The sequence below is a fragment of the Martes martes genome, assembly GCF_963455335.1.
Source record: "Martes martes genome assembly, chromosome: 16".
NCBI lineage: Eukaryota > Metazoa > Chordata > Mammalia > Carnivora > Mustelidae > Martes > Martes martes.
This window is the reverse complement of record NC_137904.1, coordinates 2,536,962-2,661,857: the sequence shown is the minus strand read 5'-3', so window position 1 is coordinate 2,661,857 and position 124,896 is coordinate 2,536,962. Positions and strand designations below refer to the sequence as shown.

The 124,896-nt window shown below is 57.8% G+C and overlaps 9 protein-coding genes and 1 pseudogene across 16 annotated transcripts; 5 read left to right on the top strand and 5 right to left on the bottom strand.

Moving 5' to 3' along the window:
- The first annotated feature begins 7,345 nt into the window (after positions 1-7,345).
- On the top strand, positions 7,346-14,713 carry LOC308356548 (heterogeneous nuclear ribonucleoprotein A1-like; annotated as a pseudogene). The gene is made up of 5 exons: positions 7,346-7,362; positions 12,157-13,105; positions 13,906-13,994; positions 14,262-14,502; positions 14,641-14,713. The product of its transcript is annotated as a heterogeneous nuclear ribonucleoprotein A1-like (transcript).
- Positions 14,714-16,239: 1,526 nt separating this feature from the next.
- On the bottom strand, positions 16,240-35,915 carry CNTROB (centrobin, centriole duplication and spindle assembly protein; the record flags this gene model as incomplete). 3 transcript variants are annotated; one of them, XM_080826131.1, is made up of 19 exons in its annotated part: positions 16,240-16,784; positions 16,996-17,068; positions 17,553-17,685; positions 17,788-17,958; positions 18,134-18,197; positions 18,419-18,555; positions 19,437-19,692; positions 20,442-20,604; positions 20,775-20,900; positions 21,233-21,366; positions 30,131-30,277; positions 30,661-30,897; positions 31,868-31,966; positions 32,297-32,413; positions 32,608-32,724; positions 33,831-33,987; positions 34,456-34,537; positions 34,754-34,838; positions 35,643-35,915. In XM_080826131.1, the coding sequence occupies 19 exons, from the start codon at positions 35,913-35,915 to the stop codon at positions 16,659-16,661; spliced, it is 2,697 nt and encodes an 898-aa protein (XP_080682257.1). In that variant the 3' UTR covers positions 16,240-16,658. The 3 variants fall into 3 exon arrangements, with proteins under 3 accessions (XP_080682257.1, XP_080682258.1, XP_080682256.1); XM_080826132.1 differs by having other exon boundaries at positions 34,750-34,838; positions 35,643-35,768; XM_080826130.1 differs by having other exon boundaries at positions 17,553-17,958.
- On the top strand, positions 35,641-38,622 carry TRAPPC1 (trafficking protein particle complex subunit 1). Its single transcript, XM_080826134.1, has 6 exons — positions 35,641-36,050; positions 36,769-37,024; positions 37,135-37,233; positions 37,386-37,456; positions 37,798-37,936; positions 38,233-38,622. Exons 3-6 carry the CDS (start codon positions 37,135-37,137, stop codon positions 38,359-38,361), a joined length of 438 nt encoding a protein of 145 aa, XP_080682260.1. The 5' UTR covers positions 35,641-36,050; positions 36,769-37,024; the 3' UTR covers positions 38,362-38,622.
- Positions 38,623-39,996: 1,374 nt separating this feature from the next.
- Positions 39,997-46,557, top strand: KCNAB3 (potassium voltage-gated channel subfamily A regulatory beta subunit 3; the record flags this gene model as incomplete). The annotated part of the gene is made up of 14 exons (XM_080826133.1): positions 39,997-40,238; positions 41,560-41,603; positions 41,690-41,727; positions 41,943-42,022; positions 43,204-43,248; positions 43,333-43,377; positions 43,706-43,749; positions 43,947-44,033; positions 44,309-44,394; positions 44,519-44,639; positions 44,723-44,817; positions 44,897-45,020; positions 45,205-45,293; positions 45,560-46,557. The coding sequence occupies 14 exons, from the start codon at positions 39,997-39,999 to the stop codon at positions 45,635-45,637; spliced, it is 1,218 nt and encodes a 405-aa protein (XP_080682259.1). The 3' UTR covers positions 45,638-46,557.
- A 4,235-nt stretch (positions 46,558-50,792) lies between these two features.
- Positions 50,793-53,471, top strand: RNF227 (ring finger protein 227; the record flags this gene model as incomplete). Its single annotated transcript, XM_080825685.1, has 2 exons — positions 50,793-51,297; positions 51,872-53,471. 2 exons carry the CDS (start codon positions 50,793-50,795, stop codon positions 51,925-51,927), a joined length of 561 nt encoding a protein of 186 aa, XP_080681811.1. The 3' UTR covers positions 51,928-53,471.
- An 826-nt stretch (positions 53,472-54,297) lies between these two features.
- On the bottom strand, positions 54,298-79,343 carry CHD3 (chromodomain helicase DNA binding protein 3). 3 transcript variants are annotated; one of them, XM_080825622.1, is made up of 40 exons: positions 78,976-79,343; positions 74,262-74,374; positions 73,567-73,737; positions 73,197-73,321; positions 71,478-71,761; positions 71,228-71,358; positions 70,911-71,061; positions 70,533-70,726; positions 70,056-70,289; positions 69,658-69,861; positions 69,097-69,308; positions 68,052-68,183; positions 67,572-67,671; positions 67,012-67,203; positions 66,654-66,854; positions 66,186-66,323; positions 65,841-65,962; positions 65,513-65,686; positions 65,241-65,382; positions 64,850-64,981; positions 64,118-64,235; positions 63,825-63,949; positions 63,387-63,618; positions 62,939-63,105; positions 62,326-62,503; positions 61,850-61,915; positions 61,313-61,398; positions 61,040-61,173; positions 60,357-60,501; positions 59,823-59,985; positions 59,599-59,720; positions 59,373-59,508; positions 59,158-59,259; positions 58,850-58,981; positions 58,341-58,449; positions 58,037-58,169; positions 57,584-57,779; positions 56,357-56,520; positions 56,003-56,129; positions 54,298-55,546 (listed from the first exon to the last, which is right to left on the bottom strand). In XM_080825622.1, exons 1-40 carry the CDS (start codon positions 79,250-79,252, stop codon positions 55,425-55,427), a joined length of 6,186 nt encoding a protein of 2,061 aa, XP_080681748.1. In that variant the 5' UTR covers positions 79,253-79,343; the 3' UTR covers positions 54,298-55,424. The 3 variants fall into 3 exon arrangements, with proteins under 3 accessions (XP_080681748.1, XP_080681749.1, XP_080681750.1); XM_080825623.1 differs by having other exon boundaries at positions 58,850-58,978; XM_080825624.1 differs by having other exon boundaries at positions 70,533-70,708.
- Positions 79,344-98,100: 18,757 nt separating this feature from the next.
- On the bottom strand, positions 98,101-101,514 carry CYB5D1 (cytochrome b5 domain containing 1). 2 transcript variants are annotated; one of them, XM_080825666.1, is made up of 5 exons: positions 101,205-101,514; positions 101,030-101,106; positions 100,676-100,894; positions 100,128-100,269; positions 98,101-98,900 (listed from the first exon to the last, which is right to left on the bottom strand). In XM_080825666.1, the coding sequence occupies exons 1-5, from the start codon at positions 101,404-101,406 to the stop codon at positions 98,620-98,622; spliced, it is 921 nt and encodes a 306-aa protein (XP_080681792.1). In that variant the 5' UTR covers positions 101,407-101,514; the 3' UTR covers positions 98,101-98,619. The 2 variants fall into 2 exon arrangements, with proteins under 2 accessions (XP_080681792.1, XP_080681793.1); XM_080825667.1 differs by having other exon boundaries at positions 98,101-100,269.
- Positions 101,096-102,797, top strand: NAA38 (N-alpha-acetyltransferase 38, NatC auxiliary subunit). Of its 2 annotated transcripts, none has more exons than XM_080825689.1 (4): positions 101,096-101,250; positions 101,757-102,107; positions 102,300-102,483; positions 102,641-102,797. In XM_080825689.1, exons 2-4 carry the CDS (start codon positions 102,027-102,029, stop codon positions 102,751-102,753), a joined length of 378 nt encoding a protein of 125 aa, XP_080681815.1. In that variant the 5' UTR covers positions 101,096-101,250; positions 101,757-102,026; the 3' UTR covers positions 102,754-102,797. The 2 variants fall into 2 exon arrangements, with proteins under 2 accessions (XP_080681815.1, XP_080681816.1); XM_080825690.1 differs by lacking the exon at positions 101,096-101,250 and adding an exon at positions 101,533-101,574.
- Positions 102,798-103,263: 466 nt separating this feature from the next.
- TMEM88 (transmembrane protein 88) lies at positions 103,264-104,544 on the bottom strand. The gene is made up of 2 exons (XM_080825687.1): positions 104,037-104,544; positions 103,264-103,930 (listed from the first exon to the last, which is right to left on the bottom strand). The coding sequence occupies exons 1-2, from the start codon at positions 104,244-104,246 to the stop codon at positions 103,661-103,663; spliced, it is 480 nt and encodes a 159-aa protein (XP_080681813.1). The 5' UTR covers positions 104,247-104,544; the 3' UTR covers positions 103,264-103,660.
- Positions 104,545-104,952: 408 nt separating this feature from the next.
- Positions 104,953-122,029, bottom strand: KDM6B (lysine demethylase 6B). The gene is made up of 24 exons (XM_080825626.1): positions 121,899-122,029; positions 119,233-119,349; positions 114,165-114,284; positions 113,773-113,915; positions 113,538-113,679; positions 113,225-113,323; positions 112,901-113,120; positions 112,723-112,815; positions 112,477-112,638; positions 112,186-112,386; positions 111,746-112,090; positions 109,483-111,635; positions 109,270-109,396; positions 109,062-109,167; positions 108,068-108,273; positions 107,891-107,955; positions 107,737-107,808; positions 107,499-107,647; positions 107,225-107,339; positions 106,938-107,125; positions 106,689-106,830; positions 106,277-106,403; positions 106,008-106,178; positions 104,953-105,889 (listed from the first exon to the last, which is right to left on the bottom strand). Exons 5-24 carry the CDS (start codon positions 113,672-113,674, stop codon positions 105,866-105,868), a joined length of 4,902 nt encoding a protein of 1,633 aa, XP_080681752.1. The 5' UTR covers positions 113,675-113,679; positions 113,773-113,915; positions 114,165-114,284; positions 119,233-119,349; positions 121,899-122,029; the 3' UTR covers positions 104,953-105,865.
- Between the last annotated feature and the right edge of the window lie 2,867 nt (positions 122,030-124,896).

The window sequence follows — 124,896 nt, the reverse complement described above, 5'->3', positions numbered from 1 at the left end:
CAAACAGTGGGTCAACCCGCACGCCCCTCAGCCTCCTGAGCTGTCACCTGTCCCTGCTTCAGTCAGAGGGGTAGTGGTCTTCTAAACGGTGTTGCATGTTCGTCTTGGAACTCCCATCCATGAGCCAGGAAGCTCTTGAGTGGCCCACAGAGGGCTGCTCCGAGGGCCCCACCATGAGATCAGCACCCCGTCGGCTGGTTCTGCAATGGCCCTGGCGGAGAACAGGTTACTGGCTCCAGAGGCGCCCCTGGCATCCCCCTGGCAGCACGTTCCAGCATAAACCATTTCTGTTTTGTAGTGGAAGTCTGCCAGGCGCTGGCCTCCCCATTGGGCTGCTTCTCCGACATCACCCGAGGCGCTGTGGGCATTCTGGTTCAAGATTCTTCTCTATCCTTTAGTCATGGGGCCATTTCAGTGAGCGTCCTACAGCCAGCTAGTGGTTGTCTCTCAAATGGAAATTCTATGGCCCCAAATCCCAGGGGGCACTGCTGGTGGCGCTTTTGCCACAACCCAAGCCCACACGGCTGTCGTAGGGACAAGCCGTGGGCACAGGGGCTCTATCCGCTAACAGGCTGTCTCCTCCTGTCCACCAGCTCCTCCACGCTCTGTTGAATTAACCACCTGTGTGGGCGCAGGCGAGTTTATGGGTCCCCAATTAGCGTGACCAGTATTGGCAGAAGGAAAGATTTACGCGCATTTGGTGTGAGCGCACCAGATGGGGGAAGCTGTCTCCGGGCGGACGCAGTGGCCGTCCCCGGAGCCCGCTGGTGTCAGGGAGACCAGACCACCGCCCACGAAGCCTGTTCACACGTTACGATTTGCATCTGAAGTTCCCCTTCCGTCCCATCAGCTGCGTTCCCAAATCCTCGCAAGCGAACTGTAGCCCCCGTGGGGACTCACCACCGATCAGGAACCCCAGGGTTTGGGGGCTTCGATGCCAACGAGTCCCAGAAGCATCTGTCCTTGGTCCCCTGACAGTGTTACCTGCTCAGGAGCGATGGCCTGGTGTCCCCAGCCGGGGTGGGGCCCAGGGACACAGGCCCTTCCCAAGGTCCTTCTTTGGTTAGACTGTGGGACCACCCTTTCCAGCAGTTTGAAGCGAGATTTCGTCTTTCTCCAAACCGTGGCAAATGAAGCAAACTTGCTCCGGGTCCCTCGGCGTTGATGAAACGGCAGAAGCTCCCGCGCCCACCCACGTCCCAAGGGTGCTGCCGGAAAACCTTTGTTTTGGCCTCACCGTGGAGGTCCTCTTCGTTCATCCCATTTATTTTCTTTTAAAGAATGTATTTATTTATTTATTTATTTGAGAGCAAAAGAGAGAGAGCGATCCGGGGCGGGGGGGCGGGGGGTGGAGAAAATCTCTGGCAGATTCGGCGCTGATCATGGAACCAAACCCAGGGCTCGATCTCACCACCTCGGGATCATGACCGGAGCTGAAACCAAGAGTCAGAAGCTGAACCCACTGACCACCCAGGTGCCCTGTCCCATTCCTTAATTACCCTTGAAAGATCTCTGCCTGGCTGGGAAGAGTCCTTGAACTCCGCGCTCTCTTTTCCTCATTCGCTTACAAACCCGTCTAACTGTCTTGGCTCTGGGTTGCTTCAGCACAAGGCTGACCTTTGGCAGTGACCCTGAGGCCAGCAGCTACAACCTAGACTGGCTGGAGGGCTAGGCTGGCCCGGCGAGACCCACCCCAACGCTCTCCCTTTCATTTCCGGGATTGTGGAGATCAATGCCCAAGAGAATGTTCCTTGGAACTTTGCACGTCTTCATGCGTCTAGCGAGCAAGCTCGTCAGGAGTTAGGGGGACCACAGGTAAGTCTGACCCCCCGTACCGGATCACGGTGCCGCTGCAGTGTCGAACCACGGGTGACCCACACTCGGACAGCAGGAGTCCCTGGGGGCCGCCTTGGGTCACCACCATGGAGGGTCATTTATTTCTAACAATGTCCCCGAGTCATTGGGGAAGTTAGATTATGTCCAGTGGGCTCTGCTTTTTAAGGAAAGAGTTTGGGGACTATTTCCGTTAAAAAGTGGCCAAAGGGGTTTAAAAGGTGGGATCCCCAGTTGCCTGGGCCGTCCACTTCTTTCCCTTTCTTCCTGGAGGAGTGGCCTCAGCCCCATTTCTCCTGCGAGTGGGTGAACCTTCCCTCCTTAATTTCTCCTTAATTTTTCTCACCCTCTTCACTAAGGCAAGTGATTTCTCCTCTCTCGACCTTAGTTTCTTTCATCTGTGTAAGAAATAAAAATACACAACTAGGTGAGTTTTAGGGTGGCGTCCTTCCCCAGCAATGTCAGTCTCTGCTGTCCCGTCCGTGGATCCCTGAGCTCCTGCTCATGTCCGTCGTCCCAAAGGATGGGGTGACAAGTCCTGTTGTACCCTCCCCTGCTGACCATCTCTAAGTCATGGGGACCCTTTTTGGTATAGAATGAAAAATCACAACCGTGTAAAAAGGCATCACCAAGAAGCCGGACTTTCTCCCTTGCCTGCCTCACTTTCCCCCTCCCTCCATCCCTAGAGACCTTTTTTCCCCTTTATTTACAAATATGTATGCTGATCGCCCTTTCTTCCCTAGGAAGCAGCATGCCCTTTTAATGAAACGTTGTTTTCTTCACTTAGCAATAAACCAGTAACTCTAAGTCAGTACATGAAGACCCTTTTCTTCTCTCTGCCCACTCCTAGGCTATATAGTCCCATTATGTACCAGCTTCATAATGTACCCACCAGTTCCCATTAGAGGACACTTTGTTGCCATTATTGGATTCTTTGTTTCCAGCCTTTTGCTACGAGACTGTCACATTGGACGTCCTGGCTCCTGGCATCTCATTGTCACGCACGGATCTCTATCTTGTGCGCAGGGCTGGGTCAAATGCAGAGTCCCGCTTGGATAAGGGATTCTTGCCCATCTGTTGGGTCGGAAAAAATGGTGTCTCGCTACAGTTTTCATTAGAATTTCTCTTATGAGGATGATGGAGCTTCTTTCCATGAACTTAAAAGATTTATTTTACCCTTTGGGGGAAACTACCTCTTCGTGGCCTTTGCTCACTTTTTTTTTTCCCTATGGGATTGAGTGGTCTTTTTCTTCTAAATGTCTAGAAGTACTTCATACATTCGAGCCAGCACTTGGTCTGTGATATGAGCGGCAAATATTTACCACGGCTCGTTGTAGGTCTTTTGCCTTTACCATTTTTTAATTACATTTTTTATTTGGAGGCACGTGTAGATTCACCTACAGTAGTAAAAAAATAATACAGAGCTATCTCGTGTACACTTTCCCTAGCTTCTTCCGGTGGTAAATAAGCCTGCAAAATTATGGTGCGATATTGCTCCGATTTTTGTTGTTGTTGTTGTTGTTACACGAAGTTTGGGGTTTTTTGGTTTTGTTTTGTTTTCTTTTCTTTTTGGGGCTCTGACGGGCTGGAATTATCCACCTGTTTCCAGCTCCTGGATTTGGCTGCAGCCACAAAGCTCATTTTGCAATCTCGGTGTCACCGCTAGAGGAATCAGGAGCCTCCGAGAATTTCCTACTTCCTTGGGCAGGGCAAGGGGGTTTCTAGGGAGGTGTTTTTCTCTCTCCCTGCAGAACTCACCTCCTGCAGCCTTCTCCTCCCACTCCTGCCCGGGGGGGGGGGGGATGGTTTCTGGCCACCTGCTGCCCTATAAGTCTCAGGTCATTGTCAGCATCCCCTGCGTCTTGTGGCCCCTGGGCTTGGGGCAAACCTCTCCATGGCTGGTTTTGCAGCTGCGGACGGCTCGCCACTCTCCTGCCTTTCTTGTCCAGGAGAGAGTCAGGGGCTTTGAAGTCAAACTCATCCCCAGGCTGCTATCGATCACCTATCATTTCTGCTGCTTAAGCCACAATTACTGCGCTTCCTACACTTGACCTATAATTGAATTTCCTTGGGAACTCAATGACAAGATTGATTCAGCCTAATTGAGTCAAAGATCGACTCTCGGTGCCATTCATCTAGTCCCTGTCTCTGCCTGGGGCTCTCGCCACCGAGGCTCCACGACTCCCACAGATTTGGTCTTAAAAGTCAGGAACCAACTGATACCTTTTATGTACCATTTCTCCAAATGATCCCATGGGACGTTACCTTTCTTTGCCTTCCCCTGTCATGGCCAGCCAAGAGCAGAGGAAACCTGTTTTTAAGCTTGCTGGTGTTCTCTTCCCATGAATACTAAAATGCAAGTCTAAGGGAAAAACAAACCTAGTCTGGCTCAAAAGCCAGGCTGGGAAATGTGTAAGGAGGCGGCATCTGGGCAGTTCAGGAAATCAGCAATTTGTCCTTTCTAAATTCTCATGCTAGGACTCAATGAGAAAAAGAAATATTTCCCCATAGTAAGATGGGTAGAGGGCCCGGATAGAAGTGTCTAAAGCAGATACACAGATACAAACGACCAACAAGCACGAGGAATGATGCATATCATCACTGGTCATCAGGGAGCCCCAAGTCCAAAGCCCGGCGAGCAATCACTTCACACCCACCAGGATGGCTGGAATCAGCCAGAGCACAGTGTTGCTGAGGATGTTGGGCAACTGGACCCCTCAGGGGCTGCTGATGGGGGGTGTGTGTGTGCTAATGTTGCAACTGCTTTGGAAACAGTCTGGCAATCCCTCAAAAGGTTAACCAGGGCCTTACTCCTATGACCCATCAATTTCAGCTCTAGGGATATTTCCTAGAAAGGAAAACAGGGTCTAAGGAGAAACATGTACACAGTATCCAAGCAGTATTACCATTACCGGGGGATGGGTGGAGAGAACGTGGTGTATCCACGCAGAGGAGTATTAGCCCGCCATAAAAAAGAACAAAGTAGGGGCGCCTGGGTGGCTCAGTCGGTCAAGCGTCTGCCTTTGGCGCAGGTCATGATCTCAGGGTCTCCAGATCGAGCCCCGTGTCGGGCTCCCTGCTCAGTGGGGAGCCTGTTTCTTCCTCTCCCTCTTCTCTTCACCCCACTCCACTCATGCTCGCTCTCCCTCTCAAATAAGTAAATAAAATCTTTTTTAATATAAGGAACGAAGCACCGATACCTTCTTCAATGCAGATGAGCCTTGGACACACTCCACGAATGAAGCAATCACGGAAGGGCACGTGGTGGAGAATTCCATTTGTATGAAGTGTCCAGAACAGGCAAAGATAATAGACACAGATAGCGGATCAGTGATTTTTTTCTTTTCTAAAAAAATATTGTATTTATTTATTTATTTGCGAGAGAGAGAGAGGATGAGAGGGGAGAGGGTCAGAGGGAGAAGCAGACCCCCCACTGAGCAGGGAGCCTGATGCAGGACTCAATCCTGGGACTATATCCTGGGACCGCCAGATCATGACCTGAGCCGAAGGCAGCTGCTTAACCAACTGAGCCACCCAGGCACCCAGATCAGTGCTTTTTAAAGCAGAGAGGGGTCGGGAAGCTGGAGGGTGATATTTCTTTGTGGGGTGATGAAAATGTCCTCAGATTCATCACGGCTGTGCTTGTGAGTAGAACAGAATAAAAACCCTTGGACTGGGCGCCTGGGTGGCTCAGTGGGTTAAGCCTCTGCCTTCAGCTCAGGTCATGATCTGGGGGTCCTGGGATCCAGCTCCACATCAGGCTTTCTACTCGGCAGGGAACCTGCCTCCCCCTCCCTCACCTTTCTGCCTGCCTCTCTGCCTACTTGTGATCTCTGTCTGCCAAATAAATATAATTTTTTTAAAAAGCTTATCTGGTAATCTCATGAATTAATGGAGATAGATAAAATTTTAGCAATCCAAATCTAATATAACTTTAAAAGGAACACATTACCCATTTCTGGGTTCTCTTTCCTCCCACTGAAGCTCAAGTCGTCGATATAATCAATAATATTATTGGAAAAAATTGTAAGAATTCACATAATTATTTCTATAAATGCCAAAAGGGGATTCTTCATTGAAACGCTTGCTGAAAGCAAGAAAAGTTTGCCTCTTTAGCATGACAAAAGGCTCTATTGAAAACCAAAAGTCAAAATTACACTTAATGGAGAAACATGAATTATTCCGCTTTGAACTGGGAACAAGGCAAGGATACATTATCAGCACTATTTAACTTTAGCTCTAAAAAATCTGACAAAGCTCTTTGAGGCGAGGAAGAAAGATACACATAAAGGGGAGGGATAAAACTCTGTTTTGAAAATGAAATGAAGAGCTCCTCAAAATTATGAGAGCTAATACTTGAACATCAAAGAAACAAGATGTAACACACATTAATTTTGGAGAATTTCCATCGCTACCATAGTACATCTCTTATCTTTGTGTTGTTTTTTTCCATTTATCCATTTTTTAAAAATTTTTCAGCAAAGGTTTACAATGTGATTCCTATAGGTCCTGCACATTTTAGTGTCCATCGCCACAGTGAATGTAATCTTTTCTCACCATTGCATTTACTTTCTCTGCAAATATTTTAAAGAAGGCATTTATGTGGCACCTGGGTGGTTCAGTGGGTTAAGCATCTGCCTTCAGCTTGGGTCATGATCTCAGGGTCCTGGGATCGAGCCCTGTGTCCCACCCAGCTCCCTGCTCAGCAGGGAGTCTGCTTCTCTGTCTGCCTCCTCCCCTGCTCGTGCTTTCTTTCTCTCTCTCTCCAATAAACAAATCTTAAAAAAAAAAAAAAAGTAAATAAAAAATGTTTAGAACTCCAGTCTCACTGAGAAAAAAAGAAATGTTAAATAAAACCGTAACAAGACACCAAAACAACAAATTGGCAATTAAAAAAATAATCCCAGCTAGAAAACAAAAACAAAACTAGGTGCTTATGCCTTGCTGGTGGGAATGGAAATCAGTACAGACTTAAAATGGCATGTATGCACCCCAAACCCAATGAAGCCTGTGAAGGAGGGAGAAGGATGGTGGGATGAAATGATTTTCAATTTTTGGTTTCTTTTTTGTACTTCCCAAATTTTCTATGTATGTTTTATTATCTTATCTTGTCTTTTCCTATTTTATCTCATTTTATTTTAAAGTAGGCTCCGCGCCCAACACGGGGCTTGAACTCACAACCCCGAGATCAAGAGCCGCTCGCTCTACTGCGTCAGCCAGGTACCCCTCTGTGTGTATGTAAATATGTTACTTTCCTAATAAAAATATGTGTATCCAAATGAAAACCGCAGTGAGATCTCACTAAACATCCACCAGAATGGCTAAGAGGAAAAAGATCGAGGATACCGAGTGCTGATAAGGGCAGGGAGTGGACAGGCCGCTCACACATTACTAGGACCTGTAGACGCTGTTTCAGCCGCTTTGGAAAACCACCTGACACTCGTCTGCTACAGCTCAGCAGACCGGCCCGCAATTGCATCCCTGGGTGTATACACCATGGACATAAGTGCGCATGCCCACTGAGAAAGCGTACGATGACATTCACCTTAGCTTTCTCAGGTCCCCAGACTGGAAGCAATGTTAAAGGACAATGGGTAGGTTTGGTATATTCAAACATCAGAATACTACAGTGCAGGGGGAGAAGACAGAATGAGTAACTGAGAGGTATGATAATACCGATGAATCTCCCAGACGCCGTGTTGGGACAAAAAGCCCAGGGGCCAGAGAGTGAGTATTGATGATTTTATTTATATGAAGTTCAAAGAGAGGCGAGAATATTCAACAGCGATGGGTCATAGTGGCCATTGCTGGGGAGCGGGTAGGCATTGACTGGGCGGGACATGGGAGGCTTTCTGGGTAATGAACGTGGAAACACTCTGGTCTGGTCTAGACATCCGTCTTTGGCTCAGGTCATGATTCCAGGGTCCTGGGATCGAGCCCCGTGTTGGGCTCCCTGCTCAATGGGGAGCCTGCTTCTCCCTCTCCCACTGCTCCTCCGCTCACTCATGCTCTCTTTCTGAAATAAATAATTTTTTAAAAAGAAGAAAAAAGAACCGGGGTCCTCGCCCAAAGATCTCTATACAGAGATGTTCAAAGCAACACTGTATCATTACAAAGCCTTGCAGAGGAAACCCTACTTTCCCAGCACCAGGGGATCGATGATCGACGGTCATGGGACATGATGTGTGTGTGATGTAATACTCCGCGGCCACCAGAATTCAGGATGCATGAGAATGTTTCATGGTCTGAAAAGAATGCTCATATTCACAGTATGAACTTATATTTAACTAATAAATAAGTTAAAGCTGCAGAACAGTAAGGACAAGTGTGAGTCCAATTATGTAGAAAGCGAAAGTAGACAAGCATAGAAAAAAACTGGGAAAAGCAGACTTAATACTGTATTGTCTTTGGTTCCTGGAAATACAGGTACGCCTGCAAACGTTTCCCACTAGCGACCGCTTTTCCTAGGATTGAGACCTGCACTGAGGTGGCTCCCCAAAACCTCAGGCCTCCTTTGTCACTCTTCCTCCACAGCGTCAAGCAAGCATGTTCCTACTGTGAAAACCTTTAAGGGGTTTGATTGAAACCACTTCCCTGTGGTGGGTTGTCTGACACTAGAATCCCTCTGTGGAAGCTGGAGTCCCTAAATTCTACCTAAAACTCTAAAATTACTACTTGTGTTGAGGGGGGAAAAAAAATTACCTTTCCTCCACCCTCTTAGGTGCGGTATTGGAGGCCTGTGAATTAAACTGACAAGAGCAAACTTAGCAAGACAAAAGGCCGAGTTTATTCATGTGTGCATGCAGGAATTCACAAAGTAATTTGGCTTAATCACTAAAGACGGGGGCATATATAAAATTTATATATATTTATAAATGTATATATGTAATATATATTTATATGTATATAAATATATATTTTTATATTAACTTATATTAAATTACATACACACACATACATACTAGCAGGGGAAAGGGAGTGGGGAGGTAAAAGCTTCTATGGGAAGAACAAACGGATTTCTTTAGGAAAGATGAATGTGCTTTTTGGGGAATAAAACGGGAGACAGAATGGTTGGTGATGATGCCTGTGGTCTTCTTTATCTTCTTCAAGGCCACGGAGCTCCTCCAGGAAAGGGCTTATCATAGTTTCGTGCTTGACCTCCTTCTCAGGAACGAAGCCACCCCAAAGAGGGGATTTATGGCGATCTCACTCCCAGAAGCTCCACTTTTAGTCAGATAAGGGAGGGTTCAGGCAAAGCCTCTTGCTGCCTCTGTTAACTCTCAGCTGTCTTTGGCTCAAAATAACCGTTAGGCCGCTGTGATATAACGGGGACCCCTTCACTTGCAAAGGATAACATTTTGCAATATCATCCAGCTTTTCTCCACTTTTCCTGTTAAACGCTCACCCTTTCCTCCTTCACTCTTCCAAGTAGTTATTCCACATTTACGGCCTCAGAGAAAGGGCTGTGCTCTCCAAACACAGAAGGAAAAAGTCGGTGTCCAAAGTCAGGGCCCTGTGGGGAACGGGGAGGATTCTGGCAAAAGGGGTGCAGCTCGACTCTTCTCTCCCAAGACAGGAAGGCTGAGGGCACAAAGAGGAGGGGAGTGGGTGCTGAACCCTCACCCCAACACCGGGCTCAACCCGAAAGGTGGGGGGACAGAGTCAGAAGTCCCAGGTCTGGGGCACCTGGCTGGCTCAGTTGGTTAAGCGTCTGCCTTGGGCTCAGGTTGTGATCTCAGGGTCCTGGGATCGAGCCCCGCATCTGGCTCCCTGCTCAGAGAGTCTCAAGGGAAGCTCGAGGGAGTCTGCTGGAGATTTTCCTTCTCCCTCTGCCCCTCCCCCTGGTCTCTCTCTCTCTCTCTCTCTCTCAAATAAATAAACAAAAAGAAAAGGAGCGCATCTTTTGGTCCAGAATCTCTGTGATGCTAATTCATGGACCAACATGGCTAGACCACAGCGCGGAGATAGCACAGAGGTCAAACACTATTCTAGATATTGCTGTGGATTCTAGATGTCTGTGGATTTTTTTTTTCAGGTTTTATTTATTTGAGAGAGAGAGAGACAGAGCGTGGGGGGTGGGGGACAGAGGCAGAGGGGGAAGCAGGCTCCCCCGCTGAGCAGGGGCTCGATCCCTGGACCCTGGGATCATGATCTGAGCGGAAGGCAGAGGCTTCACCGATGAGCCCCCTGGGCACCTAAGTCTGTGGACTTTGAGGAAAGCAGACAGCTCTGCACACAGGAGGTGGGCTCGTCCCATCAGAGGGAGGCCTGAACAGGAAGGCTGGCCTCCCCCATGCGCTGGCAACCTTCCGTCTGAAACAGCAGTCTCGCCGGTCCCCAGTCTGCCGCCCTTTCCTGCAGATCTGGGATGTGCTAAGCCTTGCCAGTTGCACGAGCTGATTCCTTAAATCTCTCTCTCTCAATATATGTACATATTTATTTATATATACACATACATCCTGTGGGTTCTATTTCTCTGGAGAGCCCTGACTAATACAACCTATAAATAGTCATGTGCCATATCCCCCCCCCCGCCCCCCACAAAGACTTCCCAGTGCAAAAAAAAAAAAAAAAAAAAAAAGCCTTAATACTATGATGCGCGCAAACACTTACTTTGTGGCTGTTGCTCGTTCTTCCTCAGTCCGCCCAGAAGGCAGGGGTGATAAATTATTATCAACATTAGCAGCACTGACTTCCTGCCCCGATGCGGCGGGACCCCAGCCACCAGCGCAATTCTGGCCTCAGAACCCGCAGCCCGGCTTTAAATCATGTCAGCGCAGATACAAGGAGATGTCTTGTTCACTAGCTCCTGACCAGGAGATGGTATTATATTCGAATTTTAAAAGAAACCTCATGGACGTGGTTAAAAAAACAAAACAAAACACAAAATTCAAACTACAGAATGAAAGGTCTCTTAGAGGAGCTCAGAAGATGGGGGGGTGAAGGACACCTGCTTTTTCTTTTTTTTTTTTTTAATTTTATTTATTTTATTTGAGAGAGAGAGGTGACAAGTAGGCAGAGAGGCAGGCAGAGAGAGAGGGGGAAGCAGGCTCCCTGCCGAGCAGAGAGCCCGATGCGGGGCTCGATCCCAGGACCCTGAGATCACGACCCGGGCCGAAGGCAGAGGCCTAACCCACTGAGCCACCCAGGTGCCCCCTGCTTTTTCTTTTAAGTCTTTTTTTTTTTTTTTTTTGGTTGGCCTCTGCCCCCAGTTCCTGACACAGCGCTCTTGAAACCCTCGTCATCTCCCGGGGGGCACGAGTCACTTTCCTTCTACTGGGCTGGCTCTGGGTGGGCTCGCTCCTGCTGGGGGCTGAGCCATGACTGCGAGCTTGGAGTTGGCAGCTCGCCCCTCCTTGCCCCCCAGTCTCTCGAGAAGGGAGAAGGTCTGGAAATAGACTTAGTGATCCATCAGGCGTGGGTGATGAAGCCCCCATCAAAATCCCAGCAGTGTGGGGTCTGGGCTGTTTCTAGCTGGGTGACACACACCCCCGTCCCCCGGGGCAGGAGATCCCCTACATTTCTTCACTGGTCATCGGCATCCATCCCTTATGATACCCTTTAATGAAATGGTGAGCCTGCGTGTTTCTCTGAGGTCTGTGCGCTGCTCGAGCAGATTAATCCAGCCCGAGGAAGGGGCCGGTGGGACCCTCCAACCTTCTCTATCGCACAGCAGCTGCGGGTAGCCTGGGGCACCCACCCACTTGCGATGGTTTCTGGAAGGCGGGGGGCAGTCGGGTGGGCCTGGGCCCTTAGCCTGTGGGAGCTGACGCTGTCCCCAGATAGATGGAGTCAGACTTACCTTGATCCTGGGGAAATCCTGGAATCGGCCATTTCCCCAGGAGTCCTCCTTCCTTTTTGAGCAGAACGGCTTTCAGAAGGCAAGAGTTGGCTATTGTTAACCCCATTAACCCCCTGAACTGTGTCCCCCCAGAAGATATGTTTAAACCCTCACACCTCGCCCCGGACTTCTGAATGTGACCATGTGACCCTAGGTGAAAACAGGGTCTTTTCAGACGTAATCACTTAGGACGAGGTCATAGGGGAGTAGGGGGTCCTAGTCCGACGATCCGAGCCCTTAAACAGGGTCCGGCAAACACACAGCGGACCGCGTCACATCGACTCATCCCTCCGGAGCATCCGAGTGTGTGGCAGAGCGGGGTCCATGGGGGGTGCATTCAGTTCTAATCCAACACCGCCGACTTCCAGCTTCCTCCCTCTCCGCGTTTTCTAGTTCTTTCTCCAGGAATGAAAATGCCAGCTTTCTGCCCGTGGACGCCGCCGAGCAAGCATCGGTAAAGTCTCCCCTCCCACCGCCGTCAGGTCCAAGTCAGAGTCTCCCAAAGAGCCTGAACAGCGGCGGAAGTTCTTCACGGGAGGTCTGAGCTTTGAAACAACCTATGAGAGTCCGAGGAGACATTCTGAGCACTGGGGAGCACTGACGGACCAGGTGGCAATGAGAGATCCAGACACCAAGTGCTCCAGGGGCTCTGGGCTTGTGACATGTGTCCCTGCGGAGGAGGTGGACGCAGCCATGAACGCATCCACACAGGGTGGACGGAAGATTGTGGAACCAAACAGGGCTGGGTCGAGAGAAGATTCTCAAAGACCTGGTGCCCACTTAGCTGGGAGAAAGATTTTTGTTGGTGGCGTTAAAGAAGTCACTGAAGAACATCATCTAAGAGATGATTTGGAACAGTGTGGGAAATCGAAGTGACCAAGATCATGACTGACCGAGGCAGTGGCAAAAAGAGGGGTTTTGCTTTTGTAACATTGGGTGACCATGACCCTGTCGACAGGAGTGTCATTCAGAAACCCCATCCTGTGCATGGCCACGGCTGCGAAGTGAGGAATCAGCTCTCCAGACAGGAGATGGCTCGTGCTTCATCCAGCCAAAGAGGTCGAAGTGGTTCTGGAAACTTTGGTGGTGGTCGTGGAGGTGGTTTGGGTGGGAAGGACAACTTTGGTCATGGAGGAAACTTCCGTGGTCGAGGTGGCTTTGGTGGCGGTCAAGGTGGTGGTGGATATGATGGCAATGGGGGCGGCTAGAACAGATTTGGTAATGATGGAAGCAACTTTGGAGGTGGCGGAAGCTATGATGATTTTGGCAATTACAACAATGAATCCTCAAAGTTTGGACCCATGAAAGGAGGCAATTTTGGAGGCAGAAGCTCTGCCCTTCTGGTGGTGGAGGCCAAGACCTCGCCAAACCACAAAACCAACATGGCTATGGTGGTTCCAGCCGCAGCAGGAGCTACGGCAGTGGCAGAAGGTTTCAATTACTGCCAGGAACAAGGCTTAGCAGGAGAGGAGAGCCAGAGAAGTGACAGGGAAGCTACAGGTTACAAGAGATTTGTGAACTCAGCCAAGCACAGTGGTGGCAGGGCCTCGCTGCTACAAAGAAGACATGTTTTAGACAATACGCATGTGTATGGGCAAAAAAACGCGAGGACTGTATTTGTGACTAATTGTGTAACAGGTTATTTTAGTTTCTGTTCCGTGGAAAGTGTAAAGCATTCCAACAAAGGGTTTTAATGTAGATTTTTTTTTTTTTTTGCACCCATGCTGTTGATTGCTAAATGTAACAGTCGGATCATGACGCTGAATAAATGTCTTTTTTTTTAAATGTCCTGCGTAAAGTTAGTCTACTCTGAAGCCATCTTGGTAGTAGTTGAACTGACAGTTAATGTGTTGTGACCTGGAGTTCACCATTAAAAGGTCACCCAAGCAAAGTCCTGTAGTTTATTTGGTTATTAATATGATTGTTGGCACATCCTATGCAATATATCTAAATTGAATTATGATATCAGATAAAATTATAGGTGGGATTAAAGCTTGTGTAACATCCATTATCATGTGTAATCAATAAACGATTTAATATTCTCTTAAAAAAAATGAAAATGTCAGCTCGCGCTATCTGCATCGTCCCCCACTCCCCCTCCCACGGACGCCCCCGCCTCTGCCCCCCCTGCTCAGACCTCCCCCCTCCCTGTCCCGGCCACCGGGTCAGCCCCGCCCCCACTGCCTCCAGCCGGCCTGTCGGGCCCTTCTCACCGCCTTGGGCTCCCACAGCCGCCCGCGCGGGATCGGGCTGCTCGTGTTCAAACTTGGCACGAAGAGCGCAGCGTGTCCTCTTCTGCACGTCCCAGTTGACATCCTGTGTGCGAGACCCGTCCCGACGCGTGTCACGAGCTCACGCACTGGCGCCGGGGGTGGGGGGGTGGGGGGGGGCGTGCGTTATGGGACCCCGGGCGCTGGCGGGCTTCGGCCAGGACCTTCGGGCACCCGCGCCCCGGGACGAGTGTTTCTAGAGCTGGTGCGTACGGGTGGATTCGCGCGTGCTGGAGCGTGGCCATCGCCCCCTTTATAGGTGACCCCAAAACGTTCCCCAGAGGGGCGCGCTGGTTCTCTCCCGGGTCCTCCCGCAGCGGAGTGTTGGTGGTGGACGTCCCGCTGCCCCCCGGCCTCGGCGACCTCGGAGGCACGTGACCGTCGACGCCGCCCGCACAGTGGCTGGTTTCGCGGTCGGCGCGCGCGGGGCGAGCTCCGGCTCCCGCTGTCTCGGCCCCTGTTCCTGCCGCATCCAACCGGAGTTCGTGCATCCTACAGAGGCGAGGGCCGCACAGCCCCCTTCCGAGTCTCCTGGGACTCCGGTCCTGGCGACGAACCGTAAGCAATGCTGATGTGTGGCATTTCCAAGCGTGGGTCTCGAAACACCGGCCTCGGGCTCTTCCCCCTCTCGCCAGCCACAGTCCCACGGGGCCGCCCGCTTGCTCCAGCCGCACAGATAATGACGCTGATCTGCAGGCAGCGGAGCGGCGGGCCGGAAGAGCCCGAGGCCCCAGGTGACCGCGTGGACCAGGGCCACCTGCCGCTCTGAACTTGGAAACGCACTTGGCCCCGGGGCCAGCGCACCACTGGGTTTCTTGGCTGTGAAGTGGCCTCATCACCCCAATATATTCCACCGCCAGACGCCCTGTGCCCACGACCAAGGGGCTGTGGGAGGGCTCGAGGCCAAAGTCCCACGTCACACCCCTTCCACACTAAGTGAAGCCTTGAAAGCCTGCACCCACCTCCTTCACGTGCGGGTGTTTCTAGAACTCGCAAATTCTTTCATTCCGTACCCCCTTGGAATATTCCCAAGATGATTATGGAAGGAAAAAGTTGGGGGGCTGCTTCTCTGTGCCTTTTCTCCCCTCCCCAGCCCCTCCTTGCTGGTCTCCAGTGAAGAGACAGGCTCCTCGCATACACGACGTGCATGTTACACGTAAGTACACAAGTCGCACAACATGGTCCGGTCAGCACTGTGCCCCTTTCTGATTTTGCTCTGGAGAGTTGGGCAACGTTCTCCAGACCGTCCTTCATGTCCGGAAAAATGTTGGGCATGGTGACAGATGGCGGCAGGCTGGAACCCAGGAGACGACAAGGTAAGACTCGGTGTTCGTGTCCCCAGCTTTTAAAAATGGCATAAGACGACGTCCTAGCAATGGCGACCGCATGCCGCCAACCAGTTTGTTCAGACCGGTTTTAGGCACCTGAAGTAAAAAAGACCAAGGTTAACGTTGTCCTAGCTGGGTAGAGGGACAGACGGGGCTTGGAGAATGTCTCTCCGCCTGAGAGCGCAGCCCTGAGCGTGGGCACCGAGGCCGGGCTGTCCTGGCCAGAGCTGGTCCCCGGCGTTCATCTCTCGAAGTTTCTCCACAGAGACCCGCAAGACCCACACACTCGCGGATATGAAACACTGAGGCATGTGCCATCGCGTCTATGCTGGCACTAACCGAGTAACTGGGGGGCAGAGTGACGCGCCCCCAGTCACAGAAGACACCCCGGGGCAGCACGGCCCCTTAGAGCCGCAGGTGGCGTCCTCACCGCCCACGCTGAGCTGGGAGCTGCAGCGGCCGCGGGTCCCGGGATGTCGTCCTGCGGACTCTTGGCTGTCCCTGTTCGTGCGGGGACGCTGGGGCCTTCCGCGGCGTCACACGCGGGCTTGTTCTTTCTTGCTCACTCCGGTGAGTAGGAGGATGGCAGGTTTTGTAGTAGCGGCTTTTTTCTTTTCCCCTGGCCAGTAGTCTAGTCTTTACTCCACATCTTAGCGCTGCAGCGTGTCTGCGGGTCGGTCAGCGCCCTACGGATGCAGCCCGCAAGCTCTACTCGCCCTTAGGGACCAACAATCTTGGAGCGCCTGGGTGGCTCAGTCGTTAAGCCTCTGCCTTCAGCTCAGGTCATGATCTCGGGGTCCTGGCATCGAGCCCCGCATCGAGCTCCCTGCTCAGTGGGGAGCCTGCTTTTCTCTCAGCCCCTCCCCCTGGCTTGTGCTCTCTCTCCCTCACAATAAATAAAATCTTAAAAAAATAAAAAAGGAACCAATACTCTCCCCCGACAATCAAATGTTTACTCAAACTCTTTATACAATAATTTACTCTTTTATTACAAGTTTGTTTTTTCTGATTTAGTAATACACGCTTGTTTTAGAAAATACGGAAATACAGAAACGTATAAAGAAGAAAATTAGAATCTTCCATAATTCTACCGCCAACTGCGGCTAAACTCGCTCTGCACGTTCTACTCTCGAAACACTGAGCCTCAGCTCACGGGAACTTCTCAGACCCAGCCAGAGGCCGTCTTTCTTCAAAGGCTTCATGTCTTTCCCACAGAATAGAAAACAGGAACGTGCAACATAGAAAAAACATACTCAAGCAGAATGAGGGTTTTTTTACAAAGTAGTTTCCTATAAAATCTCCGTTTCTGCAGATGCCTAGCAGTCAAGAGACTTGAGTGCAGACTCTCGAGCATTTATTAAAATAAGAGTAGAAGGGGCAGGGGGCTCATCTCCAGATGCCCCCTCGACTCCTCGTGCTGCTGGGGGCAGGGTGGCCGCCTTTCCTGCGAACTGGAGGTTTCTCGGTCTTAGGGGCTGCAGCAAGGCGGCGAGGGAGCACCTGGGAGGGGATCTGGCGTGAGGAGGAAAGGAGGTAGAGTCAGCCTCCCCGCCACTGTGGAAAGGCACCGAGCGCAAGGGGCCGCGGTCACTCAGCAGAGGGGAGGGACCACGCTACGGAAGATGGTCGGGAAGCAGGGGTCGGGCAACAGAGAACGGACCCAGCCGGGGACGGGTCAGCGAGAGCCCCTCCACGCCCCCATCCCTGCCCCACTACCCCTCACCTCTTTCCGGGGGATCTCACCCAAACGGGAGTCTGTGTTCCTTCTGGGGACGTCATCCCCTCGGCTGTCGGTCCTGCCACACAAACGGAGGGATGAGGATGGGGAGCTGCCCCCCGCCCCACTCCCCAATCTGTCTCGGGAAGAAGAACAAACGAGACGGACCTGGGGGTCCCACGGGAGGACACCCGGCGGACTCGCTAGGGAGGTACACTAGGAGGTCACAGTCCTAGATTCTGAGCTCTGAGCTGCGGGATAAAGAGCGGAAAACTGAGGCAGGAGGACATGAAGACACAGAGGGGGCGGTCACAGGTGAGGGAACGGACACTGGAAAGGAAGAGACCAGAGAGAGGCGGGAGCCCCGAGGGACAGAGGAAGAGAGAAGACCGCGGGCCCACCGCTCCCCGCGCTTCCTTCCCCGGGAAGGAACAACGGACGCCTCTCCGTGGCTCCGTGGTTCTGTGGCTCCGTGGCCCACACCCGGCCCGCTCCTCCCTGCCTGAGCCGGGCTGCCCATGGGCCGCACCCCCCACATCCTGCACTGCCCTCCAGGCTGGTACCTGCCGTGTTCCTGCCTCTTCAGGTACAGCAGCAGGTCCTCGGCCGGCAGCGCCCCCCAGCCCCGAGCCTGGTACAGTCGCAAGAGCTGAGACACGTCCATGAGCTGCCCGGCGGGAGCCAGCCCGTCTCCACCTGAGAGGCGCAGCGGGAACCCGGAAGGGCCTTCAGTCCCAGGTACTGGCTCCGCACCGAGACGTCCCCGGTCTACGTCCCGGGAAGCCACGGCCCGCGTACCGGTGTCCGGGGAGCCGCCGCTGGGACCGCTGCTCTGGGAGTGGCTTGAGGGAAGCTCGTGCGCCCGGAAAAGACTGGACGCCATGGCCAGGGGCACTTTGGTTTTATGAACGGGGGGTGGGAGGTGTGGCACGCGTGGGGCTTCCTCCCAGGACGGGACAGCCAGCGGACCTAGCGAGAAGGACGAGATGTGACAATCAGGCAACGGGGCAAGGGCCAAGGAGATGCCCCCCCCCCCGCCCCAGCCCTTATGAGGCTCTATGACCTTTGCCAGCTCCCAAAGGTCCGCAGTCAGATCCCGCCTCCCCCAACCCCGGCCCCAGCCTTCTCCAGAGTCGGCCCTCACCAGACTTCGGGGGCAACAGATCAACAGAGGGGGCCTCGCTGTTCTGGGGGACCGTGTCCAGCAGCTGTGGGGACAACACAGTAAGGTTCCCTGAGGACCGATAAAGAAACACACCTGGGTCTGGGAGGGAGGCAGAGGTTGGGGAAAGTTCCAGAAGGGGGTTATGAGACAGGAATCAGAGAGACTAGGACAGAAGCACCAGTCCTGAAAGGGGGGGCAGCTCCAGGAGGGGAAAATGGAGAAGGGGAGAAGGAGGTGAGGTGGGACGGGCAGGCCCTCTCTCACCTGCTGCAAAAAGTGCTTGAGGCCCTCGAGCTGGGAGGGGGGCGGCAGCCCCTGCTTGAGGAAACTGTCCCCGTCGGACCCAGGATCTTCCTCAGGGAACGGCCGCTCCGGCCTGTGGTCAGGGTGGAAGGTTCCAGCTGGAGAGGGAAACAGGGCCGTGTGTGTGTTGTAGGGGAAGGGAGTCCGCTACAAAGGAACCCCCAAATGCCCAGAGAAAAAGGCCTATTAGGTACAGCAGGGGCATCCCAGCTGGGAGAAGGGGAGGGTCGGAGTTTGCAGCCGCTGGAGAGGGGAGGCCCAGCTGGGTTCTGAGAAGCGTGGCGGGGAGGGAAGGCTGTGCCGCTGGGACTCTGAGCAAAGAAACCCCACCACAAACTCCCCGAAGACCAGAAGCGATGCTCAGAACGGCTCGGAAGTGAGGGACACGCTCTGGCCCTGAGGGGAACATGCCCTTATTCTTTTTAACTATGATTACTTATTTCTACATTTAAAGTCGTGATGCCACCCGCCCCTCATTCTTCACTGGACCCGGGCTGTCAGGCCTGCACCTCAGAGCGCCGCCGTCCACCCAAGTGGACGCTGGCGAGCTAGGAAACGCCATCGCACCCAAGGAACAGTGACCGACCCATCGGGGCGCCTCTCCTTGAACTGGACCCGAGACACAGAGACACCGATGTCTCTCTACCGTTGTCTGGAGTACCGGCTGCGACCAGCGTCACAGCCGGTCAAACGGCGGAGGAGAGGAGAGCAAGAACCCGGCAGAGAGCAGGGTCCACCGAGGAAGGAGCTGCGTGGGGAGAGGCAGCGTCAAGGGCCCACGCGGCCCCAAATCGGCTCTGGAGGGCAGCCGGGTCCCAGCTCCGCTTCCCATCAAGCCCAGCGGCGTCAGACTGCCACGAGCTCTCCCTGCTCCTCGCACCTCCTGGTCTCAGAGACGGCTGGGGGCTGGGAAACTGCCGGAGCCCCACACAGAGAGGAGGTAAGAGGGTGCCCGTGAGGGACGCGGGTCCCCACTTACCCGAGGATGAGGTGAGCTTTGGCTCCAGGGGCTGGAAGGAGTGCTGGCTCTGGAAGGAGGGGCCCAGCAGGAGGCTGAGGTCCGCGGAGGGGCCGCAGAGGACAGGCGGCGGCCCTCCGAGCGACTCCTCCCTGGCTTCCCGGCTCTGCTGCAGCGCGGGCTTCAGGGCCACGGCCACGGGAGGCAGAGGCCACAGCCTCCGCTCCCCCTTCTCCGGCTCCTGAGGCCCAGGGCTGGAGGGGCTGGTGGCGGGGACCTGGGCACAGAGGAAGGAAGGAGGATCATGCCCTGCGCACGCAGACTCGAGCCTGGGCACGGGCACCTTGATTCCAAGCTAAAGATGACGTGTGAGCAGAAAGCCCTTTGGAGGGGATCTGGTAACAACCACCACCTTCCATCCCATTTTCCGATGCTTATTTTCGACCTCTCAGTTCCTGCTCCAGAAGCTGTACAGGTAAGACAGGCGGGCACGGAGACGTGTGCGAATCACAATTACATCAGCTCTGTTGTGTGGAAGCAGGCTGGAGGGGACTACTTTGATGCCACGAATGCACACGTGGTCAAGTGAGTTCTGCCACCACGCACGGGAGGCCACCGCTGGGGCCGGGCGAGCACGAGGCACGAGCCACGGCGGCCGCTTCCGGGCAGAGCGCCAGAGCCCGGGGGGCAGGGGAGGATGGAGAGCACCCCCACCCCCCGCCTTTACGAACTGTTTGATTTCCCTTTTTCCACGTGCACGTTATTATCTCTTCCAAACGAGATTTTAGCTTAAAATAAAAACTGACCAATTACAGCCAGGAAGTGGGCGATGCCACCAGAACAGGGCGAGGGGGAGACTCTCCTCGGGGAGGAGAGCCGGGCCCCCAGCGGCCAGGGCCACCCTGGGGGAGCGGGGACCATGGTGAAAAGACTTCCTTCCTCTTCAAGGAAGCACACGGGGGTTCCCCCCCAATGCGGTGCTAGGACCGACCTCAGGACCAGCCGAGTCCGAGGGGCGATGCCTACCGGGGGGTTCGCAGGCAGCGTGGGGGCGCTGAGCAGCTGGCTGGCCTCCTCCCAGTGGGCCTGCAGCATGGCCTGGAGCCTCTCCACCAGCTCGGCCCGCTGCTCCTCCAGCTGCTGGCGGCCGCTCTGCAGGTCGCGCACCCGGGTCTGCTCCCGGGCCAGCCTGGGGGAGAGACGGCAGAGGGGACGGGCGGCCTCAGAGGGAGCGGGCACCCGAGACTCGGAGGGATGCCGGGGCCGCTGCAGACGCGGACGGGCCCACGGAGGGGGCAGCCCTCCGCCCTGCCCGGTTCGGGCTCCGCGCGCGGGCAAGGGCGGCCGCAGGGACCGGACCTGAGCTCGTAGTCCTGCAGCACCTGCCGCTGCCGCTCGTCCCGCTCCGCCATCTCCCCCTTGAACTGGGCCAGCTGCGAGGACAGTTCCTGCTGGTGCTGCGCGCTCAGGTCCTGCAGCTGCTTCCTGGGAGGGCGAGGGTGAGGACGGAGGGCTGAGCCTGAAGGCCGAGGTCACCAAAGGGGAAAGGGCCGGAAGCGGTGCCTGTGACGGCGAGAGCGCCGGCCAGCCTGGCCGAGGCCCGGCGGGTTCAGGAAGGAGGGACGGAGCGGGCGTCCGAGGACGGGGTCCCCGGAGGCAGACCCTGAGGCGAGGATGTGTGGGACAGTGGCTCACTGAGGAAGTTTCCAGAAAACGCTGGTCAGGGAGCGGGGAAGCGGGAAGTGGGCCTGGGAGGGGCAGGGGGGAGGCAGCTGAGTCCCCGTGCAGGCAGGGGAGCACCCGGGAGGGCCGAGCACCTGTGCTGCTCCCGCAGGGCGGTGGCCTGCCGGACACTGCTCTCCTGGGCCTGCGCCAGCCGCTCGGTCACCTGCTGCTCCAGCCGCACGGCCAGCTCGGACTCCAGCTGCAGCCGCTGACTCTCGAAGCGCGCCTGGGGGCGAGGAGAGGCGAGCTGAGGGCTCCGTCGGGCTGGAGGAGGGAGGCAGAACGGCCAGCGCCCGCGCCCCACACCAGAGGGAGAACAGGGAGGAGGGAAGGGAGGCTCCCAGGTGGGACTCCGGGCTCCGTGCCCGCGAAAGGACAGGTGACACTGGACAAAAGAGGTATCTGTGTAGCCTAAAGCAGGCGCAGGTCAAAGGAGCCCATCTCTACGACGGGCAGCGACGTCCCTGTCCCCGCCGCCTAACGCAGGGTCGGGCCGCGTCCCAGGCTCCTTCCTCTCCCTCCTCACAGTCCTCCCGCGTCTCTCCGAAACCCGACTGCCCCACGCGGAACCGGACTTCCGAATCCCACAGTGATGACTCCTCGTCTCTGTCTCATGGGGTCCTGCCTGCCACACCGGCCGCCCGCGTCCCTCACCCCTGCCCCGCAGCCAGCCCCGCAACCCCGCGCCCCCTGCTCCCCCTCCAAGTGCCCAGACAGGGCGGATGTTTCTCGAGCTCCGTCCTCAGTCCTCTCCCCGACCGCCTCCTAACATTCCGGGTCCCAGAGGCTTTCACGTGTGTTAGTAAACACGGGGCACTCGGGCTATGTTTTTTCTTACCATTTATACCTTGAGCGCTTTCTAAATCTCTCTCTGTAGCTGGACTTCGCGCCCACACACCCAGAAGCCCCTGAATGAGGGTTCTTGGCTCACCTCAAACAAAACAGCTCCAACACTGAGCTCACCTGGTGTTTTACACTCGAACCTTCTCCTCCTACGCGACTTTTTGCCTTAGTTCACGGCACCGCTCTCCACGGGGACACCCGCACTATAGGTCAGCCCTGACTCTCCTGCTTCTGTCCACCTTCCAAAGGGCCTTTCCGTTCTACCTCCTGAACATCTCCTGACTCTAGTCCCCCGCTCACGACGGTGGCCATTCACTACCAGGTCACGCCCACTTGATCTCCTGGCCTCTCTTCTACCCCGCACCCTCTCTCACGTTGCCCCAGGAGATCCTCCACTTCGTGCCCGAGCGAATATTCTAGAATACAAATGTGCTCAATTTTCCCCCTTGTTTGAAACCATCCAAAGGCCGCCATTCTTCTGCCTGAAAAATGAAGTCTGGCTGCCCAAAACGGCTTGCATGGCGACCCCACTCGGCCCGCTCTCCTGCCATGTGAAACCCTTCACGATTCTACCAATGCGGTGTTTTTTTTTTTTTTTTAATTTTGTAAAAATCATGGTAGAAGAAAGCACATAATATAAAATTTACCTTTTTAACCACTTCTAAGCGTACAGGTGAGTAGTGTTAACTGTATTCACGTGACAGTGCAGATCTCCAGGAATTTTCATTTTATAAAATGAAAACTGTACGCACTGTTCCCCATTTCCTCCCACTCCAGCCCCGGTCTAACTTCTGCGTCCCGATACCGACTGCTCTAGACAGCTCACTGCCTTCCTTCTCCTGGTGGAAAACTTAAAAGAGCTACTCCTTCGGAGCCGCTGATGGCCCTTAAGTAATCTGCTCTACAGAACGGGCGCCCAAGGCTTACGTACAACGACGCTCACGGCAGCACTACTTTCATAGTGGAAAAAATTGGTGTCCGTGTACATTTCTCATCGAAAGGAAAATGCTTAAGAAAACTATACTGCCCCATTCACTGTGACATTACACAACTCTTCAAAGTCACGATGTCCATCTTTCTGCGTGTACTGCGCGTCTGGGATGTGGAAAGATGTCTCTATTAAGAGGTAACAGTGACAGGTTGCAGCAAATGCATATTTTTTTTGAAGCAGCAACCCACGAGCCGCCTGGGTGGCTCGGTCAGTTAAGTGTCCGACTCTTGGTTTCGGCTCAGGTCATGATCTCCGGGTCCTGGGACTGAGCCCCGCGCCTGGCTCCTCGGAGGAAGTCTGCCTGGGATTCTCTCTCCCTCTGGCCCCTCCCGCCACCCCCGGCTCCTTCTCTCTCTCTCTCCCTCAAATAAATAAATACATCTTTAAAAAAAAAAAAAAAAAAGCAACGCACAAACTCAAATGAAAAGATCCTGAAAGGACACATACAAAGGGGCGTGGTAAGAAAAGTAACCAGGGGCGCCTGAGTGGCTCAGTGGGTTAAGCAACTGCCTTTGGCTCAGGTCATGATCCCGGAGTCCCGGGATCAAGTCCCACATCGGGCTCCCTGCTCCACGGGGAGTCTGCTTCTCCATCTGACCTTCTCCCCTCTCATGTGCTCTCTCACTGTCTCTCAAATAAATAAATAAAAATCTTTAGAAAAAAAAAAAAAGAAAGGTAACCAAGAGTTTCTATATTTGTACTATTCAAACTTGCCTGACGGATAACTTTTATATCATAAAAGTATTTTTATTTTTATTTATTTTATTTTTTATTTATTTTTAAAGATTTTATTTCTTTATCTGACAGAGAGAGAGAAATCACGAGTAGGCAGAGAGACAGACAGAAGTGGGGGGGTGGGAAGCAGGCTCCCTGCCGAGCAGAGAGCCCGATGTGGGACTCGATCCCAGGACCCTGGGATCATGACCTGAGCTGAAGGCAGAGGCTTAACCCACTGAGCCACCCAGGTGCCCCGTAAAAGTATTTTTAAAATTTCTTTGCGAACCTCCCAGCCATGTTGATGTCGGCTCCCTTCTTTGTCCATGATATTTACCTCCAATAAATTCACTTTGGCTAAAGTATGCATGTTATAATTTCAAAAGTAACTCCTAAACAGACAGAAACTTTAAAACCAGCTGAAAAAAGAAGGAAAATGAGAAAAAAGTAATGAATCTCAAAGGTTACAAGAAAGAAGAATAAACATTAAGTAAGTAAGACAAAATGAAATCTAAAGTTAAAATACAGACCCAACCATAACTATATAAACTGAATGTAAAAAAATTTGATGTTCCAATTAAGAGACAAATATATGAACGTTGAAGTAAAGATTACAAAACTATTTGCCAAGCAAGCTCTACTTTAAGGAAAAAGCTTTAAAAACATTTTCGAAAAGGCTGGTGTAAGTCTAGTAACATTATATTATTAGGCAAAAACTGATTCTAAGGTAAAAGGCCTGGCGAGATAAAGAGTTACCTCATATGGATAAAACATCCCATTTACCAGAAAAGATGTAGAATTTTAAAATTTATATGCGCTTAACAACGGCCTTAAAATATATAAAGCAAAACTTGACAGACTACAGGAGAAATAGAAAAATCCACATTCAGTGGGATTTTAACAGAAAAAAAATCAATAAGGAAACAATGATTTAAATAGCACAATTAAACTCAACACACATACAAATAGACACATACATAACACTTCACCAACAACAGTAAGATACATATTTTTAAGCACACATGAGACACTTAGAATAATGGACCATATATTAGAACAAAAATACGTATCAAAAAATTTCAAAGAATTTAAGTAACAAAAATAATACATTCGCTCATATCCGCAAGAAACTCTCCAGTGATGGGGGCAGGGGAAGGGAGAGAGGGGGACAGGGAGGTGCAGCCAAACGGACAAATGTTGCAAAATGTCAACAGGTGAACGTAAGCATCGTTCATTACACTATTCATGCAACACTTTGTTAAGAAAGAAATATTTCAACACACAAAGTTGTGTGGAATACACTTCAGCAATTTTTTTTTTAAAGACCATACTCTCTAATCACAAAGTTAAGCTATAAATCAATAATAAAAACAGAAGTAAAGGGGCGCCTGGGTGGCTCAGTGGGGTAAGCATCTGCCTTCAGCTCAGGTCATGATCTCAGGGTCCTGGGATCGAGTCCTGCATCAGGCTCCCTGCGCATGGGGGAGTCTGTTTCTCCCTCTGCCTCACCCCCCGCGTGTGTGCATGCTCTCTCTCTCTAATAAATAAATAAAATCTTTAAAAAAATAATAATAAGGGGCGCCTAGGTGGCTCAGTGGGTTAAAGCCTCTGCCTTCGGCTCAGGCCATGATCCCGGGGTCCTGGGATTGAGGCCCACATCGGGCTCTCTGCTCAGCGGGGAGCCTGCTTCCCTTCCTCTCTCTCCGCCTGCCTCTCTGCCTACTTGTGATCTCTGCCTCTCAAATAAACAAATAAAATCTTAAAAATAATAATAATAATAATAATAAGTAGGGGGCGCCTGGCTGACTCAGTCGGTAGAGCATGGAACTCTTGGACCTCAGGGTTGTGGGTTTGAGCCCCACATTGGGTGTGGAGATTACTTAAAAATAAAATCTTAAAAAAAAAAAAAAAAAGAGAGAGAGAAGAAAAAGATATTTGACAGGAACGTCTCCTGTGGAAGCCCAGACATTGGGATTACTAATCGAAGACACTGAATCAACAGGCTTAAATACGCTCAATGAACTATCTGGACAACCAACTGGAAATCAGAATAATGAATGAACAAAGAGAAAAAGTCAACAGAGACATAAATTAGAAAAAAGAACCCAACAGAAATTCTGGAGCAATAAAGTACAATTGAGAATATAAAACTTTACTAGGTACCACTCCATACCCCTATTTCACTATACGCCCCTACTGAAATAACCGAAATCCAGAACGTCGACCACAACAAATGTTGGAGAGAATGTGGAGCAACAGGAACGCTTGTTCATTGCTGATGGGAATGCAAAATGGTACAACGACTCTGGAAGACACGGTGGTGGTTTCTGACAAAACAAAATGTACTCTTACCACACAATGCAGCAGCCATGCTCCTTGGTATTTACCCAAAGGAGTTAAACACTTAGGTTCACACCAAAACCTGCACATGGCTGTTTACAGCTTTATTCTTAACTGCCAGATATGAGAAGCAACCAAGGTGTCCATCAGTAGGCACACGGCTAAATACACTGCAGCACACCTGGACGGCAGGATATTATTTAACACTAAAAAGATATGAGCTATCATATCAAGCCACAGAAAGATGCGGAGGAAACGTAAATGCCTATCCCTAAGTGAAAGAAGTGAGTTTAAAAAGGTTACGTATTGGGGCACCTGGGTGGCTCAGGGGTTTAAGCCTCTGCCTTCAGCTCGGGTCATGATCTCAGGGTCCTGGCATCGAGCCCCGCATCGGGCTCTCTGCTCAGCAGGAGCCTGCTTCCCCTTCTCTCTGTCTGCCTAGCTCTGATTTCTCTCTGTCAAATAAATAAAATCTTTAAAAAAAAAAAAAAAAGGTTACGTATTGTAGGACTCCAATTATATGACATTCTGGAAAAGACAAAACTACAGAGGCAATAAAAAAAACCAGTGGTTGTCAGGGGCTAGAGGGAGGGAGGAGTGAACAGGACACGCGCCAAGGGTTTTTAAGGCAATGACACTGAGTGTGACACTATAAAGGTGGATACATGTCATTACAAATTTGTCCAAATCGGGCACCTGGGTGGCTCAGTGGGTTAAAGCCTCTGCCTTCGGCTCAGGTCATGATCCCAGGGTCCTGGGATCGAGCTCCACATCAGGATCTCTGCTCTTCTGGGAGCCTGCTTCCTCCCCGTTCTCTGCCTGCTTCTCTGCCTACTTGTGATCTCTGTCAAATAAATAAATAAAAATTCTAAAAATAAATAAATAAATAAATAAATTTGTCCAAATCCATAAAACGTACAACAGCGACAGGGAACTCTAATGTAATCTGTGGATTCCAGGTGATAACGATGTGTGAGGGTAGGTTTGTCCATTGTAACCAATGTTCGACTCTGGTGGGGGACGTTGGTAATGGGAGTGGCTATGTGTTGTTGGAGGTAGGGGGTACGTGGGAAATCTCTGTACCTTCTGCTCACTTTTGCTCTGAACATATAACTGCCCCCCAAAATAAAGACTATTTAAAAAATTCACCAAAGGGACTCACTGGCAGAGTTCAGCAGGAAGAAAAAAGGGCCAACCGGAGGATAAGCAACAGAAACTGTGCAATCCAATGAGCAACGAGAAAAAAACATCAAGAAACTGAACAGAATCCAAGGGGCCTGTGGGACATCCCACAGATGCATTAGCAAAGTCCCAGAATGACAAGAAAGAACAGAAAAAAAATCTTAAAAAAAAAAACAAAACAGCCCAAAACGTCCCAAATTTGATAAAAGACATAAATCTACCCATCCCCCAAACTCAACAATCTCTAAACAGAATGAACTAAAGGCGATCCACACCATGACACAGCACAGTCATACTGTCAAAAGCCAAACACAGAGGCACACCTCAGGGGTTCAGGCCGTTAAGTGGCCGACTTTGATGTTGGCTCAGGTTGTGGTCTCAGGGTCAAGGGACTGAGGCTTGTGCTGAGCTCCAGCTCGGCGTCGGGCTCCCTGCTCAGCAAAGTCTGCTTGTCTCTCTCCACCTGCTCATCCCCTGGCTCATGTGCACATTCCCTCTCAAATAAATATATATATAATTTAAAAAAAAAAAAAAAAAGCCAAACACAGAGAAAGGAGCAAGAGAGAAGCCCCTTGTCTCTTAGGATAGCGCATCCGTAAGACTGACTGCCGACTTCTTGTAGGAAGTCATGGAGGCCAGAAGGCAGTGGAATGACACATTTCAAGGGCCGAAAGAAAATCAATGGTCAAGTGAAACAAAACATGAAGACCTTCAAGAACGAAGAAGAAATTAAGTCATTCTTGGATAAACAAATGTTAAGAGCATTCATTTCTAGGAGACCTGACCTACCAAAAAATGAAGGGAAGCCTGTAGGCCAGTGACCTGAAGCCATACGAAGAAATAAAGAACGCCGATGCACGCTGCTCCATGAGTGAACACAGACGCCTGTGCTACCGTGCTTTCCGTCGGTAGCTCCTTTCTTCCTATGGGATATAAAAGGTAGGTGCACCAAATAGGACGATTAATCTGTGTCTGTAAAACTGTGAAAGTGGAGAGATGCAGACCTACGGAACACTGGTTGCACACTGTTGAAACTGAAGTTAGTGTCCTTCACTAGTGACCATTACTGTAAAACATTAATTGTAACCTCAAGGGAATCATTAAGAAAAAGACTTTGATAATGCACAGAAAAGGAAAAACGAAGAGAATCGAAAACGGTACACAAAATATTGATGAAATACTCCAAAAAGGCAGTAACAGGCGACTGAAAAACAGGAACAAGGAAGATGTATGGAAAACAAATAGTTAAATGGCAGAAATCAGTCCTTCTTCGCCAGTAATTACTTTAAATGTAAGTGAGTTAAACTCTCCAATTAAAAGGCAGAAACTGGCAGAAGGGATTAAACAACAAAATAAAACAGGATCCACTATATGTGGTCAACAAGAGACTCACTTTAGATACAAAGACACAAAAGCCTGTAAAAGGATGGAAAGCGATAGCCCACGCAAACAGCAACCAGGAGAGCTAGCGTGGGGACTAGCTAGCTAGTCTAATGTCTAATGACATTAGCTAGTCTAATGTCTTTGATCATTAGACAAAGTAGGTTGTAAGCCAAAAAAGGTTATGTCAAGGAAACACGACAATATAAACATCTATGTACCTAACAGAGCCCCGAAACATATGAAGACAAATGGGCAGACCGCCGTGCAGTAGTGGCTGGAAACACTAACACCCCCCTTTCCACAACAGAGAGAACAATAAGGAAATCGACGACTTGAATGAATAACGCTAAACCCGGGCACAGTATACTGCGGGATTCAACGATGAACAAAAATCCTTGCCTTCAAGAAATCCACAAGATTTTAAAAGGGGCAGAATGGAGCATATTAGGAGAAAAATTCAAACAGGGGAGGGAACGGGGATTGTCAGAGGCTGCGGATCCTACTCAGCGAGTGGGGAAGACCTCACTGCAAAGATGACCCAGAGTCAAGAATCGTTCAGATGCTCGACAGTCATCTATCACGCTACTTCAAGAACGTGTGTGCTAGACAGCCCCCCCCCACACCGGCAGCTGATGGCTTCCCGTTGGCCAGGACAGTTCCCAGCTCCCAGCACGCAGCACCCAGAGCGGGGCTGTTGTGCAGACTCGGTGAACACACGGCGAGCAGCACTCTGGAGGGCTATGGCCGCTCACGCACCGCTGCGGAGTCGGATCAACACCTCTACCCTCCGTCCTCCACCAGCAATTAGTTTCCATGTGGTCAGCCCACCACTCCCGCGGGCTGGGTGAAAAGTAAAAGGACGGTCCTCTTCCCAACACTGGCCTTGCTACCCCAGAAACTGGGTGCGTCCCCTTACACGCATCGTTAATGAGGAAAGTCACTCAGGCTGACTTGCTCTGGGAACTTCACTGGTGTGCCCTTACCACATGCTTTACACACACAGTAGTCCCCCCCCCCCCCGCAATGGTTTTGCTTCTGACCCTTTGGGTCATCTGCAGTCAAACGTGGTCCCCCAACAGGCCATCCCCCTTCTGATGTAGGAAGGTTGGTAGCAGCCTAACGCCGTGTCCCATGCCTGCACCCGCACCTCCTCCACCCCCCAACATGGGCACCTCCCCATCTCACAACCTCACCTGAAGTCAGGTGAGGGCGGGACAGTGAGCCATGCGGAGAGACCGTATTCGCATAACTTATCACGGTCGGCTGCTCTAAGTGCTCAGGTTGAACATGAGTGACCGTCCATCTCTTACTGTGAATACTTTGTAAATTAACCTTGACCGTAGGCGCAGCCGTACGGAAAACACATGGTACATACGGGGCTAATAGGACACGCAGTCTCGGGCACCATGTGCCCCGCGGATGAAGCAAAAGGCTTTAGGGGTCAAAATTCCCGATAAAAAATGGCAGCATTGACCATGACTCCCAAAAGGTCCCTGGGCCTCAGACCGACGGCAACCTCGGGACCACGCCCCCTGACCTGCACCAAGCTCATCTCCAGCTGCAGGGCGTCCCGCTCTCTCCGGGCCATGTCCAGCTCGCCCTCCAGCCGCCGCACCTCCGACTGCACCAGCACCAGCTGCTGCTGGGCCTCCCTCGCCACCTGCGCCTCCCTCTGCGCGTTCCCCTGGGAGAGGAGATCCAACTCAAGTGTGCAGCCCCCTTCCTGCCCCCCCCACCCCGTCACCTCCCTTCCCCAAGGCATCCTCCTGCGCCCTGAAACCCAAGCCGCTGCTCGCCCTCTTCACACCTGTCTCTCTGCTGCGCTCTGGGGCATCTCCCTCTTCGGTTTTCTGGGTACCAGGTGCCCCCCCGCCGGCCTCGCCTGCTGGCCCCGCCCCTTCCAAAGTGTGCCCCACGGACAGTTCCTCGCTCTCCAGCCCCGTCCCCTCCACCCCACATTCTGACGCCCATCTCATTCTGCGGTCCCCACCCCGCCACATCCCCTCCACCCCACATTCTGACGCCCGTCTCATTCTGCGGTCCCCACCCCGCCACGGCCGCTCTAACCTTCTCCTTTTCCAGCTGCGCGCGTGCCTCCTCCTGCAGGGCCCCGCAGCGCTCCTGCAGCTGGCGCTCCTGCAGGGCCCAGGCCTGCCGCTCCTCCTCCAGGGCCAGCCTCAGCGTCTCCAGCTGCCGGTGCTCGCTCAGCTGCCCCGCCCGAGCCTCATCCCGCTCCTCCTGCAGGGCCCGGCTCCGCTGCTGCTCCAGCTCCAGGCTCAGGGTCAGGGCCTGCCGCTCCTCCTCCTGGAGTCCAGGGAAAACCACGACCCTGAGCGAGCCCTCAAGAGGCCAGCCATCTGCCCCCGTCCAGGGTACCCGCTGAGAATCGTGTCCCCTAAAAGCACAACAGCTGCCAGGCCCATAGGCCTATGACATGGCAAACAGGAGCGTCTGCTCCAGAATTCGGTACATCTGGGTTCAAATCTGTTTGCGTCCCAGCTGTCACTCGCTGCGTGTTCTTAGGCACACCTCTTTCTCCGCAAAGCTGGCATCGTATCTAGGGCCTGCCTTGTGAGGATTACGGCAAAGAGCACACAGAGGCAATTAGCAGCGTCGGGCACGCAGTCAGCGCTCGATACGCGACAGCGGTCGCTATCGCCATTAAAAAAAGCTGCACCAAGACTAGAAGGTCCAGCCTCTGATCATGAGTCAGCCAAGCAGCAGCCATGACCGGTGCTGTGGGAGAAAGCCCGTGAAGATGACAAGGACCGGCTCACGTGTCGCCAGCACGCGCGTCACACACACGACCGAGTTCCAGACCCGGCTGCTAATTCATACCGGTAATCATCGTACCATTTCAGCAACAGGAAACCCGACGGAGTCTCGTCCCATACCTTTTCTGGCTCTGCCCTAGACCTGAGTTCCCAAACCTGGCTGAACAAAACTACCTAGGAAACTGCTGATTTTTCGGCATATTTCAGCTCCCCAGCCCCACAACATATCTACTGAGTCAAAACCCCCGGCGGCAGATCCCCGGAATCTACACTGTAGGCCGATCCCCCAGAGGATTCTGGTGAGGCCATGATTTGCAGAGTCTCTCAAGCCAGCTTGGCAGCCAAGCCCCGTTCACAGAGGACCTAGCAGAACGAGCGTTCTAAGGGACAGGCTCGGGGAAACACACCCCTGGTGCAGCTCCCACACCCACCGATGGCCCACAGCATTCTAGACTTCGTGAGCGGCCTCCCCTGGAGTGCACCCAGCCCGGCCCTCTCACCAGCGTCTCTCTTTCCCGTTGCTGCAGCCTCGCACTTTCCTGCTCCCGAGTCAGGGCCTCCATGGCCTCGGAAAGGCTCTGCTCCAGGTGGGTCACTGTCTTTCAGGGACAGGGGTACACAGGACAGAGGAGCGGAGGGGAATCCCCGCATGTTACACTGCAGAAAGCTTGCGTGATATCGACTTTAAAAGTGAGCCCTAACTCCGCGACTTGGCGGCCCGAGTGGGGAAATCTGGGACGACGTCGAGGACGCAAGTCTGGCAGCAGGAACCGTGAAGCCAGGGAGAGGGACGGGGACAAGAACGGCCGGGCCTGCAGCTCCGAGACTGAGCTCAGCCTGCTGGGGACCCGGATTCGGAAATATCTGGACCCCCTTCGCCTATCGATCCGCCCCGCAGGCTCTCGTGCCGTCCAGTGCGGGTTGCCCACCTCCTGCTGCTTGCTCCTGGTGAGCTCAGCTGCCTGCCGTTCCTCCTGGAGCCCCCGCAGCACCTCTGCCCGCTCGGCCTCATGACGGTTCCAGCCCTCCACCACTCGGGCCAGGGTCTCAGGGGAGGAAACGCAAATGGAATTTCACAGTAATTTTTTGGTCCTGGTTCGGCCCTCAGGGGCGGGATCAACAGCCACCTTCTCCCAGGGGTAGGTAAACCCACCCCCAGCTCCTAGCGTGAACGGAGAAACGCTGGGCGGCCACCCCGCCTTCCCTGTTTCTCGGCGCCCCCCATGGACTACCCTGGCACCTTGTCCAGCTGCTCGATCATGCCATCTTTCTTGCGGTCAGCAGTCACAGCCACAACTAACTGCTGTTGGAGCTCCAGCACCCGGGTCTGGAGGCTCTGAATATGGCGCTCACAATGCTGGGAAGGAGGACGACAAGCCTGGGTGTCACATCTCTAGTCTGATGAAAGCATCAAACCTCCCAGCGCCTCTCAGCGAAAACGGGCTGTCCCAAGAACAGAACAGGTCTGGAGAAGAAGAATCAGGAATTCTGGAGCAGGAATCTGGAGGCCAAGACCAGCTCAGGAGACAGGGCTTAGCTTCCAGGCTACTCTGTTTCCTGGATCGCCTGAGGAAGACCCCCGTGCACCTTCTGGCCGGACAGCAACAGCCCACACTGCGGAGCGGGAGGTGACCCGTGCCTAAAGCAGCTCATCGGGCACAATGGTTAAACGGGGCCAAGGAGAAAGGAGGAAGCCTTTCATTCAGGCCCAGGCAGTTTCAAAAAGACAAAGAGACGGTTCCAGAAAGGACAACACAACCAAGGATTGTAACCTTTCCCCTGCCTCGTCCACCTCTCTGCCCCCTTCAGATACACTGAGGATTGCAGAGACAGTCCACTGTATCATCAGTAGCCATAAAGCCTTCGCAAAAGCCAGCGAGGCGTGTTGTTCATTCAATACACGCTTCTGGAACGTATCCTTGTGTCAGGCACATTCCAGACGCTAGGAAGACAGTGCTGAACCAGATAAGGTCTGATCTTCAAGCAGCTTAAATTTTAGAGGAGAGAAGCAGACAAGATATCTGGGACTGTGATAAGCTATATATATATATATATTTTTTTTTTTTAAAGATTTTATTTATTTGACAGAGAGAGACAAAGCAAGAGAGGGAACACAAGCAGGAAGAGTGGGAGAGGGAGAAGCAGGCTCTCGGCTGAGCAGGGAGCCTGATGCTGGGCTCGATCCCAGGACCTTAGGATCATGACCCGAGCCGAAGGCAGATGCTTAACCGACTGAGCCACCCAGGTGCCCCTGTGATAAGCTCTATGAAGGAAGCACCCAAGGGACCTGAACACCCACCCAGAGGAGAGGTGTGCATCTTAGACGGAACGGTCAAAGTCGGCCTCCCTGAAGAGCCATCTGAGCAAAGTCTCAGGTTACAGGCCCTCAACCCTCAGCCCTTCCCAGCACCCAAGCCTATTTCTAATCTTTGCTACTTTCAAAAGGAAGCCTTGGTGACTCACCTTGCGACGGGTGTGCTCGGAATCCAGGGCATCTCTCAGGCCTTGGAAATCTGGGGGATTGACGGGGGGCCCTGGGCGAAGACTGGCGTAGCGGGGAAACAACTCCTCCAGGGCTTGGGCTGAGCTAGATGGAGACAAGTCTTGCAGGGGCCGGGTGCTGAGCAAAGCAGGCAGAGAGATCAGGCTGCGGAAAGCTTTCGAGAGCCCCTAGTCCAAGCATGACATTTTACAAACAACGAGACGGAAACTCAGAAAGAGCAAGAGACTTGGCCAAAGTCATAGAGCTGGACAGCACTCAGGTACTGTGATTCACTCCGCACTGCTCCTCCCTGTCTACCACACTCCCAGCAGTAAAAGTCTTAGCAGGGAGAAGCCAGTTCTTCTGGCGGAAGCAGGACTAGAGGTTGGGAGAAAGCCAGGTACTAGGCAACAGATGCCCACGTTCAAGAAGGAGTAAAGGGGGTTAGAAAATAAGAAAAGGAAAGGATGAAAACCAAAAGCTAAGGGACAAGCAGCTTAGGTCCCAAAGAGACAGAAAAGCAGGAAAGACAGAACTAAGAAAGAGAACACGCGGCTTTCCGAGAAAACAAGCACGCCAACTAGGAAAACCCCAAGGGGAACTCACTTAAGCAAGGTGGCTGTGCTGTCACTGTCAAAGGAGTCCTCTTCGCGTCTCTCTGAGCCAGGACCCAGAGTGACGGGATCACCTGCAGGCAGCCAGAGGGACCGCACAGCCAGGGTCAGATAAGGATAGGAACAGGGAGCACTTGAAGACGAAGAGAGGAGAGGGCCTTTCCTTTTGACTTTATGCACTCCTCCAGCCCCTCTCCCAAAGAACTGGAGCCTTTCCTCCTGCCCTCTCTTGTCTCGGATGCCTTCCACCCTCTGCCTTCTCCCACCCCTTAAATCTGGGTTTAACTCACGATAGGCTGCATCCCGGGAGTTCTGGAGCATGCTCTGTAGTTGACCCCGAACACTTTCCATCTCAAAGATATGCTTGGAGCCATCCTAGGAAAAAAAGCAACACAGAGATCAGAAGCAGTCTGAATGACTTATGTTCTACCTACTGCCAGGGTTCCTGGCATCTGGGTCCCCTAAAACCCAAGAATTTTTACTCCAGCACCTGGGATAGCCAAGAAAACTGGAACTGACTCAGTAAGGGTTGAAATTCAAATGTCTACAGGAACCAGGTAAGTAAATAAATTAATTGGGCACATTAAGACAAGCCTGGTGAGGATCCTTGCCAACTAGAGAGCAAATACCTCGTCTAAAGACCATACAGTCTGGGGCTATCCGTTTTTCAAACTTCTCCTAGTGCCCGTCACAAGATACCTCTGGTTTTCCAAACCCAACCAGTGTGCAACACTAATAACCAACCTCTCTGTGACATGCGTAATCAATTAGACCGTGTTTTAATGATTGACATGCCCAACTGTAAACCATACAGTGAAACTAGCTTTGAACTCGAAGAAGCTTAACAAATTTTACTATCCTTACGTGCCTAGCTCCCTCTTGAGTTGAAGAAACCTTATCCTCGTTCAGTGCCCAAGTCAAGGCACAGCAACCAGACCCATGATGCAGGTGTCTCTGACAGAAAACCCTAGAAGTTTCACAATTTTCCAAATTATGGCATCCCCCAGGCCCCTTCCACCCCCATAAACATTTGCTCCCAGGAACAAGCAGAAGGGACTCTGTCGCTTAAAGGAATTTGAAATCCAACAACAGGAGTTCAAGTCTCAGCAAAGAACTTTTTTTTTTTTAAACCAGCGCCCATTCTAAGACCCTAGAGGTCGCCAAGACACACTCTCTCACCTTCTTCTTCAAGTTGTTCTCCAAGCCAACCGACAAGCTGCGACTCAGCTCCTGGGCCAAGCCATCTAACATCTCATGAGGAGGTGGGGAGGTGGTGGGGAGATACAGCTGGGCTCGGGCGGTGGCCTCCGCCTGGCGACTGAGATGCAAAGAAGCATAGAGCTGGGAGGTCACCTCAGAGGACACTTGGTTCAGCCCAGGGGCTTCTGATGAATCACTCAGGAGATCCTCAGCCCGGAGAGGTGAGCCGGGGCCGGTAGCTGATGTCGCCATGAGTACAAGCACGAGACAACTCCAGACAGCAGAGCTGGGAACTCCCGGTCCTGCTTTAGGAGACCCCAGCGGGGGAAGTGCACCCCGAAAGAAGATCTGGGAGAAAGGGGGACGACTCCAAGCCAAGGATCCTTGGTGAGTAACAGCAGGGAGGCTTTCTGGTTAGAGGAAAGGTTTCCAGCGGTTCCAGAGGCCATGGAAGAGGACAAAAGCATTTCCTTCCACAGCCCCTGGAACCGGTGGAAAAGGAGGGTGCAGCGAGGTGGGGGTGGGGACAGAAGACCGAGGGGCGACAGCGCAACTGCAGTTCCCCTGGAGTGCTGAAGACCAACTTCTGGCACAGGCTCTTATACTCTCCCACCCAGAACGTGCAAACTGAAACCCAATCCAACAGGGGCCTGATTTCCCTCCAGCAGTCTTATTTGGCCCTCACCTGGCCCGGGTCTCCGAGAGACAGGACCCTCACGCTTCCCACCTCCTCACGCCCCTCGCCATGCACCTGTTCTACCCACGGTCAACCCTCCTGTATATCCCCTCCGACCGCTCCTGGCAAGAAAGCCATAGCAAGGCTCCTCGGAATCCCTCCCTCCGGGCTAACCCAAGAGAAACTTCGTGAACCCTCGGCCACCCCCTCAGACCTCTCTAAAAAGTCCGCCGCCCTCCAGCCTAGCCTGAGACCCTCTACCCCGACCACCCCTGACGACTCCCCGCCACACAACCAGACCTCAGTCCCGCTCAGTTTGCCAAAGTGTGGACCAGGGATTGTCCCCCTCCCCTGAGCCCCGGTCCGGGAGACCAAGGACCCCTGCACAGCCACCCCCGCCGCCTTCCCCACACTCAAAACCGTTGGCAGCCTCCCGCCCACCGTCCGCAGCCCCGCCTCGCTCTCCTAGATGACGTCACCAGCCCTGCGCTCTCCCTCGCCGGCGCCCTGACCGCTTCTAAAGCCCGGGAGCCCTAGATGCGCGTGCGCGGCGTCCGGCGGCACGGATTGGCTGAGGGAGGCATGGGGCGGAGTTATGGCCCCACCACTGAGGTTTGAGGAGCCGGTGGGGCGGGACTCCGCGGAAACCGGAAGTGTCTTGTGACGGGCACTAGGAGCAGTTCCGGTGAGTCCGGGGGAGGGGTTCCCGCCGGGTTGGGGGAGTCAGGGACAGGGAACTGGAGCCCCCGGAGTGTGGGCGGTCTCGGAGCGAGCCTTACACTCTCTGCCCTGCAGATGACTGTTCACAACCTGTACCTGTTTGACCGGAATGGAGTGTGCCTTCATTACAGCGAGTGGCACCGCAAGAAGCAAGCGGGGATCCCCAAAGAGGAGGTGACGAGGGGGCCCCGCGCAATCCGGGTGACCTGGCATCTCCAAACGCACACAGTCTCAGCCCAGCCCTTCCTCTCCAAACCCCATCTGGTTCCCACCCCTATCCCGTCTCCTTCAACAACCGAGAGCTAACTCTGTCCTTCTCCCCCCAGGAGTACAAGCTGATGTATGGGATGCTTTTCTCTATCCGCTCCTTTGTCAGCAAGATGTCCCCGCTAGACATGTACGCTGTCAGAGGGGATGCTGAGGGAAGGAGGGCTAGCCTTGGGGATTTGGGGGGCGGGGGAGATTTTGTGGAGTGGAGGAGACATTGGCCCCCAGGAGAGGGGAGGGAGAGAAAGAGGCTGAGTCTGGACCGAGAGCTGGTCTGAGAGGCAGAGGAGAAGATCTGAAGGTAGAGAGGTTGGGTGTGGGGGCTAAATTGAGGAGTGAAGGTGCGAGGTGTCTTTACTAAATCAGCCTGCTATGAACGATGATGTTTAGGGAGTCGACCTAGACAGGATCAGAAGTATCTCTATGGTAGAGATTATGCTCCCACTCCTTAACGTCCTCCCATCTCTGCAGGAAGGATGGTTTCCTGGCCTTCCAAACTAGCCGTTACAAGCTCCATTACTACGAGACGCCCACTGGGATCAAGGTTGTCATGAATACTGACTTGGGCGTCGGACCCATCCGGGATGTGCTGCATCATATCTACAGTGCGGTCAGTGCCAGCCCCGGGGACCCTTCCCTCCCCTGAAGCTCCTCAACAGCCATGGCCACTTAGTTAAGACTCAAGACTCCTTGAGTTTCCCTGCCCTAACCTTACTGTGCCGTATCTCTGTTGAAGTCAAAAGTTTTCTCAAGACTCTTTAGGTCCTGAAACACTTTCTCCTCGGGGAGGCTTGCGTCCCAGCCCTCGGTGCTTGTGCATTCGCACAGCCCTGAGATCCCATTAGGTTTTGGGGTTGGAAACAAGAAGGATCCGAAGCCTGGCTCTAACACCCTTCCCCTCCATAGCTGTATGTGGAGCTGGTGGTGAAGAACCCCCTGTGCCCACTGGGCCAAACTGTGCAAAGTGAGCTCTTCCGGTCCCGGCTGGACTCCTACGTCCGCTCTCTGCCTTTCTTCTCTGCCCGGGCAGGCTGAAGGAAGCACCCTACCTCACCCCCCAGGAGAATCCCTGTCTTCCTGGGCCCCTTCCTAACCTGTTTCATATGAAGGTCCCACTGTGTGCCCCTCTACTACCTGCTGTTCCCTCCCAGGGCAGCAGCGTAAAGCCTGCCCTCATGCCCTCCCGGTCCAAGGAAGGAAGCCTCCAGGAATCCCTATACCTCCAAACCAGGCCCTCTCCAGTTTTATCCCCTACCTGATGCCGCAAATGTACAGAATAAACTTTTTGTCACTCTCTGCAGCCTAAGCGTGTCCGTTTGTCGGTTTGGTTGGTCCGTCAGGGTCCTGCCCCACTCAGGAAGGCATGAACCAGGGTGGCCCCATACTGTGAGCCTGTAAAGAGGCTTTGTCCATGGGCATCTCAACAATGACAGATCTCACTCCACTCACAATGGGCTTACGTCCAAATAAACCCATCATGAGTTGAAAATATAAGTCGAGAATGCATTTAATTCACTTGCTCTAACAAACATCATAGCTTAGCCTGGCCTGTCTTAAATGTGTTCAGAATACTTACATTAGTCCGTGGTTGGGCAAAATCATCTAATACAATGCCCATTTTATAATAAAGTGTTGAATATGTCATGTGATTTATTGAATACTGTACTGAGAGTCAACGATAACAACAGTATGGTTGTTAAGTGTATGGGTGGTTTACACTTGGGATCCAGGGGCTTATTGGGGGCCGAGACTCCCCCTGCCACTGCCCAGCATCAGGAGGTATCATGCAATATATTGTCAGCCCAGGAAAAGGTCAAAACTCAAATTTCTACTGAATGTCTGTTGCTTTTGCACCATCAAAAAGATAAGAAAAAATATTGTAAGGGACCCTCCGCACTGACAATTTGGGGGCAGGGGGAGCTGTCCTGCGTTTTGTCCTGGCCGTCACTCAAGGGGCTGATAGCACATCTCCACCCCCTGTCCCAGTCGTGACAGTCAAAAATGTCGCCAGACCTTGCCACGTGACCCCTAAGGGGACAAAATCATACCCCACCTGAAAACCACGTTGCTGGAGGAAGGCGGATCCGCTGCGGGTCCCAGCGGGTGTGATAACCACCCGCCCGGGTTCTCCGAGCACACAGAATATCCAAGCTGCGGGGCTTCCGAAGGCGGGGCTTATGCAGATGAGCGGCGGGTTTGGCTGGGGAGGTGGGCGGTTTTATGCAGATGAGGGGGCGGTGTCTGCATGTTGATGATTTGGGCCGGCTGCCGACGCTGCTGGGAGCCTAGCGGTCCCGCTGCGGTTTGGGCTGAGGTGGCATCTCTCTTCCACTACCACCCCTCGTCCCTAGGTCCCTGTCCTCCGAGGACCGCCCTCGACCTTTACCCTCACCCACTTCCCCTCCTCCTCCCCGCGCCAGGGACCCTGTATCCGAACATCTGCCCTCGTGCCGCCCCCCGCGTTTCTCCCCGCCCGCCGCAAACCCGCGACCTCCAGCAGCCCGCCCCCGCGGGCCCGATCCTGCCTGGCGGCTCCCGCCGCAGCCTGCACAGCCTTCCCGCTCTCCCGGGACTCGCGCCACTACACCCCCCGCCGTCCGCGCCCGGGCTTCCCAGTTCCCAACTCCTCCCGCCCCCTCGGAGCCCCCTCCCCCGCCCCGGCCAGCTGGCATGCAGGTGTCTATCGCGTGTACCGAGCAGAACCTTCGCAGCCGGAGCAGTGAGGACCGTCTGTGTGGACCCCGGCCGGGCCCCGGGGGCGGTAATGGCGGGCCGGTCTGCGGGGGGCATGGGAATCCTCCGGGGGGAGGAGGGTCGGGCCCCAAGGCCCGGGCCGCACTGGTCCCCCGACCCCCAGCGCCCGCTGGGGCCCTCCGAGAGAGCACCGGCAGAGGCACTGGCATGAAATACAGGTATGGGGGTGGACGAGCAGCCCACCCCATCTGCTCCCCTTTCCTAACCCCTTAGGCTTCGTGGGGTGCCGCCAGGACCCCCTCAGTCTTCCCTAAGAAGGTCCCACCCAGCTCCTTCCATGTCTTCCTCCCATCACCGGGGCGCTCCCTTACTTAGTCCCTCTCTTTGTCTCCAACGATACCCCTGACTAGGAGAAAATCAACTTTACCAAGGTTGACCAGTCCTGCCAGAGCCAGGCGATGCTCCTGACCTTGCCTCCTTATCCCCAGGAGGGCCAGGGATGCACGGATCTCCAGGCCGGGCCCCCTCTGGGATGGCGTGTCCTTGGGTCGGTGTCCTGGGAAGGGAGTGGGGGGAGGAAACAGCTTCTCACTCTGGCCCCGCTCAGGATGCCTGACCCAGATACTGCCCTCACCTGCCCCAAGGGCCGGGTATCCTGCAACCTTTCTCGGTGGGGAGGGCACTGGGGCTCTTGGAAGCGTGGACCACATCTCTCAGCCCCATGCTGAGGGCAGACGGGGGGGGGGGGGCCTGGTGGAGAAAGTAGACTGAATTGTAGCGGACTTTCTCAGAGAACCGCTGGGCTCTCAGAACTCGCATAGGGGAGGAAGGGAGGGGCTCCTGCCTGGGAGTGAGCAGAGGTCGCTCATCTGACCTGACTCTCGTCCCTTGAGAAACTGATCTCCATGTGTTGGCTCTGATTGAGAAGCTAAGCCAGCGACCTGGGTGAGGCGGCCTTGGGAGGAGGGGGCTGTCTGGGTGAGAGGCAGACGCCACAAGCCCACAGGAGTGGAGGGAGCCGACGGAGGAAGAGGGACGACTGGCCTTTCCTGTCACACTCCCCGCCCAGGTGTCCTACCTGCCTTTGGGGGGCCCATCTACCTACCCTGTCCAAGGACCCCTGCCTGCCTGAGTGCCTGAGCCTGACTTGGTTTACCGCTTTCCACCACGGTGTCTGCCCCTCAGTATAGCCCTCTTTATCTGCGGGTCTGTTCCCACAAACATCCCCGTCAGCCTGTCACATTCCTCCCAGCCCCAAACTGCACACATCCCAGAGATGACGCAAACACAGACGAGACCCCACCAGGAGAAACACAAACCAGGAAGCAACAGAGGCTCCGGATGTTGTCTCTAGAGTCATTTACTCGTTCACTTACGCTCCAGGCGGAGCCCTGCCCAGCTCGGTGGGCCCACTGGGCCTAGTTCCTTTGGACTGAGCTACCTGAGGGCTTCTGATTCTGGAAGGAGAGGAGCTGGGGGCTGATGGTCTCTGTCCTTAATGGAGGCTCCACCCCTTCCTGCTGCTTCTGTATCCTGCAGGAACCTAGGAAAGTCTGGTCTGCGGGTGTCCTGTCTTGGCCTAGGTGAGTCAGACAGCAGAGGAATTATGGGAGGGGGCATTCGTGCCTTGCCGCCCAGCGTGGTCCCATGCCTGGCTTCTCTCTCGCAGGCACCTGGGTCACATTTGGTTCTCAAATCTCGGATGAGGTATGAGTGATGGGCCCTAGAAGCAGGGTGAGGGGGTGGGAGGGGACCAGAGAAGAGGGGAGTGGACTTGGAGAGGGGTTTGGACGACAAGCACGGGGAATGGCGGGCCCGAGGCTGGAGGCTGGGGCTGGGGCAGAGGGGCAGTGGGGCTGGGTGCAGAGGGAGCTCGCTGAGGGTCTGCTGTTGACATTCATCTCTTTCGGTCACCTCCCTAGACGGCAGAGGACGTGCTGACAGTGGCCTATGAGCACGGTGTAAACCTGTTTGACACAGCTGAAGTCTACGCAGCGGGGAAGTAAGGACTGGGGTAAAGGAGCCAAGTGAGAACATTGGGGGCTTCTTATTTCCCTCTAGGGAACCCTGGGAACTCCGTGAACACTAAGTTCCAACCTTCCAGCCAATGGGCTCCCGATGCACTGTGGGAATTGTAGTCCCAACATTAGTCCCTCTTCAGTGTAGAGCACAGAGGGTGTTCTGGGCAGTCCAAATAAAATAAAGCCAATGGGTACCCATGGCTTCACGCTGGGTCCTGCCAAACCTAGCCAAACCCTAGAAAGACCTTACCCCACGTCTTCTCCCATCTGCCACATGCTCCTGCTCATCTTCGAGACTTGGCCCGATGTCAGCTCCTCCAAGAAGCCTTTGCCCAGCTCCCCAGATTGGTCAGCACCCACCTCGGCTCCCAAAGCACTTATACTGTCCTGTGACCCACCAGCTGTCAATTACTGGTTTATGTAGCTGTGTTTGCTGCTCAACTGAGAAACTTCTCCTTCCATGGAACTTGTCCAAGTCACCTATGTCCCTACACAGAGCCTAGCCCAGAGCAGGCACCGATCGTGGGATGACAACATGCCCTCCCAGAACTCACAAAGTGGTCAAGCAAACTGAAAACACAGGGAGATACGAGAGGTTAAGTAACAGGGAAACTTTAGTAACCGTCAGACGTAACAAATTAAGACCTGTCACAGGCTAGCACATAATTAAGTGCCAAAGCACTGAGCCAGTAGGAGCTACGGAAGGTGACGGGAAGGGCTGAGCACAGACCAGCAATCAGAGAACATTTTCAATAAAATGAATCGGAATCCAAGCTGAGCTTTGGAAGATGGGATTTTGCAGAGACTCAGAGAAGGGGGAGGGCAATGCAGATGGTTGGAACCAGAGCAGACGACAAGGTGTCCTCCCCGCTCAGGCTGTCCCTGTCCCCTCGTATTCTATCCCTTCGACACCCGGAACAGAGCTTGGCACATAGTTGATGCACAGTTGATACTTGCTGAATGGATGAAAAGTACAAGACCACACCCCACGTTCTGGGAGCCCTTCTTATTTTGTCTAGGATGGGGCTGACAGCCTAAAGAGCTCGTGGTCTATGGTCTGCTTTACTAGAGAGGAAATGGGTAGAAGGGAAAGGTGGGGAGGAGGGGAAGGAACTGAGCCATCTTGGAAAGGTCGGTGTTTCTGACATGATCTTCCTTCCAGGGCTGAAAGAACCCTAGGGAACATCCTTAAGAGCAAAGGATGGAGGTGAGACTGGGTTTGGAAGGGGCTGCTGGGGAAGTGCTCATCCCAAATCCCTTTTCTTGCTTCTCTCTTTTTCTCTTTTTCCAGGAGATCAAGCTATGTCATCACCACCAAGATTTTTTGGGGAGGACAGTAAGTGGCTGCCACACTCTATTTGGGGAGAGCTATAGAGAATGTGTGAAGACGCATGGGAGAGGTGGGGTTTGGCTGTCACCCCAGATCCGCAGCATGCCCCTGGGGACCCGTGCAATCCCAGTCCCTCGGGGGTTTGGCTGTCACCCCAGATCTGCAGCGTGCCCCTGGGGGCCCGTGCAATCCCAGTCCCTCGGGGGTTTGGCTGTCACCCCAGATCCGCAGCGTGCCCCTGGGGGCCCGTGCAACCCCAGTCCCTCGTGGCGCCAGGCCATCTCTGCTCTCCTGTCTTTGTCACGCCTCATCTTTGACTTCCCTTTTCCTGCAGGGCAGAAACCGAGCGAGGCCTGAGCCGCAAACACATCATCGAGGGTGAGAGTTCGGGGCTGGGAAGAGTGGCTGCATACAGAACCCGGGAGAGCTGGGAACGTTCTCTGAAACTTTGAGTTGGAGGCTGTGCACGGGGAGCTGGGAGTTAGGTGGCTGCGGCGAGAGGGTAATGTCTGAATCCGGAGCAAAGGGAGGCTGAAGCACTTACCTTCCTCCCCCCCCACCCGTCCCTGCCCCAGGCTTGCAAGGATCCCTGGAGCGCCTCCAGTTGGGATACGTGGACATCGTCTTCGCCAATCGCTCAGACCCCAATAGTCCCATGGAGGGTAAAAGCAGAACCCCCACCCTGGCCATCCTTCAAAATGGCACTTCCCCCAACTCTCAGCAGGAAGCCAGCCCCTGCTCAGGAGGCCTCCCAAGCTCCACGGTGGGGGGCTCAGACCCCAGCTCTTGGACAGGGAGGGAGGCGAAGAGCAGATCCCAATCTCTCTGATTAAACAGAGATGCCCGGGGTCTTGGTGGGGCCAGCCAAGGTCCACAGATACGGAGCCCTGGATGCCAGGGGCCTGACAGGGAGGTTCTCTCTCTCCCGTGTGCCTAGAGATTGTGCGAGCCATGACCTATGTCATTAACCAGGGCCTGGCCCTCTACTGGGGGACATCCCGGTGGGGAGCTGCGGAAATCATGGTGAGTGTGCCACCCCGCTTCCCCCTTTTCACAAAACCCAAAACCCACTCTACCAGAGGAGGGGCAGTGGAAGAAAGTGGGGAAGAGTGCTCTGACCCCCCGTCTCTTCCCTGCCCCAACCCAGGAGGCCTACTCTATGGCCAGACAGTTCAATCTAATCCCCCCAGTGTGTGAACAAGCTGAACACCATCTGTTCCAGAGGGAGAAGGTGGAGGCGCAGCTGCCGGAGCTCTACCACAAGATCGGTTCGCAGCCCCCCACCCTACCTTTCCCTTGGGCTATCCATCACCTAGGTCCCTGTCCCCACATCCAATCCTCTTGCCCTTAGGTGTTGGATCAGTCACCTGGTCACCTCTGGCCTGTGGCCTCATCACTAGCAAGTATGATGGGCGAGTCCCAGATACCTGCAGGGCCACCGTCAAGGTGAGATCTAGGGGCTCGGGATGGCAGGACTGGTCCATCTGGGCCTCTCCGGGCAGTGCTCATTCTCCTTGGCCTCCAGGGCTACCAGTGGCTCAAGGACAAGGTGCAGAGTGAGGGTGGCAAGAAGCAGCAACAAGCCAAAGTCATGGACCTTCTTCCCATCGCTCACCAGCTGGGCTGCACCGTGGCGCAGCTGGCTATTGGTGAGACACCACCAGCCCTGGGTCCTGCGGGGGGGAGGGGGTCCTCACCTCCTGCCAAGACACCCCCAAACCCAAGACTGGTTTGCCCCTAGGGAGGACCTCATCCTCAGAGACACTCCTCAAGTGTGGGTGCTGAACGGTGGGTGTTGCCATCAGTTCTCTTTCTTCTCTCCTCTGGCCCCAGCGTGGTGTCTCCGCAGCGAGGGTGTCAGCTCGGTCCTGCTGGGGGTGTCAAGTGCAGAGCAGCTGATGGAACACCTGGGAGCCCTGCAGGTGAGCTGGGGACTCAGAGGCGGAGCCCGTCTCTGTCCCCTTCCCCAGAAGTCAGGTCCTCGCTGTCCACCCCGGAATGGGCTGGGGAGGTCAGCCACCACAAAGGCCTCTCCCTCCGCAGAGGACAGGTCCCCGGGCCACAAGGCGAGGCTCTTTTCCCGCCACCTGGCCCCGCCGCGCTGCTCCCCCCCCCCGCCCCCCCGCACATCCCTTGCCCTTCTTCGGGGAGCCAGCAAGTGCCCCCACCCCACTGCCTTCCCCTCCAGGTGCTGAGCCAGCTGACGCCGCAGACGGTGATGGAGATAGACGGGCTCCTGGGGAACAAGCCGCATTCCAAGAAGTAGTCGGTCGGGGGCGCAGGCACCCACACCGGGCCCGCCGCACCCGCCGAGAACCGCCTCCCGCCGCCGCCTCCACCCCATCCCCCCACGCCGCGGCCGCCGCCAGGGAGGCCCCGCCCCCGAACGAGTCCCGGCTTCGAGTAGCGATGCGCATGAACAAAGCCATATCCTTCCGCAGTGGGCCTCGAGAGGGAAAGTAGTGCGCCGCCCTCCTCGATGCGCTCCGCCGGGCCCTCTTGCTAATCCCGGGCATGAACCACCGGGCCGTCCCCTCTCTGCCCCTTGGTTTCGCTCCCCTCTCTTCTTCCCCTAATCGCCGAGGCCCAGGGGAAAACAAAAAAAAAAAAAAAAAAAACAGGGCAGATCCAGGAAACATGCAAATTACCTCAAAAGTGGCCCTGGAGCTGTCATCGAGGGGTAATAACCTAAGAAGCGAGTCGTGACGCCAGCTGGGACAAAGGAACAGGGGCTCTTGCGTTACTCCCTACAGAGGAAGCCAGGCTGGTCCTGGCGGGAAGTAAATGCTGACCGTTGAGGATCCTGCCTCCCAGCGGAGGGGGAGGGGCGCTTAAAACGAGCACCAGTCGGTACTTTGTTCTTGCAAAGAAGGGGGGCGGGGGGGGATGCAGTGACAGCCCTGACGCAGGTAAAGGGAAGTGTGCTGGCAAAGCAGTAGGGACGGCCCTGGGGAAAACTTGGGCTGTGCTTTGCAGGACATGGTGACAGCCTTTGGGTCACAGCGGAGACCTGGGGCTGGGATGGTCATGTCTGGGGACAGACTTTCGAGCCTGGACCAGGATTTCCTACCTAGCAGTGGAGGGCCGCAGTCTTCCTCCTGGCAATAATCTTAAAGCAATAATGCCGGCCTTTCTTCTGTAAGACTTTTCCCAGGGAACTGTAAATAAAATCTCAGCTTGGTCCTCACTCTTGGTGTCTGAAATCGCAGGGTTGGGAAGGTAGGACCTCTGTCTCGGATACCGGCCCTTGTCTAGCTCCCTGCCATTAGCGACAGCGGGAGCTTTCTCTCCGCGGACCAAGGCATCATGCTGCTAGTCACTGCCAGCCACTGCCCTCGCCAAGGACCCAGGTCCCGCATACCCCAGTCCCTGGTCCCCGGCTTTCTTCCTTCCTGTAGTCACCACATCCCTCAGAGCCCAGAGATCTGGCTTCATAGTTTCACTGCTCCTCCCTCTGACACCCTTGTCTTTGTTTTGTTTAAAGTTGCATTAGCCAACCTTCTCGTCCTGTACTTCTCATCTCCCTTCTCATACCCACACAAATGCTGAGGAACTCTCTGGAACTCTCCGGAACTCTTGTTGTGGCTGAATGAGAGGGCCTGAGCTGAGGCTGGGGCGTTGGGATTTGGTGAGGGAGAGGTAAGATGAAAACTGGCCTATGGTGGAGATGACATGGAGGGAGGGAGTTATCGTAAAGGAAAAAAGGAAACCAGTGAAAAATCAGCTTTCAGGGCGGCAGAAACGCAGACTCCAATGTGATCATGTCAGAAACGACCCCTAGTCTTCCCCCAAAGGACTCTGATTTCCCTGGGACACAAAGTGGGTGGAAAGTTAACAACCCTTAGAGATCACAAGACAGGAGAGGATGCTCTCTGCCTTCCTTAAAATACAACCTCCCCGTCTCCCTTCTACGCATCCTCGCCCCTTCCTCGATCCTGAAGCCGAGAGAGCAGCATAAAACCAATTTCCAAAAAGAGAAGAGTCAGCAGCCTGCCATTTGCTGGCTAGCAACCAACCAGATCAACTAATGAATACTTACATCCACTCCTAACATCTCCCACTCATTTTGGAAGACTGTGGGGGAAACCAGGCACAATGGATGACTAAACCATGATTAGTTATTCTGTAATAAACATACAAGAATTCATAAATTCAAAATAGTATTCTCCTTAAATGGTTATTTTGGAGGATTCCTCCTTCATTTCAATAGAAATGTCTCCCCCCCCCCCCGCCCCTTGCTCAAAACATTAAAAAAAAAAAAAGTCCTTTTAGGAATTACCTTCAGGGGCTGTTTGGGAAACCCTCGTAAGAGACCTTCCTTCATCCATCCTCATACGTCATTTACCGTATTTATCACCAACTTCATTCATTAGCTTAACAAGTATTTAGCTACTGAGTCCCACTGTGGTACAGGGATACAGCGGTGAGCAAAACCAGACTCGTAACAACCTTTGTGGAGTTTATGGATGGGAGAAACCGGCGAATAGCCAGCAAACACACACAAGTTGTCCAAAGTCCAGAGGCGAGCGCGGGCCACTTCCAGAGTCTACAGCGGCATCTGACAAGGTGAGGCCGTGCTCAGTGGTGAAGGGTCAGCAGGTGAAGGCAAGAGGGCTAGGAGAAGCGTGCAGAAGGGAACATGCACGCCAAAGTTCTCCAGAGCTAGAGGGTGCCGAGAGCAGTTGGAAGCAGAACGGAGCCTTGGGTAGTTCGGAACATACAAGACCACATTGGGCACTTTGGAATATTATCTTTATCCTAAGGGCACTAGGAAGCCGTTCCTATCGGTTATTCAGTGATACATACAAATCACCCCTCCCCTAAATTTGGTGGCTTGAGACAACTTTTCAAAACTTTATTTTTCCCCCCATTATTCTGTGGTGTGGCTGGTCCCTCTGCTCTTTGCACCTGGGCTCACGCCTGTGGCTGGACTGAGCCGTCAGGTCAGCTGTGCGAGAACATCAGCTGGCCTCATTGCTACATCTGGTCATTGGCTGGGACGTCTCAGCTCTCCATGCAGCCTCATCTGCTGGTAAATTCCCTTACATAACAGACTTAGGGCTGGGATCCCAAGGGATGAAGGCAAAAGCTGCAAGGCTTCCAACGGACCGTGCCCCAGAACTCGCACAACGTCGCTTCTGCCACATTCTGTTAGTCACAGGAAGTCATGAGCTGAGCCCAGATTCCAGGGATAGGGAAACAGACCCCCAATTTTTGCTGGGAGAAGCAGCAAAGTCACACGGCATGGGAATTCGGGGCTACTGAACTGAACTATCACCACATGGAAAGATTTCAAACAGGAATGGAAATGATGTGTGGGAAGACCTGGTTAGGCTTGGGATCTGGAAAGGTCACTGGTGATCTGGGGAAGAGGGTCCTACCAGGGTCTGAGCAAGAGGTGATGGCAGCCTGGACCGGGGTGGTGTGCTGTAGGTGGAGAGAAGTTGGTGGAACAAGACATTTAGGAGGCAAAATGAACAGGGCTTGCTGAGAAGTTGGTAAAGGAAGGTGACAGCAGCGGGGAGGGGGTGGTTAAGGATGACACTTTGGTTTCTGGAGCTGGGTAAAGAAAGAGGTGGGAAACGCTGGAGGAGGTGAGGACTTGGGACAGAGAGATCATCACTTTGGGTTTCTGAAGACAAGCAAGAAAGGAAGGTCTGGAACTTAGAGAGGCTCTGACTGTCAAACATTTTGGGTAGAACATTTATATAACACAGCTACCCTGGAAGTTTAAGATGTAATCATCTACCGAAGACAGAAGATGTGAGGACAGGTGCCTGGGTGGTGCAGTTGGCTAAGGGTCTGCCTTTGGCTCAGGTCATAGTCTCATGGTCTCAGTGTTTCAAGGTCATGGGATCAAGCCCTGAGTCAGGCTCCCTGCTCAGCGGGGAGTCTCCTTCTCCCTCTCCCTCTGCTCCTTCCCCTGCTCATTCTCTCTCTCTCTCAAATAAATAAATAATCTTGAAATAAGTAACTACAAGGTGTGAGGAGACCTCTGGACAACATTCCAAAGAGAAGTTGCCAAAGAGTTTTGAATTATGACAGCATCGTTGGCATAGCTTCCCCCACGTGACCGTGAAGACACTACAACTCAGAAGTTCTCAGAAGTTCTGAGCTATTTGCTAGCAAATAATGGTATACCTCCTCGCAAGAGATTGTCCGTTGGGGCTGTAGCAATCTAGTTAAAGAACAAAACCAGCTCCCACTGCTTGTTAAGGCCAGTCCATGCCATGTGCGTAGGTAAGCCCACCTTGTACTGACCGAGAGATGGGTGTTGCCAACGTTGGGTACTGAGAAGTCAACACAATATAGGCTGGGGGCACAGGTTAAAAGCAGCGAGCACGTCCTGTTTTCTGTGGGCCAGGCCCTGTTCTAAGGACCTTGCTCATTCAGTACCATTATTACCCAACTGTCCAGATGAGGAAACCAACCGGCCCAGAGAAGTTAGGTAACTTGCTGGGGTGTCACAACCCCTGAGTGCTGGAGGCTAGGATCTGACCTCAAGCCAGCTGGCCATAGAATCTGCCCTACTACCTTCACAACAGAACCTGGGTAGCAGGTCCGGGAGAGGAGGGTGGGGAGGCAGTGGGAGGTGGGCGTGGTACCACGAGGCAACGTGGGCTGCGTGTTATGTCCTGTTTACCCGTGGGGCAAGTCACACCCTGAGTCAGAGCTCAAACTGGGCTGCTTTGCTGAAACCATCATGGTGTGTGGGTGTCCAGGCCTGGCTACTCCGGAAGGAAAGGATTCCCAGCATTCCTGGGAGGAGGCCCATCCAGGGTCCTGGCATCCAGGTGTCTCGGTAGACTGAGATGCCAGCTGAGAGGCGAGCAGTTTGAGAAGAAGTCTGGGAAGCTGGCCTTACGAGAAGCCAGGGAGGGCGTGTATAATACAGCGAGTTGAGGGCTGCGTCCGTTCCAGTGTCCAGGAGCCCATAAAGATGGGCAGAACGGGCAGTGCCGTGGGCTCCGACGGTCTGTCTGGGTGGGACTGTGAATGGAGAGGGCGCAACTAAACCAGCAGGCCGGGCGGGCTGCGGGGACCCGACCAGTGGGCGGCCGAGGGCTGGGGCGCCGCAGGGGCCTGGAGATTTGCACACAGACTGGGGGAGCGCCAGCTCGGTACTGGGGAGCGAAGGACGGCGCGGAGGGCGCGAGGGGCGGCGCGCCCCCCACCGTCCCCCGCCGCGCAGCCCCGGGCCGCCGATCCGGCTCGCCAGTCGCTGGCATCCCCGGCTTCGCGCCTCCGCCGCCCCCACGCGTGCCGCGGCGGGGAGCGGCCAGCCGGCGGCGTGACGCCTCGCGGGGCGGGGCGGGCTCTCGCTATTAAAAGGGGCGGGAGGCCGCGGCGCCCGCCCCAGGAGCCGACCCAGGCGCGAGGAGGGCCGGCTCGTCGCGTCCGCCGAGCCCGCGGCGGGCACCATGCAGCTCCCGGTGAGGGTGCCGTCCGTCCCGGAGCGGGGCGAGCTGGACTGCGCCATCTGCTACCGACCCTTCAACCTCGCGGGCCGCGAGCCCCGCCGCCTGCCCGGGACGGCGCGCGCCCGCTGCGGCCACACGCTCTGCACCGCCTGCCTGCGCGAGCTGGCGGCGCGCGGCGACGGCGGGGGGGCGGCCGCGCGCGTCGTGCGCCTGCGCCGCGTCGTCACGTGCCCCTTCTGCCGCGCGCCCACGCCGCTCCCGCGCGGCGGGGTCGTGGACGTCTCCGTGGACCCGGACTTGTGGTCGCGGCTGGAGGACAGGGCGCGGGCGGAGCGCAAACCGGATGAGGCGGGCGGCCCGGTCCCGGGAGGCGGCGACGCCGACGACGAAGACCGGAGAGAGGAGGGGGCGGGACCCAGGAGCGCGGGCTGGCGCGCGCTCCGGCGGCTGGTGGAGCGGGTGCTGGCGCCAGCGCGGCGCTGGCGGCGGCCGCTGCCTAGCAACGGTGAGGGGCCGCGGGGGGAGGCGCCGGCCTAGGGGGGTGCCCGGGATCCTCGGGAGAGGCTCGGAGGGTGGGGGCCCGTGTCGGGGCGCCCGGGACCGCCGCGGTAGGCTGAGGGGATCGGAGGGTGAGGTGCGGCCGCGGCGTGGCGGGGTGAGTGTACCCGGGGTCACGGGGGGAGTCTCGGGGGGCCGGTATTGGAGGCGCCCTGGGAGGCGACGGGGTGGGGGGATCGCCGGGGAGGCTCCGGGGACAGGTGAGTGGACTCCCAGGGAGGCGGGGTGGGGGGATGCCCGGGAACGCCGGGGGAGGCTGCAGGGGCCAGTGAGGGGGCCCCCGGGGGAGATGGCGGGGTTGAGAGGTTCCCGGGATGGCCGCGGGAAGCTGTGGGGGCTGCAGGGTGAGTGGGGCCGTCGGGGGAGGCAGCGGGGGGCTGCGGGCGCCGGGGGGCGTGTAGCAGGGGTGGCCGGGCACCCGGAATCGCCCGGGGAGGCTGCCGGGGTTGGGGTGGGGGCGCCCGGGATCGCCAGCCCGGCCGCACCCTCCCAATGACACTGACCCTCCCTGTTTCCCCCAGTGCTGTACTGTCCGGAGATTAAGGACTTGGCTCGCATGAGCCCCTGCACGCTGTGACCGCGGCGGAAGGAAGGTGGGCGCTGCATTCTCGAGGCGCGCTGGAGTGCAGGGGTGAGGCCAAGGCCACCGCGCGCCCGTCCCGGGATTGGCTTTTGCGGGAGTTAAGCCGAGGGCAGGAGGGGCCGCCCTAGTGAATGGCCCCGGCAACACGGTGTACTGACTGGGCCAGGCTCGCGTCCTGGGGGAGAGGCCCCGGGATGGTGGAGACGGGTCCGCATTCTCTTGGGAAGGACAGAGTGTGTGTCCTTAGCTGTGACTGGCTTTTGTCCACGGCAGCTCTGGCCAGTTGGAACAGTCGGGCCCATTCTAGCAATTCTGTGTCAGTGGTTTTAAATTTTTTAAAAGCGAGAGCGAAGAGGCCGATTTTTGTGTCCTGTTACTGTCACTTCTATGGCATATTAGCTGAGAAAAATAATTTTTTTTTCCAGGGCTGGTATGCTCCTCTGCCCAGAAGGGTAGAGTGTTCCTAAAATTATTGAGATGCCTCTGTGCCTTGCTTTCATTTCAGTCTCTCTTCAGCCCAGGAGGGCAGGTATCAGGGTCCAAAGGGCATTCATCTGAGGCACCTAATTAGGGCCAACCAGGGATAGGAAAGCCGTTTGGTAAAGGCATCACATTTTAATCTTTTTTTTTTTTTAAAGATTTTATTTATTTATGTATTTGTCAGAGAGAGAGCGAGCGCATAAGCAGGCAGAGGCAGAGAGAGAAGCAGGCTCCCTGCTGAGCAAGGAGCCCAATGTGAGACTTGATCCCAGGACACCAGGATCATGACCTGAGCCAAAGGCAAGTGGCCTAACCAACTGAGCCACGCAGGCAGCCCTCACATTTTAATCTTTTGATATTATCTGTCATCTTTACAATCACACGGAGAACATGGTCACTACTGGAAAAAAGATGCATATCCTACAATTATTATTATTATTATTATTATTTTTTTAAAGTAAGCACTCAAGGGGGCGGGAAGGACAGAGAGAGAGGGAAAGGCGCTCAGGCAGGCACTCCACTGAGCCCGGAGCCTGACCTGGGACTTGAGCTCATGATCCTGACTGACACCATGACCGGAGCTGAAATCCAGAGTCGGAAGCTTAACCCGGTCAGGCACCCCTTATCATGCAGTTTTAAGCTCGTGCCCCATAATTGGACATCTCCTCCTGTATGCTGGTGCATTCTATTTTTAAATCCTATAAATACCTTAGGAGAGTAGAGTAGAGTGCGGGAGCCGCAGCCGCATCACTGGAATTACAAAATCTCCAGATCCCCCTTCAGACTCTGAGCCCGAACCAGAAGCCCGGGCGATGTGTAGGCAGGTAAACCTCGCAGCGGCACCGACCGCGGTCCTAGACTTGCTAGGACGTCCCCTTCCGCGGGGGCCCTATTTGGAACAGTTGGTATAAAGGATATGAATTTCAGTGGAGGTTGTAAAGGGACGTTCTGTTACTGAAGAAGTGTGTGTGTGTGTGTGTAGTTTATTTATTATGTGACATTTTCCTGTGTTAAAAATGTGAATTTATGAAATATAAACTTCCATTTTTATAACCGTATCTTGGCATCGTCCTGTGCTTGTGTCCGCTTCAATGTTCCCTCTTGGGGGAGGCCCTTCTCAGTGCTCCACGGAGCGCAGCCCCCGCCCTCCCAGGTCCCGTTCCAGAATGTCTGCCTTTGTTTTCCGAGGATGGGTTTGGCGGTGGGAGGGCGGAGAGAGCAGTGACTGCCGTGACTGCCGTGTGACTGTGGTGGCTGCCGGCCACACGGGAGTGTTCAGGGGGGGAGCGGGTACTCGATACATGTTTATTGCATTTAGCCTCAAAACCGAAGCGTCTGGTCCCAACCCCTGAGAAGCTCTGGTAGTGAGCCCGTGTCGGGGAGGTGCTAGCAGTTCAAACCTTCCGCAAGGATGACCCGCCACCCCCCAACTCTTTAAAAAAAGGGGGTCTCTGCTGCGGACTCGGGGTTGCACCTGCGGAGCTGTACTGACCTCTACTGACTCTTGGGGGAACTGGGCAACTGGAAGGCAGAAAGAGGCTCCGAAACGGACGAACACGAGGCGGTTCAGATCCGGCCAGGCGCCCTCCCGCTGCACCTGTGCCCAGTAAGCCCTACCATGGCTCTGCTCTCAGCCTGAGGACCGCGTGGGCGTCCTGGCGCTCACCCTCCATCTCTCCAGCGGGCTCTTCGCGTGGGGGATGGGGCCGGCGAAGGAGCCTCGGAGTTTCAGTTGATGATCCAAGGAAAAAAAAATAGGAAGTCACGAGATCAAAAAAAACCAGCGGAAGACGGGTGACGCGCGGAACATGAGAAAGCAATGCTGGGTCTTTCCTTACCCCTCCCCCCACCAGAGAGTCCCGCACTCAAAAACAACAGAGCACACAGAAAGGAAAGTATAATTTATATGTACAACCAATACACCTGATACAGAAGAGGGGGTCGGGACAGCCCAGGAGTGGGTGTGAAGAGACCGGGAAAGGGGCAGCGAGAAAGTGAAGGGGCCGCGAAGAGGAAGTGGGGGGTTCGCCATGCAAACTGCCACTCTCCCCGGCCCCTCCTGGGGAGGAGGACATGCCCATGTCTCCCCCCGCCTGCCCTCCGCTCTTTCGTTCTGGTCCCAAAGGCAAGGCAGTCCTGCGACTACGCCCCCTGCCTGATCCACTCAAATTCAGTCCGTATCGAGGCCTTCAGGGGGGAGGATAGAAGTGCTCCAAGGACCCGAGCCCCCGAGCCGGGGGCTCCCCCACTGCGGGCCTGTAGCGTTTTCTCCCACCCTTTCTAGGCGACCCGGGTCCCTAGAACAGATTGGGGAGCTCCTCTTTGGCTTGAGGGAGTATCGCCCAACCATCACTCTCTTTGGGGGGGTCCTTGGTCCCTAGGGAGAGGGGAGACCCCCAACACAACATGCCGTACGCACGAGGTCACTGAGCCAGGGAATGGCGCCTTTATTCTGAGGCCGAACAGCAATCGACTCCCTCCCCGGCAACTGCTCCACCCTCGTTTTGGGGAGAGGTGGGAGAAGGAAACATGCAGCTCCCCCCTCCTCTTCCCTTCCTCCCTCTCTAAAGTCCCCCTCCTCTCTTCAAAGCTCTTGTCCCCACCAAAGTTCCTACAGGACCGGCGAGGCTGACGCCCCACGTCTATAGATGGAGCTCGGACTGCAGGGGTGAAGGCGGCCGCTCCGCCTCTCTCCTCCCCCGAGCACTTCTTGGGGAGTCGCGCATGTTCAGTGGGGGGTGAGGATACTTGGAAGACCCTGCTTCACCGCCTCCCACCCAGACCTCTTCTCACCAGCACAGTCTTCGAAGCGCGGTGGGAAAGGCGCAAGGGAGTGGAGAGAGACAAAGGGCCCTTCTCGAAGAGGAGTCGCAGAGAGGGGCAGGGGGGCGCCTAGCCCAGAGGTGGCCCAAGGGGTGGGGAAGGTGGAGGATTGGCAGCAGGTCCCAGAGCCTGAGCTGGGGGTCGGCCTCGGGCACGAGGCCTGGGTGATGCGCTGGCCTGGGAGCCCGTCAGTCGTCTATACAGATCACCTCCCCGGCTCGGGGCTCCTTCCGATCCAGCCCGTCTGACACCAGCGCCCCCACCATTTCCTTCTCCTTCTTCACCAGCACTGGAGGGCCGTTGGTGGCGGCTGTTCGAGAAGGAGGCAAGGGCGTGAACCCCAGCTTCGCTCCCAAACGCGGCCTCTTGACCGTAGCTTGTGACAGCAAGGTTACCTCCTGCCACTGCTAGTTGGCTCCCAGGGCAGCAGGGGTGGGAGCGGGTGAACCCCTGTCCCTAAGAGTCCCGGTGCCCATGACAGACCCCCGTGCCGACTCTCACCATACCCCCTTTCCGAGCTCCGATTCTCTTTCCTGGAGGTAACCCAGGTGGTGGGGGAGGCTGGGGAAAGCCACTGACCCCTTTGGTGGCATTTCGGACAGTGGGAACGGAAGAGAAGTCGGGGGTGGGAAGAACAAAGGCCAGAACGACTCCGTTCCGTAAAACCGTAGAAACTCGCAAGGAAGCGAGATGGGCTGGACCGGTAAAGGGGGGCTGGGCAGGGCCGAAGCTCGGACAAGCAGGGAGCGGGAGGGCACCGGCTCACCTGTGATGAAGGAGCCTGCAGGCATCTGGCTGTAGTTGGCGCCGGCGGCGGCCAGGGCCCCGACGGGGGCGGCGCTGAAGGCTGCCCCGTACCCCGGAGGCGTAGCGTAGGGCCCCGGGGGAAAGGCCTGGAAGAGAGCGCGTGCCCGCGTGAGAGGCTCCGAAGTCCGAGCGGGCAACGGGGGCCCCGCTCCGGCTCTCCCGAGGGGATCACATACAGGCGGGGAGACTCGAGGGTGAGGAGTGTGTCCCAGCAAGTCGTTCCTCCACACCGTCGAGAGCTGCCGGAAGCGTGTGTGTGGGGGTCGGAGGAAGACCAGCAGGGACAACTGGAGTTGGGGGGGAAGAGGGTTACCGGTGTGGGGTGAGGCTCCGTGCCCTTGCTGGCCAGCCGGCTGAGGATGCTGCGCTCGGACATCTGCAGGCGGGCTGCGATGGGGGGGATTCGGGACAGCGTGGCTGGCAGGCGGGTCACGTCCGCCTTCATGTCGCTCAGCAACTCCTCCAGCTGGTTCAGAACTGGGGCCCGGGCCACGGAGAAAGAAGGGCGAGAGAAAGACAGGGAAAGGGAGGGATGGAGCCAGGAAACGACGAGGAGTCAGAGGGACAGACACAGAAAAAGAGAGAGAGAAAGGGGGAGAGACACCACGGAACCAGAGACCGAGAAGATGACATGAAGGAGGCAAAAAGAGCGACTCGGAGGAGAGAAAGAAAGAGAGAGACCAGATGAGCAGAGGACAGACGGAGAGAGAGCACAGGACACGGGAGGCAGGGGGACATCGGGAGACATGGGGCGGGGGGTCGTCAGAACATTCCATACTGCAAGAGTGACATTTTGGGGGTGGGGATGACGGGGAGGAAATAGTCAGGAGACGTGGGAGGCGGTAAGTGGTGTCACAGATTTCAGGAGTCGAGGTTTTCATGTGTGACGGGTTAGATTAGAGGATCGGCATTATAGATCAGGAAATTAAAACAGGAATCCAAGGGGCCAGGAGTCAGTTGCTAGTCGGACAGGGTTAGACGGTTAGAGGGGTCTGGAGTCGAATCTATCATCATCAGGGGGAGAGGGTTTGGGAGGAAGGGTTGCAGGTCAAAGGGAAGTTTCGGGGGGAGGGTCACAGGGTGGGACGGGGGTAGTTTCTGCCTGGTGGGGTGAGCGAGACGCGGGGCGGGTACATGACTTGTGCGATCGGGGATAAGGACTTTGGGGGACTACACGCAGGCCACGGCCCCGGAGAGGGTGCTGTTAGCTGTATGGCGGGCGTGTGAGTCCACGGAGGAGTTCGGCCCTGCGGAGGGACGCGCCACAGTCTCACAGAGTCTGGGCGAGGGGGGCCGGTCCCTCCGCAGGACGCTGGTGTGAATGCTCTTAGGACGGACGAGGGCCGGCTTGCACAAACCCAAGAGGCTCAAAACCACGGGGTGGCTGGGGGGGGAGGGGTCGGGGGTGGGGGCAGAGGTCAGAGGGGGGTGGTGCGGAGGGTAAAGGGGTCAGAGGGGTGGGAAGATTTTGAAGGGTGCGGGGTGAAGACTTACGCAGCGCTGTGGGCCCTCCCCCGCGCGGGGCCGCCGCGGCCCTTACCCTTGTGCAGGACGGCGTTGGCCGGCTTGTTCCCCGCCAGCGACTCCTTGGAGAGGTGCTGGTGGCTCTCGGCCAGGCATTCGGCCTCGGCGAAGCGGGCGTGGAGGGCCATGGCGGGGTGCGCCGGCTCCTGGGACAGGTTCAGGTAGGCTGCCCGCCGAAGCTGCTCCTCGATCACCAGCGCCTGCTCCAGGAGCTGAGGGCCCGGGGTGGGGGTTGGGGGGGCGTGGGCATCTGCCAGCAGCCGGGCCCGCTGGAGACCCACGCTGCCCTCCCTGCCCGCCCAGAGCACCCCAGCCTCCCACCCAGCCCACACTGACCCCAATACACCCCAGTCCCGGACACAAGGGTCTGCCCCGCTGTCCCCCTCCAGGCGTCAGTCGTCCCCACATTCCAACCACACTCTGACCCGAGCCCCTCTTCAGCACGGTCCCTCCTCTCCCGGGTCCCCACCTTGAATCTCCGGGCCAGGAACTTATTTTTCATCTCCAGAAAGTTCCCCTTATTGGCTTCAGTTTTAAAGGGCTCATTGATGATGGCAAACTGAGCGTCATTTTGGATGTCCTGCCACCGTGCGTAGCCGTGGCTGCGACGCAGGAAGGGGCCGTCAAGGAACCGAACAGGGAGGTCCACACTCATTTCCTCTTGCCCGTCTCCCCAGGGTGGGATACGACACCCACCCCTTCCCGGGGTGTGGACTCTTCCCCCCTCCAGGTTGAGAAAACCGCTTTTTTCCTGTGTTTCTATCGAAGGATACAGGACGATCCCGGCCAGAAGCCAATAGTCATGTCTTCGGTGCCAGATCTCATTGAGTTTCCCGGAGCAAATAGCCGCGCGCTCCTCGTTCTGCCACAGCGTGTGAAGCTCTGGAAAGCGGGCCGGAGAGAGAGACATGGGGCGTCAGAGAGAGACACGGGGCGTCAGAGAGAGACACGGGGCGTCAGGAGTGTGGGAACCACGGCCAGCTTGGCGGACAGGCAGAAGGGAAGGACCCGGGGCGGGGGGTGGGTGGGGAGAGGACCAAGGGCTCTTTAGGGAGAAGATGGAAATGTCTGGTTCGCGCTAAGGACCAAAAGCTGTTACAAGCAAGGCTCAAGTTCAGACCAGGAATCGAGGCGGGGTAAAGAGGGCTCGGGAGTCTGGAGTGCGGCCAGGGAGGACCGCAGGCGGGGTGCGAGCCTGCCCCACCAGCAGCGACTTGGAACAAAAGGCAGGCACCACGAGGGGGCCCGGGAGGGCAAGCACATCCTGGTGAGGAGCGCCCACCTGTGAAGCCTCCGTCGGCGATATTGAACATGAACCGGGGCTTCTCCGCCTTCTCCTCGCGCCGGCTGTTGGGCCGCGGCTCGTCCCGGGGAGGCCCCGGCCGCAGCTCCCGATCCCCTTTCATGTCTTCTGCTAAGGCAGACGGGGCAGAGCTCACCGCCGTGCTCGGGCCCCTCCCGGCTCCCAACGCTACCCCTGGACTGGCCTGGCCTGGAGCAACTACCCCCCCAGGCCCCAGGCGTCAGCTCCCCCGGACTCCACCTCCCAATGCCCTCAGGGACCCGGGGCACAGCACTTCTACCCATTACCTCTCTTGCCCAAATCCCCTGTTTCCCCCTCCGGCCTCTCCCTGTGCTCCTGGCCATCCAACGGCTTCTCCTCCCCCCTCTCTCCTGGCGTCGACTCTGTGGCTGTGGGAGGGGGTAGGGGACAGGAAGGGAGGATGTCACCCTCATCCCGTGGCCCCAGAAGAGGGAGCTCCCGGAGTCTAAGCCCCTGGTCGCCCCTAAGCCCATGCACCCACCTGACTTCTCTCTGTCCCCCCGGTACCCAGGCTCGGGCTCCAGTTCTCCAGGGACCCCCGGCACCTCCTCCTCTAGAGGGATCTTCCTGGACTCCAGCCGCTCCCCAAGCGATGGGGCTGGGCTAGGGACATCGGCCTAGAAGTCGGACGGAGTCAGGATGCAGAGCGGTTGCAGGCACCAGGCCCTCTCGCTCGCCCCCCTGCGGGAGCCAGGCAGCCACGGTACCTCTGTCTCCATCTTCTCCCCGATTTTGCTGTTTTTCTCGGGCTTCTCCTCCTGGTTTTCTGCTTCATCCTTTTCAAGAGGTGTCCTCACGCCATCTCCTTTCTCACTAGGAGCTGGGGTAGCTGCAGGGGGAGGCAGAGTGAGGAGACAGAAACCCCCACCCTGACTCCTGTCCCTGCCGTAGGGCTCCAGCCCCACCGCCTTCTCTCCTGCCGTCCAGTTACCAGGCTTCGAAGTGCAAGGACTGTTGGTAGCAGAGGCCTCAGGGGTGGTGGGAGACGTTTTGGTAGGAGACGAGGCTCTGGAGGAACGCTTAGAGTCGGCACTGGGGTCGGGCATCAGCTCAGGCATCGACCAGCGCCCATTGATGTGCTCAAATTCCTGTACCTGAGAGAAGCAGGGGGCGGTAGGGACGGGTCAGCTACAGGCACTGAGGGAGCAGGGGGTGGTAGGGACGGGTCAGCTGCAGGCACTGAGAGGGGCAGGGGGCGGTAGGGACGGGTCAGCAAAAGTCACTGAGGGGGCAGGGGGCGGTAGGGACAGGTCAGCTGCAGGCACCCAGAGGGGCAGGGGGTGGTAGGGACGGGTCAGCTATAGGCACTGGGAGGGGCAGGGGGTGGCAGGGACGGGTCAGCTGCAGGCACTGCCTACACAGTAAGCTCTCCCGCCAGTCTGAATCCAGAACCCGGGGATGCCAGGCAGAGCGGGGATGCGGCCTAGGGGACCAGCTCGACTCTGGGTGAAGGACAGACTGATACCTTCTTCTTGACGAGAGACATGACTCCAATCCGGGTCAGCACTTGCTGACGACTCAGGCCCTCCCGAGGGACACCATCAGCAAAGGTCTCCGAGCCGTCTGCCCCGGGCTCACAGAGGTGACGCATGAACAGAGACACATAGGCTCTGGGAAGCGTAGGGTGGGATGCAGGTTAGGAGGGCCGGGCAGGGGGTGGGGGTGGCGAGGTGGTGATGGGGGCACAGGGCTTACCGATACCCTAAAACCCTACGCTGCCCGGGGCCTGTCAATCTCCCCACGACCAGCCCTCCACACCCCCCCCCCACACCGTCTCTCCCCAGGGTCCTTGGCCTTGGTACTTTTTGTTCCTAGGCCCCATCAGTCAGCTTGTCATCCTGTCCACCAGCTCCCCGGCCAGTAAGTGTGAGGCGAGGACAGCCCGGGGCCAGGCGCCCGTCTCCAGCGCCTCTCCCCTGCAGGCGGGGGGCGGCCAGGCCTCTGTGCTCTAGGCTCGGCTGAGGGGAGGTGGGGCAGGCTGAGCCCACGTCCCAGGAAATCGAGCCAGGAAAGATGGGACCAGGCCGCGTGGCCGGGAGCGTGGCGGTCAGCTGAGTAAGGTCACATCACGTGGTGGCCGCCGGGACACGAGCACACCCGGAGCGCCCCCCGCCCGCAGCCTGCTGGGCCCGCAGCACCCGCGCTCACTTGAATTCCTTCTCCGTCTTGCCCCTCAGGTCCCGCACCAGCCACTGGGTGGTGAAGGCGTCCTGCGGCGGCATCCCCCAGCGCATCACGGCGTTGAGGAAGGCCTTGCGCTGCCGGGTGTTGAATCCCAGCACCTGGGGGCCGCAGGGGAGGGCGTGGACCGTCAACGTGGGGGGGGGGGGAATCTCACTGCTGGGACCCCCGACCCCAGGGAACTCAGCCTTGGGGCCCCACCCCCAAGGGGACACTTGGAGGCCTGAGGCCGGCTCCCACCTCAATGTTGCCCCCAACTCGCGCTAGCAGCGGAGGGAGTGGCTTGTCCTTCTCATTCCGGAGCTGCCTCTTTGACTGTCGACGCCCTGGGTGTGGGGGAAGGGAGGGTGGCCTGGTTAGGGGGTCCCCCACCTCCTCCACCCCTCTATCCTTCTCCACACCCAGCCCCTGAGACGTAGAATCCGGGGAAGGCCTAGCTCACGTCTCAGACACTTCTAATTTCCTTTTAAGCGCTTTTCGACCTACCCAGCAACCAGGTCTGGAAGAAACGGGTCCCGTTAAAGGACTAGTAGCTGGGCCACCGGAGAGAATGTAAACTGTAAACTTTCTCATTTTTCCTTCTAGACATCTCAGCCCAGTATGATTCTCTACACCCCGTTTCAACAGTGGAAAAATTACGGACGTTCCGTCCTTTCTATCCGCGACCTTTACTCAGTCAACAGAGAAGCACTTGTTTATGGAAAAACCGCAGACTTAAAGGACACCAGGGAGTGAACCGGGAAGAGGTACGGCGGGAAATCAGGAAACAGGTGCCACCTTCTGGACGCTCGTCAAAGTCTTCATCTTCCTCCTCCGATCCCACTGAGTACTCAGACTGGTTATCTATGGGGAGAGGGCGCGGCGTCAGGGCCAGCTCCCAGGGTAAGCCCACGCGGGGGCTCTTTCTGGCTGGAGACCCCCCCCCCCAAGCCAATGCTGTCAGACTCTGGGGCCACATATCCTGGATGGGGTCCAGTCACCATGCACCCGGTCCCCAGCCCTACACCGCGGGTGCCGGGCAGGACCCTGGGCCGGTGGGCCCCTCCAGCCACCAGCTGGCTGGGACCACCCACAAGCCCGCCCAGCCTCTGGCCAGCTCCCGCAGACCCTTCCGAAACTCCTGCCCCTCCGGGGGGGTCGGCCCTGACCCCGAGGCCTCCCTCTCCCTCTATGTGCTCGCCCCCTTGCCCAGGCCTCCAGGCTGCTGGCCGGCGCGCCTCCCTTCCCGGTGCCCCCTCTGCGGCGGTGCTCACCCTGGTCCTCCTGAGCGGCGTCGTTGTAGTTGACCTGCTTCCGGACGCGCTTGCCCTTGCCCAGGTTGCGGGCCAGGTCCTCCTGCTGCTGCTCATAGTGGTGCCGCAGCAGCTTCTCCCAGTAGTCGGGGTCCACGTTCTCCTCCTGCTTGATGATCTCTCGTTCGATCTCCTCGATCTGCAGGCAGCGCAACGCACGTTCGCGGCTTCCCTCGCCGCTGCCCAGCGCTCACGCCCCGCAACCGCGTGCCTACGTCCCCGCCGCCTGGCCTCCGCGGCTCCCGCGTGAATCTTCGGGACGCCGCACATCCTCCTCGTCTCTTACCTGCAGCGGGCTTCTCCTCCCTGCTCCCCGCGTCTCCCCTGAGCCTGTCCTCCGGTGCCACGTGCGTCCGTCCCGCCCTGACTCACAGGCACCCTCTGTTTATGGGTACTTTCTCCCCCCAGGTTCTCCCCAAGGTCTGGTCTCGCCCCCTCAAACCAAGGAGCTGTTCCGCCTTTTCCCCGGCGCTACGATAAGAGCTCAGACTCCCCGCACACTCCCCATTCAAGCCCACGGACGCTGCCCCGCAGAGGTGGCCCGGGGTACACAGCGCCCGCCCCGGCCTCTCACCTTGTCTTCCTCCCGCACCACGTACTGGGCCACCTTGAAGGAGCTGAGATACTCGTTCATGTTCTGCACATCCGTGTCCTCTGTGGCATCCTGGTTCCGGTCCAACAGCCGAGCGATGGCCTCGTTGTCGTAGTGAATCACGCTGCTGTCCTCCTCCTTGTTCTCCCCTGGCGGAGACGGGGAACGAGAGGGGACTGTGAGTTCCAACCGGGGGAAAATCCGTGCAAAGCCTTCTAACTTCGCTTCCTTCTCGCGGGAGCGCTGGAGAAGGAGGCCCTTCCCCAGGGAGTCTGCGGACACCTGTCGGGGCCTTCCAACCCTCGGCGGAAGAGAAAGGGCCACGCTTCTCCCAGGGGCCGCGCGGGAGAGCTTATCTCCGGGGGTTCCCGAAGACGCGTGCCCGGAAGAGCACGGCCTGCCTTCAGGAGGCCGCAGGGCAGGTTCTCACCCTCGTTCTCGTCCTTGAACAGCTCCTCGGTGCCGAACTTGAGGATGTCGTCCAGCTCCTGCTTGGACATGGAGCCCGCCTTGGAGCCCAGCCCAGGCCGCACCACCAGGTGCGTGAGCATCATCTTCCTCTTGGCCACTTGGGTGATCCGTTCTTCCACAGACGCGCGGGTCACAAACCGGTAAATCATCACCTTGTTGGCCTGGCCGATGCGATGCGCGCGGCTGAAGGCCTGTGCGGGTAGGAGACGGAAGTGCGGATGGACGAGGGGAGAGGCCGGGGAGACAGGCCCCACGTGCTGGGGAAAGGCCGCCGGCAAGGAAGGGTCTCCTACACACCCGAGAGCTCTTTCTCTCTGACCCTGGACACGACCCCCTCGGCCAGAAACCCGCATCCCCCTGATAACGGGCGCAGGGGATCCGGGAGGCCAGCTCCCACCTGGATGTCGTTATGGGGGTTCCAGTCAGAATCGAAGATGATGACCGTGTCGGCAGTGGCCAGGTTGATGCCCAGGCCCCCGGCTCGGGTGGACAGCAGGAAGCAGAACTGCTGGGCCCCGGGAGCTAGGAGGGGACAGTGAGATTTGGCAACCGTGCCGTGCGGCCAGCTCCTAGACGCCCCCCAGCTGCACACCACCATGCCACCCACGCAGGTGACAAACACCCTCCCATTTCAGCGACCCAGGCGCAGGTGGCTCAAGTCTTGCGCGCCCAGCAGGCATCCCCCCTCACCGTTGAACCGATCGATGGCCTCCTGCCTCAGGGCGCCCGTGATGCCGCCGTCGATGCGCTCATACTTGTAGCCTTCGTAGTCTAAAAAGTCCTCCAACAAGTCCAACATCTTGGTCATCTACAGCGGGAGAGGAGGACAGAGTCTGGAATGACGAGGCAGTGGGCCAGGCACGGCGTGTCCTGACCATCCCTTTGTCGCCGCTGCCCCCCTCGGCCGTGACGCCCGCTCCCCGGGGGTGCTCCCCCACCCCTGCCCTTCCTCGCCCCACTTTCTTGTCACATGTGCTTGACTTAGCATCCCTTCTCCTCTGAGACCCACGAGGTTTCAGGGACATCTACAAACGCCCGGAAAATCTGTATGGAATTGTCTGTCTGGGTGGCTTTCTGGAGAGCAGACCCACTGCTTCCATGAGCGTTGCAAGACCTCCGTGCTGCGCTCTCCTCTCCTCTCCCGTGGCTAAGGAACACTACCGGTCCCAGAGACAACCTCGAGCAGACGACCCCGAGGAGACATGGGCTCCCCCTCCCCCTGCTCCCCGTCCGGCTTCCAAGAAGTTGGCCTGCAACTTCCAATGACCTTAGCTAAGAACAGGGGTTTGAGGCCAAGAGGAACACCGCCAGACCAGAACCTCTCAAGAGTGCCACCTCCTGACCTCTCACGCCACGGGAGCCACGGGGAACAAGGTGAGGGACAGGTCTTGGGGACGACACAGAGCTACGGGTGCGGGTCACCTGCGAGAAGATGAGAACTCTGTGTCCTTGCTCCTTGAGCTTCCGTAACATCTTCTGCAGGAGCATGAGCTTGCCAGACGCCTTAATAAGCGCCCCACCCTCGTAGGCCCCACTGGGGAGTTTGGGGGACTCCTGCCAAGAAGGGAGCAAAAAGGACGGGAGGGTCAGGGAGCGCATCCCCGTGTTCCGACACAGCCCAGAAAGCCCAGAACCCAAATCCGGCCTCCGCCCCTTGTGACTTCCTGCTCCTCTGGGCAATCCCATGCCCGCACCCCACTGCCGCCCACTGCCCAGCTCCAGGCCTGCTTCCGCCCCCCGCCCCCCGCCCCCAGCAGCCCGCCACCCCATCTTCGGACAGCAGCACGCCAGCAGCCCCCCGCGGGTGCGTCACCATGGCCGCCACAGGGAAGAGGTAGGGGTGGTTGCAACACTTCTTCAGATCCATCATGATGTTGAGCAGCGACACCTGATTCCCGCCACCTCGAGAGTTCAAGGCCTCGAAGTTCCGCGTCAGGATGTACTTGTAGTATTTCCTGAACGCCAGGGTGCGGGGCGCGGAAGAGACAGGACCAGGGGAGCAGTGAGGAGGCTGCCGCCTCCTGGAAGGCTGCCCCCAGCCCCCCCCCAGCCCCCTCGGCCCAGGTGGCCCTGCTCTTGTCTCACTTCTGCATGGGGCTGAGCTCCACCCGGACGATGAGCTCCGTCTTGGCCGGCATGTTCTTGAAGACATCGGCCTTGAGCCTCCGCAGCATGTGCGGCCCCAGCAAATCGTGCAGCTTCTTAATCTGGTCTTCTTTGGAGATGTCCGCGAACTCCTCCAGGAAGCCCTCCAGGTTGCTAGCAGGCGGAAGGAGATAAGGAACTGACGGGCCATCGGGTTCTTCGCCCCTGGCCTCAGGCTCCCTTCTTCACCTCCGGGAACCCTCCGCCTGCCCCTGTTCTCAGCCCCTCCTCGTCGCAGCTCTGCAGACCACCCTGGGGGGTCACTTACTTAAACCTCTCCGGGGTGAGGAAGTTCAGCAGGTGAAACAGCTCCTCCAGGTTATTCTGCAACGGAGTCCCCGTCAGCAGCAACTTATGATCTATCTTGTAGCCATTGAGGACCCTGAAAAACTAGAAAATGGGGCAAGGAAAGGCAGGAGAACGGGCCCGTTAGTGGCAAGTGGCTGGACCACAGAGCCCGACGTTTCCTGTGCTCCGTCCGGGATTACAGGCCCCAAATCCCCAGTCCTCCCTCTCCCTCAACCTGGACTCCTCCCTGTTCCGGGCTGCAGAAAGTCCAGAACCTTCCTTCTCACAAGCAGGGCCAGACTCGGAGGTCTGGGTATTCACTCACCTTGGACTGGTTATTCTTGAGCCGATGGGCTTCGTCTACGACGAGGCAGGCCCAGCGGATGGAGCCGAGGGCGGCCTGGTCGATGGTGATCAGTTCGTACGAGGTCAGCAGAACGTGGAACTTGACCTGGGCCTCCCTCTGCCAATACAGCCATGGTCCGTGCGGCTGCCACCCGACGCCCGGGCACCCAGACCTCCAGCCCCATGCTTTCCCCGGACACCCCGTCCTGCCTGCGCCTGCCAGGGGGAGCCAGCTACCCTGTCCTGCCACGTGGCCTCCACGCGGGGATGACTGGACACAGCCCCCAACCTCTACCCCACGTCCGGCACAGACAGAAGTGTACATCTCCAGGAGAGGAAGGCAGGGGCGGGGTGGGAGGTGGAGGAAGGAGACTGGGGTTAAATGTCAGTGGGGGACAATGAAATAACACCTGGGGGTCTCCAAAAAGACGAGCTCAAAGGGCGTTACCTTCATCTTAAAAGCTTTCTTGCCACCTTTGATGGCGTTGTCTTCGAAGGAAAACTCGTTCTCACGGATGATGGCCCGGCTGTCCTTGTCACCCGTGTACGTCACCACGTAGAACTTGGGTGCCCACATCTGGAACTCCCGCTCCCAGTTAATGATGGTCGAGAGGGGGGCGCTCACCAGGAAGGGACCCTTTGTGTGGCCCTGGGAGTCGAGGGTGGGGGGGACCGTCATTTAGGGGTCGAGGAGGTTGCCCCAGTCCTCTGGCTGCCACCCCCTCCCCGCAGTCCTCCGTGCCCTCCATCCACTCCCACCTTCCGGAACCTTCCCCAGTCCCTCCGGGGGCCCCCGTGTGCAGCACCTCCTTATAGAGCGAGTAGAGGAAGACGATAGTCTGGATGGTCTTGCCCAGCCCCATCTCGTCAGCCAGGATGGTGTCGGTCCCCTGGGCCCAGGAGAAGCGCAGCCAGTTCAAGCCCTCCAGCTGGTACATGTGCAGCGTGCCGCCTGTGGCCGTGATGAACCGCGGCTGGCTCTCGTATTTCACCGTAGGCTGTGGAGTCAAGACGTCCGAGCGCTCAGAGGGACGGTCAGGGCTCCTCCGCCCCCCTTGCTGGCACGGAGCTCAGGTTGGATCACGGTTCCCTCCGGGACACCTGAGCTTACGGAAGTTCTAGACTTCGGTCCCTCCCCCTCCAGCACTGGCAATGAGGAAGGCAGTGGGAACGGGGGGGAGCCCCGGGTGCTGGGGCGTCAAGCTTCTCTCTGGCCCTTTAGGCAGAGCTCCTAGCCACGCTTGGGGCAGGCTGGACACCGTCCAGGGAGGCTGCTGAAACTTGGGGAAGTCCTGTCCGGAGGCCCGGGGCAATCTGCAATTGCCTGGATCTAGAAACGGGAGAGAGGCCGAGAGGGAGGACTTACGTCGTTAGTAGGAGAACTGGGTGGCCCGTCGCCCTGCAGCTCCTTCTTCTTCTTCTTATACTTGCGGGGCTGGGCGGGGTCCTCCCCCATGATCAGTTCTCTGGGAGACGAGCGGGAGTGAGCGAGGCCTGCTCCTCGGGGCCTCGCTCTCTCCTGGACCCATTCCAGACCTCCCTCCCCCTTCCCTTAAACATCTCACAGTTCCTTTCTTCCAGACTTTTTACCTTCACCACTTTCACCTCCAGTGCCAACAGTCCCCCGACCCCCAGTCCTCGGCATCCCCTCTCCCCACGCCCGCACCTGATGTCTGTTCTTCACACTGTTCCTTCCTCCACCAGTCCCACCGCAGACAACCTAGCACCGGCTGCCACTGCCCTCGATTTCAGGTCGGCTCTGCCCCTCCTGGCCCTCCCCTTGCCCGAGGGGCTGGCTTTCGCTCTGTCCTCAGACTCTCTCCACCGCACGGCCTGGCCCCCTCACCGGTGTCTCCAGTAGCTCTGTTTGTGGTCTTCGTACTCGGGGATGTTCATTTCATCCTCCTCCCACGTGGACTGGTCATAAGGCAAGTCCCGCCATTTCACGAGATAGTGGTAATTCCCCTTTTTATCCACACTGCGGGGCAGAAGACCAAGAGAAAGTGGGCAGAAGACCAAGCAGAAAGAAATCGTCATAAATACGATTATCAGCCAACGGCTAGCCTTTGTCGCCTCATCCTCAGTGAGGGGGCCCTGGGAGAGAATTTAGGATGGCTGAGTCCCACCCTATGCTTTCCAGCACCACTGCTTGGAAGTCTATGACCAGAGGGGCGCCTGGGTGGCTCAGTCGTTGGGCGTCCGCCTTCGGCTCAGGTCACGATCCCGGAGTTCTGGGATGGAGCCCCACATCGGGTTCCCTGCTCCGCGGCAGGCCTGCTTTCCCACTCCCACTCCCCCTGCTCCCGTTCCTGCTCTCGCTATCTCTCTGTCGCTGTCAAATAAATAAATAAAATATTTTAAAATTAAAAAAGAAAAAAAAAAAAGAAAAAAATCTACAACCAGAAAACCCCTCGGGGCTTCATCTAATCAGTCTTAACTAAACAGCCGTTGGGCAGGAGGCCCCGTTCCAGGCGGGGCTGACTCAGCAGTGAGGCATGAAACAGACAAGGGACCCCAAGTCCACGGAGCTCAAGCTGGGGGTGGAAGGCAGCGACGACCCAGGAAACACGCGCGTAGAAAATGTTTGGTGGTAACGTGCACCACGAAGAAAGCACGACAAACATGGGCCTGGCTGAACCGTGTTTCTCACGTTGGCCTTTGTGGCCCGAGATACCCAGCCTCGCAGGTCATTAGATCAGAGGCCACGGGGAAGGGGTCACACGAGCCTGGACTCTACGTCTGGTTTCTCTCCACCCAGGCCCCCGAGAGATGCGGCCGGACTCCCGCAGGCGCACCAGGTGCCGGACGCGGCGACACAGCCTCTGGCGGGGCGGCAGTGGCAGCAGGGGAGGGGACGGCGCGGTTGGATGAGCGGGAGGCCAGAGGCTCACCTGTGGTTAATGATGCGGTGGACGGTCATCCACTCCGGCTTGATGCCGAAGCGATAGTACTTCTCCTCCATCTCCGCGTAGTGCGGGTCCTTGACCTTGCGCTTGTCACTCTTGCCGTCATCCTCGCCGGAGCCATAGTCCAGGGGCGGGGGCTCGTCCATGTCGTTTTTCCTCTGGTAGTTTCGGTACATCACCAAGTGGAAGATCTCCAGCTGACGGGGCACAGAGGGAGGGGACAAGATGGTCCCAGCATCCGAAGAGGACCGCAGGGGAGAGGGGACCAGCCCCTGGTGGGGAACAGCATGGGGTGGACAGACGCACAGCGAACTGGGCAAGCACGTAACAGGCCGAAGGGAGCAGGCACACGGTGGACTGAGGGCAGAAAGGGAAGGGAGGCTGGTGGTGGGAGGAGTGGAGGCCGAAGGAAACTCCCGCAGAGACTAAGGACGGAGGGAGGGTGTGAGGGCCCAAGGCCTGAAGTGAGGGCCCAAGGCCTGAAGTGAGGGAAGGTTCTAGAACAGCACAGGGGGTCCCAGAGAGCGGGAAGGACAGGCCGCGTACCTGAAGTTCCTTGGCCCAGGAGCAGTGCCAGTAGGACAGTCCTACCCACTTGACAAAAAATTCTCGCTCCGATCGGCCTTGAAGAGGACGGGGTGGCGGGGCATCGGGGTTCCCGTCGGCCTGCTGGGGCGCCGGCACGGACACGGGCGGCTCCCCCCACCGCCAGTGCAGGATCTTCTGCACACGGCCTTTCAGCACGGGGCACTTGGGGACAGGCGCGCACAAGGAGGAAACACAGGAGAAAAGTGCCATCGTTAGAGAAGAAGGAGTTCGGGGTCCCACGAGGGAGTCAAAGGCCAAGTGCAGGGACGGGAACGGAAAGGGGAGGCGGATGGTGGGGTCCCAGAGATGGGAAGAGTCGGGGCTGCCAGGAAACCCGGCGGGAAGGGCCGACTCACCGTGCATCGGGGACACAGCCATTCCCCGTTGGGGATGTCGGGCAGGGGCGGGTTCAGACAGTGAATGTGGTAGGAAGAGATGCACGCGTCGCAGCATAGGAGCTCGCCCCCGTCCTTACACACGCGACAGTACTCCATGTGGTCGTCTTCCTCCTCCTTCTCCCCTTCTTCCTCTCCCTCCTCCTCGTACTCCTCCTCCTCCTCCTTGGCCTCCCACTGCACCCCCTCCTTCTCCTGGGAGGCCAAGGCCAGACACGGAGATAGACGGAAGGGAGGAGACAGGCAGTGAGACCGGAAGCCAGGGACAGAGACAGGACACCTAACTGCTAGAAGGGCAAAGGAGGCGGCAGGAACGAAGGAACGGGACACCTCCATCCCCAAACACGCTGATGAGGGAGCAGAGGGATGGGAGAAAGCCAGGCGTCTGGGGGCAGCAAGCCGACAGGTGGGTTCCCAGGGCGGGCAGCAGGTACTCACGCAGTGGGGGCAGCTCCATTTGCCCTCGGGAGCCCGGTCCAGCTCTGGATCAAGGCAGACGAGGTGGTAGGCACGAGGGCAGGTGTCGCACAGAATAATTTCCCCACCCTGTTGGCACACCTCGCAGTAATCCTGGTGATCCGTCTCGTAGCCGTCAACCTCGTCTTCCCCGGCCACTGCGGGACAGCCCAGGACTGTCATGTACACCAGGGCAGGCAAAGGGCACAGAAGGGGAGAGAGAGAAAGAGAGAGAGAGAGAGGGAGAAATGATGGGGGAGAGAAGGGCTGAACACAGCAGTTAGAGGGGGACACAAAAGGGGCCCTCAAGGGACGACAGGCGGCCAGACGGACAAGGTGACACACGGCTGGTACCCCTACCCTTTCGCTTCTTCCTCCCCGGCCGGCCTCTCTTGAGCTTCTTGGTGCGGACAGGCCCATCCGGCCGGCCCGAGGCGCTGTGGACGCTGCCGCTGTCCAGGTCTGACTCCTCGGCCTCCGGCTCGGGGCCCTCATCGCTCTGCAAGACGTACTGCCCGGAGCCCCGGGGCGGTCAGGGAGGCCGGCTTCACTGCGCTCCCCTCCCCAGGCCTCCGCTCCTGCTCCGACTTCCCTCACGGACCCCTGCGTCTGGACCCCTGGACCCTGACCCCCCCCCCCACGCCGGGGCACTTAGCCGACGGGGACGGGCCGCTCACCGAGCCCCCCTTCTTCCTCTTGCCACCCAGCAGCCCGAGCTTGATTTTCAGGGGCGCCATCTTCTTCCCCCGAAGCTTCTTGCGTCCGTCAGGCACTCGGGGGCTCTTACTCCGCCTTTTATGGCCTGGACCTGAAGGAGGAATGGGGTGAGGGAGACAGGTCGGACGTCACAGCGTCCTGGAATAACGCAGTTCACGGAGGCCTCGGGACCCCTGGACGGTGGTCCTAAGCAAGGGGGGGGTTCCTCACCTTTGCCCTCTTTGGTTTTGGCTCTTCGGATGGGTGGGGGCTGGGTATCGGCAGAAGGAGGTGGCGGGAGGGTGGGGGGTCCGGAAGGTGCTATGGGGGCGGCCGATGACACGGCAGCTGACACCTGCTCGGCCACAGCTGCGGCTGCCGCCGCTGCCGCCGCCGCCACCGCAGCTGCCGACCCCTTGAAGGGATTGTTGGCACTGAACTCTCTCCACTTGGCCCCAAGGATGGTCATCATCTTAGACATCGGGATCTTAGGATTCTTCTTCGCGATCAGGGGCCTGTAAATGCAGAAGCAGAGGACACGGGACCTTCACAGATGGTCCGGACTCCGCCACGCCCCTCAGGGGCTGAGTCTGCGTTTGTGCTCGCGCCGGGCCGGGAGGCTACAACCCGTCAGGCACAACCTCGCTTTAAAGGTAACCTGATATAGAGCTTAAGAGAGAAAAAAATAGGGGCGCCTGGGTGGCTCAGTGGGTTAAGCCTCTGCCTTCAGCTCTGGTCATGATCCCAGGGTTCTGGGATCGAGCCCCGCATTGGCCTCTCTGCTCAGCGGGGAGCCTGCTTCCCCCTCTCTCTCTGCCTGCCTCTCTGCCTACTTGTGATCTCTGTCAAATAAATGAATAAAATCTTTAAAAAAAAAAGAAAGAAAGAAAAAAAATAAAAACCCAGAAAACATACGAGGAGAAAGGAAAGGTATACGCACAGCAGATGAGAAAAGATAGAACAAACAAAGATGTTGATAAAAACACTTCCAATTGGGGCGCCTGGGTGGCTCAGTGGGTTAAAGCCTCTGCCTTCGGCTCAGGTCATGATCTCAGGGTCCTGGGATCGAGCCCCGCATCGGGCTCTCTGCTCAGCAGGGAGCCTGCTTCCTCCTCTCTCTCTGCCTGCCTCTCTGCCTACTTGTGATCTCTATCTGTCAGATAAATAGATAAAAATCTTTAAAAAAAAAAAAACGCTTCCAATCTTTTCTAGTTTGTAAGATCCTATCACGTATGTTAGCGAAGTCGTGTTTCATCCTTGTGATGATACCGTGAGTTGCCAGGATTCTCTGCATTTTTCCAGCAAGTTCCATGGGCCCTAGCACGTGCAGCCTGACAGGCCAGGCACGTTAGGCTCTGTGGCGGGGGGTCAGACTCTTGCAAGGACTCAGGTGACCATGGTGCTCACAGCAGCACGGTCCTCAGCGGTGAGGCAGGAGAGACAGGGTACTGACAACAGGGAGGGAACACTCGCCGGGCTTGGGCCACTCTGCTATCATCTACTCTACTGGGGGGGGGTCCCCGAAGCCCAGGCTCCACAGCCAGCAGGGCGTGACTGTTAATCACGGGGTCCTAAGCCAAGGACAGAGAGGACTTGATAACCGAGCAAAGGAAATTGGGCAACACTCATTTCTCTCGGTTTCAGTGGAGAGAGAAGTCCTGTGGAGGGAGCCAGAACGGTTGGGGCGGCGAGGGCCATCAGCCCTCACTGTCTTCTGTCACTAGAGCTTTCGAACCCAGCACTGGAATCATGACCGTCCCCCGCCATCCTCTCATGAAGGGATCCTGACCGGGGTCCCTGGACCCTGCAGCGACCAGGGTCCTCTCAAGTTCTGTGCGGAGTGTGGTGTGTCTGTGCCGTGTGTTTCTCTGGGGAGCAGCATCTGAGCGTTTATCCGGCTCCGCGGGGGCTCCCCCATCCCCCCGGAAAGTGTCCACCGGCCAGTCCTACCTCATGAACTGGCTAAAGGCTTTGTAGTTGGTGAGCGTGTGGTAGTCCTCCTCGGAGAACACATGCTCCACGTCCTCCAGGCCCCAGGTCAGAAGCAGAGTTGCAGATGACTTCTGTTCTACCTGCTGCGAGTGACAGGGTGTCATGGGGCTTTCGGGGGGGGGGTTCCATGAGGCAGGTGCCTCTCCGGCCCCCATCCTGGGCCCCCCTGCATGCCTCCCTCCCTCCCCACTAGCTTCCAGCTGAGGCTCTGGGGCGACTTCTATAGCTTCTCCACTGAGCACCCCCTCCTTGGGGTGCTCCCTCCCTCCCTCCCCAGCCATGTGTTCAACACTGATGCATCCCCCCGCAACTCCCTAATTCTACTCACCTTTTGCCCCCCGTCTCCCTCCCCCTTTTTCCGCCGCTTGGTCTTCTTCTCCTTTTTTTCTCTGTGCTTCCGCCTCCGTTTCCGACCTGGTCCTGTTCCATATTCGCTGCCCCCGCTCTCTGACTTCTCCCGGTACTCATCGCGCTCGGAGCCAAATTCCTCCTCACTGTCCTGAGAGAGAGAAACAAAAATAACATTTCTTCAGTCCTACCATGTGCCAGGAACTGTTCTTAGCCCATAACACGTATTATCCCTTTTAATCTTCACAACAATTTTCTGGAAATAGTAACTTATCTATTTTTCAACTGCTTTTTTTTTTTTTTTTGCAGATAAGGAAACTGAGGCACGCGGAACTGAACAAAGTGGCAAGGAGACATGGGGCTGCTAGGCTCTGGAAGGTGCGGTCCGTGCCCACAGCCTGCTCTCGATGGGGGCTGGAGGCTGCGAAGGCAAGTCACATGGACACTGGGGGCTCTGAAGCTGGGGTCCCAGATCTGGGAGCTACGGGGGCGGTGAGCCAGAGTGGGGAGGGGGCGTCAGACCTCCCTGACACCCGGATGCCCCCTAGCCTCCACCCTCCACCCTCCACCCTCGAATAGAATAATCAGGAAGGACAGAGAAAATTCGAGAAAATGCGGGTGCCTGGGAAGAGGTCTGCTGAGCCTTGCGTGAAGACAGGAGTCCTTAACACTTACAAGCTTCTTGCGTTTCCGGGGTTTTCCTGGCTTGTTCTCCTTCTGCTTCTTGGGTCCTCGTTTTCTCTTCTTTACACCCAAAGCTGAAGGCAGCAGCCGGATGTCATCCTTATCTTTGGAGCAGAGAGCACCAGAAAACCTAAGCCTCCAGGTTCCCCGGCTCGGCGGCCCCTAGACCTCAGCCCTCCTCATCTCTCCCGTTCCCACTCTCTAGGAACTAGGGCATTAACTCCTCCAAACCTCGCCTCCCTTCACTGGGTGCAAACAGAGAGTGTTTCGAGTACTCTGGGACGCTTGGGTTCTGAATGGGAGGTCAGGGGTCAGAAGGGAAGAGCAGCCAAACCACTCCCTCCTCTCCCCTCCTACTAACAAGGGAGCAGGCTCTAGGCCATGGGCTCGGACTGTGGCAGGTCCTTTCAGTCGCCGCCAGGGCTCCTCCTGCCTTCCCCCTCACTTAGCCAGCTGGCATCCTGCCCGGGAACTGGGGAAGCCATGCCCAGCTGCTGGCCTGGCCTGACCCCAGCACTTGGAGTGGGGAGACACAAGCTGGCAGCTCCCTAAGCCAGATGCTGAGACGGGAGAGCCAAAGGTGGACACCTGGGATCTCACACTAACACCCGGGGCCCTCACATCCCTTCCGCCACGAGGGAGGCCTCTATTTATACTTCCTCAGATGATCGCCAAGCCTCCCGTCACCCTAACACGGCCCTGGAGAAAAAGAAGTCCCTGCCAGTCATTTTCACATCTTGCCCGCAGGACCGCAGCGTCTGGCTCGTCCATCACATCCTAACCCTACGGGAGCAGTCACTGAATTACCTAAGCATTCCTCCTCTTCCCTTCCCTCAAATCTATTTCCATAACCCTGCTCCCTCTGAGAACTCAGGGGCCCTCCCCTTTGTCCCCTGGTCTCACCCTTCCCCTCCAAATTTAGTCCCATTCATACAGAAGCAGCCGGGGAGACCCAAACAAAGCTGGAAACAAAGACACACCCAGCATATGCATTCTCAGACACACACGCGAGCACAGGCCTGAGCACAAATCCAGACGGCTGCCTCTACCTGCCTTCAGCAGGCCTAGGTCCTGGACTTTCTCCCTAGATGTCTCTATCAGGGCTGGGGCTTCCCTGATGTGTCCCCCAGCCCAATTCTCCATGACCCCGACCGCCGCGGGTCTGGGGAGGACACGGATGCCACAGACCCGGGGCCCTGCTTGGCCTCCCTCCGCGCCCCCCGCCCCCAGCAGGCACTAGACTAACCAGCCAGACCTGTCCTGCTCGGGGCAGAGGAGGAAAGCCTGGGCCTGGCCCAGCCCCTTGCTCTAGGACACACAATCCTTCGGCCCACAACAGCCAAGGGAAAATTAGCCACAATTAACACGGCTTCCACTGCCTGGGGATCCCGGCGCCTCCGTCCTCGCTACCTGTCCTCAGAACGCCAGTATCCTGTGTCCTCTGACGCAGGATCACCCTCTAGACCGGGGCTGGGGAAGGCGGGAGGGGGGCCGTGCAGCAGGCCCCGGGCGTGCAAAGAGCGTGCAAAGAGCGTGCAGACTGGAGTAGGAAGTCAGCAAGACGCCATGGTCCCCCCCCCCCGCCCCCAACAGCCAGCTCTCCCCAAACCCCGGGACGTCGCTTAATGTGAACATGGAAACGGAGGCCGCCGGGGCGGTGGCAGGGGCAGGCCAACTGGCTCGGCGTCAGGGACGAGGCCTGGGCCGCCACCCGCCCCGCGGGGGGCTGGGGCACCTGCCCCGGGGACCTCAGCCGCCTGTTCGCCGCCCTCCCCGCCCCGGCAGGAGGCTCCCGAGCTCGGGAGGCCGGCGGTGGCGGGGAGAGGCAGCGCGGAGCGGCGAGGAAGGGAAAGGGAGGGCAATAAAGCAAACCCAAGTCCCAACCTCGGTCTCAGCAGCCACTCAATGCTGGCCCGGCGCCCAGACTCTCCCACACCCCGGCTCCGATCCCGGGAAGCGGGCGGGGGCGGGGGGCGGCGCGCGGCGGGGGCGGGGCCTGGCGCGCCGGGGCGGCGGGAGGGGGGAGGCGGGCGGAGCCGGGCCCAGGCCGCGCCTCCCGCCCGCCCCGCTCTCCCTCTAATCTCACCATCAATCTCTCACACATATATTTATTTTTTCTCAAATTCCCCTCCCTCCCCCACAACGCACCACCATAATAGGTCTGCTGCACATGCGTACTGCACGCAGGGGGTGGGTTTGTATTTTCAGACCTTTTGCAAAGAAACTACCAGAATTTTCCGCACCACCCACAATCATTCCCCACCCCCACCCCCAAGGAATCACATCTATATATTATGTTATATTATTTCTCGAGACTTGCCAGAAGGGGGAGGGAGAAGAAATGAGTTTTGGGCTTCCTGCTCCCTTCCCCCACCAACACAAGCGCTATTATTTTAAACGTTTAACAATGTAAGGAGCCAAGAAGGGGGGAAGGGATAAAATCGGTCTTGGGTAAGAATGTAAAACAAAATGGTGAGAATCAAAGCCGTCAGAATGAAAAACAATAGACGTCTAAGACGCGCAAATTCACACTCGGGAGAAGGATGAGGGAGGGCGGCCCGCACACATTTCCTTCCAGGAGGCTTATTTTGCCCGCACTTAGGTAGACAGAAATAACGAGCGGACCAAAAATATTTCCCCAAAGTTTTGCCTCTGAAAGTCATCTCAGGGGCTGCATCTGGGTCACTCAATGGACTCGGAGGGCTGAAGGGGGGGGGGGATGCAACGGCCCCCAGGAGAGCGAGGAGGTGGGTTTTCATTTCAAATACAAAATTTTTTTTTAAACATTTGACGTTTCTTCTCGGCTGTTGAGAGAACAGAGGGGAAGAGGGGGAGGGAGGAACTGACACAAAGACCCACCTCGACCTCAGATTCTTTCATGCCCCCCTCTCTCTCTCACATCCCCAAATCCGGGATCAAAAACACCCAAATACCACATTCCACGCTGGCCGCACAAATCGGGCCCTGACACAACCTGACATCCTTCTTTCTCTTCTTAGCTGCATCTGCCCAGCTCCAGGCATCCCCCTCCCCACGATTTTTTATTCCTTCTCCCTCTTGCAAATCCAGGGGCTCTCTGGGATAACTTTGTAAAAACTTTTCCCTTTTTCAGACAAGCCTGGTGGGGGGGGGGGTCCCTGTTTCCATCAGACACGCACCTGCCTCCGCCGCCTGCGCCCCCCAGAAGACACCCCATACTCCCTCAAAGGTGCTCTCAATTGAACAGGAACATTGGCTACATCACCCCCACAGATCAATGTGACAGTTTTACAAAGAGCGTCCTGAAGTTTGGTGCATCTGTGCTGCGTGGCACCCAGAGGCCTGGGGGTCTGGATGTCCCCTTTCACGCCCCCAGCAGATGTGAGCACCCTCAGAGTGCTCCCCTGTCCACAAGAAGGTTAGAAATCACTCCACTAGGAGGGTGGTCTGAGTGGGGCCGTTGCTGCCCCCCCCCACCATGCGAGGCAGCAGTCTGCCCCTTCTAACCCTGGGGGAACTGCCCAGAGAGCGGCCCCGGTGACTTGTCATCCCTGGGGAGGGGTGCCGAGTGACGGTCAAGCTGCACAACAGCTGGGTGGGCAGTTCACGCCCCCCAGCGTGATCAAGGTGCGGGTGGTTTCCGCGAGAGAGTGAGTGACAGTGAATGGCAGCCACGTGAGAGTCACAGCTGGGCAGCTCGGCCACCCCAGACTGACGGGGTCACGCTGGGGGGGGGGGGCGCACTTGACACAAAAGAGCCCGGAGCAGAGTGGAGATAAAGGGGGTGGAGTTGGGGGCATCTGGTTTCCCAGACACTCTCCCCGCGCTCCCCAATCTGAAAGGAGTGCTCTCCCCGGGACGAGCCGGGGGGACAGGCGGCAGCATCAAGTCTGACTCCAGGAAGTGGTCTGCGTGGAGTGCGGCCACCACCTGCCCCCGGTCCCCAGCCGCCCGCAGACATTCACGCGACCCCTCCCCCACGTGCCACCGCACGCCCCGGAGTTGGCGGGCACCGGGGTCCCCGCAGGTGGGGGTCCGATGGAGACCGACCCCCGCCCCCGGCCCCCGCCCCCCCTCCTGAGGGGGGGGTTGCTTAGGCCCGCGGTCCGCTCCACACGCGGAAATCCCCCGTTACCTCAGTGCAACCCCACTCGGGCCGGAGCCCCAGGGGCGCCCGCGCGGCCGCCCCTCCCCCACGCGCCCCTCCTCCACGCCGCCGTCCGGCCGCCAGGGTCTCCGCGGTCCCTCGCTCGGCCAGGGAGGGGGCCCTGGCTTCGCCGCGGCCGTTTCCTGCCTACCCCCTCCCCGCCGAGGGTAAAAAAAAAAATCTCCTCCTCCTCCTCCCCCGAAAGCCGCGACCGAGTGGCCCGGTCCGCGCGCGCAGCTCGCGCCCAGCGCTCTCCAGCCCGGGCGGCGGCGGTGGCGGCGGCGGCGGCGGCGGCAGTGGCGGAGGCTGCGGCGGCGGCGGCGGCGGCGGCGGCGGCGGCGGGGGAGGGGTGCGGCGGGGGAGGGGAAGAGGCCTGGCCCCGCGGCGGCCGCCGCAGCCCGGCCCGCCCGCCGCCGCCCGGCCCGCCGCGGGGCCCCGGGCCCGAGACTGGCGCCCCGCGCCCCGGATTCGCCTCGGCTCGGCCGCGCGGTGGGTGCCTCGCCCCCGCCCGGCCTCGCGCGCCCGCGGCTCCCGCTCGGGCTGGGGGGGGTGCGGGGGGGAGTCGGGGCGGCCGCTTACCTGGCGGCGGGGGCGGCGGCGGCGGCGGGGGCAGCGGCGGCGGCGGCGGCGGCGGCGGCGGGAAGAGGTGGCAGCCGGGGGGGCTGTGGCGGTCGCGGCCCCGGTCGTGGCCCGGCCCGCGCCCGAGCGCTCCCTCGTCGTCGTCCTCCTCGTAGTCCTCGTCGGCCGCCTCCACCTCCTCCTCCTCCTCGTCGCCCTCTTCTTCCTCCTCTTCTTCCTCCTCCGACACCACCATCTCCTCCTCCTCCTCCTCCTCGTCCCTCAGAGGGGAAGCCATCCTGTGGCTCTGGCCCCCCCACCACCCCCCCACCCACCGCCCGCCCGCCTCCCCCACCGCTACCACCACCACCTCCTCCTCCTCCTCCTCCTCCTCCTCCTCCTCCTCTTCGGCGGCGGCGTCCTCCTCCTCCTCCCCACCGCCTCCCCCAGCCCCCCAAACCCCCGGGCCACCCCCCTCCAGAACCCCCCCCTCGGGGCCGCCGGCTGAGGAGGGGGGCCGAACCACCCCCAAAAATTGTCTTGGAAAAAATTGAGAGACTTTTTTCCCCCCTCTCCCCTTCCTCCCAAGAGAACAAGAAAGGGGGATTAAAAATATATATATATATATAAAAGTTTTCGACTTCTCTCTGCCCCCCTCTCCGTTGCTTTAAATATATTTAAATTCTGAGGGGGGCGCTCAGAAATATTTCTCAGAGCTGAGGCACTAAGATGGCCGCCTTGAAATTATTTTTAAAACAACCCCCCCCCAGCACCGCCACCCCCTCCATGAAGAAAGGGAGAGGGGGGAAAAATCCCCTTTTAAAGCAAAATGGCTGGCTTAATATTTCAGTTTTCACCCCCCCATTCTCCTCCCCTGTTACACCCCCATCTCCAAGCCTCTACCCAGAAACCCACAAATTTCTCCCTTTTTTCATAACTGATTAGTGCACAGATTAATAGAGATATTTTCCTTGTGTACTGTGTGTGTGTGAGTGTGTGTGTGAGTGTGTGTGTGCGCGTTGGGGGGGGGCATGAAGGATTTCTGCATAAAACAAAAATGGCTGCTCTTTCTAACTCCCCCCCCTATAAAAAAATATTTGAGGGGGGGCATTAATCAGTACTCATGCTCAGTCTGACATCAGCATAAATTGTTAAAGGTTAACTAGTTAGATACTAGTCCAACTAGATTTAAATATTTTTCTTTTCTTTACTAGTCTCTTCCTCCCCACCTCCCTTCTCTTAAAGAAAAGCTTTTTTTTTTTTTTTTTTTTTTTTTTTTTTTCTGAATACTTCAGAAGGGAGTGGTTTGATGTGAAGGTTTTTTTTTTTTTTTCCCCTTCAGGCATTGAAAAGGAAAAGATGAAATATATGTTTATATATAACTCTGTTTCTGCATACCTCACTGGAGTCAAAACGCATTTAATTGTGTACGTATCCTTCAAGTGAGGAGCGGGGCTGGGTTTTTCTCCCCTTTCTTTTAAAAAAGTGACAGAAATTCTAGTGACTTTTGGGGGAGAGATATGAATAGATACGATGATTGAGGTTTTTTTTTTTTTTTTTCAAAGGAGTCCATGTTTGATTCTCCCCTTTGCCCAGGCTTTTTGGTGATTTATAATTGTTGTAAATTCTCTCTGCACTCTTTTCTGCTTTACCTCGCCCTCCCCTCCCCCCAAGACTCGACGATAAAATTCATCTGACTTGGGAAATTAATTGAGGGGTCAGGAGTACAGATTTTTAGAATAAAGGGGAAAGAGTCAAGTCGGAAAAATTGTGAAATTGTTTTCTCTTTTCTCCCTTTGCAGTCTATTTCGCTTTTCTCCGTGATCTCCGACACGGGTAACAGTAGAAGAAACTGAGGTACCGTGAAACAGGAAAGTCTCTGGGACTGAGAAAAAGAGGTAGGGGTCCGCCTGGCATTTTCATCCCACTTGCTTGGCCCATGATGTCCCACCGTACCCCAGTGTGTATCTTAGGAGTGGAGCCCGGAATCGGATGGAAGGTTGGAAAGGAGTCCCAAAGTAGCTCTCTCCTTCGGAGATGCAGCCGAGAAGTCCTCTAAAACTTGCCTCTTGAACAGGGCCGGCAAAGGAAGGAGGGCAAAAAGCTCCTCTCTACCCTTTTCTGTCCTTGTCACCTCTCCTAACTGCAGCTTCCTCCCATTCTTCTGATCTCCCTCTGCCCCCGTCCTTGCTTCCCCTCCCTTGCCCGGGGGAGCCCTTTCTCTCCTGGGTTGTTTCTCTGCCCCTTCAGCGGAGCTGCCCTCCCTGGCAGGCCCAGCAGTGCTCAGTAGCACCTCAGGCGGGAGGGGTAGGTAGGCAGCAGACAGAAAGTAGGAATGACAGGGAATCCTGTGCCAGCTTTGCTTAGGAGGCTAGAAAATTCTTTATTGATGCGCCACCCCCCATACGCACACACGGATGCACTTGACCGAGCCGGGGGCTCTGTCTCTTTCTTAACCCGGCCTTTGGGAGTCTCCCGGCCGCCTCCTGCGTCGGTCCTGCGCCGAGTCTACCTCCTGTCCCTCCTCTGTTCGGTTCTGTCCTGTTCCTCCTCCGGTCCCTTTGTGCAAGGCCATCTGGGTATCCCCCTCTTTTCGTGCAGGGGCTTCTCTGTATGTGTGACTTAATTTCCTCACCGACACTGACTCCGGGCCCTCCCTCCGGGCTCTCAGGCTCTGTCACCTCTAAGTGACTTTCCACCTCTGTCTTGTTTCTGTTTACTTCTGTCTTCCGGGCGCTGCCTCCATGCGTCTGTCTCTTCCTCTCGTGTGCCCGGCTCCCTCCTCTCCCCGGCTCCTCGGCGGCGTGTGTTGGGGAGGAGTGTCCCCACGTGGATGTGGGCCACCCCTGCACACCGGGTGCGCCTCAGCCTGCCTGCCTCGGCGCCCCCTCCCCGTGGGCCGGGCACCCCTGCCCGCCCGCCGCCATGTGCCAGGAGCTGCAGGTGCGCCCCTGTCCCCACACTCGTCATTCCTGCAAGTGTGCCTTGCGTGTGGATCTGCTGGTGGGCTTCCTTCTCCCTCTCGTCCACGTCCCCCTCTGCCCACCCGCCTCTCCTCTCGTCTCTCCTCTCCCACCGACCTCTCTCGCTTTGCCTCCTTGGATCCTGGCTCCCGCCTGCCTCTCTACCTGCTCGTCCTGTTCTGGTGTCTGCCTGCCTGGCCGTCTGCTCCTCCCTGACTGGCTGGCAGCCTCTTTCTCTGGTTGTCTGTCTGCTCCCCTGGCTGTTTGCCCACCACTCTCTCTCCAGCCATCTGTCTCCCCGCCTGCCTGTCTCTGTCACTTTTTTAGCCTTCGTCTCTTGGTTTGTCTACCTTCCAGGCCCTGCCCTGCTTCCCTATCTGGGTTTGCCTCTTATCTTTCTCCTCTCCGTGTTCCTCCCCCTGTGTATGCCTGCTAAGCCCGGGATTGTCTGCTCGCCTCCCCGTGCGTCCGTCCGCTCGCCGGTCCGCCCCCCCGCCCCGTCCCGTGTTCGCCTCCTTTTCCTCCAGCTGCACGTCCACTTGGGCTCCCTCGGCTTCCTCAGACCCACTCCCTGTCCACGGAGGTGGCCTCACTACCCCAAAGCTGTCAGCGACTCGCTCGCCCTGACATCTCTGGGCCTTCGGGTCGCACCGCCCGCCCTGCCTTTCCCCGCTGCTGGCCTTCGCTCGGGCCGGGCCTGCTTCTGCTGCGTCTTGTCTCTGGCCCCTGCGATGCTCCGGCCACATCTCCGGCCACATCGGGTCCACATCTCCGCCCGCCTTTCTTCTCTCGTCGTCTTGGTGCGTCCCTCCGCCTTCCAGTCGGTAGCCCACACGCGACACAAACAGTGTGAGGCGCTAGCCGTGTCCCGGGCCGCGTGGGCCGCCCCCTGCCCCTCCCCGCCAGTCCCCTGCCCCTGTCCCTAAGGCAGCCGCCACTTCGTGCTTCTCAGACGTCGTGCCCGACGAGGGTCTCCGAGGATCTCAGTCTCCCCGCCTCCCCGCCGTTTGCTGCCCCCCTTCCTCCTCCTCTCCCAGTCCTGCTGGATGCTTCTTTCTCCGTCACTTTGTCACTGGGCCTGCCGGTTCTTGTCCCGTCTTTTCGCTTCTACTCTAGGGCACCTGTCTTCCTGGCTGACCGGCTGCTCGCGGCTTGCTCATGCTGCCGGGACCTGGGGCGCACCTGTCCCTCCCAGGGGCTTCTCCTCCGTGTAGGGAGCTGCCTGCAGAGAACCGAGCGCCACCGGTCCCCTCACGGCCCAGCCATGCATCAGCTGAGACAGGACGTGGGGGCCCCCAAGGACCTGAAAAGTACCGCGTCTGTCCATCGGGTGCGGTTACTAAGGGAGCCCACGGGCCCAGCTCGTGTGCACGCAGAGTGCGGGCCTGCCCTGCCTCCCTGGCACGTCCTTGTGCACGCGTCCGTGTGCAGCCCTCACAGGCCTCTGACTCTCAACCCCTGGGCCCGGGCAACGAGTGCGGCCTCCTCCCGATCTGAAACACTGCTTCCTCCTTTTCTCCCTCTGCCTCCTTCCCGTGGGCGCCTCTGCCCTGCCACCTCGGGGATGGGGAGGCTCAGGCCTTGGGGGGAACAAAGACACGGCCTCTGTGCGGGTCTCTCCAGGGGGACGACAAGGAAACTTCTGCACAGGACGCACTGCTCTGTCCCTGCCCGCGTTCCTGAACCGCACTGTGTCAGCCCCGGCCTCCGGGCCTCTGGCCCCTTTCCCGCCCTCCCTCTCTCACTTCTCTTTTCTCGGTTCTGTCTTTCCCCTCAACTGTCTGTCTTGGGCTGCATTCGAGCGTCCCTCTGATTGGCCACCTTCCCCCTCCACTGTCTGATTGGCCTGCATCCCTCCATCACCCCATCTGTCTGCTGGATTCTCCCTGTCTGCCTGCAGTAATGGATGTGATGGCATTTATCAGTCACACAGCCGCGTGCGGCCTCAGACACTGTTACCACTTTGTCTTCTCTCTCTCTCATCTCGTTCTCCGCCTTCCTCGGTCTGTCTGCCTTCTCGCTCTCCCCACACCCGTTTGTCCAGCCGCATCTCTCCTGGTGCTCTCATCGGCCTCCCTGTCACTCATACCCCCCCCCCCCCCGCCTGTCTGTGTGTCCGTCCTTACGCCTTTTATCTGGGCCCGCACGTCTCCCCGTCCCTGGCTGCTCGTCTCCCCACCTGCCGGTGTCAACGTGGACGCCTCTCCCTGCTTTTTTCCATCCCACCGTACTTGAAAAACTAAAAATCCAGTACAAAATTAAAATGCCGTACGACTCACAGCTAGAGGAGGATGGTTTTTGTTTTTACTGAGAAGACCATTAAGGTGAGAACAAGGAACTTAGGCATGCAGCCTGTCAAATGCAAACCAGAAATCAGACGCCCCCTCCCGCTAAGAAAGAACTAGAAGAAAACTGTGAGGGACTCCTAAGCCACAAGAAGATTATTTCCTTAATGCAAAAGCAAGAAACGTACCCAAAGCAAGAGCTTCTAATCTTTTTTGGTTCGTGGACAGTTATAAGCCCTTGAACAGCACGGATTTGAACTGCGTGGGTCCACGTACATATGGATTTTTTTCAATAAATATATTGGAAGATATTTTGGAGATGTGCAGTAATTTGAAAAAAAAAACTTGCAGATGTGCTCTATAGCCTAGAAACATCGAAAAAATTAAGAAAAGTTTAGGTATTTCACAAGTGCGCAAAATACACACAGATACGATTTTATCATTTGCTACCTGAAAAATATCACCCAAATCTTTTTTTTTTTTAAAGTTCGAACTTATGCACAAAACACTTAGAGACCACATGCTGTCTTTTTATTTTTGATGTCCAGTATTAGTAACTTACATCCACTGTGTATAAGGTCTCGAGGGTGTCGCGTCCTATCAGGCAGTAGAGACCAAGGTACGGAGAGATGGTTCGTCTCGTAAACAGATGATGTAAACTTACGGAGTCATTAAATACAGAACTGTACATGTATTTTCCTTATGAGTGTCTTAATAGCATTGTATTTCCTTGCAACCTTATAAGAATACAGTATAGAGTACATGTAACGTGCAAAATAGGGGTAACCAACTTTTATGGTGTTGCTGGGGCCTCTGGTCGACCGTCGGCTGTCATTAGTCATGTTATGGGGGGGTTTGAGAGTTTTTCCACTGCACAAAGGGTCAGCACCCCTAGGCCTTGTGCCGTTCAGGGATTGGTTGGTATATGCAGAATACCACGTATATTTTCATGGTGTTAGGAACACCCGGATGTCTGCGGACCCCAGGTTAAAACTCTGATGTAGGGACCAGTGACAGCGATTGGTCGGGCACAGACGTGTCCTCATGTCACCAGGCAGGTCAAAGGACTGGAAAGATCACTCTGCAGTCAGTGATTTTCTACTCAAGGAAATATTAAAGAGGTTCCTAGTTGTCTTTTGAAATATATAGATGAGTGATCATGAAAGTCACATAAATACGGAGGATATTCTAGACTTAATCATGGAATTTTTTTTTTTAAGATCGTATTTATTTATTTGACAGAGAGAGACACAGCGAGAGAAGGAACACAGGCAGGGGGAGCGGGAGAGGGAGAAGCAGGCCTCCTGCCGAGCAGGGTGCCGGATGCGGGGCTCAATCCTAGGACCATGGGATCATGACCCAGGCCGAGGACAGATGTTTAACGACTGAGCCACGCAGGTGTGCCTCATCATGGGACTTCAGAGAGACGGGTGCCCAGACCAGTGGTTTCCAGATGGCTAAGTAAGCTTGGTGCTTGTCTTTCGCTGGGAAGTTCTGTCCTTTGTTTTGAGATTACATGTTTTTCTATAGATTTTTATGTGTCGTAAATAATAGAATATACTATATCATACATAACAAGTATATGTTACGTGTGTATGAATGCTTACAGATTAATAGCGTACTTGTTAAAAACGTCCTTTCTAAAAATGAGGTTGATCTGCATGGGAAGGAGGGCCATCATAGATTTTATGAAGGAAGAGAAAGGAAGACTTTTTTTTTTTTAAGATTTTATTTATTTATTTGACAGACAGAGATCACAGGTAGGCAGAGAGGCAGGCAGAGAGAGAGGAGGAAGCAGGCTCCCCGCTGAGCAGAGAGTCCAATGCGGGGCTCGATCCCAGGACCCTGAGATCACGACCTGAGCCACAGGCAGAAGCTTTAACCCACTGAGCCACCCAGAATTTTTGTTTTTAAAATTTTTGTTTTTAAAGTCTATTATTGGGGCGCCTGGGTGGCTCAGTCGTTGGGTGTCTGCCTTCGGCTCAGGTCATGATCCAAGGATTCTGGGATCGAGCCCCACATCGGGCTCCCTGCTCAGCAGAAAGCCTGCTTCTCCCTCTCCCACTCCCCCTGCCCATGTTCCCTCTCTCGCTGTGTTTTTGTCAAATAAATAAATAAAATCTAAAAATAAATAAATTTAAAAAATATAGACCTTGCTACTCTAGCTACTGTAAAAAATAAGTAAGTAAGTAAGTTTATTAATATTATTTTTTAGTAATCCTTACACCCAGCATGGGGCTCAAACTCACAGCCCTGAGGTCAAGATTGCATGTTCTACCGAATGAGCCAGCCGGCACCCCAAACACATGTCCTTTAAAAAGTAAATTTCATGTGACTGAGAAACAGTATCTATAAACCCTTGATGTGATGGGGTAATTACTTCCTAATTTATTTTATTTTTTTAGTATTTAATTTATTTATTTAGAGGGAGTGCAAGCAGGGGGTGGGGCAGAGGGGGAGAGAGAGAGAGAGAAGCAGACTCCCCAGTGAACATGGAGCCCAAGGCAGGGTTCAGTCTCATGACCCTGAGATCATGACCTGAGCCAAAATTAAGTCGGATGCTTAACCGACTGAGCCCCCCATGCACCCCATTCCTAAGTTATTTTAAGCTACAAGTAATTATTAAAATAAAAATCAAGAGGAGCTCCTGGGTGGCTCAGTCAGTTAAACATCCTTCAGCTCAGGTCATGATCTCAGTCGAGATCTCCCTCTCCCCCCTCCTCTGCTTGTGCTCTGTCTCTCTCTCTCTCTCACATAAATGAAGAAAATATTTATTTAAAAAACTCAATAGAAATGAAAACATCTTGCCTGCAGTCAATGGTGCTGAGACCATGTTTTAGGAAACCTCGTTTCCTCTAGTTTTGTGGTAGAGAAACTGGGGCCCCCAAGGGGAAGGGATTGCCTGAGATCAAGCTGGTTGTTAGAGACAGAACCAGGACATGAGCCTCTACCTTCCAATTTCTAGTCTGCTGTTCTTTCTATTACATATGAGACGACTTCTAAGTCAATGAGATGTCCCCAGGTCTTGAACTAATACGTGAAAGCGATGGCCATATACATAACTTATTTTCTGTAACAACTATATTGTAGAACTGGCGGTAGTCAGCTTAATTGTGTCTAGTACACTTTTATTTTTTAAGTTATGTGTCTGCCCAATGTGGGTCTTGAACTCACGACCCTGACTACTGACTGAGCCAGCCAGGCGCCCCTCTAGTACACCTTTAAACATACATGTTTTCTTTTTCTTCTTTTTTTTTTATTGAGATTTTATTTCTTTATTAGAGAGAGATCACAAGTAGGCAGAGAGGCAGGCAGAGAGACAGAGGAGGAAGCAGGCTCACTGCTGAGCAGAGAGCCCGATGCCGGGCTCGATCCCAGGATCCTGGGATCATGACCTGAGCTGAAGGCAGAAGCTTTAACCCACTGAGCCACCCAGGCGCCCCCAGAATCCCACGTCTTACCATCTACCCTGAGAAAGTCACCACACTTGCGCACGCACATGAAGTTGCGTCCAGAAGGTAACCCGTACAAGGACATCCATTACAGCATTATTTGTGAGAGCAAAAATTGGGTACAGCCACATCTCTCACAGTAAGGAATAGCTAAATCAACTACCCAGCAGGTAAGAAGTCAGTTACATCTACGTGGTAAGTTTCTTTCCTATATTACCGAACGGCAGAAAGCAATATGTACTTTGTAATATCATTTAGCTTATGTCCAAAGAAACTAAAAACAGTGCTGTATGTTTCTAGAGACACACACATATAGATATGTAAATGCCTTTAAAAATTCTGGACATGGTACCTATCAAATTGATAACAGTGGTTACTTTTGGGAAAGAATAATGAGGGGTATTTAGCTCTATTTAGAATTCTGAATTTTTACAATGAGAAAATATTTATTGTATGTGTGAACAGGTGCACCTGGGCGGCTCAGTCGGTCGAGCAGCTGACTCTCGGTGTCTGCTCAGGTGTTGATCTCGGGGCCGTGAGTTCGAGGCCCGTGTTGGGCTCCACGCTCGGTGCGGAGCCTCCTTATACAGTTCCCTCTGCGTCCCCTCCCTCACAAATAAAGAAAAACATCTTTAAAAAAAAAAAAGAAAAAGAATTTCAAGTAGCCTTATGATCGCATTAGCACGGGAAGCCAAGTGGGACAAAAGGTAGTATAATTTCTGTAAAGAAATCACTCTTCACTCATTTCTCTTTGGAGAGAAAACTATAGAAGCAAGGTATAATCAATGAATGTGACGTAAGTTAAACTTTTGAAAACAATCGTGAGGCTCAAGTTTAAAAAGGAATAGAAGTAGGAAGGGAAGAAGGTGTAGAAGATCACAGATAGGGGCACCTGGGTGGCTCAATGGGTTGAAGCCTCTGCCTTCGGCTCGGGTCGTGGTCCCAGGGTCCTGGGATCGAGCCCCGCATCGGGCTTTCTGCTCAGCGGGGAGCCTGCTTCCCTTCCTCTCTCTGCCTGCTTCTCTGCCTACTTGTGATCTGTCTGTCAAATAAATAAATAAATGTTTAAAAAAAAAAAAAGATCACAGATATAATACGGTATTGTTGATGAGACAAAAAAAATGTAAATATCCATAAAGCATTTCTAGAAGAATATGAGAGAAACTGGGATAGTTACCACCGGGAAGGACAATATTTTCTCTCTGTGCATGTTTTTAAAGCAGCCTGGGAATTTTTTAGCGACCAAGGGCTTAGCTGGGTGGAGGGAGGAGAGCCATTTGAGTTCAGACATAAACACGCCAAACCGTTAATTAACACTATGGGGTAGTGATCATTGCTATGGGCTGTGAAATCAGAATTGAGAGAAGAGAGATCTTGGGGGGGGGGCATCACTGAAGACCTTTCCTGCGTAGTTGCATCTGAAGTAGCCCCCAGAGATCACTAAGATTTACAGCAGATAGGAGGAAGAAGGGTGGTCTATGTTGATTAAGAAAACACTTAGCAGGATGGCTAAGCCTGGGTGGCTCAGTGGGTTTAGCCTCTGCCTTCGGCTCAGGTCATGATCTCAGGGTCCTGGGATCGAGCCCCGCATCGGGCTCTCTGCTCGGCGGGGAGCCTGCTTCCTCCTCTCTCTCTGCCTGCCTCTCTGCCTACTTGTGATCTCTCTCTCTGTGTCAAATAAATAAATAAAATCTTTAAAAAAAGAAAGAAAGTACTTAGCAAGTAGTGTGTTGACCCCACCTGGCTAGGGTGGTAAGGTCGTGATAGAAAGTTCTAGTAGATGTTGGTAGCTCTTGAAAGGGTAAGAACCATTGGTTCATCAAGTAAGGAGTAGAGGCCAGACCCTTGGAGGAACTTAGAAGAATGGGCGGGGGCGAAGAGAAGCCAAAGGGAAAGCAGAAGTTGCTGGAGGCGCCAGATAGGGTCGCTCTGGTGGAACGAGGAGACAGCTTCTGGAAGCAAGCATGATGGGTACTGCGGGATGCTTCGTGGAGGGCAAGAAAGACACCAACTGACGCTCCTCCAATCGTACACACAGAGTTGCCACGTGACCCAGCGACTTCTGTCTTAGGGAGAAACGAGATCCACACGGCTGTATATCGTATTCCGCTTCTGCTAGAGGTCGGAATAGATCGATTCATAGAGGCAGAAAACAGAGTAGTGTTTGCCCCAACTTGACGGGAGAAGACCTTGGGGAATGAGTGCTAATGGGTCGGAGTTTATTTTTGTAGTGACGAAAATGCTCCGGAATGAGGCAGTGGGGATAGCTGCGGTCTTGTAAACCTTCTACCAAAAGCTCCGGGGGGCGCCTGGGTGGCTCAGTCGGTGAAGCGTCTGCCTTGGGATCAGGTCATGATGCCAGGGTCCTGGGATCGAGCCCCGCATCCAGCTCCCTGCTCAGCGGGGAGTCGTCTTCTCCCTCTCGCACTCCCCCTGCTTGTGTTCCCTCTCTCTCTCTCTCTGTCAAATAAATAAGTAATTTAAGAAATAAAAACTCCTGAACACTTTAAAATCATGAACTTTATGGGATATAAATTATATCTCAGCTTTTTTTTTTTTTTTTTAAGTGCAAACCGGGAAAACTATTCTCTTTGGCAGTGTCACTTTTTTTTTTTTTTAAGATTTTGATTTTTTTTTCAAGATTTTATTCGTTTTTAGAGAGAGAGCACGAGCGGTGGGGAGGGGCAGAGGAAGAGGGAGTCTCATGCAGATTCCCCGCTGAACGTGGAGCCGGAAACAGGGCTCGATCCCACGACCCTGGGATCATGACCTGAGCCAAAACCAAAAGTCAAGACCCTCAGCCCACTGAGCCACCTACATGCCCCAGATTTTAATTTTTTTTGAAGTAATCTTCTACACCCAACACAGACTTAAACCCACAACCCCAAGGCCAAGAGTCCCACACTCCACAACCAAGCCAGCAGGCGCCCCAGCAGCTGGTCACCCTTCAAGGTAGTTTTGGTGAGAAAGTCAGATAGCAACTAAAGATGATGAGAAACCATTAAAATGTTACTTGTGGAGGTTTTTAATTGAAAATTTTTGATCTGTTATTGAGAACTATTCCAGACTCCCAAGAATAGATGTGACATGTATCAGCCACGAAGAATATTCTAGGGGACACGTGACTCCATCGTCTGGTTTCATACGTGTAACAACAGTAATATTTTTTAAAGCCTTGTCTGATCTGTACACCTGTATACCCCCCCTTTTTTTTAATTTGTGTTTAAATGCCAGTGTAGTTAACATATGGTGTTATATTAGTTTCAGAAGTCGAGGTCCGTGATTCATAGTTGCATAGAACACCCAGTGCTCATCACGTCACGTGCCCTCCTTCGTGCCCGTCACCCAGTTACTCAGCCCCCCACCCCCTCCCCTGCAGTGGGTTCCCTATGATTAAGAGTCTCTTAGGATTTGTCTCCCTCTCCGATTTCGTCCTGTTTTTCCCTCCCTCCCCCTACGATCCTCTGTTTTGTTTCTTAAATTCCACATATGAGTGAGATCATGAGGCATATGTCTGTCTCTGACTGCTTTCACTTAGCATTACCCTTTCTAGCTCCATCCGTGTCCTTGCCAATGGCAAGATTTCGTTTTTTCTCGCTGAGTAATACTCCTGTGTGTGTGTGTGTGTGTGTGTGTGTGTACCATGTCTTTATCTGTATGTGTACTGACGGACACCTTCTGTGCTCCGTAATTGGGCTGTCGTAGATAATGCTGCTATAAACATCAGGGTGCATGGATCCCCTTGAATCCGAATTTTTGTGTCCTTTGGGTAAATACCAAGTAGTGCGATTGCCGGGTCGTAGGGTAGCTCTATTTCTAACTTCTTGAGGAACCTCCATGCTCTTCTGCAGAGTGGCTGTCCCAGCTTGCCTTCCAGCAAGAGCGCAGACGGGGTCCCCTTCTCCACATCCTCGCCAACACCCGTCCTTTTCAGACTTGATACCTACATACTCTCCTCGATTCACTGATTAACCTTTTCCCCATTGAGAAAATGGCACAAGCCAATGCTCCCGATCTGATTTCATTTTGGTTTTTGTTTGCTCGTTTGGGGGCTTTTCAGGCGTATATTTTGGGTTTGTGCAAATGTGTACTCCTGTGTGAACACCATTCCGGTAAAGATACAACGTATTTCCAGCACCCCAGAACTTTCCAGTGTCTTTCTGGTCGGTGCCTCTCCTAGAGACAACCACCGTTCTAAGTCCTACCCTGGTTCCCTTTTAACAACTTACGATCTGATGTGAGTCGCATAAAGCAGTAGAACATCATACGTGCAGTATGATCGCAACCACGTGGGAAAATAACTAGGAGGAAGTGGTTAAGACGTTAACACGGGTTTCTGCTGAGTGATAGGAATAACAGCGATTTTGTTTTGCATCTTTACGCTTGCCTACCTGGAATTTTCTGTGAAGGGCCCGTGTTCTACAACGAAAAATAAAACGAAGCTTAAAAAATTTTAACTTAGAAGACATACAGGAAAAGAAGGGATAGGAGATGACATCAAATATTTGGTCACAAAGTTCGGTGCGTTTACAGTAATGTGGCAAATAAGTCCAGGGACCACACGTACGTAAAGGAATCTACTTCTTTCTTTCTTTCTTTCTTTTTTCTTTTTAGATTTTATTTATTTATTAGAGAGGGAGAGAGCGCATGCGCAGGGGGAGGGCCAGAGGGAGAGGGAGAAGCAGGCTCCCCAGACCCGGGGATCGTGACCTGAGCGGAAGGCAGACTCTTACCGGACGGAGCCATCCAGGTGCCCCAAAGGAATCTGTTTCCCCATCTCCAGGGTTGGCTCCAGGTCCCCGGCCGTGGGGGGCCTGGAGCTTCCGCAGCCTGGCTGGGCCCCCCGACACTTCTTCTGACCACATGTGCTCGCCCTGGTCCTGCCCCTCGTTCACTGAAGGGCACCTGGCTCAGTCCTGCCCTCGACTCCCTAAGCGGAGACCTTTCTCTCCATTCCACGCCCATCCCACCTCTGCACTTAACCTCTTCCGAAATTCTAGATTCAAGCCCCCTGCTTTACCTACAACTTTCTGTCTCTCCCGCTCCCATCTCTGCTGCTCTTGGACCCGTAAGACACTCTAATGCCTTCACCGTCCATTATCCCTGTCCAGCTGAGAGCCCGTGCTCTGTCATTTCGGCCACTGTCTTGCCAGGGGTCTCGTGCCCTGTCCTCGACTTCCTCCCGCACACCTCGAACCGTGGCCGCTTCTGCTGCCTCTTTATACCCGGCATGCACAGTGCAGCCCAGGGAACCCCCCTGTCCCTGCTCAGAAATCTTTTTCCCTAGCCCGCCGCCTTTCCGTTCCCCGTGGTGACTTTTCCCAACCTTCCTCCTCCAGGAGGAAACCTTATCCTCGCCATCCAGGAGCCAGATCACCAGATGAGGGCTCCCTGGAAACAGCCACACCAAGACACTGAGCCTGCGGGCTTCCCTCCTCCCTCCTGTTGGTCCGTCTGAAGCTGGTTCCTGCGGGGGTTGGGGGGGGGGGCGGCCCGGGACTCTGCCTCCCACCCCTGCCACCTTCTCAGGGCCTAAGGGTTCACAGAGACCCTTACCGCTCCTTCAACTTGCTCCTTCTCAACCACGTCTCCTTGTCTTTAAAAGAAGTCCTCTGGGGACGCCTGGGTGGCTCAGTGGGTTAAGCCTCTGCCTTCGGCTCGGGTCGTGATCTCAGGGTCCTGGGATCGAGCCCCGCATCGGGCTCTCTGTTCAGCGGGGAGCCTGCTTCCCCCTCTCTCTCTGCCTGCCTCTCTGTCTACTTGTGATCTCTGTCTGTCAAATAAATAAAATCTTTAAAAAAAAAAAAAAAAAGAAAGACGTCCTCTGGACCCCCGCCATCCCCCACTGCCCCCCACCTCCCGGTGCCCACCGACAGCCGCGCTTCCTGAAGGAACGACCTGCCTCCCTGTCCGGTGGCCTCCTCGCATTTCAGTTTGTTGGTACCTGCTGCCGCCAGGCGACCCCCAGCCCCCGGGCTGCCAATACAGAAGCTATTTCTGAGTCCTAGCCTTGCCACCCCCTTCTCGAAATAGTCCTTGCGTGGCTTCTGTGATCTCACATCTGCTTACACTTCTATTGCTGGCTTTTCGTGAAATCCGTGCCCTTGCTCTTGGTTGTGGAGGAAGCTCGAAGCCTCAAATCACTGCTCTCTCTCTCCGTTTCCGTTCAGACCCGCCCCGCTGGTCAGGGAAGCTGAGGGGTCCTGCACGACACGGCCAAAAGCAACCCTTTCCCCCCTTTCGGCACGGCCTTTTATCGCTGTCTTCACACTGCTCCACTGGCCGGCCAGCTGGAAATGCCATCTAGTGTCAAGCCAGCTGTTTGAGCAGGGTTGCCCTGACACCTTCCCCGGCTGATTAATTGTCTTTCAGATTATAGATTTGTCACGGTCAATGCCAACCCCAAGCTGGCTCCCTCCTGCCCCTTGGCTGGGCTTAGGCCTTTTCGCCATCTAGCTTTCCAGACAACGAGAGTCATTTTGGTTTGTTGTTGTTTTGGGTTTTTTTGTTTTGTTTTTTTAAGATTTACCTATATACTTAGAGAGCACGCATGTGCGTGAGCAGGGAGGGGGCAGAAGGAGAGAGACACAGGAACATGTGTGACACAGGGACGTGGGGACGTGAGGGCCTCCCTCCCAGGGCTGTTGGGATCAGGGGAGCTACCTTGCAGAGAGTGCGGGCTGTAAGACGCGCGACAGTTAGCAGCTGTCACCCCAAAGCACCCCGTCCATGGTGGGCATTTCTCACCGTGCAGAGATTCACTTAGCGCGACTGAAGGCGAGAGGATTTGCAGCCTGAGGTACGAATAGCACTTCCCCTGAAGGAGCTAAGGGCTGCCTGTAGCTTCTCCTGCTCCCAACAGTTGCCCCATTTCCAGGCTCTTCCCCAGGGCCAGACAATGCGATGTCATCCTCGTCTCCTCCCTCTGCCCCGCATCGGCCCCCAGGTAGTCATGGAGCTGGGCGATTCTGTCTTCACTCCGGTCCGCCTTCCCTGACCCCCACGACCCTGAGCTTAGTCCCCGCCACCTCCATCCCTCTCCAGACCGTCCCCACTTTTCTCCCCTCCTGTCCCTTCTTTTGACATTGTAGGCAAGTCACCGCTTTATAATGCAGTTCTGACTGTGCCATTCTCCCTAGAAAACCCGTAACCCCGGAGCGGTTCAAAGGGTGAATTTTACAGCCCAAAAAACAAACCAAAGCCAGGTTCAGAAAGCCGCAGCAGACCTGGTCTGGCCTCCACACCCCTCCTCATCCCCTACCCTCCCCGGCCTCTGTCTCTTACCCTAAACTCTGCCCTGTGCATGCTGTTTATTCTTTGCGGGAAGCCTTCTGTCCTCTCCTGCTCCCCCCTCGACTTTGGCTCTCAGCTGCCGGTGATGCCTCTCCCAGAAGCCCTCGCTGATCTGCCCAGACGTGCTTCATCTTAGCCTTTTTGTAGCATTTATCACCTCTTTGAGTGACTGCCCTGGACTGAGCACCAAGGGAGGGCCGTGCGGGGCTATCTGCCCCCCGGAGCTTCGAGTCTGTGAAGGGAGGAGAGGGACACTAGACTGAATTACACTAAATACTTCCATTGCATTGAGAGAGAAGGAAGGAATATTTGACATGGCTGGAGGGGTCTGGTGGGGGTGACACTGAGCAGAGCCTCTAGGGGACAGGAGCTGGGACAAGCCAGGAGTGGGGGGTGGAGTGTTTGGGACAGTGGAGGGGGTGGGGGGGGGACAAGGCCTTGCCAGAAGGGAGCCTGAGGGGTTTCAGAAGATCTCGCATCCAGCCCGGGTTTACTACAACGTAACTCTGACCCCTTCCCTCTGAGCAGCGAGGCCGAGTCCCCCTGGATGGGAGGCTGGCTTCCTCCTGCCTGTCCAGAGCTCGGGCTCTAGCATCCCGCCCCCACCCGGGGAGGAAGGTCATGCTGCCTCATGGGGGGGCCACACGGAGGGGTGCCCACGGCCAACAGCACCTGGGGGGGGGGGCGGTGCCCTTGAGCCACTTTGCAGGTGGATCCTGCAACTCCACGTGCCACTGGCCTGGCTCCGCACGACCCTGCCCACATCCCAGGTCCATTAGCAAAATAAAGATCGGGGCCCTTTGAAGGCTCCCAAGTCTTGGGCTGGCTTTGAGCAGCAGCCACTGGCAGCTGGACCGGGTCCTGTGTGTGTCCAGCAGCGGGTGGCAGGTGGCGCGGCTTGGTGGCTAAGTGGGCAGCCCTCGCCAGGCCTTGGTTGGGAGCCCCACGCGGCTACTCACCACGTATTTGTGTGACCTTTGGCAGTCCATCTCTCTCTGCTTCCGTGTCCTTCGCTGCACAGTGTGCACCAAACAGTGTTTCCGTTTGTTGCGAGGGCGGGTGATGGAGTAAGTGACGAACGCAGGCGAGCGCAGATCGCCAGGCAATACAGACCGGCCGTGGCAGCGTCCGGACAAGTCTCGGGGCGCCTGACGGTGGCTCTGTGGATTGTCTGTGTTTCTGGTTTTAGAGCAAGTGCGTGCGTGCGCGGGCACGTCCCTGTGCTTGTCTCTGCGCGCGCGTGCGCGTTTGTCTACGTGCGCGCGTCTGTGCGCCCGCGCGTGCGTCTGCTGCGTCCGCTTTCAGTCCCAGGTGCCGGGGCGCTGTCTCTGCGTTCACAGTTTATCCCACGGGACGGCGGAGCCCAGGGCCCGACCCTCCTTCCTGCATCCCCAGCACCCGAAGCAGGCCCGCACGCGACGCGCGTGACAACTGTGTGGTTAATGAGTGCGCGCGCAGCGCTTGCCCGAGACGTGCGAAGACATCCCCGGTCCCCACCGGCTCCCGACCCGCTGTCTGTAGGGTCCCTCCGCAGCGGCGGTCCCTGCCTTTGTCGTGCGCGTCAACAGAAAACACACGGTCCATCCTCCCTCGCAGCCAAGGGTCCTGTGCTACCTGCGTCCTCTCAGATGTGCTGGGGCGGGGGGGGGGGGTCGGCCAAGGACCGCTGGGAAAATACTGAAGCTTCACGAGGCAACTGCTTAATCGCGTGGCCGCGGTAGGATAGACAGCTCAATGAGACAGAACGTGTGCTTGCTTTAGGATGAGTCTTTTTTTTTTTTTTTAAGATTTTGTTTATGTATTTGACAGACAGAGATCACAAGGAGGCAGAGAGGCAGGCAGAGAGAGAGAGGGGGAAGCAGGCTCCCCGCTGAGCAGAGAGCCCGATGCGGGGCTCGATCCCAGGACCCTTGATCATGACCTGAGCCGAAGGCAGAGGCTTGACCCACTGAGCCACCCAGGCGCCCCTAGGATGAGTCTTATTTTACTTGTCACTTCGTCCTTCCATTCATCGCTGTTGTTACGGTCCGGTGTGCTTCGCTTCAGTCCTCACACTCAGCAGAAGGAGACGCTGTGGCAGTTGAGTTAGTGCGAGACCTGGGGCATCCACTTGTGACTTGCCCTGAGGGTGGAAACCTTTTCCAGACCGAGACTTACTCCGTGGCCCGGTACTGTCTTCATTTAGCTTTCACGCGTGTGGGTTTTATCCCGTGACAGGAGGCCGCCCCTGCAAGGACGTGAGGGTCTTGACTCTCCTCAGCGATCCGTGCTCGCAGGGACCGCGGCTCGTGGGAAACCTCAGCCAGCTGAGTCCCTTGACGTCGCTGTGGTTGACTGAGGACAGGCCTGTCACTCCGCCTGTCACCGCACCCCGCTGCGGAACGAAGGAGGTCACCACAAGAGGACCTGGAGCCCACGCTCGTGTGCTGTCGACTTTCTAGATTTCTGACGAGGCGTTATTTACATTCTCCTCCTGCAAAGAGCCGGCCCTGGATGTGTAGGGAACAGGGGAATGTCTCGTGAAAAGCTTCGCTTACACACACACACACACACACGTCGATAAGTATCACTAAGGGAGTGTACCGTATCCTCGTTGAAATGCGCGCTCTGTATTCCTTTCACAGCTCTGCGCGTCGCCCTGAACACACCCGCACCTGTCATCAGAGCCCCTACCTGTGCCATCCGGTGGGTTTTATCCCTCAAACTGCACTCCTTTCCTGTTTGTGGGCAAAACCTAGACCGGAATGTGGCCTAACACTAATGAAACAGTAGCTGCGTGGTGTTTCCTTATTCTGGGTCCTTCCCTCCCACCTGTCCATTTCAGGGAACCAGGTTTGATTGCGACCTCTTTAGAGCTTGGGCGGGGTTTCCCGCCCTTGCCCCCCTGCGGACCCCCCAACCTGCCTCTGTGGGCGATGACAGCCACCTGGTGGCCATATGGGGGAATGGCAGGTGGATTCCCCCCAAAAGGGGAACGAGGGGAAGGAAGGCCTCTAGTGTGTGGTCTTCCTTCTGCGGGGAACGGGGACCCGGAAGCCTGTGATAGCGTGGGAACCAGATGTCCTGCTTCCCGGTCTCACCTTGCCTCCCAGGACACAACGTCCCATCCACACTCGTTCTTATGGACAGATGAATTCACTCAACAGTGGAGGACATTCCATCAAACTTTATTGAGCAGCCGCTGTGTGCCCGACACTGGGAATATGGCAGTGACCAAGATGGACACGGGCTCTGCCCTCGTGAGCTTACAGTCCAGCCGCCAGCCAGCCGATCACATCCGTAATCTTAACATTTACACTGGATTAGTACTCTGAAATTGTGACGCTAAGAGACAATCTACTAGAAAACACCGCTTTCTACACCGAAGAGTCAGAAGAGCGCCCGAGGAAGCAGCATGTAGGGTCAGCTAGATGGGGGATGGCAGGAAGCGTGTGGAGGCAGAGGGAACAGTGTGTGCGAGGACTCGGGGGCAGGGAGACACTCCGTGGGCTGTGAGACAGCCCGTGTGGCTGGGACACAGGGAACAGGTGAGGCATCAGCGGGGGAGGGGGCACCTGCTGGTTTGTGCAGCATCTTCGGACAGACGGACGGGACTTTGTTCCCGAAGCACCCGGGAGGCACTGAAGACTCCGAAGGAAGGAAAGTCAGATGCCTGGGTTTGGTTCTCAGCGCTCACTCGGGCTGCTGCATGGGGGGGGGGGGGGCAGACGTGGAAGTGGGAGGCTGGTGGGAACGTGTGCAGGGCAGTCCGGCCGAGAGGAAGAGGACGCGTCCCAGAGGCGCTGCGGAGCTGGGGTCTATTGGAGAGTGACCAGGGTGCGAGGAGAGGGGGGCATTTCCGGCAGGAGGCGCTGCCGTGGGAGACTCTGGGGGCGCTGGGGGCAGTCTGGGCAGACCGGAGGCTGGTGCTGGAGCAGTAGCACAGCTTGGGTTCTCCAGTCGTGTCGGTGGCACTGAGAGGACAAGATACACGTGAGACCACTGCAGAGTTGACTGCACATCAGAAAGCTTCTGTGAATTCACGGCCTCTGGCATCACATGGGCCCGAGTGGAAGCCCTCGATCTCCCGTGATTCAGAAAGTGCTGAGGCCGGGACACGTCTCCGGCTCTGGCCATGCCTTTCCTGGCCAGCCCCTCGGAAAACGCCTGGGCAGCGGGCCCAGTGCTTCCTCTCCCCTGCCTGGGCCCTGGTGCCCCCCCCCCCGCCCCCGCTCTGGCCAGGCAGGCCGATGCACCTCTCTCCTCGATCCTTTTTGGCCTGAGGCTGTTGCGAAATTCACCTGCCTGTCATCCTCATTCCCCTCCCTCGCCGGGGTTAAAGGAGACGAACCCGGCCACTCTCCCCCCCCAAGGTGGCTGTCTTTTGAGACCAGCCTAAGATGGGGAGAGCCTCTCTACGCGGGAAGAACATCAACTTCGGGTTTAGACTCGAGTTTGCACCCTGGCCACTAACTAGTGTGCCGTCCTGCCATTAAATCTTGCCGAGCTTCGGGAGTTCCCTCTACTTGCTGGACGGGATGCTGCCCGGGGTCATCAATCGTTTATTAAAGCCAAATACGGAAAAAAAATCTTTTAGGCTTCAAAAAGACGTCTAAAAATCGTGTAAAATCGTGGTGATGGCGCCCATGTCTCAGAGTAGTTGTATTTAAAAAGGCGTATGAGGCACGCAGCATAAGGTCCAGCCTGAATTACTGAGTATCCCTTCACTTCCTTTCTTCCCTTTGGGGTTTCAACTATCAAGTTTGGAAGGCGGATCAGCCAGTTCCGTATGGCCAGCGATGGACACTTCCCGTTCCTGTCAGAAAGTTCTGCCTGACCTCTGGCTGTCTCCCTAATCCAAGATACCTCATCTTCTCGTGTCACTCCTGAGAATGAATGAACGTGCTTCTAGCATTCTCCCTGACTTTGAGCTAATCCTAGTGGTCCTGGGGAGTAGGACCTGTACTCTTCAGAGGGACATGGGAACCACAGGCCAGTTCCCAGAGTGGAGTGGAGGTCTCTGTCCCACACTCTGCCTCCCCCCCTTCCAGGGCACAGAAACAGCCAAACTCAAAATACATCGGGAGTCTACATAAGCTTCCGGGTCCCCTCCTACAGCTCTGTGAGGTCATCATTGAAGTAGAGCAGAATGGCAGGTGTGTAGAGGGCACCGTCCATGTTGAGATAGTCAAATTCTTCACCCTCATCCCGGATCCCGTTCTCTTCCAGGGTGAAATCCATGTTCAGTTTCTTGCCCTCGTATTTCCATGTATAGCTGGCCGCGTGTGCGTTATAGGGGAGATAGCGGTGCAGGATCTCCCACATGGACTCCTGGGCCCCCACCTGCAGAACACGAAAGTGCCCCCCCCCCCGCCAAGGATTCTGGATGGGACACACACACGTGCGTGTGGGCCCCAAGCCAAGGCCAGGAGCACAGATGGTAGTGCTGGGACCAGCGTGCCTCCCTTGGCAGCCTCCCCAAATGAAGCCGGAGCACCAGCATGCAGTGAATAGCCCCAAAGTGTCACCTGTCTCTGTGGCAGCCACTTCTAACAAACAGATGGCCCTGAAGGGTCAAAGTCACTGCCCCCTTTCCCCGTCCCTTCCTCGGAGAACATTAATAAGAGTCCGACAGCAAATGCTACCCAAAACACAGCTCCCACTGGTTACGGAGAGCCGATGGCCTAAAGATCTCCGAGGTTCGCTGGGACTCCCAGTTCCCGCCGACCTGCTGCCGCCCGGTTCTCACCTCCAGCGTGTGCTCCTGTGACGTGAGCGTGTTAATGATGCGGATGTTGCGGGTCTTGGCAGACAGCCGCCCCACCTCATAACGCACCCCCTGCCACCAGGGCTTCCCGAAATCATTGGCCCAGTCTGAGCGCGGCAGCTGCGGCGGGACGTGCAGGAAGCGGCCCCGGGGGGTGCGGTATCTCAGGGTGCCGGTCAGCGGGTCGACGTGCTTGCGGATCTTTAAAGCAGCGATCGGGGAGATCGATCTCCCCCGACCTCCGGCTCCAGCCAGCTCCCGCCTTTCCCCCCCGCCCCGTCCCGCGATCCCGCGGCCCGATTCCGCCCTCCCACCCCGGGCTCCAGCAGGACTCACGTCTCCGGTCTTCGCGTCGAACCAGTGGCTGATGTCCTGGCCCGCAACTTCTACGATGGGTTTTAGCAGCAGGTCTCCTGGGAAGGAGCAGCCGCCGTCAGCGCCAGCCGCCCAAGGACCGGGCACCCGCCGCCCCGACGCACACCCTGACCCCGGCGCAAGGCGCGGCCCTGACCCTTGTACTTGCGAGCCAGCGGCGTCAGGTCGTACACGGATCCCAGGTAGGACACCCACAGGTCTTCCGGCACGTTGTGCTGGGCCACCTCGGCTGGCGTGAAATAGCGACGCTGAAAAAACTCAAAGTCTGGCCCCTCCACGAGGCCCCGGCGCGGCATGGCTCTTGCACTGCCGGCCGCCCGCATCTCTGGTTGCTTCATCGCCCCTCAGCACGCACTCGCTCGCTCACGGCATCTTTCCCCTTGCGAGCGCGTGGGTCCGCTGACATGGAAACCATTGTCCCTCTCCGGCCACCGTCTACTGAGCTCGGACGTGGGCGGGGGTGGGGGGAAGGGGCGGGAGCTGTGCGCGCTCACGGGAAATGTAGTGTGAGTCTGGCTTTCAAGTAACTGAGTTCCCTCCTCCAGAGGTCCGCGGGAAAGCGAACGCCCCCCGTTTTCAGAGTGGTCTGGGCTGGAGGGGATATTTAGGACTGACCGGCGAGGCAGAAAGGCAAGGGAGGATGGGGTGGAGTGCGATTGCGAGAGGAGATCGTTCCGCTAAATTGCAGGCCTCCTGAAAGAGCTGTATGAAACTAAAGCGGCGAGACTTCTCGCGATATCTTAAGACATCCGGCGCCATAGGCCGCAGCGAGCCCCGGCGCCGGAGGAGTGGGAGAAGCTCGCGAGATCTCTGCAGTTGCCCCGGAGACGACGACGAGGAGGAGGAGGAGAGGTGATCTCGGGAAAGAAAAGAGGCCGGGAGCACTCGCGAGATCTCAGACCGCCGGACTCGAAAGGTTCTTAGGAAGTTGACGGGCCCTGAAGAGGCCCCGGGACAAATGGCCGGGGCTGGACCAACCATGCTGCTACGAGAGGAGAATGGCTGTTGCAGCCGGCGTCAAAGCAGCTCCAGCGCCGGGGTTAGCGCGGGCTCGCGTTCTGGGATCGAGGGGCAGCCTGGGAGCAAGATGGGGGGCCGGAGGGGAACCACAGCTCCCGGCAGCCTCTGGGCTGGGTGGGAGCGCCCCGCGCGGGCTGTCGGGAGCTGTGGTTCCGCGGCGGGGCGGGGGGGGGGGGCGGTGCCGTCTCAGCGCGTGTCCCTCCCCGCGCAGGACTCGGACGGGGAGCGCGAGGACTCGCCGGCCGCGCGGGCCCGGCAGCAGCTGGAGGCGCTGCTCAACAAGACTATGCGCATTCGCATGACAGATGGACGGACCCTGGTCGGCTGCTTCCTCTGCACCGACCGCGACTGCAATGTCATCCTGGGCTCGGCGCAGGAGTTCCTCAAGCCGTCGGGTCAGTGCCTGGGGGATGCACGCCCACCTGGGGCGGCGGCGCTTCCTCCTGGGAGGCGCCTCCCGCGCACGGTCTGGCTGCACCCCTGCTTTCTGGGGTTGGAAGGGGCGGGACCGACGCCGGCCTGCCTCCCTGACGCTCTGCCCCTTCTTTCCAGACTCCTTCTCTGCGGGGGAGCCCCGGGTACTGGGCCTGGCCATGGTACCCGGCCACCACATCGTTTCTATTGAGGTGCAGCGGGAGAGCCTGGCGGGGCCTCCCTATCTCTGACGGCGGCCGCGCGTGCTCGGCAGACCATTAAATCTGGAACGAAGTGCCTCGTGTCCGAATGTAGCTGGCGTGTCGGGAGCACTGTCAGCCCGCCTTCCCCACCCTGGACGTGCAGGCCCCAGGGTGGGCCCCTCCATCTTCCCTCCCACGCCACTGCTCCAGGACTGCGCCTGGAGGGGGTGTCATCCTGCTCCGGAAGGCCCATTGTTTCCCTCCCCGGCCTGGCAACACCGAGTTCCTCCAAGCTGGGGTCAGAGAACGGGCTCGGGTCCCCAAGGGGAGCAGGGCAGGCGATAGAGGCTGGGCCCTCTCCGCTCTATTGAGGGGGCGGTGACTTGAGGGTCAGGGACAGAGCTCTGGGGTCTGGCCAGGAAGAACAGGCCACCGCGATAAGGGAAGGCCCCCGGGAGGCTGAAGGATGCGCTCTGGAGCCCCGGCCCCATGTTGTTTCCTGCTTCTGGGCACAGGGCAGGGGTGACAGGAATTGTGCCATCCCCCTGTTCACAGGATCCCAGGGACGCATTCAGTTCATTCTTTATTGATGTGCGGTCGCTCCCCCTCCAATCTCGCCCCCTCAGCCCGTCGATCCCAGAGGAGCTGCACCAGCAGAGGGACCACACGAGGTTCAGTTGTCCTGAGGGACGGAAGAGTGGGGGGGTGGGGGTGGGCAGGGTCCAGCCCAGATGTTCAGGATTCAGGGAGGAAAGTGGGTTTCCCGGGGTGTGGCGGATTTCCGCCAGCTTTGGGTCCACGGAGGCTCCGGTTCCCCCGAGGGGATGCTGGAACCCGGCTTAGGCACGGGTGGCAGCGCAGTAGGTCAGGAGACACCCCCCCCCCCGTTTTTTCAAGTCCTTGGGCCGACTGGAAGTAGGGGCAGTCGTCAGGGTGGTTCTTGACTCGCGGGTCCTCAGACCCAGACCTTTCCTGATGTGGGAGCGGCCTGGGGCCCTGGTGAAGCGCGGCTATGCCGCGGCTGCGGGGCGCGCCGGCGCCGGTAGAGGGCTCGGCTGTAGGGCACGAGGCAGTCGGCCAGGCGGAGGCGCAGGCAAAGGCGGCGGTAGCTGGCCAGGGCCAGCACGAGCAGCGGCACGAGGAGCAGGAATCCGGTGACCAGCAGGGCCGTGAAGCCCGGGTCCCGCAGGTGCGCGGTGCAAGGAGGTGCCTGGGAGCGCAGGAACTGTGGGAGGAGAGCAGGCGTCAGGCCCAAGCCGGCGGGACAGCCCGGGCGGGGAGCTGCCGCCCGCGGACCCCACCGCCACCCGCGCACGCAGGGCCGAGCTCACCTGGGAGTGGCAGAGGAAGCCGAAGCCGAGCATAGTGACAGCGGGTAGCAGGATGGTCCCCAGCACCAGCGCCAGCAGGAGGAGGTTGAAGGCGGCCACCAGCAGGTTCTGGGCCGTGACCAGCACAGCGCAGGCCCAGCAGTCCAGGGGGTCCCGAGGCTCTGGGCCGCCGCCCGCAGCCGGTCGCTGCGCCCCGGGGACATCCGCCATGGCCTGCCTGGCTCCCGCCCGCCTGGGCCGCGGCCCTTATAGCCCTCTTTCCTGCCCCTCCCCCGGCCCAGCCTCTCCCCACCCCCCCTTATCCTGGAATGCGGCTCCAGGATTAGGCACCCCCCAGCCCGAGGAGCGGACCAGCGCTCTGGACATTCCACAGGCGCCTCGGGGAGGGGCTCGCCCCGCCGGGGTCTGCGCAGCCGGGCCCGGAGCCCTCCCCCGCGTGCGCGCCCCGCGAGCTCCAGCACGTTATCAAAACCGGGTGTTTTTCTCTGATTTTATTTTTCATATTAATATTCTCACACAAAAATCACCGAAAATAGGGGTAGGGTTGGGAAGACCCCCTCTGCCCCTGGGGCAGAGAGACAGTGCAGTGCGAGGGGGCGGGGCTGTAAACCCCCCAGCCCTCCGCAGCCCCAGCGTGGGAGAGAAAAACCACCGACCGAACAAAAATAAAGCCCCGGAGAAACTCATCCCGGGGTGTCCCTGCCCCAGTGAGGCCCTGGCCCTGGGCTGGTTCACGCTTAAAAAGAAAAGGGGAGGCGGAGGGTGGGGTGGTGAGGGGAAGGTCTGTGTTTTTAAAATTGGCCGGGGCTGGGAAGGACGGGGTTCCTTTCCTCATAGTTCTTTCTTTAAAACTTTAAATTTTTTTATTTATTTATTATTACTTTTTTTTTTTTTTTTTTTTTTTTTTTTTTTTTTTACAAAATACCATTTCAGTTCCCACTTCTTCCCCTACAGTACAGGAGTCGCTCACCCTCAGGCGGGGCTGGGGTCGGGTCGGGAGTGGGGGCCTGGTCCGAGAAAGTGCAGGACGTCGGGGAGGGGAGCGGGTTTGAGCACCATGAAAGCCCGGCTGGCGCCGCGGGCGGGCGGGCGGGCGGGCGGGCGGAGACGGACGGGCCGGGCCCGGACACACACTGGGGCGCAGGGAGAGCCCCGCGGCGGGCGGTCCCCGGAGGGGCGGGCGGGATGGCTTGGGGGAAGGGGGGGTGCGGGAGGTCGGGTTTTCCCAAAAATGAATAAATAGAGGTGAGTGGGACTGTTATAAATTAAAAACAAAAAAAAAACCTAAAAAACAAACCAAAAAACCAGAAAATACAAATCATAACCAAGTGAATAAACAGAGACATGTACAGGGATCACAGCTAGCATTGGAAGTAAAAAAGGAGGTCTTGGGGGGAGGGGTAAAGCCCATAGAAAGAATCTCATTAAACCTCGGCTGCCGTAACGTCTATGTACATGCACGGGCCGCGTGCGTCTGCGCCGGGCGGGCGGGCGGCTGGCAGGCGTGAGGGAACCCGTATGTGACCCCCGCCGCCGCCGGAGCCTGGTCCTTGTGTCTGTTGCTAGAAAGGCCAAAGTCGGTGAGGGGAGGCGCTGGTGGGCGAGGGGCTGCCAGCCCCCTCCCCCGTCTCCCATTTTTTTTCCTTTTTTTCCTCTTATTTGTTAAAAAAAAACTTTTTTCTTAATAAATTAAGTGAAGGGGAGCTGCCAATGGGGTGGAAGGGCTGGGCCCGACCCCCTTCCCGGCCAGAGGCGGGACCTAGGTCCAGCCCAGGCGTGTGCTGGTGGCCCCGCGGCGCCCTGCGGGCGGGCGGGCGGGGCGTCCGGCCTCATCGCGACGTGCTGGCGGGGGCCTGCGGGGGAGAAAGCGGGCGCCGGGCTCAGCGGCAGGCTGGGCGGCGGCGGGCGCGCCCCGGGGGTGGAAAGGGGGGGAAGCCCGCCCGCCGCCGCCGCCGCCCGCCCGGGCCTCACCAGCGTGAAGGCGTCGTAGGCCTGCGCCAGCTCCTCGGTGCGGTACTGCTCCAGGACCACCACGCCCTGCAGGCCCGCGCTGCGCCGCCGAGCGCACGCCTCGCAGTGCACTAGGTACGTGTTGCGGCTGCCGTTCTCGCTCGTCACGAACAGGATGTTGAACACCTCCACCTGGGACCCGGAGCGGGGCCGTCAGCGCGGGGTAAGGGGGGGAGGGCAGTCCCAGGGACGGACGGGGAGGGGGGCAGTCCGGGGGCCGGCGCACTCACGTCGCACTCGTTGCAGTAGTAGGCGGGCTCGTCCTTGACGCGGCCCTGGTAGGCGATCTTCTTGCCGGCGCGCACCAGGCTCTCGCGCTGCACCTGGCAGTGCTTCATGGACTGCAGGAGGCAGAACCTGCACACGGTGGGGGCGAGGGCGCGGTGAGGGCCGGAGGGGGGCGGAGGGGGGGGGTCACAGTCCCTGACCTGGGCATCTGTCACAGCTAACATTTCGTGTGGCTTTTGTCTACTTGGATCAGAGAAAAAGAAAGCGCCTGGGAGCCGGGGCCCATGGCCATCCCAGCGCGGGCACAGTGCGGGACACGGGGGCAAGGTGGGGAGCCAGGTGGCGCCGGACAGGAAGCACTAGACCGGGGCCTGCTCGGGTGGAGACGGGCTGCTTCCCACACCGGGCCCTCACTTGATCATCTTGAACAAGTCCGGGTCGCTGATCTTGACCGTGCGAGCAACGTTCCAGGACACGTGAATCATGGGCACGATGGATTTGACGTTCTTCACCTCGTTCCACTCGTATCGTTCCAGGGCCAGCTGGTACTGATAGGCTGCGGGCCAGAGGGGGGACTGAGGATGCGCGGAGGGGGCGGGGACGGGAACAGGCCCCTTCCTCACAGCGGGCTGCGCTCCCGCCCCGCGCGCCCCACCCTCTCACCGGTGAGGGGCCCCACGTTCCAGGCGATGTTGTTGCACCAGCCGGTGGCCTGCACCCAGTGCACGGTGCCCGCATTAATCCACACGAGGTCGCCGGGGCGCTGCACGAAGCGGTACACGGGGATATTGGAAGCATAAAGGTCATCCAAGATCGGCCACCAGGAACCAGTCAGGTAATCCACACCGTGCCTGCAGGGTGGCCACAGGGTCAGAGGGGTCAAGTCTGAGGACCCCGGGCCGGGCCTGCGGCGGGGGGAAGGGACGGGAGGGAGGCAGGGCGGCGCGCACCGGTCGCAGAAGGCGCTGATGGTCTCCCAGTAGTGCTCGTGCACCGCGAACCACTCGCAGTCGCCAGGGCCAATGTTGATGTTGACGGAGCAGAAGTTGTTGTTCTCCTGGTGGCCTGCAGGGGGCGACAGAGAACGGCGTGGCTGGCCGGGGTCGAGCGTGCGCTCGGCGCCCGGCCCGCCCTCGCGCCCTCATTGGCTGGCGGAGGCCCCCGGCAGCAGCCCCGCCCCCCGCCGTGCGCGCGCGCCCGCGCACGCCCCCGCCAGGAGCGCACCTGGCGTCCGGCTGCCGGGGACCTTCATGTACAGCTGCACCGTGTTCATCCCCAGGATGGTGTGGCCCACGTGGCTCAGCATGTTGCCGGTGGACGTGACCCGCATGAAGGCGGGCAGCTTCAGCAGCTCCTGCAGCTGGGGCTTCCACCTGCGGGGGCGAAGGTGCCACGGAAGTGAGAGGCTACCCCCCACCCAACTCTGCCCACCAGGCGGCGCTCCGGCCCCCGCCCCTCTGACCTCTTGGCATCAGACAGGTCGATGTTGGTGCCGAACTTGATGATGTGATGGTTCTTCGGGTCGGGCGCGCTGCTGCGGGGGCAAAGGGCGCGCTGGTTGGTGGAGAGGCACGAGAACCAAGGAGTGGGGAAGGGGAGGGCCCAACTGGACCTACCTGGGAGGGGTCCCCGTGGTGCTGTCCGGCTCCTCAGACTCCTCATCCTCACTCTCCTTCTCCTCCTGCTTGGCCACAGAGGGGTGGGCGCAGGCCTGGGTCAGCACCCGCCCCCAGGTGTCCCCACCGCCCCCCAGATCCCGACCCCCTGGGTCCGGCCAGGCGTGCGCCCCTCACCTGCAGGGACTCCTGGAAGGACGAAGCCTGGTACTGTGCGTACTTGGCAATGGTGGTGTGGGAACGGGAGCTCTCGCAAGGCCAGATCTGCCGTGTGCCCGTCAGATCCCAGTTCTCGTCCGAGGGCTGCTGCACCTGCGTGCGCACCTCCACCGTGTGCTCGCCGCTCGCCTCCACCAGCGTCTTGGTGGAGAAGAGGCCCAAGTCTGCAAGGGAGGACCGAGCAGGGCGTCGGGGCAGGGGCAGAGCGCAGGGAGCGCGGGCCTTCTTACTCCCTGAGCCTCTGACTCAGGGTCAGCCCAGAAGGACAGGTGACGAGGCGGGCCCCACAGGCAACTGGCACGGTTGGCCCTCCCGGGACCTGGCTCTCATCTGGGTCACCCCCAACGCCATCTCCCACTGCTGCCCTGAGCCGGGGCCCCTCCAGCCGTGTCCTCGGGTGTGCACGGGGCCACAAGCACATGCCACCTGGCACTCAAGAGGTGCTCAAGGAATGGAAGTTTCCTTAAGTCATCACTGGATCCAAGGAGATGGGGTGAAGTGAAAGCCTAGAAAGTGCTTCCAGGAGCTCAGCGGAGAGAAGGGAGGCTATGTGGGGAGAGAGGACACTCCAGGTACATGGGAGATGTGACGTTTATGCTTCTATGTGGTTTCCCTTCCTACGTTTGTAGCTTTGTCTGAAATTCTGCACAATAAAGGACTGGAAGAGGGAAAACCTCAAACCATGGGCTGGCCGAGGCCCTGTGTAATTCGTGCCCTCACTCTCACTGCCAAAAAAACTGAAAGGGACTCCAGCCGGGTCCTGAGATACATCCCTTCCCCTCTGCCCGCTGCCGGGGACACACAGATGGGAGAAAAGTCTGAGACCGGCGGATCCATCACTCAGAGCACAGCCTACATAGGACTGAGGAGGCCTTGCGCTAGCCACCGGCCGGGGGTCTCCAGGTTCGGGGGCCCTCAGATGGCTCTGCCCCACACCCCCTGCCACACTCACTGAGCCGCAGGGAGCCCGCCAGGCCCCGGATCACGGTGATGGGGTTCCGAGGGTCTGTACAGAACTGCAGCAACACCGGCGAGAAGGCATCCCGTTTGCTCTCCAGCTGCAGCAGGAGACAGGACAGTGGTGAGGCTCAGCGCCCCCCCCCCCCCCCCCGCCGGCCCAAGCACGGCCTCGAGCCGGATGGCAGGGGTGGCCCACGTACATAGATGCTGGGGGTGGGCGGGTTGAGTTTTTCCCGGGGCAGCTTCTCCTCAGTGTTGATCTTCGGTTTCACAGACTGGGCAGGGGAAAGGTAGGACTCTCGAAACTTCCCTTTCACCTTGGCGTTCCTGTGGGGAGGACGGAGAGACGAGGGCGGGGCTATCAGGGTGACCCAGCCGGGGCAGGGGGTCCCAGGCGCCGGCCCCTGGCTTACTTGCTCGCGCGCACCACGTCGGCGGCGCAGTGGCTGATGGTGAGGTCCGCCATGCGCAGCCTCCGCTCCTCTACCTCGGAGGCCATGAAGGTCTCCTTGTCGCCGCTCTCCACCTTGATGAGACGGATCTTTAGCTCCTTGGGGGGCCCCTCGCTGAGGGAGCGCAGCTTCAGCATGTCAGCGCGGCTGACGCCGGGGGGCCCTGGCGCTTCCTCCCGGGCCTTCTTCCCGGGCCCGGGGGCGGAGGGGGGCATGGGCTGGGCAGAGGAGGCAGGAGCCGGTGGAGGGGCCGGAGCTGCAGGTGGCTTGGCCTTGGAGGCCCCGCCGAGATCGGGCCGGGCCTTCTCGCGCCCCTGGATCTCCTCGCTCTGCAGGTCCAGGTTGCCCAGCACCCGGCGGCTCTTCTCTTTGGGGGCCTTGGCCTTGGTCTTCGCCCTGCCCTCTCGGGGCCGCCGACCCACGCTGTCCTTACAGGCCCGCCGGTGCCGCCGGTGCTCCTTCTGGTGCTCCTTCTGCCGCCGCTTGCCGCTGCCCGGTCCTGCCGCCACCCCGGCCCCGCCACTCTCCTCCCGGGCCTGGGCAGGAGGCAGCAGCCGCTCAGTCCCACTGTCCACCGGGCCCGCCGCGTCCACCGGGGCCGCCGCGTCCACCGGGCCCGCCGGGTCTGTGGTGCTCCGGCCCACCCGCTCCACGAGGGTCTCACAAGCCCGACTGATCTCTTCTAGCACCTCAGACTCAGACCGAGCAGGGGGCAGGGGCAGGGGTGGGGGCGGCGGGGCGGGGGTCATGGGGCCCGGGGCTGGCTCTTCGCCCGCCCTGCGCTCCCGGGCCCAGGGCCCGCCTGAGGTAGAGAACTGAGATGACGAGGAAGCGGAGGGCTGCGGGGAGCCCTGGGCGCCGGGGGCCGCTGAGGTGGGTGGCGGGGCGGTAGCACCTGACGGGGGGCTGGGGGAATACTGAGTGGCGGCCAGGGGCCCGGGCCGGGTGGCAACAGCTGCTCCAGTCCCCCGGTAACAGTACTTCTGTCCCTCCAGCACGGAGGCCAAGGACTTGAGCAGGCCGGCCGGACCGGCCGCTGGGGGCAGCGGGGCGGCCGCGGGCGGGGGCTGGGGCGGGAGCTTCGCGAGAGGCGGTGGCGGCGGCAGGGCTGGTGGTGGCTTCTTCTCCTCTTCCTGGGTGGCCGTGGTGGCGGTGGCGGCGGTGGCGGCCGGGGCCGTGTCACTGGGGAACGGAGGCTGCAGAGATGGAAAGGGCTCCTTCAGGGGGGGCGGGGGGCCCACGGCCGCCTCCTGCTGCTGCTGCTCCTCCTCCTTGCGGATGGACTCGTCCAGCATCTTCATGATGTTGGCCAGCCCGTCGGGGAGGATCTTGAACTCGGCCGGCTCCTCGAACTGGTCCTCCAGCGGGGTAGGGGGAAAGTCGAAGAGCCGCGGGCCTCGGGCAGGCAGCTCCCCAACCCTGGGCGGCGCAGGCTGGGGGGCTTTATTCAGGGGGCCTGGCGACGGCCCCGGCCCCACCTCGGGGGTCTTTGGGAAGGAGACCCTGGGCCGAGGGCTCTCCGGGCGCCTGAAGCTTCCTGAGGTATTTTGGTGGCAGGAGGAGGGAGGAGCTGGGGGCAGGGCAAGGGTCAAGGGTGCGAGAGGTGGGTCCTGGGGGCTCAGTGTGGGGCTGGGGGGCCGGGGAAGGGGGTCCAAACTTCTGGCCAGGTAGGGAGGCGGGGGGAAGGACACAGGCCCCGTAGGGCTGCTGCTGCTGCTGCTGGTGGCTGGGGGGGCGGGAGGGGTGTGCGAATCCTGAGTGCCCACAGAAAAGCGGGGAGCCGGAGGCCCCAAGAAGCCCTCGCGGTGGGGGAGGGGTGGTGGGGGAGGACGGGGGCGTCCCTCAGCCCCGAAGAAGAGCTCCTCTAAGATCTCCCCGTCCTCGCGGGCTGCCCGGCAGGCCGGGCCCTTCAGCCAGGCAGGGGGCGGTGGGGGGCGCAGGAGACGGGGACAGGGTGGCGGAGGAGGTGAGGGGGGCCCGGGCGGCAGGGACAGGTGAGGAGTGGCAGCGGGAGCCGCCAGGAACGGTTTCCGACTGCTGTGTGCCGAGGGCCCCAGGCGGCCTTGGTGAGAGGAGACGTCCAGCGCGGGGGTCTGGTAATGGTCAGCGCCGGGCTGCGAGCGGAGGATAAGGGTGGCGAAGCGGTCAGAGCGCCGCTCCAGCTCCCCGACCCGAAGAGGAGCTCCCGGGCCGGTGCCCCACTGCGCCCACCGCCGGCACTCACGATGCCTGGGCTCGGCTCCGCGCCCCGGAGACCGGTGTTGCTGCTGCTGCTACTGCTGCTGCTGGTGGTGCCGGGGAGGCCGGGGGGCCGGGAAGGGGCGTAAGGCACGCAGGCGGTGGTTGCTGCTGGTGAAACGCTGGAGTCCATCCGCGACCTCTGAACTCTGCTCTCTCTAAGGTCACTTCCGGGGGGACGGGTGGCAGGCGGGCAGCCATGGCTCTCTGCTCCTGGGGGGCGGGGGCCGGGGCCTGGGGGTGCGGCCGGGACCAGCCGGTGGCCAGGGGGGTGCGCGGTGTAGGCCGGAGCCGGGTATGGATACGGGTGGGGCAGCGGGTGCCGCTGCTCCTGCGGGAGAGGAAGGAGGACCGCCAGTGAGGGACGGAGGATGGAGGACGCAGGCCTGGCACCCGAGAGGTGAGGGGCAACGGACAGGAGCTCACCTGGCGCTCCGGGGGAGCCGAACCCTTGCGCTCAGGGCCCCAGACGTCTCCGTGCAGGGTACTCCACAGCCCTGGCTTGGTCAGCTGAAAGGGAGGGCTAGTGGCTAGGCCAGGCAGGGGTGGGGGCGGCGGTGGCGGCGGCGGCGGTGGCGGTGGTGGCAGTGGCGGTGGTGGCAGCGGCAGCCCTGGGGGAAGGCCGGTCTAGAAAGAAAGAGAGCGTGAGACCCCACTCCGTCCCCCAGCCCGGCCGTCCGGCTACTTGCCTGCCCACCTGCCCACACACAACCGTACCTGCTCTGAGCTGCAGCCTCTCCTACGTTTGCCTCCGGGGCTGAGGCCCTCATCCCCCGAGGGGCCCGAGAGTGCCACGGGAGGCACAGGCTGCACCACTGGGGGTTCAGCGGCTCGCTTCACTGGGGGGCCTCCCCGCTTGGCCCCGTAATTCCGCTTGTGCTGAAGACAGAAAGGGAAGAGACAATGACACAGCTCCGTACCCGGCCCGGGCCTCCCCCCTGGCCCAGTCGGCCCCGGTCTCACCTCGAGGTGCAGCAAGTTCCACACCTGCTCCAGGGGAGGCAGGACCTTGGCTCGGGGCTGGCAGGAGCCGGCATGAAAGTTCCAGAACTGGGCCTGAGGGCAGAAGCACACATTAAGATGTGGGTACTGAACGGGGAGGCACAATCCTGCGCCCCTCCCAGGGTCGGCCTCATCCCACCTGCTGCAGTCGCCCAATGCGGGGCCCCAACTCAGCCAAGCTTCCTCCGTATCGAAGGGCGCTGTGGTAGCAGCGGATGGCCTCCTCACTGTCGTGCTCGGACTCGTACAGCTGCCCAAGCTGCTCCCACAGCCCTGGCTGGGCCGGCTCTCGGAGCAACGCCTGCACACAGCCATGCAGGGATTCCAGCTTCCCGTGGAGAGGTCTTGGGGTGGGGGTCCTACAGAGCAGAAGGGGTTGCGGGCGTTGGGGTCAGGCCTCGGGGAACTCTTCCCGGGCCCCAGACTTACCTCCCATCCCCAGCACGTCTGAATCCTCACTCACCCTGGAGCATAATACGGTTTGTTGGGGTGCCCGGAACTACTGCCATGTGAAGGGGGTAGGGGCGCAGAGAGTGGGGGCTGCCCGATGCTGGCAGAGCACCTAGAGAGAGAAGGGGTCTGTTAATACACAGCAGCGTTTCACAGTCCTGCCCATACCTAGGACAGAGAGGGCTGAGAGGCTGAGAGAGAGCAGCCGAGGACGGCACTGAGGTCCACAGAATGGCAGAAACCCAGAGAATGACACAGAGACTGAGGAGTCGAGGGGATGGGAAGAAGGGTGCCTGGAGACAGAGACAGAGGCCCCAAGTTCTCACCTGCCTCCAGGCAGCCATGCGCTACGAGGAGGGGGATGGGGCGGGCAGGAGCTCCAGGCCCCAGCACAGCTCAAGCCCCCAAGGGCAAAGGCTTCCCGTGCAGCGCGGGCCCCTGGAGGGTCCACTGCCCGATGCATCCAGCCTGAGCCAGGGAGAAGAGATTACGGTCTCAGTGGGGGCGCAGTCTGAGCCAGCAGCCTGCACACCGCCAACCCGGCCCCGGCCTGTCCCTTACCAGGTCAGCAGTGGCCCCAGGAGCCCTGGAGATCGGGCACGGCCCCCTGCCCCAGCTCTCTGGGGCGACGGTCCCGCTCCAGCCGCTCTGACAGGAGTGCCCACTGCCCCCAGACGGCCACCCAGGGCCCTTCACAGCCAATTCTACAGAAGGGAGGAGGAGGAGGAGTGAGGTGAGCCAGCCAGCACACAGCGGAGGCCCGGGGCTGGGCCGGGCGGTCATCTGCACTGGGCGTCCGCCCCGGCTTTCCCTGAGGGGAGGCCCCCGGCGGCCCAGGGCGGCGGCGAGACGCCGGGACCGGGACCGGCGTCCGGCAGAGGCCCGGCGGGCCGGCGGCAGCTCGCAGTCGGGAGCCACTGGGGCGGACGGGCAGCGGCGCGGCGGCGGCTTACCCGGCCTCCGTGGGAGCGTCCTCTCCCGGCGTCGGCGAGCTCCCGAGATCTGGCCAATCACAGGACTTCCTCTCTCCCCAGCGAACCAATCATCACCCGTGTCTCCGCCTCAGTAACAGCCTGGCCGGGACCAATGAGAGCGAGGTGAGCCCGGCCGCGGCCGGCCGGGGGAGGAGGGGCGGCGGAGCCGGTCAGACGGGCTCGGCCTGGGGTGACCCCGGTGTGACCCCGTGGCTCCCACCTAGGGTCTCCACCTCCGGCCCGGCGCTCGGGCCGGCGGCGCCGGCGGGGCCCGGGACCCTGGCGCGTGAAGGCGGCGAGTCGCACGCTCGGGCCGGCCTGGCGGACGGCGCTCCCCGCAAGTCCCACGCACCCGCGGAGCCACCGGCGCTCCCGGCGCGACCGCCCGAAGCCGCCCCGCGCCCCGCCGCCGTGAGACCGACTGACGGCCAACGGACGCCCCGCGCAGACAAAGGGGTCGCTCCCCTTCCTCACTTCACCCCGCGCACTGCCTCGCTTCCCACCCCAAGTGCCCCCGGGAGCTGCGGAGGGCCGGCCGGTCACGGCGACTTCTCCGGTACCCAGACCCGCCCGCGCCGCGACCTGAGCGTCCCATCCCCGACGCCTGACCCCATCCCAAACCACGGTCAGGCCCCCAGCCTCGTACCCAGTTCCTTGAGCTCCTCCACTTCCCCGCCTGTCCAGACCTTCAATGCCAACCGACCCCCCAAACCAAAATCCCCCTTCAATCCCCCCAACTTGTGAGAAGTCGCGCACCGCGGTCCCGAGTGGCCCCTCTCGCGTGGCTCCCGTATCCTCTGTGCCCTTCCCCGTCGGGGCCACGCGGTTCCCCGCGGCCCACGTGGCCCCCGCCCCCCAAGGGAGGGGGGATTTCGGGGGTTGCCCGTGACGTGGCTACTTGCGCAGCGGAAGCGGCGTGTGTAAGTGTAAGGGGGGGGTCCTTCGGGAGGGAGGAGGGCGGGGCCCGACAGGCGGTGACATCACCCCTGTCCCACTCTCACCGCCCACTCCCTTAAAGAACCCAGAACCCGTTTCACTTCCTCCTTCACCGCCACCCCCCCGCCCCTTCCCGTCGGTGCCGCCTCGACCCACGACGGGCGCCTCGCTCCCCTTCTGGGCACCTTCCCTTTGGCCCCAGTTCTTCCCTCTCGCCTCCCTGAGCCCAGACTCCCCGTCCCCGCGCCTCCCCGTCGCCTACCCCGCGTCCCCGCAGGTAGGGAGCCGGCTCCGCTCCCGGGATCGGTCCATTGAGAGTCTAGAGTACAAAGAGCTGCGAGAGGCGAGCGTAGAGTACAAAGCGGCGGGGGCGGGGCCAGCGCTCCAGCTGGAGCTCGCGCCGGGCAGGAAGCCGGGGGAGAGCGCGCGACGAGGGGCTGGGGGCGGCTGGAAAGTTCGCCTTCGCCGAGAGAAGTCTGCGCCGTGGGGAAATTTCCACCCAGCCCGCAAGGGCAGGCGGGTTTCTGGTGAAAACAGTCCTCCCTCCGCGGGGCAGGGTCGTCTGTTTACATGCTAGCTCTCGGACCCCACAGGTCCCGGCGCGCCCTCCCCGCCGAGGCCGGTTCACGCCCGGGCTCTGCGGACCCTCGCCGCGGCTCTGGCGGAGTTCCTGCCCCGAGCTCGCTCTCCTCGCCGCACAGACTTTCTCTCGGTTCCCAAGCCCGGGCACGAGCAGAGCGCTTAACGGTGGTCCCAGTATAGCCCCGGCCAGAGCCCCCCACCCAAGTCCCGGAGCACGCAACGGAAGACGGGGTGGGGAGGGGAGACCGGGGGTCCGGGCATCAGGGGAACAGATCCCCGCTTGCGAAGGGGCGCCCAGGGCGCCGCCAGTTACCAGGAAATGCAGCTTCCCCTAGTGCGATGATGACACTTCCCCTCCACCACTTCCCCTTTCCCACGGGGAACTGACTCAGCTTTCCCTAAAGCACTGAGCCCCGTCCCTCCAAGCCCGTTTCCACCTTTGTCCGCAACCCCCCACGCCGGCACTCAGAATACAGCAGCCCTCGCTGGACAACAAAAACTTCCTGTACACTAAGCACACACTCACTCTCGCCAACGACCTCGGATCCCTGTTCCCACCCGGGACCCAGGCGCCTGACTCCCCCCGCCACCCCCCCCCACACACCATCCGCCTCCCGTACAAAGACCTCCCTCGGGGTCTGATTCAGGCTCGGGGTGTGGGGGGGGGAGCGTGAGTCACCCAGAAAACCTTCCCCTATTCCCACTGACTCAGTCCCCGCCTCCCTGAACACACACAGACACACAGTCAGAGGCAGACACAACTCAGCCCACACACCGCTCACCACCGGTCCCGCGGAATTTCCCCTCTCGTCTTCCCCCACGACGGCCCCTCCCCGCGAACGCCAGCCTCGACGCCCCGCTCACACCTGTTCCCGCAGGCGGCTCGCGGTCCACTCTCACCTCCACTCTCGCTTTGGGGCAGGAATAGACCTCCCCGACTCCCGGTGTCCCTACTAACCGAGGGGAGGGGACAACCACGGGCAGGCACAAAGACAGACGCCCACAGACTCCTCGAAGGCAGATGAGAGGAAGACGCACGCGGCCGGAGCCAGGCTGGGAGGACGGTATACTTCTGGGGCAGACATTCCATTCCAGCCTCTCCCGCCCGCCCCGTGTCCCGGGGGCCAGCCGCCCAGAAAGGGTTAATTCTTCTCCTGCCGAGGCCACGCCCTCTCCATCCGGGCACTCCCGGCTGAGCCCAGCTCCGCCCCTTCCATCCGGGCTCTGGACTCAGGGACTTTAACCGACCCCCTCCCCCGGAGCCCCGAGAGAGACCCACTCCATCAATCACACCCACTTAACCCTCTGCGGGCTGGAGCCCGAGCAGCCCCTCCGCGCAGCGCTGGAGCCGCGCGGGGCGCGGGCTGAGGGGCCAGGCGTGCGCACGGAGACTCACATGCCGGCCACAGACAAGACCCCGCGGACACGGTGTTCCCCAGCAGGCGGTCGGCGGACGCGCGCCACGCGCGCCGAGGGGGCGCCGGTCCCGGAACCCCGCCGCATCCCGGTCCCCGCCAGGCCTCCCCCGGCCCGGTGGAAGCGAGGGGTTACAGGCTCGCTTCTTACCTGGGGGAGGGGGAGGCGGAGGGGAGGGCCGCCGGCTGGGGCGCCGCTGTGTGACTCAGCCACCCGGGCAGGCCGCCCGCTCGGGATTCCCTTCCCCAGCCTTCCCCCGCCGCTGGCCCCTCCCCGCCCCCCACCGAGGAGTGACAGTGCCGGCCCCGGCCCGCTATGTGTCACTGCGAGCCTTGTGTCTGCCTCTGACTGGACCGCTGTGTTCCCCAGTGTGTCTGACAAGGTCGGCTGTGTGTGGGTCCCGGGGTCTGTCTCAGGGCACCTGCATATCTGCTCATCTTGTCTCCTTCTGGGCCTGCGTCGGACGCGTTCCTGTCATTATGCCTGTCTACATGACTCTGAGGGGCTGTCTCTGTCTGTGTGTCTGCCTGGCTCCTGTCTCGGTCTTTTGTCTGGGGCTGCCTCTGCATCACTTGCGTGATCACGTGCGTCTCTGCACATGCCCTTCTGGGTTTGCCTTCATGTTCCTGAACAGAGTCTGGGAAACACTGGAGCAGGCTGACCCTGCTGACTCCTCGCCTCACTGCCCGGAATCCTGACGCTTGCTGGATCAGTGATCCTTCTGTTCCAGTCCAATATTTGGGCGTCTGTCTGCCTTCAATCAAGTTCTGTCCTATTCCTTAAGGTCCTTGCTTATCCTCACAGCTCCCTGCAGCTCCCATTATGATGATAATTGCTAGCATTTCGTGAATACTTATTACATGCCTGCCACCCTGTTAAACACGTCACATACATTTTTAAAACTTCCCCCCACCACCACCCCAAACCTAAGGTAGGAGGTACTTTTTTTTTTAACCCCATTTTACAGAAGAGAAAATTGAGGCTCAGCGGGGTTAGGTGACTTCGTGAAGTTCACTCTGCAAGAGAGTGGAAGGGCTGGGCTTCTTCCCAGGGCCTCAACTCTTTGCACTCTTCTAGAAGGCCTCTGTCCTAGTCTCCATCCCTTGGTTTTATCCTCACAGGCCATCTCTTGGGTCAGCCTGCCCCCGGGGTTCTACCCCAGGCATCTCTACCATCCCAAATGTCTCACGTCCTCTAGAGCGGGTGTGGGCAGGAGACTGTGCAGCAGATCTCAGAAGCCATTGCTTTCTTGGCAAGAGAGCGCATTCAGTTAACACATTCATTCAACACAATTCCACTGAGGTAACCCAATGTGCAAACCATCCTGCCAAACAGAGACACCCAGAAGAAAACAGTCCCACTCAAAAATTCAGTGAGTAGTGGAGAACAGCGGCACACGCTCGGAGAACTCAAGTCCCCGGCTTAGGTATCATCTTTTCTCCTAGAGAATGAGGGATGGAGGCTCTGGCCTACAGAGCCTCAGGCAGAGAACTGGCAGAAAGAGAGAGACCAGGAGAAGAGGAGTAAGACTTAAGGCGCTGGGCAGCCGGCAAATGCTGTAGTGCAGTGGGAACAGGACGGAACAGAAAGGGATCTGGAAGGAAAGGTGAGATGCCACGATTGTCATGGCAACAGCAGGCGCTCGTGCCAGGGGCCTCCACTACCTCTTGGAATCAATTTCCAATCACCATCCACAAACCAGACTGTTCAACAACTCTTCTAGGGCACCCCCACCCCAAGAAAAATCCCTCCAGGGTAGCTCACCTCTACCGCGCGGCTTGCAAACTCTAGCTCAAGTCCATTGAATAAGCAACTGACTTGTAGCACTGGGGTGGGGGGCGGGGGCGGGGGCGGGGGGGGGGGCGCTTGGTGGTAGTGGAGAGGCTGCTGAAGCACCGGGCTGAACCACTCAGAGGCAACAGAGGGGGGCTCCATAAACCAGGAAGGCTGAACCACTCCAGCACCACATGGTGGGGGGGATGCATGCCGCGAGCAGGACTGGACCATTCTGGGGAGTGGGCACGATCCAGATCGTACCACTCTTCCTCAAGCATGTAGCGCGGAGCTGGACTGTCGCGGGTGGGGGGAGGTGTTGCTCAGGGGCAGGACTTACCAGATGGAATCTGATGTGTCCTGTCTCATTGGAACCAGTGCCCCAGCAGTGGGGTGCAGCAGACCGCCGTGGGTGGGATGGGTGGTACTACGGGGCTGGCATGGTGCCTGGGGGAACCTGAAAGAAAAAAAAAAAAAAAGCCAGTTAGAAGTGGGGTCTCCCAGGCCGGAGAATCTTTCTGTGCTCCCTGTCTTCTTGAGGAGCGACCAGCCGCTGGTGGTCAGATGGGATGGGAGAACCTGTTTCCGTGGCAACCAGAAAAAGCCATCCCCAAAGTGGTCCTCCAGCCTGCTTCCCCTTTAGGAAGCAGCCTGGAGCAGGGGGTGAGAGGCACAGGCGATGGCATCTGTGTCGGTCCGCGGTGGACACCCAACTCATGATGCCTCCTGTGACTGACCCCTCCTCCTGCTGAGTCCCGGGTCCCAGGGGAGCCCCCTCGGCCTCTGACCTCCGCGCCCAAGTCAGCCTCCATCCTGGCCCCAGGTGCGCACATCCCCGGCCTTCAGCTCAGCCTCCTCCCTCACCTTATCACGACACCAGTCAACCCCACCCTCTGGACTCTGCCCCCTCCCCTTCCCCCAGGCGGGCGCAGGCAGGTCTCTGCGAGCAGCACAGGTGGCCAGACGAGACGAACGGGCCCAGCGGGGAGGAGCCTCTCTCCGAACAAGGACTGACTGACTCCGGGCCTGGGTCTGGGTCTGGGTCTGCTGCAAGCCTCCCTTCCATCCCACCCCTCAAGGCCATATCCTGTTTCTCCATCACCTCCTTCCTCTATGTGGCCCAAGAAGGTGACAGAGGCCCACCCCCTCCCCTCCTGTCACGGACAAACAGCTAGGTCTTTTAACAGAAGTCCAGGGCCAAGAATCAGGTGTCCATCTCGGGTCAGACCTAAGTCCTGCCCGTCCTCAGACTCAGTCCCCCTCAGGGACCCATGGTTTCTTCCTTAGCCACAGTGCTCGGCCCTTAAGGTCCCAGACACTCGGGCTCCCAGTCCAGTCTCTCCATTCCCTGGCCCTCCGGCCCACATCCTTCCCCCCGCCCCAGAGACTCAGGCCTCCAGCCCCCAGCCTCCATGATGCAATGTGGAGCAAGGTGCCCGGGCTGCTGACGACACGGCCCCGGGGGAGATGCTACTCCTGACCCAGGCGGGGCCCCTCCGTGCACCAGGTTGCGGGCAGCTGCAGGCTAGGGAGGCCAGACAGGCAAAGTTCTCCTGCTGGAGAAGGAACCTTCCAGGACAGAGACGCTGAGAATGTGGGGGGAGAGGGGGAGAGGGGGAGAGAGAGAGAGAGAGAGACTGTGTGTGTGTGTCTGTGTCTGTGTGTAGTGTTTGTGTATGTGTTTGTATTGGAGGGGAAGGTCAAGCCTAGAGAGAGGGGAGTGGCAGGCCTCAGGACACACCAAAGAAGGAGTGAGGGGCAGCCAAGGGGGTCACAGGAGTGTGTATGGGGTGTCTGGACACCAGAGTGGGGGGAGGGGCCAACAGCCATTTAAAGGGCCAGCCCCAGAGCTTTAATCCCTCACCAGCCCTGGCCCCAAGCCGGAGGCTCTAATTCATCTGTCCAACAGCTGGGGTGGGTGTGTGTGTTGGGGGGGGGGGGCATGTGGACGGGAAGGGGGAGCTGGGGGAGGGGCTGGGGCTTTCTTGTGCACAGAGCCAAACAACAAAAGGGGAAGCTACGGGGCCAGCTCCAATGTGCCCAGGCCAGGCCGCTGACCTGCAGACCCACCAGCGGTCCCCACCTGATGGCCCCCAGACTCCATAGTCTGCACTCAAGGGCTCTTGGCCAAGGAGTCTGAGCACCCAAAGGTGGGGCCCAGGAGAAGGCCCAGGCTGAGTGCCTCCCTTCCCCCGCAAGCTGTCACCCCTCCTTGCAGGTCTCAGCCGCACCATCCTGGACCTGGCAGGCCCCGCTACAGATCCAGCCTCAAATGCCCCGCTCACCGGCCCAGCCTCCCCAGACGCAGCCTGCCGGCTCCCCCTCCCGCCGGCTCGGGGTGGCGGTGGCCACACCGAGCCTGTCCCTTTAAATCATTACCACCCCTGATTGTGTGGACAAACTGAGGGCCCTACCCCCAGGCAGGCAGCTTGCCACCTCCCCCCCAAGAGTCCCCAGAAATGTGAGGGCCATTTAAAGGGACAACAGGGAGGCAGCCAGGTCTCCAACTGCCCCCACCCCCACCCCCCCACACACTCACAGACCCTTTCCCCAGCGACACACAGCCCCTTGCCCCTCCAGAGGGCCCCCCAAATTCCGGTTCTCTCCCCACCCCTAGAGACTGCTAGAAGGAGAAAGGGGGCCAGAGTTGGGGGGGCGGGGAACAGGGGGAGCTAGAAAAGGACAGGGACTGCCTCCTTACTCAGAGCCCCAGGGGACAGGTCGGAAGGAAAGCAAAGCCCAGAGAAGCAGCGAGACAGAGCCCCGAAAGGTGCCGCGGGCAGACCTGGGGCGCAGAGGCTGCCGGGCGAGGGGAAGGGAGTCGGGCTGCACGAGACAGCGGCGCGGCCAGCGGGCGACAAGCCCAAGTGGGGGAGATGGAACAAGGAGGGCCAGGGGAAAGAGGCAAGGCCGGAGGAAAACGGGGAGACAGAATCGGGGAAAGGGGTCATCCGGGAGGGTGTGGAGGAAAATCCGAGAAGGGAGGGCGAGCCAGGCCGGGGTTACCTGCTGGGTGTCTGTCCCCCGGCGGTGCCCCCGGAGTCCGGGTAGGGAGGGGGGGAGCAGCAGGGGGGGGAGTGGGGGCTGGGGGGGCGGGGGAGACGGTCCCTCCTCTGCCTCCTGGGCCTGCCCCGGCGCTTGCAGCCTCTGCCTCCCTCCCTCCTCCTCCCCGTCCCTGAGTCCCGGAGTCAAACAAAGAACTGTAGCAGGCTCTCCCCAACCCCCTCCCTCCTCCTCCTCCTCCTCCTCCTCCTCCTCCACCTCCTCCTCCCCTCCCTCCCTCCCCACCAGCAGGCTCCCTCCTCCTCCCTTCCGGTCTCTTCCTTTAACTACCCGCCCCCCCCCCCAGCCCCCAGCACTAGTCTCTCTCCACCCACCCACCCAACCTTTTACACACCCCTCAGCCAAGCCCGGTCCCCGCAAAGAAAACTGTGGAGTCCCTCTGCTAAATGGAAAGGCCCCAGAGAACAACATGGGAGGGGACCCGGGTCTTGCTTAAAAATCAGAAACCACAATACAATTATTTTATTTTCACGGCCAGAGGAATAGTCTGAGCTGTTTCTTCTCCAAGAGAAGAGAGAAAAAAATAATAATCCTAAAGAAAGCAATACAAATCTGACTAAAGCCCTCATCAAATAAAGTGCACAACGCAGGGAAAGCTAATCCCGAGGCCCCCTCCCTCCCACCCACCAAATTAACACCAACTCTCCACTCCTCCCTGACCAACTCCTGAGGTCCAGGCCAGGCTGAAGCCGGTGGAACAACTATCATCGTAAAAATAATAAGTCCCAACATTTAACAAGAATGAGCCTTTCCTGACAAGCATTCGTTCAGTATTTATTCTGCGCCAGGCCCCGTGCTAAGTGCTTTGCATAAATTATCTCACCCCCCCACCCCTTCCCCGGCCTAGAAGGTATGTATTGATATTTAAATTTTCCAGATTAAGAATATAGGGCTCTGGGAGGTGGTGACCTTTCCAAGTCCCTATAGCCACTAAGTGGCAGAGCTGAGAAAGGAACCCGGGTCTGATCTGACAGCTCTAAGGTGCATTACAAGAAAAATGAATTTTTTTTCCAATTATCATAACCAAACCCCAGGACTTAACTCAATAGGGACGGAGCCCTCTCCCTCAGGAAAGTGATCCACCCACCCACACCGAATAAAGACCCTGACTCTTCCGTCTAATACTGTTTCCCGACCCTCTTCCTCGCTGCTGGGGTGTCACTGATCCAGATCAGAGGTGAGCTGCGGTCCAGTGACCCCTCCCACACCACACGCAGCTCTCCTGGGAGTTGCGATCTTGCAACCACTCCCCCCTCAACTCAAAATGGGGAGAGGGGCAACAGGACACTTGGCAACGCAGCAGGTGGGAAAACAGAAAGACGGCTGGGAGGCTCTCTCAAGGGGAGGAGGAGCTGGGAAGGAAAGCTCTCCCCACCAATCTGGGGCAAAATGCCGCAGGGTTCCCGAAGCCCAGCAAAGGGGCAAAGTCTTCGGGCCACACCACACCCGTGCCCCTCCCCCTCACAAAACTCCAGGCCAGGGTTTCCCACCTGCAGACTGCTAAGGCCCAGGGAAGGGAGAGGGGGAAAAGATGGCACGGGGTTGGAACCGGACTCGGGGCAGAGGTTGGGGGGCGGGGGTGCGGGATGGAAAGGGGAGGAGGCTCCAGCCTGGCAACCGTCCCAGGGCACGTGCACTGGTGACATCATCCCAGGCCACCTCTAGCACAGACCTTTGACCCCTAGGGGCGGAAAGGGGCCTTTGGCTAAGCTTCCTGGGAAATAGCCTTAGGAATTCTGGGAGCCCAAAAAGCAGGGGAGGGAAGGAACCCAGGCGGCTTGCCTTCATCTCTTCTACCCCCAATGCGGCTCCAGTCCCCGGGACTCGGGCTTGCTAAGGCTCCTCCTCCCCGCCTCCAGCCCTGACCTCCCAACCCACATTTCTGACGGAGTCCCGACACGCCTCTCGCAGATACTGTGCCTTCTCTCTCCCGGGCGAGATCGCGGGTGGGGGGCGGGGGCGGAAGGTGAGGGACGGGGGCACCGGGTCCCGCGGGGCTCCGTCTCCCATCTGCGGGATCCCCCCGTGGCCCAGCCGGCCGCCAGCCGGAACCTGTCTGGGTCCCCAGCTCTCCTGCCCCTCCCCGCGCTGTTCCAGGGCGGAGTCTGTGGAGTTGAAACCAGGACACGGCGAGAGGAAGAGTTATATAACCGGGAGAAGCCGAGAAGGACGAGTGGAGACCGGGACACACAGCCCGGAGGGAGCCCCGAGAAGTGCAGAGAGCACGGGGGCGAGCGGGGAGGACACGTTAGGGATGGAAAGGATTCTGGTGTGCCGGCCGAGGGGAGGAATTCCCGCGAAGAAGGGGCGTCAGGGCCCGCAAGAGTCACCTGGGCCGTCCGGGGCTTCCCCGCAGCGCCCTCCCCCGCCACCTACAGCAGCTGAGCCCGAGCGAGTGAAGCTTCGGGAAGGGGCGCAGACACCCGCTCCGTTCCCCTTGGGGAGGCAACCTCAGCCGGAGCCCGGGAAGGCGGCGGCGGAGCCTAAGGGGCCGGAAACCGCAGCCCCGCCCAGCCCACCTGGGAGAGTGGGACGCCCGCTGGGGGGTCGGTGGGAAAGAGGTAGCCGGCCCCGCCCACGCAGGGCTGGGCAGTGAAGGTTCGAGACCCAGCGAGAGAGGACCGGCGAGTGCAGACGCCCGGGTCCCCAGGGGCTGAGGAGCGCAGCCCAGGACTAGTTTGCAAACACAGACCCAAATGGGGGTGGGGGAACCGTGTGCGGCGAGCGCCGACTCGCCGCGCAGGCGCAGGGGGGCACCCGGGCGCGTGCGGAGGAGGGAGGAGGGTGGGCGCGAGCGTGTGGGAGTGCACGTGCGGGTCCCGAGCAGCTCCCCCCGCTTCCTCCTCCTCTCCCCCTCCCCTCGCCCCTTTCCTGTGGCTCTATGAAGCCTCCAGCACATTGGCTGCCAGGGCCCTGATGTCAGGGCCGTCCGCCCGAGCGG

Bases quoted from the DNA above. Each gene is read 5' to 3' on its own strand.
- TRAPPC1 (XM_080826134.1), top strand. From the start codon at position 37,135: ATGACTGTTCACAACCTGTACCTGTTTGACCGGAATGGAGTGTGCCTT. The intron at 37,234-37,385 runs GTGACGAGGGGG...TTCTCCCCCCAG, and splicing joins CGGGGATCCCCAAAGAGGAG to GAGTACAAGCTGATGTATGG. The intron at 37,937-38,232 runs GTCAGTGCCAGC...TCCCCTCCATAG, and splicing joins TGCATCATATCTACAGTGCG to CTGTATGTGGAGCTGGTGGT.
- CHD3 (XM_080825622.1), bottom strand. From the start codon at position 79,252: ATGGCTTCCCCTCTGAGGGACGAGGAGGAGGAGGAGGAGGAGATGGTG. The intron at 71,062-71,227 runs GTGAGCGGCCCG...GGCTCCGGGCAG, and splicing joins AGAGGAAGAAGGGGGGCTCG to TACGTCTTGCAGAGCGATGA. The intron at 59,509-59,598 runs GTACCGTGGCTG...TCCGACTTCTAG, and splicing joins GGGAGAAGATGGAGACAGAG to GCCGATGTCCCTAGCCCAGC.
- CYB5D1 (XM_080825666.1), bottom strand. From the start codon at position 101,406: ATGAAGCAACCAGAGATGCGGGCGGCCGGCAGTGCAAGAGCCATGCCG. The intron at 101,107-101,204 runs GTCAGGGCCGCG...GCTCCTTCCCAG, and splicing joins GCTGGCTCGCAAGTACAAGG to GAGACCTGCTGCTAAAACCC. The intron at 98,901-100,127 runs GTGAAGAATTTG...TTGTCCTCTCAG, and splicing joins GAACGGGATCCGGGATGAGG to TGCCACCGACACGACTGGAG.
- NAA38 (XM_080825689.1), top strand. From the start codon at position 102,027: ATGGCCGGGGCTGGACCAACCATGCTGCTACGAGAGGAGAATGGCTGT. The intron at 102,108-102,299 runs GTTAGCGCGGGC...CTCCCCGCGCAG, and splicing joins AAAGCAGCTCCAGCGCCGGG to GACTCGGACGGGGAGCGCGA. The intron at 102,484-102,640 runs GTCAGTGCCTGG...CCTTCTTTCCAG, and splicing joins GGAGTTCCTCAAGCCGTCGG to ACTCCTTCTCTGCGGGGGAG.
- TMEM88 (XM_080825687.1), bottom strand. From the start codon at position 104,246: ATGGCGGATGTCCCCGGGGCGCAGCGACCGGCTGCGGGCGGCGGCCCA. The intron at 103,931-104,036 runs GTGAGCTCGGCC...CTCCTCCCACAG, and splicing joins GCTTCCTCTGCCACTCCCAG to TTCCTGCGCTCCCAGGCACC.
- KDM6B (XM_080825626.1), bottom strand. From the start codon at position 113,674: ATGCATCGGGCAGTGGACCCTCCAGGGGCCCGCGCTGCACGGGAAGCC. The intron at 107,956-108,067 runs GTGAGGGGCGCA...GTGGCCAAGCAG, and splicing joins CCTTCCAGGAGTCCCTGCAG to GAGGAGAAGGAGAGTGAGGA. The intron at 106,179-106,276 runs GTGAGTGCGCCG...TCCGGGTCCCAG, and splicing joins ACTACTGCAACGAGTGCGAC to GTGGAGGTGTTCAACATCCT.